The sequence below is a fragment of the Monodon monoceros genome, unplaced genomic scaffold, assembly GCF_005190385.1.
Source record: "Monodon monoceros isolate NGI ecotype Baffin Bay Population unplaced genomic scaffold, NGI_Narwhal_1 Super_Scaffold_8, whole genome shotgun sequence".
Classification (NCBI taxonomy): domain Eukaryota; kingdom Metazoa; phylum Chordata; class Mammalia; order Artiodactyla; family Monodontidae; genus Monodon; species Monodon monoceros.
This window is the reverse complement of record NW_021703785.1, coordinates 38,345,591-38,489,769: the sequence shown is the minus strand read 5'-3', so window position 1 is coordinate 38,489,769 and position 144,179 is coordinate 38,345,591.

Below are 144,179 nucleotides of genomic sequence, written 5' to 3'. Positions count from 1 at the left end.
ATGGCCTCTCTTATAAGGTGACAATGATGTAAATTTGAAGAAATTTAAGGAGTAAACCAGGCCCTTATCAGGGGTAAAAGATTTCCATGCAGAGAAAACAGTAAAGTCTCAGAGATGGAAGCCATCCTGACATGGCTTATCAATCAAAATGAGACCAGTGTGACTGCAGCAGATAAAGTAAGGTGGGCAGTGGGCAGCAGAGATTAGGTGGTTATCCAGGGCTTGTGTAACGTAGAACATAGCAGGTAACTGCTTTGCTTTTAAACAGTGATGAGTTTGAGTCCAAAAGTGATATGATGTAACTTACATTTTTAAATAATCTTTCTATAGTGTGAAGGATAATGACTGAACCTCAGGTAAGTTCCTGATGCTCCAAGAAATTATAACAAATTTCTCTTAACCATTTATTCTCCTATTCTCCTTGAAAACTCATAAACCCTCCTCTTTCCTCCACCCTCCAAGTCCTTTGTCATCCTCATTATTCACACTAGTAATGCCACTCACCATCACATTTAAACCTTGAGATCTTCTGAGGAGATTGGACACACACCTACCACCTCTCATTTACGTGCATCTGTGATCATAAATTTGCCTTCTTTTCTGTTAATCTGTATTAATAGTCCAAATTAAGAAACTTTCCACCAGTATACAAATGATGCCTTCAATTTGGTATACTCAATAATTTTGCTTCAGAAATTCCTCCCTCTGTCTTTGATATCATTTTCTTCTCTCTCTATTGTATCATTCTCATCATCATGCCAATATGAGATCATTTTCCTCCTCCTTAAAAATAGATCAGTCTTGATTCCACTTGTCTTTGAGATCAGCACTTTAAATCTCTGTTTTCCTTCACTGTAAAACTAAAAGAAAGAGTGGTTTCACTGGCTATTTTCTTCCAATTCACCTTTGAACTTATTCCAAACAACTTATTTCATCAACTAATAGATGATGGTGGCTTGGTGCAGCAGTGCAGGTAATGAATGTTGCCAGATTCTTTATATAGTTCAAAGGTAAAGTTGATTGGGTGTGAAGGATGTGAAGAGTCAAGAATGCTGGATGCTTCTAAAACCCTGCCACACTCAGCCCTTACCTCCTCAGTGCTTACTAAGGTTTCCCACTCCCAGGATCTGCATCTTTTTGTCTGAAGGATTTCTCTGAAGGGCAATTATAGAGCCCTGAGAGCAGCCTTCATCCAAATATTTTATTAGAGACTGTATGCACATACCCCCAATTCTCTCCTTTATAAGTGTGGTAACTTTCAAACGTATGTTTTATTCCATTTCCCAAGATTTCCTTGCAGAGGTAGCTCCAGCTGTCCAAAGCTGGCATTCAAGCTCACATTGCCTTCCTTTACCTTGTCTTAATTCCTCAATCTTTGCTGTGATTAGTGTACCTTCCAAATAAATTCTTGTACTCAAGTCCTTGTCTCAGGATCTGTTTCTAAGAAAGCTTACACAAAGTTGTATGGTATTCTTAGGTTTTAAGAACTAGAGGGAGTAAGTGAAAAATAGAATATTCTCACAATTGAGTTTACTGCCATGAACAGAATTAAAACAAAATGTTACACAAAAATTCATCCATGTGCTGGCAGCTGAAGGGCATCTATTGTAAGAATACTTTCTACATTTTGAACATTACAGTTTACATCAAAAGGGGATGGGTATTGGACCCTGAGGGAGTCTCCATGTAAGGTCCCTTGGGGTGCAGGATCACTTGAATTCCTGTGATAGGTAAGACAGCAATATGTCCAATATTTTCAGGGTAGAAGCAGTCATTGAACTTGTAACACAGAGCTGCAGCCAAAGCAAGATATGTGAAGCACTGTGAGATTCAATAATGTTGGAAGAAGGCTAGGAAAAATCTTGCCAAAGTTTAAAATGGTGTGCTTATCATGAAAGCGTAGACTGACAGTGTTGACAGCTCCAGATCTTGTATGGGAAATCTATTTACTTCAAACTCAGATGTCATTGCCTACACAGCCACTTCTCTGCTGCTATAAACTCTCACTTTCTGTTAGACATCTAGACTGGCAGGTGAAAAAAAAATGAGACTTAGATTTTTCAATAAAAGAATGCAAGTTCAAAGCATTGCACTGGTAGCTTTGTTTCTGAAAAATTTTCTGCTGCTAAATTTGGGTACAGAATTGAGCTAATAATAAAGTTGGTGACGAGAACACTTGGGAAGGTATTTCTATAGGTATCAAGACACACACACACACATGCATACACACACACATATACACATACATTCTAAATGATCTGTGTTACCAGTTAACAAATTCATTTTCTTATATGGGGAACATCAGGTATTAATTCTTCATCTTTGGTATTTAGTGATGATCTATGTTCCTCTATGGCAACTTCAGTTTAGTTTTAATATAAAGACATTTGTATAATAATCTAAATGAGGAGGATACATAACAGCAAACAATAAATAAATATAACAGATTTCTTCTTGGCAATTTCACTAAAATGAGAATGTGAATGAAAACAGGCTTGATACTTGAGATTACATCTGAGCAGAAAACATAAGTTATTTCAATAAAAAGGTGAAAGGAAAGAACCATTTTAAGCTCATCTTGTGCATAACCTCTAGATAAACAGAGCCTCTTATTTTTCCAAAGTTATAATGTGTTCATCTTTCAAAATGAAATTATGTGCTAAAAATAAGAAAATGATGCAGAAAGGAAGTTATACATCTATAAATCAATAAATATTTTAAAAGATGATTTTTGAGTTAAATTGTCCCCCTGAAAACTGTTAATTTACAAATTGAATTAAGAATAAAGGAAGTTTGGAGGGATCTCAGCACATGTAATATTAGAAAAACAATTAAAATTTTAACACTTAAACAATGAAAGTTTTACCTGGAAATTCAGAAATACATTAATTATAACTAGTTGGATAAAAACAGTATTTATAATAAATATAAAACCTACTTAACTAATTTTTTCAAAGTAGTATTTTAAATATGTAGGAAAAATAGCAAAAGAGCCAAAATGATTTATTATTCTGCAAGAGACATCAAAATGACTACTGCTTCTTTTTCTTCCTTTCCTTCCTTCCTTCCTTCCTTTTTTCTCTTTTTTTCAACTCTAAAATATGAACAGCTCTAAAAAGTAAGTGATTTCAAGAGTGAGCACCAGTGATCTGTATTTGTTTTGAGTGTGTTCACTGACACTAATCAATACCCCATGTGACTTCCTTATAGTGAAATGTCAATACTAGACCTTGTTTAAAAACAGATAGAAAAGCTGAGCTGTTTCATAAGAACTTCAGTTCATTCTGGGGAAATCTTCTTAGTTATGTCATATTTTCAGATACATAGGTATAATTTAATATAGGATAGAAATGATAGGCTAGCTGATTGACAGATATATGGATGGAGACACTTCCCAGTGTATCCACAGTACTCAGCATAAGCTCTTGCACTCCTGTGTATACCCAATGCATCCAATAGTTTAAATGAATGAATGAATATGAAAATAAATCCATTCTTCATTAAACTTTGTGCACCAAACAACTTACTCAATATTCCATCTAGTTTTGCAACACCAGCAGCCTGCTTTTTGAAAAAGCTGAGGGCATTTGGAGACCATCTCTGTTTCATTTTATTTCATAATTAATTTGTTCGTCTGTTTATACATTTGATCATGGCTAATATATTTGATCCCACAGTGAATTGCATGAATAAAATTACCTGAGGCCTAATTAAGTAGTATGGTTATCAGGACCACTTTAAATCTAGGGTTATGTTAGGCCACCAAATCCTGTCATCCAAGATACTGCTGGAGACATGTTGTCCCCAGCACTACATTATCAATCAACAAATGGGTTGACCAAAAGCCTGGCCAAACCATTATGCACAGGATGAGTTGCCCTCAGTTTGTTTAACACACTTGGTGGGCTTCAGTTAACATATTTCTCTAGGATTCTATATCAAAATTCGTGTTGATATTTTCTATGTCAGTATTTATTCAACACCTATTCTTGCAACAGTAAATTTATTTACCACCTATGAAAAACAAATATCAAGCAATGTATCTTTCAAAAAAGATAATTAAGGCATGACTTGGGCAAATAAACTTTGATTTTTTAACTTAAATATGCAAAAGTAAAATATATATACACAAAAACTACTTCAACAAACTCTGAGTGTGATGGATCTGTCTTGTTAAATATTTTTTAAGCAATTTTTCATTGACAACATGTGTTAAACTTCACAGAGCAATGTGCATGAAGCACTTTGCATCTGTCAAAGCTTCTTAGAGTTAACTCCTTTTTGATATGTTTGCTTCTTTTGTATTGCAGTGTGCTTTATTTCTGCACATCAGATTCCAATATTGGTATTTTATGGGAAACAGGTGAATATAATCTTGGTAACTCTAAAGGAAGTGACTCTAAAAGTATTTTTTAAATAACAATCCATAAATGTATGGCTTCTAGAATTGAAAATTTAAAAACTAATTTTACACAAGTACTCAGTTGCTTATGCTGAATTAAAATAAAGATTGAGGTAAGATACATGTAGATCTCTACTTAAATATAAGATTTCTACTTAAATCTCTACTTAAATATACATGTAGAGCTCTACTTAAATTAACAGGGGAAAACTCCATGCTTTATGTTACTTTTATTTCCATTAACTTGTGGAAAAAAGAGTTAAAACATCGACTTTATTGGACAGCTGCATGTAAGTCAATGAATTTAGAACACACCCTCACATCATAAACAAAAATAAATACAAAATACTTAAAGACTTAAATATAACACATGATACCATAAAACTCCTAGAATAGAACATAGGCAAAACATTCCCTGACATAAATCATACCAATGTTTTCTTAGGCCACTCTCCCAAGGCAATAGAAATAAAAGCAAAAATAAACGAATGGAACCTAATCAAACCTATAAGCTTTTGTACAGCAAAAGAAACTATCAACAAAACAAAAAGACAGCCTACAAGCTGGGAGAAAATATTTGCAAATGATGCAACAAACAAAGGCTTAATTTCCAAAATATAAAATCAGCTCATACAACTCAACAACCAAAAAACAAACAACCCAATTGAAAAAATGGGCAAAATACCTAAATAGACATTTCTCTAAAGAAGGCAAACAGATGACCAACAGACACATAAAAAGATGCTCAACACCACGAATTATTAGAGAAATGCAAATCAAAACTACAATGGGATTATCACCTCACACCAGTCAGAATGGCCATCATTAAAAAGTCTACAAATAATAAAGGCTGGAGGGGGTTTGGAGAAAAGGAAACCCTCCTACATTGTTTGTGGTAATGTAAATTGGTGCAACCACTATGGAAAATAGTATGGAGGATCCTCAAAAAACTAAAAATAGAGTTGCCGATAATCCAGCAATCCCACTCCTGGGCACATATCCAGACAAAACTATAATGCAAAAAGATACATGCACCCCTATATTTATAACAGTACTATTCACAATAGCCAAGGCATGGAAACAACCTAAATGTCTATTGACAGATGAATGGATAAAGAAGACATGGAATGTATATACAATGGAATACTACTCAGCCAAAAAAAAAAAGAAATTATGCTATTTGCAGCAACATGGATGGACCTAGAGATTATCATACTAAGTGAAGTAAGCCATAAAGAGAAAGACAAATACCATATAATATCACTTATATCTGGAATCTGAAATATGACACAAATTAACTTATCTACAAAACAGAAACAGACTCATAGACATAGAGAGCAGATTATGGTTGCCAAGGGGGAGAGGGAATGCAGGAGGGATGGAGTGGGAGTTTGGGGTTAGCAAATGCAAACTAGAATGTACAATATAAAAACTGAAGTCCTACAGTATAGCATAGGGAACTATATTCAATATCCTGTGATAAACCATAATGGAAAAGATGATTAAAAAGAATATATATATATATAACTTAACCACTTTGCTTTACAGCAGAAATTAACACATTGTAAATCAACAATATTTCAATAAAATAAATTTTTAAGAACAATAAAATTAGAAAAAAAATTGGCTTTATATCAGTCCCATGTGTAGTAGTATTCACTTAGTAGATCTCTTAGGACAAATTATGAAATTCCTATTAATTAATAATGCACAAACCAATAGATTTACTAGAAATTGTTATTCCTTTCTTTGTCACCTTCCTTAGTTTGGCTATGCAGCAAGATCCTTTCTCCCCTCCACACACCACATTTTTAACACAGTAAAATTGAATTGGATTGAAGAATTGTTGTAGAATTGAAGTCTTGGTGAAAGGAACCATCACTGAATGACATTCTATACATATGAGCTTGCCCAAAGGGGGTTTTGTTCTTTCCCAGCACAGAAGGTTTCTGCTGACATCAAAAGCATAAGAGATTTTGTATCTCTTGTTCCTCAACTTCAAATTTGTTGATTTCATCACTGGTGCATTGTAGTTTCTTTCTAGTCACTGTAGTTATTTCAAAATTATGTAAAATTATGTACAATTATTTCAAGTTCTCTCTGTCTGTCTGTCTCTATCTCTCATAGTTATACCAATTCAACCATCTCTGTCCAACTGTCAATTTTTACTTTTGCATCTCATTTTTCAGTTTTGCCCCTGTTTCCTCTCATCCCTGGTAGGGCAGTAGTTTGGATACAATTCCAGTTGTTATTTAGAACACACCCACCACAGCCAGATGATGGCATATGAAGCATCATGATGAGTGTCTTTAAAATAAGCAGGATGCAATAAGAGCGAGCAGTCTCTCTTAAGAATATTCACCTGAAATTAATATAATATTATAAATCAACTATAATAAGACAGAATATTCACATTTGCATTATAGCCAAATCCAATGGGTACTTTGGAAAGATTGGGAGTGTAGTAAGCTAAAAATTTCCATGACAGCACGCCCATATGGTAAAACAAAACAAATAAAATACCTTGAGCTATGGATGAATTTAATTAGGGAAATATAACAAAAGTAGAAGGATGAAGGTATAGAAAAAGATAGATAAATCCTACTTATGAGCATGTTAAGAAAACATGTACATCATAAATTTTCTGAAATACTTTTTTGAATTTGACTGACTTGCGGGTCACCTTTAGCTTGAATATGTCTTTTAAATGGCAATCAGTTCATTTTAGATTGACTCAGAGAAGTCTAGTCATTTATTAATAGGGCATTGTTTGTTAGCTGAAATATGTGAACCATTTTAATGTTTTCTTTCTTTCACAATTATTATTTTTTAAATACTGGGTATCAAAAATAGATTCTTGTCTAAAATATTGCAGTTTTATTGCACATATTTTAATTACATTTCAATTATTTGCAAATAAAACATTAGTACTAAGAGTAACTGACTTTAAAATTAAATATTAGCTTTTTCATCTTTTAAAGTAAGAACTGTTATTTTAATTGATTCCTGAAGCAAAAGTTCAGATCACACAGGAATTTTATATATCTTCTCTCTTCATTACAAGGAAAAGTGAGGGATTTTATCTGATCATTTGGAATTTTTTCTTTGAAACTGAGTATGCATGTCCCCACTATGTTGTTATCTGTATGGACCTATTTATTAGGAATAGCCTTTAAAGGAGTAAATCATTATATTTTATGACAATGTAACAAATGCTTTTTTCATAGAAACATTTATATCCAGCATGATGCACAGAGTCTGTAAGAAAAATTAACACCCACAGTAATAAAGGTTAATTTTGACCAAACCTTTTGGAAAATATTCTACACTTTTGGAAAATCCTGTTTATAACAGTATTATATTCCAAAGGTAATATATCCTTGGATGACTGAAAAATCCAACATTCCACTTCAATATGAAGTGGCTTCAGCACCCACGGCTACTTCAAAAAGAGCAAGTCCAATCAACCTGGATAGTTTTCCATCCAGGAAAATGGCTCAGCTGCTCTCCATGCCCAACTGCCAACTCTTACCGCCTCCTTACCTCTCACCTCCTCTTTCCTGCCTGCAATCTGTCCACACGCATTTCATTTTACCCGTGTAATACACATGTACTGGAGCCATCTAAAGACCACTTTCAGCATTACGTGACAGTTAAAAGAAGCGTCAATTCAACGTTAAACCTTTGAAAAGTAATGCAGTTGTTTAATGTAGATTTCTGACAGGAGATGAATAAGGCAACATTACATTAAAAAAATAATAATAGTAGGAAAAAGTCATTAACGTTTTCTTTACACATATCTCTTTTCACTGTTGTACTTTTTCTAACAGGTGCTTTTTCACTCAACTTCCTTTTTCTCTCTCCTCCTCTATAGATTCCACTTTCACAATTTCTCCTTCTTCACTCCTTTTTATCTCTCACCCTTTCTCATGTATTGATGTATGTTCTGTTCTGTCTTTAGCCTTTTTAGTGAAGGCTAAGTGGTTTATCAGAAAAGAAAACTGTCCTTCCTCTTTAGAAGTTGTGGGAAGGGATAGATCACAAATATTTGCTTTTAAAAAAAAATTACTTCCTTATTAAAAAAAAATATTGGAGTATGGTTGATTTACAATGTTGTGTTAGTTTCACATGTACAGTAATGTGGATCAGTTATACATATACATATTTCCACTCTTTTTAAGATTCTTTTCTCATATAGGTCATTACAGAGTATTGAGTAGAGTTCCCTGTATATACTATATATATATACTATATATATACTGTATATATATACTATAGAGTAGGTCCTTATTAGTTATCTATTTTGTATATAGTAATGTGTATATGTCAATCCCAATCTCCAAATTTATTTCCCCCTTTCCCCTCTGGTAACCATAAGTGTGTTTTCTACATCTGTGACTCTATTTCTGTTTTGTAAATAAGCTCATTTTTACCATTTTTTTTTTTTTTTAGATTCCACATATAAGGGATATCATATGTTATTTGTCTTTCTCTGTCTGACTTACTTCACTCAGTATGACAGTCTCTAGGTACATCCATGTTACTGCAAATGGCATTATTTCATTCTTTTTTTGGCTAATATTCCATTGTATGTATGTACCACATCTTCTTTATCCACTTCTCTGTTGATGGACATTTAGGTTGCTTCCATGTGTTGGCTATTGTAAATAGTGCTGCAGTGAACATTGGGGTGCATGTATCTTTTTGAACTATGGTTTTCTTTGGATATATGAATATTTGTAGTGTGTTGTGTTTCACTGTAACATCTTCCTATACCACACTGGTATACATCCAAAAAAGTGGGCTGCAGTGTTTACTGTGGTACCTAGTGCCCCTTCCAACTAACAAAGCAATCATTTTATTTAATATTTCCTTTATTTAATTTAAAAATGTTTATTAATCTAAAGAAATTGCTTTCATTTGAAATTGTGACTAAAAGTAAAGAGTAAGTTAAAATGTAAAAGTACAATCTCACATTTAGAAAAAAGGAAAAATAACACATGTAAATGTTATTTTCTTTGTTTTGTTCTGTCTTTCCAGCTTTATTGAGATATAATTGACATAAAATTGTGTAATTTTACAATGTGATGGTTTGTTACACTTATATATTGCAAAATGTTTACCATAATAAGGTTAGTTAACATATCCTTTACCTCACACAATTACCACTTTGCTATTGTTGTTGTTATGGTGAGAACGTTAAAGTGCAATAGTCAAAGTGTACAAATTTCCAGTTATAAGTTATAAGATATAAGTTATAAATTATAAGATATATGTTATAAGTTCCTGGGATCTAATGTCCAGCATGGTGACTATAGTTAACAATATTTCTTCCTTTTCTAATTGGCCTGGGCATACTTTTTAGTTTTTCTTTTTGTAATGTCTCTGAACACAGTGCCACCTGACTTGTTCTAATTGTCCTCCTTGTCTCCAATCCCTTGGAAACCTTGTTGTTGGGAAATTTGGGGAAGACTTAGAGAAAACAAATTGCTAATTGTTCAGTTCCCCTGTCTGAATGTCTAGTGCATACCTATCGAGGATATGATGAACTGCTGTCATATAAAGCATGGTACAAATTTATTCACACACAAAATTTTGTATATAACTTTAGTTCTTCAGACTTGTGGCTGTCAAGGTGGGGGGGGTGAGGGATGGATTGGGAATTTTGGTGTTAGCAGATATTATATATAAAACTATTATATATAAAATGGATAAATAATAAGGTCCTACAGTGTAGCACAGGGAACTATATTCAATATCCTGTGATAAACCATAATGGAAAAGAATATGAAAAAGAATGCGTATATGTATAACTGAGTCACTTTTCTGTACAGCAGAAATTAACACAACATTGTAAATCAACTATACTTCAATAAAAACAAACAAACAAAAAACCCCACATTAGTTCTTTATCTTGCATACAGCAAACTGCCTAATGGGGATTCAAATGGAGTGCAGACTAAGAAATCCTTGCATTATCTCAGATTTCCTAATCTCCAGCACCTAATTTGGTCTCAATTCCATCAAATGATCTCTTGTTGTTTGTTTGTTTGCTTACTTGTTTCTTCTTCAGAGCAGCCCTGGAAGATACTTTTTCACATTCTACAAAATTATCTTAACCAGTAATATGAATTCAGCTGGCTGACCATGTTTCTGGAATTTTTTTTTTTCTCTAAGCTCTTAATAATTTTTCTACTAACTTGCTGTAGTATAATTACTCAAAATGTAATCCACCTAATTTTATGGACTACCACAATATTCCCTCTAGCCTGGATATATATGCAAATACTTTTGCTATTTTTGTAAGTTAATAGTTTAGGTACAAGACTTATAAATAGGGACAATTATTCAAAATGTCATGTGAGTTTTCTAGGGCTGTCTTATGCACCAGAAACAAAATATACATCTTTGATGCTGTGATTCAGTGAATAATTCCTAATGTCTTATCCTCCAAATTTTTACCTACTCTCCATCAGTTCTCAATCTTTTAAAACTGTCACACTGTATTATTTCAGTAGTATGTTCAAATTACAGCAGAATAATCAACAAATATATTAATTTGTACTTTTTTCTTGCTTTATCCACCCTCATTTTTTCTTGCAATAACCGTCAATCATTCTATTTCTGGTTCCATTTCCATGTTTGTGTTTTCTCATTTCAAGAAAATTGTGCTTCAGAGAAGGAAGAATTTCATGATAAATATCCTTCATAGCATTTGATTTGGAAAGCTGTTGCTTCATTATGCTTAGACAAGGTTTACTTGCAGAACATTGGAAAGGAGCTGCTTCATGTTACACCTTTGGAGGCTAGACCACAGGTACTAGGCTTCAAGCCTCTAAAAAGATGTCTATACCCAGGCATGAGATGGAAGATGCAGGGTCATGCTCTCCAAATGTCTATGGATTTGTTACCAGACTATTACAGACCCTAGATTAGAGGGATCTTTCTAAGTGTTCTGATGTTGCTAAGAACCCCAGCTTCCTTTGCCTGACCTCCCTAGTGGTGTCTATTTTCTTCTAACCTAGAACAATGGAGGTTCAGTGGTAGATACAATTTCATCAAAAAATCTTAATATATGACAGGTCTTATATAACTAATTTAGTAGAATAAGGTTCATGACCATCAAATAAACATGTTTGAAATCCTTTTTCTCCTATCCCTGGTAAATGCTCTCCACATGCCTTTTTGTGCTCTTTGGGAATAAGAGTCCTCATGTAGTAATTTCAAATCATTTTTTATTTCTAGGCTATGATAGCAGTACACTTACTGGTAAATTTGGTCCCAGACAATGCAAATTGACAAGAGTCCTGAACCATTTCACTTTGATCCTTTTTCTCCCATAAATGAAATAGTCAAATTGCTCAGCTATTAGCTATTAGTAACTTTAGTACTTATCACCAGTCTGAAAACTTATGAGAAATTTCTCAAAAATGCTCAATCTAGATTGCACATATAGCCCTGAAGAGGTCTAATTCTCTCACTAATACCTACAGTCTGTGTGCATTAACACAGAATAGTTTCTGTAATTTTCTTCCAAAGAAAAGGCAATGGCATCATCTCTTGACACCTCACAAAGTAACCCACATTTTCAAGAACCAACTTCTGGCCAGTATTGACATAGGTATATCAAGGGAAATACAGAAATGATGCAAAATCCTTACCAAGTGTTATAGACTAAATTGTGTCCACCCAAATCCATATGTTGTAGCCCTATGCCTCAATGCAACCATATTTGGAGACAGGTACAAGTGCCCTTCATTGCATTTGATTTTGAAAAATTAAGTTCATTTCATTATTCTTAGACAAGAAGACAATTAACATTAAATGAGGTTATAAATGTGGGGCCTTAATCCAATACGATCAGTGTCCTTATAAGAAGAGAAAGAGATACCAGGAGCAACTGTGTACAGAGGAAATGTTATGTGGAACATAATGGAAGATAACCCTAGCAGACTAATACATCGTTATAATCCCAGTCTTTACTGTAAGATTTTGAGGCATTTTAAAGAAGTATATACATAAGTATATACTGTAAAACCAATCTGGACTTTTCCAAAAACCTCATATTCAGTGTCTAATGCTCTGTCTTCCTTTTTACCTATATGATTTAAATTCTCCATTTATTAGCTTTTCTCCCATATGCTTGTTCATAAAGGGTACTGTGAGGTGTTGTAGTCATTTGCCAAAGTTTCTTAAAAAATCCTCACTCCTGAACAGAATAACAAGCAGGAATTATAGTGTAAACTGTTAAGCAAACACTTTTTCCTCTTCAGAGGATGAGCAAGGATTGAAATACAAACAAAACAGTTCACAAAAGGAAGGAAAATAAATGGCTAACAAGAAAGGATTGTTTGGATTACATGAGTCACAGGGTAGAACAATCATTGCAATAACCCAGTAAACATTTTCTAAAGCACTTACCAGGTAAAGCAGTAAATGTTTATGAGAAAAACATGATCTAACCTGATCTAACATGATCTAACAAAACCTACAAGAGAAGTACTATTTCTGTTCCTATTCTACCTAGAAGAAAACAGGCTTAGTAATTTTGAATAAAGCACTGATATTTTCTTTTATGTAGGTGTGTATGTGTGTGACCAAAAAAATATAAGTCAATGTGCCATCAATGGTTATATCTAGGAATAAAACCTTGGATTATTGTTGCTCACTTGTTCTTCTCTTCTCCTTCCCCTTCTTTGTCTCCTCCTTCTCCTCCTCCTCCTCTTTTGGACTTTTGAATCATTGAGTAGTAATATGCTCTGCTATTATAATTAGAGAAATTGATGTTAACATTTTTTAGTAAGAACAAAAGAGCATGTAATCTAATTTATTTTAGAGTTATTCAACTCATAAAGGTCACTGATCTTTAAAACAAATAATAAGTATTCTCAAAAAATAAAATGAATAATTAACTGTGTTAAGATTTTGGACTTCACTACTATATAATTGCCACAAAAATCAAATATAATTTTCAGCTGCCAAATTTTAGAGTGCACAAATCTAACCAGGATCTAATGAAAATAGACATTCCTTTTTGTTTTTTTTTTTTTTCTTTAGCAGCTTTATTCTTATTTGCAATAACTGGAAGGGACCATGATTTACTTGAATGGGTGAATGGATAAACAAACTGGCATATCTACACAATGGAATATTATTTTTTAATTTTTTAAATTGAAGTATAGTTGATTTACAATACTGTGTTAGTTTCAGGTGTACAGTAAAGTGATTTCATAATACATATATATGTATATATCTATAATCTTTTTTATTCTTTCTATTATAGTTTATTATAAGATATTGAATATAAGATATTTAATTCCCTGTGCTATACAGTAAATCCTTGTTGTTTATCTATTTTACATATGATAGTGTATATCTGTTAATCCTATACTCCCAATTTATCCCTCCTCACCCAGGCATTCTTATATATTACCGCTGGAAATATTTATTATTATAAACATGCTAGTAACAGAGGAATGTATTGCAAGGTCCTTTACAATGCTGATACTCTGATGCACAAAAGTTCCACTTTTAGGATCCTTTCCTAAGAAAATAAAGAGAAATGTTGACAAGATGTTCATTGCAGGCTTGTTTGTAATATCTGCATATTGGAGATAACATAATAACCTACTTTATAGGAGTGATAAACGACAACACATCTGTACCAAAAATTGTAATGGAGGCATTAATGTAAGATATCCAAAGATTGTTATAAATATCATTAAAAAATTAAGTAAAAATATAAGGAATGCAAAATTTGAGATGTGATATTAAAATATTTAGATTTTATGCAGAATAATCTTAACAATGTTTTCATCCATTGATAAGTCTGTAGGTGATGTTTCCTTATTTTCTTCATATTTCTCTTGTTGTTTTTTCCCATTGGTTACATACCAAGAGAGAAAGTAATGAATGTGCAGATGAAACCATTTTGGTCCATGGTGCAAATATATTTCTCATTGAAAAATAGTATACTGGAATCCATATTTTATTGATCAGTTTCCTGTGCCCTGTAGACCTTAGTCCATCTACCTCTGATAAGGACATCCAATCGCTTGGTTTTCTGATCAGAAAAGATTACTGAGATAAGAACTATGACTTAGTAAGTCCAAAAGATTATGCAAACCACATGAGGCCAATGAGTAGATAGCATGCCATACCAATGTAACATGCCAACTTCATCGGGTGATCATTTTAAAAACAAAATCTGTGTTTCATTATAAAGGCAAATATTAAGGAAAACAGAGACAGACAACATAATCGAAGAGGAAATATCTATTTTGTTGTTTATGCCCATTTCTCCTCAGAGCATTTGAAAAACGAATATAATTTAATTTCATTCGCAATGTTCACTATTTCCTCCAACACTGAATTGAAATGAAGAGCCATACAATTGAATAGCAACAATGTGTTGTTTGAATAAATAATGTCTGATTAACCTTCAGATAGAAATTTTTAAAATCTAAATAACAATGACTTTTTTTGATTCTCAATGTATCCTTTCAAGTATGTATTGTGGTTCATAGCTTTTTATTTAAAAAATATGTGTGTATGTATATTTTTCACAACATGAATTTTCAGTGACAAAAAAATAAGTTCTTTAGAATATCTGTCTAACATGCAGGCCATATATATGCCAAAAGCTTATTCATTTATTGTTAATTAATGTATTTAATAGTATGAATATATGATACTGTATTCTCTTAAATATTTCACATTAATATTATGCAATATCTAACAGTACTCTTAGGTTTATGTGCTTTCCTTCAGCAATAAGATTTGTTGTTATCTCTGTGATTACTTTCACAAATTTCTTAGTTATAGTATTATATTCCTTATAATTCATTCAACACTGAATGATGTCGCCTTAATTTCCTGAAAGTTATATCCAAATAGATTTTTTAAAAAATCAGTTTGCAGGGACTTCCCTGGTGGTTCAGTGGTTGAGACTTCACCTTCTAATGCAGGGGGTGCAGGTTTGATCCCTGGTCAGAGAGCTAAGAGCCCACATGCCTCAGGGCTGAAAAACTGAAACATAAAATAGAAACAATATTGTAACAAATTCAATAAAGACTTTAAAAATGGTTCACATCAAAAAAATCTTTAGAAAAAAGATCAGTTTGCATAATTTGTCCAAATGACAATTGGCTTACTAGTTGGGCCACTGTGCTTTCTTTGTGATTCATGTGAAACTATTGATAGTTTTATTCACTATTTGATAATCAGTTCTTATAATAGACAACATAGTTAGAAATACAAATGAAATGTCTCACCATTAAATTCAATTACTAGCTATTCCGTGGTTTCTGTACTTTCTTTTTTAGCTGCTTGTGCAAGATCATTACTTCTTTTATTCATTTATGCCAGTATATTTATTGACATCTGTATTCCCAATGGAAATCTGTTTATAATGCTCACTGTTTACATTTTCAATACTAGTCAGTTATAGCAATTACATTATTATTTGCCTCAGCATTTCAAAAGTCAGTCAATAACACAATCATTACTTTACAAAAGTGCAAATTTAACCAATGGAAAAGCCATTAGCCTAGATGGTAGATTCTGAATCCTGGCTGCATGTTGGAATCGTAATCTAACCAGAGGTAAGTTTGGAGATGTTTTTTAAATTAAGTAACCACTGCAATGGTTGTGAAAATCCTAATGGCAAAATTATTACTAAAAATATAATTCTTTGAAATAATAAGTACATATTTTAATTTTGTGAGATCTTTTTTCATATTTTCATCTAAGTCTACTCAGCTTTCTATCAGCCACTTGATACCCTGACAGAAACATTCATTGTTCACTGAAAAATAACTTATATAGTAAACCTTGAATATTTGGTTTAAAAATATAACCCATTACTTACATAAACTTGTTTATATTGTATAATTTGCTTAACTTTTTGTGAAACATAATATATAAGCTAACAAAGGATTTCAAGTAACAAAAGAAGAGATAGAACAAGATGGCAAATGTGGAAAACATTTATTTTAATCAATAATTAAAGAAGGGCAAATTGAATCAAACTGACAAACATTTTTAAGAGATTATACTTGATGTTTGCAAAAATGCAGGGCCAGTAGAAGCTCATAAAACAATGGTGATAGTATAAGTTTGGACAACAAATTATTAATGGACTATTAATTAATTTAGGATTTAGAATTTAAAAAATCCTCAAATCATGAAATAAAAAACAGAATAAAACAAAACAAATCCTTATAGACAAACATGTTGGTAAAAACATAGTTTATCTTTTCCAAAAGTTTGGAAAGAAATTGAATATTCAATGACAAAAAATAAATAAGCATTGCTCTATTTACTCAAAGTATTATTATGTGCCAGTTACCAGTGATCTTAATAAGAAAAGTCCTTGCATTGTAATCTTAGAGGTAAAACTAAAGGCAGAAAATTATATGTAGAATTGGATAACAAGTATGTAAAGAGATATAAACACTATGCATAGAGAAAATATTTTAATATTTTAAATTGCTTTACCAAATTTTGCCTCTGGGTAATAAACCCAAAACATTTTTATTGTCTGTCTGGCTTTTTAGATTTATTGAGTTGTAAAATGTTCATGTTTACCTGTATAATAAGAATAAAAGTAAGAAAGTAATTGTATTATCTCACAAATGATGGTGAAGGTGGAGATGCATTTCCTTAGAGATCTTAATTTTTCATATCTGCTATTTCTGTTGAAACTTTTGCAATGGCAGTGTTATTCCTCAAAGATGACATAACATGTTTACAGGCACTAGTGATAAAGCTGCAAGTCAAAGAAAGGATTGAATGCTTCTTGAAATATACCCCATAAAACTACGACTGTGTAATTTGTCATCCAATTCTTCAGTCTAGAGTGAAATGGGTACTAGTAATAATGCTTCCGGGACTAAGGTTTAAACTGGAACTCTCTCAGGCAATCAAGGTTGAACATTTACCTTACATGTGAATCCAAATAATGGCAGAAACATCAAAACAGGAATATTAAACATACAGTTAGTTGTATCTTTGATGTTTTTACTTTTCCTCATTGTAAACCATAATATTCCTATTTAATTCTAAAACTAATACTTACCATGATTAAAAATTATTCTCCTAATGGGTGAGATAAAAAATCATTTTTCTGTTAATTCACATCAAAAGATGTTTTGGAAAATCCTGGTGTTTCTTCTTACTACTTATTTTGTCTTTTTGCATTGTTTACCAGGTACAGTTGACCATACTTATCACCATTAAGTCTTAACCTTGTTTTTACATAATGTTACATCTATTGAAATTTATATTAGATATTTCTGATAATGTCTATAAGAACAAGAAAAGACACTTCTATATTTCATCTAGGATGTGAAATATTGAAATACTTGGAAATGTTCTTGATATATTGTATCATGGTAAGGTGGACAGAAAAAAAGTATAATTCTGACCTTGTCTTTGGTTGTTAAAACCAAATGTTTAACCTGCATGGCAAAAACCTCAAGCAGAATGCCAACTTAACAAGCGTTATTGCCACTGTTATTTTTTTTTTTCCAGGAATGGAAACATAATGAATGAAAAACCTAACTTACATTGTTTTTCAATAAATTTTAGCTTTCTTCTAAAATTTGTTCTCTGGGGACATTTTAGTCAGTTTAAATTATAATACTTTGACTGCTGAATATTACTGCAGCAACTTTTAAAACTGTATGTGTTGCTATAAATTGCCTATGAGTCAGATTCATTGCAAGGTGAGGAAGGGCATTCTGAATGCCCTATCTGTTTTTCTCATCTAATCCAAACCTAAAATAAATAAGCACTCATGCATTTTACTTGCTTCACTCAGCTTTAAAAAATACCTACTACTACTTCCTTCAAGAAAATAAGTTAAAGCAAAAGAAAACCATGTTTCTATTAGAAAAAAAAAAAGCGAAGTTTCCAGGATTAGCTAGCATTTTGTATAACCTTGTGAAAAGCGTTCTGATTAGCATTGACCTTCCTTTTCACATGGAGAACTGTGCTAGCCAGGTAGGAAATGAAATCTCAAAGGTAAAGTAACAGGTCAGTAAAGTCAAGCATTCAATCAGATAATGGAAGCCTATGTCATTAATAAGTGTGTCATTTGCTTCAATAAAGGCATCACTTAAAAAATTAAATCAGTCCTTTAATACTCTGCATAAGTCCCACCCTCCTAACCCACAAACTCTTCCATGATCGCCTGCATTCATTAATCACTCCTTCCTCTGAACTCTTATAACACTATTATCTATATTCCTCATTTTGACTTTAAGTAGAAAGTTCTATTATATTGCCATGAATATACTTTACATATGCTTAGTTTGACTAACCAGTTTATAAATCTCTTTAGAACTGTAAATGTGTCTTATTGCCAAATCTTAAGAAAACAGAGATTTCTGTTTTGCCTAATAGCATTATTAGCACCTAAAGGAGCTAAGTGCCTATAATGAATAAAGAATGTTTGAAAGGGTTATGAAATAATATATTCCTGAAATAACTGAAAATTGTGTGATTATAGTAATACATATAAGCATATTTTGTTCAACTGATTATTAAACCTGGAAGTTATTTAAATAAATATTGATGAGTGAATGAATGAAATGAAAGCAATTTAACTATCACTTTTATCATTATTGGATAAGACCAAAAAAAATGAACAAAACAGATTCTAAATGTTCTCAGATTCAGAATTCCTCTGTTCCTTTTTCTAAGTTTTACAGGATCTAGTGCAGTGTCTCATACATAAGGGTAGCATGATGCAATGAAAAGAACCCTGAGCTAAAGCAAACACATACCTTGGTTTTTGTTTCTGTTTAGTGGTCTGTTGTTGAATGGATCATGTTACTCTCATATTTTTAAAATCAATTCAACAAAATATTTCCCTAATATTCTTTTAGCTCTGAATTTTATGTATTCTCTAGTGGATTTCTTTTCTTTTACAGCATCATTCTTTTTGCACAAAATGACACATTTGGTTCCATCTTAATGGGCATTAACGTTAACCTTGCATATACCTCAACACTGACAGTTGAACAACAACATGTTTGAAACTATGAATAAATGTATGTTCACCCTAGTATTCTATGACATATCTCTAATGCTGACATGATGACCCATCCTCCCTCCTTGTATTCCTGTTTTCAGAACTATTTTTGTAATTTGACTCCAGATTCATCTACTACTAACCAGTTTAGTTATTGAAATTTACATTCAAATGTTCAGTCTTCTGAGTCAAGTCCCACTCACATCTCAATTCTTGTATGGCTATCAGACTTTGACATTATTTCCCATTCAATGGTAGTGACCTCTCATAAACTTTATTCTGGGAATATGTTTTTATCTTTAAGAAAGATACTTGCTGGCTAAATCAAGTACCAGTAGTACTGAACCATCCAATGTCCCTACCATTTTAGAACTATCTACAAATGACTATCTCAATGCCTATCACAAAAACTACAAGAACTAGTCATATTTTAACATTCAAATATATAATTTTCAGCAAAACAATAATATGTGCATATGTATATGTGTGTTAAAATTTGTTTATAAGTATATGTTCATGCATACATTGATGTGTATGTGTACTTACATTAATGAGAATGATTTTTATATATGGATGTCAATTAATTCTCACACCTTTATTATTGGATTTTGTTAGTAAATGGAGAAGTCCAGGTAATGTATGAAATGTTTATTTAATGGAATTTTATATGTAAAATATAATTTTGCATAAAATTTGTCTAATTCTGAGGAACAAAGTAGTAAAAGTTTTGATTATTTAGTCTTACTGAGGCAACCTGAATGTAAGCATGCTCTGGTGTTGTTTTGTTTTATTTTAACTGAAAGTGACTATGCATTATCTTAACTTCATCATCTTCTATTTTCTGTACCTTACAGATGCAATATGATGAAAATCTAAAGGGTATTTATTAAAAATATTAAAAATAAGACAATATGTCCAAAATGAAGTCATTTATGCTAAGACTCACTTCACCAAATTGAGACTTAATTACATTTTCAGCTTTCCCAGAAATGGAATCCTGAACCAGCCAATCTGGAATTACCTGAAGAGCACTAGTGAGTTAGTTGCCTGCCTGATAGAACCCTGCCATCCCCTAAAGGAAAGTAACTTTGAGGGTTGTCACCAACCTGCTTTTTTTGCTTGGTATAACTTCCGTGTTCCCACTCCTTTCTGCCTGTGAAAGTCTTTCACTTTGTACATCTCCTCAGAGCTCATTTCAATTTGCTAGACTGGATGCTGCCTGAATTTGAATTGCTTTTTGCTCACATAAACTCTCAAAACTTTTAATATGCCTCAGTTTATCTTTTAACAGTTGTGGTGTCAAAAGAGGGAACTGAAGGAGACCCCAAACCCCCCGAAGCAATGGCAACCACTGAGCCCTTTGAGCTAACTGCTTTCTTGCTGCCTTTGGAGGTGATGAGTCAGTCTCTCCTAGTCCTGGCTCTGCAGATTTTGCATACAAGCTTTCACAATTTATTTGAGCATCTCTTTCTGTGGATTGGGTACAGAAACCATCAACCAAAGTTAGACTGGGTCCAACTTAGAAACTGGACTGGACCCAGGGTTAGATAGGGTCCAACTTAGAAACTAGACTGTGTCCGGAGTCAGACTGAGTCTGATTTAAACTGGGTCAAGTGTGAGGTCTCAGGGTATAAAATTTTGGTTTAAGGGTGAACAAGGAGGTTAACTTTACCAAAGATTATCTTGAATTACAGTGTCCATAGTGGAGAACTTTTAACCTAGATAAGCTTATCCATTTATGAGGTGCCCTAGAGAAAACTTGTTCTCAGCCCAGCACTAACCATAAAGGGTAGATGACAAACTATTTTTCCTCCTCTGTTGTGTCTGGTGACCAGGAAGAGACCTGCTGGGACACCCTACTTTCTCTGGAGCTGGTAGACAGAATCCTGGAAAAGCTAGCAGAAGCCAGGAAAGAGAATGGTTACCAAAGTCAGCTTTCCCAGGTGTCAATCTGTGCTGCCCAATTTAGAGAGGGAGGAAAAATTTCATTTATTCCCTTCCTTTTCAAATTCAGATTGGCAAAAAAAAAAAAAAAGTAAGAATTAGATTTTTGAATTTTGACTTATATACTTGCTTTAGTTTATCCATTAGTCATGGATCCTTTCTCTCCCAGGGATAGCTATTGCCTTCTTGTTTATCTCATTTTGTGTCCTGAGGACATGACTTGGTAACCAGAAAGTTGAGTGCCAAAAAATGATAGCTGGACAGAAATGTGGGTTGTATTCCATTTGTAGCTAGATATGACTGGACAGAAATGTGGGTTGCACTCCATTTGTGTCTGGGCTTCTGCCGACTATTGACAGCTCTCAGGGGAATTGTCTAAGTACGTCTTTCTTTTGTTTATCTTTAAGAGTGGCTCTAGGTCTTCAGAGTATAATATCTTTTGCACCCTGTTTGGGGATGCCTCTTGCATCCATAGGGTTATTCAGTACTGACAGGCATATTTACTGTTTGTCCCGCTAAACCTGAGAAGATATTCAAAATAATTTTTTTTTTTTTTTTTTTTTTTTTTTAGTAGCTCTATGACCCAAAGTTAGCCAGATTGGAAGCTGATATCCAGAACCTGATGGGAACTTTTTTCTAGGTCTTCTCTCCTATGATAAAATGAAACTATGTATGCAGAGGGAAAGAAACATATTCTGAAGTCTTTGCAAAAGACTTACTAAAATATTTCAAAGATGCACAGCTCTAAATCTAGAACATAGAAATCTTTTGATTTCCATCTTAGTTAAACATTTTCTCTCTGATATAAATAAACAAACTGAAGATAATTTAGTTAGATGGATGGATCAGCCTCTGTATCATTGAAGTTGAAACTCAATTTGTTTAGGAATCAAAAACAACTGCACTTGTCTTAAAAACTGAATCTTTACAGTAACAGAAGGGTGGCTCTAGAAACAATTCAAAGCCTACCCAAACGTTTTACCGATCCCCAAACCTGTCCTATTCATTTCAAATATTTTACAGATATGGCAAAAGATCTGGATTCATGAACAAAATTCTTTCTTGTTGGAACTAGCATTTTTCTTTTTCTCTATGCCATCTGAGATGTAAATATTCTATCTAGTCTTCTCTAGGAGCCAAGGTAATTCTTATCAGAAGGAAATGGAAAAGACTATTTTGAAAACTAGCTCTGTGAAAAGCTTAAGTCTCTTCTGTAAACATTAATAAAAAGCTTTAGACATATGAGCAGGTAACCTTAACTTATTCGGTCGGCCAGAAACACAATTTGGTTCCAACTCTTTCTTTATCAACCAGTGAGTTTTGCATTATCATACCTGTCTCATGGCTAAAATTTTTAAATGAAAGCTATAAGACCTCTGTCTGTGTGTATGTTTATGTATGTCTGTGTGTGTATACTATAGATGTGTGATCTTTTTCTACCTTCAGATGGTATCACCAAAATTATTTAAGAGCTCTATTTAATTGGCATAAAGACAAACAAGTGTTTTATAAATCAAGTATATTCTCAATAATATTTGAACTAACCTAAATGTTTTTCAAGTTCAAGTGATCTAGGATAATCTTTAGTAAATAAAATCTAGTTTAAATTTGTTGGTTTAAATAACAGTCATGTCTTTAGAGTTATCAGCATTAACTATAATACTTTTATTCTATCTAGCTGTACTAAAAGTCAAATAAACTCATTTTATCTGTGTTACAGAATTTGTCACCAAGAAAGGTGACTTAAGATGGTGGTTAGCTGTTTAACGTTTAAGGAAATTTTCATGAGTAACGTAAATGTAACTGTTAAGAACAAGTAAATAAAATAAGATAAAAGTTTCTAAATAAACTTTTTAACAACAATTATACTTTATGGTATATCTTCTTAAAAATAGCTTCCAAAATCTTTTGGGTAACTTGAAATTTTATAGTTACACTGAGATAAATTCTAAATAAAATAAAATAAAATAAAATAAATAAAATAAATACATTAACTACTGAGCAAAGGTTTATCCACTTTTGCTTCCTTTTACAGAGGAACTAAATGTGTTTGGGTTTACTAGTAAACATGTTTTGTGCCACCTTGGAAGTTTTACTATGGGGAATAATATGCATCTAGTTTTTATTAAATATATTTCCAATTTTCCAATCCACAGAATGTTAGTGCAACAGTCCACAATTACTTATTTCTTAGCTTTCACTAAGAATTAAGAATTCTAAGGGTTAATTATTCTAATCAATATACATAACTAAACTACTTAGAAATAACGAGGAAAAGAAAACAGTTGTGTATGAAATACAGGTAAGGAAAGTAAAAAGATTGATTACTTCAGAATGAGAAAGAGGAAAAAAAATTGGAAAAAAATCTGAATGGATATAAAAACATTGTAGAAGTTCCATGGAAAAGGAATTTTATGTGTAGTCAAGCTGGCTAAGATTGGAATGGATTTAATTAAGTTTTTAAAAATGGGTTTTAATATCAAAAATAACACTGATGCAAAATTAGAATTTGTTTTTTTCTCTGTTAAAAGAACAAAGTTTTCTTCAATTATTGGTCTTCTCTTAATAGGAAATTGCAAACAAAGCTTTTTCTTTACCTTTTACATAATCTGCCTGAACAAAAAATTTTGTGTCTTACTGTGCTTCACATTATTTTTTTTCAGGTCTTTAATTACTTAAGAAAACTTAGTCTTCTCAATATTTAAAAGAGCTAAGTTTTGTTCACATCTATGTAACTTTCTGTATTTGCCTTTGACATTGTCCCTTTAGGTAAGTAGAAAATTAAGTATTATTTCTTAATAATATGGCATCCTGTTTAATCAAATGTTCAAACCATTTGACATTTTCTCAAGGTCAAATTCTAAATGAAATCTTTTTAAGTTCAAACTAACTTTGAGATTTCCCAGAGGGCCTCTGGAAAATCTCAAAGGATCTATCTCTCACTTTGTGAAAGATAGATGTTAAACTGGTTAGGTTTATATGTTATGTTAAATTACATGGGAATCATTGCCAAATAAGTGATAATAAACATTCTTACATTATAGTTGCATGGATGCATGTAAAAATTTATGTCCTGGTACAGTGTTTTCAGCAGTAAATCAAGTTATCTTAAATTGTTATATATTTAAGTAGTAACAGAATTCCCTTATTAATTTCATATAATGAACTCATCAGCTATTTAATATGGGTATTTTAAAGTCTTTTGCCATTTTCATGCAATTATTATTTTACTGTGAAGCTTTTGCAAAAGTGCAATTCATGGAAAGGACCCTACCAATACTTTGATCACTGACACTGTTGTCAAATTATAAGGTGTCAGGTGCATATTTCTCAACTGAAGAAGGCTCAACCTGAGATCTGGTCTTATGTAAATGCTGCAGACCTCAAAATCAAGTTCACTAGGAAGAGAAGTAGCTGACATAGAGGTAAACTGCTTCCTCCTAAGATGTCTGATCAGGAACATTTCTTTTCATTCCTCCTTCCTTCTCTGACCATACTGTCCCTAAATCTTACACCATGAAGGTCTTTATGATTATTTTGCCTGCTCTGGCTTGGAAAGATAATGCCATTGTTCACATATCTCAGACCATTGCATGGGGTGGGGGTGTAATCTAACTTCCAAATGACTGTTGGATTTGCTATGATCTTGTAGTTCTATCCATCACAAAATTATTCCTGATTTCCAATGCCTCAGTTTTTCTGGAACAAATTCAGCCCTCCTTCTATCATGTCAGGCTTCATATCCCCTTTATGTCCATTCCCCTCTCTCTAATTAACATCCCTAAACCCAGGGAAACTTGAAACCAGGCTTTGTACAAAGAAAGGGATACAAGGCAAGGGTAACCAGATAGAACTGCCTGTGTAGTCTACAGACTCTTAAATTTTAGCGGCCTTTCAGGGCTGTAATCTTTTTGTTCTGAGCCACCAACTCAAACCAGAATTACCAGGAGATATTCATGATTCAAAATTTGTTTCCTTTGGCAGTTCCTTACTTCCCTGGCTAAGAGTAAGTGCAAATGATACTATGATCAGGAATCTCTACTTAATTCTTGAAGATATTACAGAATCTGTTCCTAAAGCAATAGCTGTCCAACTAAAAATCTCTAGGCTCTCTGACCAGTTATTCCTGATAATAAGATAGCCCTTGATTACCTTCTAGTTGAGCAAAGAAGTGTTTGTACTATGGCCAACACCACTTGCTGTACTGGATTAAATTTCAAGGAAGTTGAGACTCAGCTATGTAAGATCACTGAACTTGTCAGTTGGCTTAAGAAAATGACTCCTTCAACGAGGTCTTTCTTTGACTTATTTGATTCTAACCAGTTTGGGTCTTGGGGACCATGACTCTTTCAAAGTGCATTCCAGACATTGGAATTATCCTATTTATAGTAATCATAGCTCTCTCCCTGGTGTACTGTATTTTTTCAAAAGCTTTAAAGCATGATTTCAGCTGCTAACCACGAAGCAAGTAATCTTCCCATGAATAGAAAGAATACTGAAAAAAGAACAAAAAGAACAACCAACTTAAAGAATGTGAACTCAATGTTGTGACTTGTGAATGCCACACAGAGAAATAGCAAACACTTTAAGAAGTCCAGAGTGGTATCTGGAAGTAGTGTTAATGCCTTGAATTTATTATCGTATCTCTCTGTTAGGCTGAGAGTTTAATCAAAAGAGGGACTTTCTTAAAAACAAGACAATAGGCCCAAAATGGAGTTGTTTATGCTAAGCCCCATGTCACCATACCAAAGTTTAACTTAATTACAGTTTCAGCTCTCCCAGAAGTAAAATTTAAACAGTCCATCAGGAATTGCCTGAACAGCACTATTGGGTAATCTGACTAATAGACTGCAGCCATCCCTTAAAGGAAAGTAATCTTTCAATAACAAAACCACTTTTTTGCCTAGCTTCCTTGTTCCCGCTACTTTCTGCCTATGAAATTATTTCATGTTGAATGGCTCTTCAGAACTCCTTTCTATCTGTTATATTGGATGATGCCCAATTAATATCAATTTTTGCTCAGAAAAACCCTCATTTTAAATATGCCTCAGTTTATTTTTAATAATATCTAATTAAAATATTTGTTGATTTAGAGTTTATGACCACTTTCATATGGACTACCTTATTTGATTTTGACAATAATTCCTAAAAGTAAAATGGTAAAATATAATTATATTAATATTATAGGTGAGACAAATAAGAGGTTAAGTAGGTTGACATCAAAGAACTATTTAAAAAAGAGCCTGAAATTAGTATGAGCATTCTAATTACAGATTCACTGCTCCTTTAATTTAAAATATAAAATTATTAAGAAAGCATATGCTACTATTCATATGTGTATACATACATTAAATCACCATTTATTTAGAAAATATTTATTTGTGTCTTTTATGAACTGGACATTGTTCAAAGCACTTGAGATATATCAAATGATGTAAGAAGCAAAGTTTCCTGTCCTAAAGGATTTAACAACTTACTAGAAGAGATAAATAATAAACAGTAAATTACAACATAATGAACAAGTAAATTATATAGTAAAAAGCTTCACATATATGCTACAGAAAATTTTTTGAATATATGAAGTGTAAGGAAAATTAGAAGCAATTCTTATTTTTTTTAATTGGAGTATAATTGCTTTACAATGTTGTGATAGTTTCTGCTGTACAACAAAGTGCATCAGCTATATGTATAAATATATGCCTTCCCTCTTGAAACCCCTCCCACTCCTCATCCCATCCATCTAGGTCATCAGCAAGCACCAAGCTGAACTACCTGTGCTATACAGCAGGTTCCCACCAGCTATCTATTTTACACATGGTAGTATATATATGTCAATTCTAATTTACCAGTTCATCCCATACTCCCCTTCCCCTACTATGTTCACATGTTCAGTCTCTATGTCTGCATCTCTATTCCTGCCCTGCAAATAAGTTCATCTGTACCATTTTTCTAGATTCCTCATATATGCATTAATATGCTATATTTGTTTTTCTCTTTCTGATTTACTTCACTCTGTAGGACAGAACCTATGTCCATTCACATCTCTACAAATGACCCAATTTTGTTCCTTGTTATGGCTGAGTAATATTCTATTGTAGGTATGTACCACATCTTCTTTATACATTCATCTGTCGATGGACACTTAACTAGTTTTTATGTCCTGGTTATTGTAAATAGCGCTGCAGTGAACATTGTGGTACATGTGTCTTTTTGAATTATGGTTTACTCAGGGTATATGCCCAAGAGTGGGATTGCTGGGTCATATGGGAGTTCTATTTTTAATTTGTAAGGAACCTCCATAATGTTCTCTGTAGTGGCTGTGTCAATTTACATTCCCACCAACAGTGCAAGAGTGTTCCCTTTTCCCCACACACTCTCCAGCGTTTATTATTTGTAGATTTTTTGATGATGACCATTCTGACTGGTGTGAGGTGATAACTCATTGTAGTTTTGATTTGCATTTTTCTAATAATTAGTGATGGTGAGCATCCTTTCATGTGCCCCTTGGGCATCTGTACGTCTTCCTTTGAGAGGTGTCTATTTAGGCCTTCTGCATATCTTTTGATTGGGTTATTTGTTGTTTTGATACTGAGCTGCATGAGCTGTTTGTGTTTTGGAGATTAATCCTTTGTCAGCTGCTTCATTTTCAAATATTTTCTCCCATTATGAGGGTTGTCTTTTCATCTTGTTTATAGTTTCCTTGCTGTGCAGAAACTTTTAAGTTTCATTAGGTCCCATTTGTTTACTTTTGCTTTTATTTCCATTACTATAGGAGAAAATGTTTTTTCTGTTTTCTAATGTTTTCCCCTAAGCGTTTTATAGTGTCCAGTCTTACATTTAGGTCTTTAATCTATTTTGAGTTTATTTTTGTGTATGGTGTTAGAGAGTGTTCTAATTTCATTCTTTTATATGTAGCTGTCCAGTTTTCCCAGCACCACTTATTGAAGAGACTGTCTTTTCTTCATTGTACATTCTTGCCTCCTTCATCATAGATTAGTTGACCATAGGTGTGTGGGTTTAGCTCTGGGCTTTCTATTCTGTTTCATTGATCTATATTTCTGTTTTTGTGCCAGTACCATACTGACTTGATTACTGTAACTTTGTAGTATAGTCTGAAATAGGGGCACCTGATTCCTCCAGGTCTGTTTTTCTTTCTCAAGATTGTTTTGGCTATTTGGGGTCTTTCATGTTTCCATACAAATTGTAAATTTTTTTGTTCTAATTTTGTGAAAAATGCCATTGGTAATTTGATAGAGATTGCATTGAATCTGTAGATTGCTCTGGGTAGTAGAGTCATTTTTATAGTATTGATTCTTCTAGTCCAAGAACATGGTTTATTTCTCCACCTGTTTATGTCATATTTGATTTCATTCATCAGTGTTTTATAGTTTTCTGGGTACAGGTCTTTTGCCTCCTTATGTAGGTTTATTCCTAGGTATTTTATTCTATCTGTTGCAGTGGTAAATGGGATTGTTTCCGTAAGTTCTCTTTCTGTCTTTCTTTGTTAGTGTATAGGAATGCAAGAGATTTCTGTGCATTAATTTTGTATCCTGCAACTTTACCAAATTTATTGATTACTTCTAGACGTTTTCTGGTGGCATCTTTAGGATTTTCTATGTATAGTATCATGTCATCTGCAGTGACAGTTTTACTTCTTCTTTTCCAATTTGTATTTCTTTTCTTTTCTTTTTCTTCTCTGATTGTTGTTCTCTGTTTCTTCCAAATCTATGTTGAATAATAGTGGCAAGAGTGGACATCCTTGTCTTGATCCTGATCTTAGAGGAGATGTTTTCATTTTTTCACCATTGAGAATGATGTTTGCTGTGGGTTTGTCATATATGGCCTTTATTATGTTGAGGTAGATTCCCCCTATCTCCACTATCTGGAGAGTTTTTTTATAAATTGTTGTTGAATTTTGTCAAAAGCTTTTTCTGCATCTATTCAGATGATCATATGTTTTTTATTCTTTAATTTGTTAATATGGTGTATCACATAGATTAATTTGTGTATATTGAAAAATCCTTGCATTCCTGGGATAAATCCCACATGATCATAGTGGATGATCCTTTTAATGTGTTGCTGGATTCTGTTGGCTAGTATTTGGTTAAGAATTTTTGCATCTATATTCATCAGTGATATTGGTCTGTAATTTTCTCTCTTCATAATATCTTTGTCTGGTTTTGGTATCAGAGTGATGGTGGCCTCGTAGAACGAGTTTGAGAATATTCCTCCCTCTGCAATTTTTTGGAAGAGTTCAAGAAGGATAGGTGTTAGCTCTTCTCTAAGTGCTTGATAGAGTTTACTTGTGAAGGCAGCTGGTCTTGGAGTTTTGTTTTGTTGGAAAATTTTAAATTACAGTTTCAATTTGATTGCTTGTGACTGGTCTGTTTATATTTTCTATTTCTTCCTGGTTCAGCCTTGGAAGGTTGTATCTTTCTATGAATTTGTCCATTTCTTCCAAGATGTTCATTTTATTGGCATATAGTTGCCTGTAGTAGTCTCTTATAATCCTTTTTATTTCTGCAGTGTCAGTTGTAATTTCTCCTTTTTCATTTCTAATTGTATTGATTTGAATCCTCTTCCCTTTTTTCTTGATGCGTCTGGCTAAAGTTTTATCAACTTTGTTTATCTTCTCAAAGAAACAGTTTCTCATTTTATTGATATTTGCTATTGCTTTCTTTCTTACTATTTTTTTATTTCTGCTCTGATCTTTATGATTTTTTTCCTTCTACTAACTTTGTTTTTTGTTGTTGTTGTGTTGTTGCTGTTTTTGTTCTTCTTCTTTCTCTAGTTGATTTAGGTGTAAGGTTAGATTGTTTATTTGAGATTTTTATTGTTTCTTGAGGTGAGATTGAATTACTATAAACTTCCTCTTAGAACTGTTTTTGCAGTGTGCCATAGGTTTTGGGTTGTTGTGTTTTCATTGTCATTTGTTTCTATGTATTTTTTAATTTCCTTTTGATTTCTTCAGTAATCTCTTGGTTATTTAGTAGTGTATTGTGTAGCCTACGTGTGTTCGTGCTTTTTACAGTTTTTTTCATGTATTTGATTTCTAATCTCATATTGTTGTTGTCAGGAAAGATTCTTGATAAAATTTCAGTTTTTTAAAATTTACTGAGGCTTGATTTGTGACCCAAGTTGTGATCTATCCTGGAGATGTTTGGTGTGCACTTGAGAGGAAAGTGTATTTTGCCACTTTCAGTTGGAATGTTCTATGAATATCAATTAAGTTTATCTGGTCTATTATGTCATTTAAATAAGGAAACCCTTATTTATTTTCTGCTTTGATGATTTGTCCATTGGTTTAAGTGGGGTGTTAAAGTCCCTTACTATTATTGCATTACTGTTGATTTCCCCTTTTATGGTTGCTAGCATTTGCCTTATGTATTGAGTTGCTCTTAAGTTGAGTGCATAAATATTTATAATTGTTTTATCTTCTCTTGGACTGACTCCTTGATCTTTATGTAGTGACCTTCCTTGTCTCTTATTACAGTCTTTTATAAAAAAATCTATTTATCTTATATGAGTATTGCTACTCCAACTTTCTTTTGAATTCCATTTACATTGAATATCTTTTTCCATCCCCTCACTCTCAGTTTGTATGTGTCCCTAGGTCTGAAGTGGGTCTTTGTAGAGAGCATATATACAGGTCTTGTATTTGTATCCATTCAGTCAGTCTGTGTTTTTTGGTTGGAGCACATAATCCATTTACATTCAAGGTAATTATCAACATGCATGTTCCTATTATCATTTTCTTAATTGTTCGGGGTTTGTTTTTGTAGGTCTTTTACTTCTCTTGTGTTCCTGCCTAGAGAAGTTCCTTCACCATTTGTTGTAAAACTGGTTTAGTGGTGCTGAATTCTCTTAGCTTTTCCTTATCTGTATAGCTTTTGATTTTTCCATCAATTATGAATGAGATCCTTGCTAGGTAGAGTAATCCTGGTTGTAGGTTATTCCTTTTCATCAATTTAAATATATCCTGTCACTCCCTTCTGGCCTCCAGAGTTTCTGCTGAAAAATCAGCTGATAACCTTATGGGGGTTCCCTTGCATATTATTTGTTGCTTTCCCCTTGCTGCTTTTAATATATATATATTTTAATTTAATTTTTGTTAGCTTGATTAGTATGTGTCTCGACATATTTCTCCTTGGATTTATTCTGTATGGGACTCTCTGTGCTTCCTGGACTTGGGTGGCTCTTTCCTTTCCCGTGTTAGGGAACTTTTCGACTATAATCTTTTAAATATTTTCTCAGTCCATTTTTCTTTCTCTTCTTCTTCTGGGACCCCTATAATTTGAATGTTTATCTGTTTAATGTTTTCCCAGAGGTCTCTGAGACTGTCCTCATTTCTTTTCATTCCTTTTCTTTATTCTGTTCCTTGGCACTTATTTCCACCATTCTATCTTCCAGCTCACTTATTCATTCTTCTGTTTCAGTTTTTCTGCTACTGATTCCTTCAGTTTTTCTGCTACTGATTCCATTTCAGTTATTGTGTTGTTCATCACTGTTTGTTTTTTCTTTAGTTCTCCTACGTCCTTATTAAGCATTTCTTTTATTTTCTCAACCCATACCTCCATTGTATTTCCAAGATTTTGGACACCTTTACTATCATTACTCTGAATTCTTTTTCATGTAGATTGCCTACTTCCCTTTCATGTATTTGCTCTTGTAGGCTTTTACCTTTCTCATTCATTTGTACCATAATTTTTGTTGTCTCCTTTTTCTTGATGGGTGGAGCTGTATTCCTGTCTTGAAGGTTGTTTTGGTCTGAGGCATCCAGCACTGGAGTTTGCAGGCAGTTGGTTGGAGCAGGTCTTGGTGCCAAGATGAGGACCTCTGGGAGAGCTCACACCAATTAATATTCCCTGAGGTCTGGCCTTCTCTGTTAGTACAGCAGTTTGGACTTGGCACTCCCACCACAGAAGCTCAGGCTTGACACCTGGCCTGGGAACAAAGACCCCACAAGCTGTGTGGCACAGAAAAAAAATGCAACAAATAGGAACCAAATAATAACAAAGAATAGAAATATAAAATTAGAAAAATAAAAAATAAATTAGAAAAAATAAAAATGAAACAAGAACACAGCAAAAGAAAATGACAACAGCAAAAAAAAAAAAAAAAGGCTGGAAAAGGTCTTGGCAACAGGGAGCAAGGGGCAGGACTCTTGCAGCTGGAAGAGTCCCTTGTGTGGGGCCTTAGGCCCAGGACCCACATGGCCAGAAAAGGCCTTGGTGGGGTGTTGCTCAGGCTTAGGACCTGTACCGCCAGCAAATGCCTTGGTGGGGAGATGAGGCTTAGGCTCAAGACCTGTGTGGTTAGAACAGGCCCTGGGGAGTGATTTGGTTCAGGACATTTGAAGCCAGAAGGGAACCCGGATAGCAGAGATTCAGGCCTGGGATCTCAGCAGGTTTGCCAGAGCCTGAGCAGGCATGGGAGATGCTGGCTGCATTCCCTTCTGATCCTCTGATCCCCTGAAGGTCTCTCCCTGTCCCTGCTGATCCCCACACCATGACTCGGACCCTCCAAGAATGAAAACCCCTCCCTCCCCCATTGCCCCTCAGGGGTGCTGGTCCCTTCCTGCCTCAACTTTTACTACCTCCCACTTCTTCCCTCCCAGTCCTCAGGACCCGAGCAGCTGGAGAGGGCCCCAGAGGGGTGAGGTTCAGACGAGGACCCCAGCAGGCTTGCCAAGGTTGGAGCACATGGGGGAGACACTGGTTACATTCCCTTCTGATCCCCCAATCCCCTGAAGTTCTCTCCCCATCCCTGCTGATACCCTCTCTGTGAGTGGTTCCCTCTGATCATGGGAACACCTCCCCTCCCACCACCATCCCTCAGGGGTGCCGGTCCCATCTTGCCTCCACCTTTCCTTCATCCCTCCTTCCTCCACAATGTCCTACCCAGTCATGAGGGGGTTCCTCCCATCCACTTAGGAGTCCAAGGTCCCCCACCAGCACTTGCTAGGTACCCTACTTGTGAGGAGACATAAACTCTGTGTTCTCCTACTCTGCCCTCTTGACTCTGCCCCCTGCTTTTCTTATCATTGATGGTACAATTTTAATTATACTTGTCAAGGTAGAGCTCATTGTAGAGGTAGCATTTGAGCAGAAATTTGAAGAAGTGAAATATTTAGTCATGCAGCTCTGAAACCATGGCTAGTCTTATCTGAAGAACATGTAGGAGGCCAGTTGGGTTGCAGCAGAATAAGTGTTGTAGGATATGTGAAGTGAAGCAGAACGTGAAGAGCTGTGTACATCATTTTACAGATGCTGGCTTTTCTGGGAAACATGGGGAACCATTATGAGTGAGATAAGAAACCACTATGTTGAAGTAAATGGTTAAGATAAAGTGGCAGAAAATTCTCTTACTGTTGGGAGAAAATAAGAAGCTAAAAAAATCATCAAATCATATTTAGACTAATTATATAGATAGTGAAATTTCAAAAAAAAATATGACATTTGTGTTAGAATGAGGAAGAGTGAGACAAGACTTCAAATCTTGCTGGTAGAAACCTGGGGATTGAAGATGTCTGCATTCAAGGAGGGACTCTTTATGAAGGTGCGTGATAAATATATAAATTTTGTTAAGTGAATGGCACTAGATATAAACTTTTAGTTCTTAAAAGGAAGGGAAGGAGATGTTCTACAAACATCAGGGAAGAAACTGACTCCATCTCTATACTCAATTTCATGAAGGCTATCCAGGAGGAAGAAGGAGTCACTTCTTCAGAGGGCTACACAAAAATCATTTTTCTAAAGAAGCATAGGGTAATAAAACCAGGTATTATAATAAATAAATTCTCAATAGCATAGGTTTAACATATTAATTTTATTTGGCCCTTATGACTCTGTTTCACATTGTTAGCTAGGGGCACTGATCCCTCCTGTCTACTGATTTCTTCCATTGTGTAACAGCATCATTTTCAACATGCGCCTACTAAGGTCATCTTGGAAGAGAGAATGAGAAACACTGAAAGAGACCTTTTATAAGTTCAGGCATGGAACTGCTGTACATTATTTCAGCCCACATTCCATTGGTCAGAAATATCCAGTGATACTCTGTTAGAGGTATTGTCCATACTTTGAATGAATGAGAATTTATGCTGGATAATCTTTAACTTCTTTTCAATTTTGACAACCAGTGATGCTGGGTTTTTCAATAGAAGGCTGAGCACTGGAAGTTTAGATAAAGAAAGAGATTGGTGTAAGATGAGATGAGATGAGATGAAGTAAAATTAGAGGGCATGAGAAAAGTATTCAAGGAAAAGATACATGGAGCAAAATATAACTTTTTACTCATATTGTACCTCAAGAAGAGGAAATCCTTAATTAAACCATTTTTAGAATAAATGCCACTATAGAACATAAAATGCACATAAAATTTAATAAAGTTTTTAACTGATTATTTGCTAAGATTAAATATTTTCCAAGTATATGATATGGGATGACTGAAAATGATTTTCAAATATAATTATCCCATTTCATTATAGATTTGCGATTCCACTGAAGTATTTTTTAAATGTTTTTCATTAAAATATATTCTGAAAAACTTATTCTCAATATTTTATGTTACTATAGAAATACTATGTTCCTGTTTATGTTGCCTTGATACTGAGATAGAAATACTATGTTCCTGTTTATGTTGCCTTGATACTGAGAAATGATCCAAGTATAGCAAACTAAAAACAGATATTCATTTCTGATAGTCTGGGCCTCTCACTGTTGTGACCTCTCCCATTGCAGAGCACAGGCTCTGGACGCGCAGGCCCAGCGACCATGGCTCATGGGCCCAGCTACTCCGTGACATGTGGGATCTTCCCAGACCGGGGCACAAACCTGTGTCCCCTGCATCGGCAGGCGGACTCTCAACCACTGCGCCACCAGGGAAGCCCTCATTTCTGATAGGTTTTTAACTGAAAGAATGGGTCTAATTTATTAATCATTGGTTTATTGTCTTGGAACAATTGAAACAACTAGGGTTAGGTCAGTTTTTAAAGTATTCTTGATTTCAGTTTTGAGATAATCTTTGAAATTGGGTGTTTAGATTTGTCCTTAGTAAGTTTACAGAAACATTCTAAAGTGCTCCTCTGACATAAACGCAGCAACCTTTTCCAAAGCAAAAGGTTAACTGTTTCTCCATCAATGTACTTTCAATTCAATTATTTTACATTTTAGAAGGTTGCAGGTGGTAAGATTTCTTCATAGCCTCCAGAAATAAATCAAGAAGGTCAGGCCTGAAAAGTTCACAATTATATTGAATACATTGACATCCAAGAAAGACTAATGGGATGAAATAATGAAGGCTATAACAATTATAATGGAGAAGGTAGAGAAAATTTATAGTAATCATAGCATGTTAACAGAGATAATTCAATAGCAACTTCCTTTTTTAAACTGTGAAAACACTATATTATATATGTAATAGCTAAAATTATTTATGTGTGCATATATATAGATATATAAAGCTCAAAAGAATGGTGTGTCCTGATTGAATTTGAGGGAAAATTCCTATTTTCAGGAGTTAATTTCAGCTGGATAATTTGATGGTAAACATATCAATTTGTACAATGAAAGCTTTTATTCCTTTATACAACAAATGTGAATATACATATTATGGACAATGAAATGTGTTAAGACCTATGGAGCACATAAAAAACACTATAAGGGCTTCCCTGGTGGTGCAGTGGTTGAGAGTCCGCCTGCCGATGCAGGGGACGCGGGTTTGTGCCCCGGTCCGGGAGGATCCCACATGCCACGGAGCGGCTGGGCCCGTGAGCCATGGCCGCTGAGCCTGCGCGTCTGGAGCCTGCGCGTCCGGAGCCTGTGCTCTGCAACGGGAGAGGCCACAGCAGTGAGAGGCCCGCGTACCACAAAAAAAAAAAACACTATAAGCTCCAAGTTGCTTCAGTAAAGTATCAAATTTTCAGAAAATGGTAAATCTTGCAGTTCATCAGTTTTACCAGTTCAAACAAGTGTTTGTGTGTGTGTGCATATGTGTGTACAGAAACATAGGTATATATATATATATATATATATATATATTTGTATATATAGCAAATATTCAAGTACATGTATATATGCATGTGTTTGTGTATATGTTCACACATACATATGTGCCTCTTACAATATACTGAGGTTTTGCTATTCACATAAAAGTCCTTGCTACTAAAGGTACAGGATTAAAATTGAAGATAAATCAGAGAGATTTAATAGAATATGAAATCTGCTAAGAAGTAGTATCTTTGAATGGAGGGATCATACCTTATCCCCAACAAGATAATTGTTGGCCAAATATGCATTTTTATTTCTAGTAGCAGCTAAATTGATTGTCTTAGGTTTCCCAAATAGATTTTCATATGGGTAAATGATGATAATTTTCTTTCTTTTTTTGGAAATTTTTACTTTTTCCTCCTTTGTCCAATTGTGTAATACCTTTTTTATAATGCACACACCAGTTTTAAATACCACTTAAAAACCTATAAAATATCACAGTAATATCATACTGACATATAAGCATTTCAAGAGTATTGTATGATGATAGGATTTAAAATATGACATAGGCATTATTTCTATAACACTGAAACATTAAGTATGCCAGATTAAAAGTTGCTGTAATGATTAGTTGTATAAAGATTTTCCATGTTTTAAAAAAAATAGGGTGCAGGCATACTGTGAATAACTGCTAATTCTACATTAAAATTTAATTTGAATTCTCCTAACCAAAAAGGCAACTTACTATTAAACCTTTGCAAATGCTATCATTTTTCTTCCTTCACATGGAGTGTCTTCTCTCCTTAGCTCATTTCCCACACCTTCCTTGAACTGATTACTTCAAGTTTCACTTTGCCCCAGTGCATTCTCTTTGATATTTTTACCAAAGATTTTATATTTTTCCATTCACAGAGGGGAACTCCTCACTTGATGCAAGTTGTATGTAATTAATAGCCTTGAATTGAACATTCAAACTCACTCTTTTGAGAAAAGCTAAATTATCTTATGTGCATTGGTAAGAGGGTTCAGGCACCTGGATTTATTTTCTGTTTCTACCATTTGCTGACTGGATGAACCTGTATTAGTTAGTAAATTAATCTTGTCTCTTCATGTGCAAAGTTATTGTTTTAGGAATTGATAGTTAAAGGTATTCAAAATATAATAAAATTCTTATTTCATGATCAGTAGGCTGGTAACATAATTTAACAACCAAGGTACGATAATTTATTATTGACTGACATGCTCTTAATAGGTGTTCTTAGACAACAGGACAACAGATGTAAACTGGGATCATCCTGGGCAAACTAGGATGTATGAGCAACATAAATAAGTGTGCAATAAATACTAGATATGTCAATGATAATGATGATGTTGATGTCACAGGTTCTGAATTTCAGCAATCTTTTGAAAAACATTAGAAAAATGTGAATTAAATTTCCTTTTATTGCCATGTATGGAGGCAATAGTGTTAGTCAAACACAGATTTGTTCTACTCCTAATAAAAAATATAAATGTATTTTAGCAAAACAAACAATTTTCTCCCATTAGTTCAGATATTTCATATATTCTACAAGGATTATCTTCTCCACCTTTTATGGATTAATGTGAAAATTATATATATATATATATATATATATATATATATGAGACAGAGAGAGAAAACCTAGTAAGGTGTGCTTTGCAGAGCAGTCAGTAAATGATTGTCTCATTTTTTCTCTACTGAGTAACATTAAACATGTAGCATATATAAGCAGCACTTTCTAAGAATCAATGATGATTTACTACAATTATGTGTGAGCTCACCTGGTTTAGATTATTGTCTTTAATGGTACTTAAAGGTAGTTTTAATTTAACAGGCTAAAATTAAACAAAATCAAAGAATCACCTGTGAATTGTAACATTGGCTATAAAGTACATGTATTCTACAAAAGAATTAATTTAAGCATGTTTATATACAGGAAATTCCACATAACATTCAGGATGTGCCTTATATTAACATTGAATCATTTTCACTAGAAAATTAATACAAACTTTAGGTTTATATGACTAAATAAACAGAATATGGCAATTGTACTCAATTTGTTGCTACTTGTATGCTACCTATTTGAAGTTTCTTGAAAAGAAGTAGTAAAGTGATAAATAAAAACATTTAAATACATATGCCAAGTGGTTCATTCTTATTCCTCTAATTTAAATCCTGGTCTGTATTTTAATATCATTTCTATAATTATGCCCTGTTTATAAGAATGCTGCACATTTTACTGTCTATTTTATTTTTTGATTATCCAGAAAACATGTTATACATACCTAACTAGATATTTTTAGCTTTTAATTCCCTACTTATTATTTTTCCTTAATTAGCTTAAGAACTATCATAGTATGTGATCATACTATGGTTTTCTTAGACTCGTGTTAATTTTGAAATCCAGTAAACATAGGTTGGGAGCTAATGCTTTCAACACAATATTTTATGTTAGAATTTCTAGGTCTGCTTAATTTTAAGAAGGAAACCTAAAATTTCTGTTCAAATAAGTGAATTACCTGAAGATTTTCAAAAATAAAACACCCCCTGTGAAATGGAGAAATTCATATCTTGTATGAAACATAACCTAAATTTTGAGGTAATGCTTGGCATACTTTCTAAACCAAGTGTATAGTCAAAGTTGGGGACAACTTTGCTTCATTAAGAAAATGAGTAAAACTTTAATTAATTGCTTTAAAGTCGTGAATGTGTCAATCTGGTTTATTGGAGCATTTATTTTCTTGTATGAAAAATAATTGGCATTTTTAGAGTTATCGACATCTAGCATACATTGCTTTGGTTATCATGTTATAATTTTCCATGTTAACATAATATCTGTGCTATTGAGTAAATATTATTGTTCCCCCCAAATTCTAATTTTAGATCCTAACCCTCAATGTGGTGATATTAGGGGGCAGGGCCTTTGGGAAGTAATTAGATCATAAGGGTGGAGCCCTCATGAGTGGTATTAGTGCCGAATACCAATACCAATAAAAGAGAGTCCAGAGAGCTGCTTTGTCCCTTCTGCCATGTGAGAACACAGTGAGAAGGCAGCTATCTATGAACAAGAAGCAGGCCTTCAGCAGACACCTAATCTGCTGGTGACTTGATCTTGGACTTTCTGACCCCCAGAAGTGTGAGAAATACATTTCTGTTATCTATAAGCCACCCAGCATGTGACATTCTGTCATAGCAGCCTGAATGGACTGAGACACTGTTGAGAAAATGTACAATAAAGAAAACTGTAATTGACTACGAAGAGGTTTAAAAAAATTCCCTGAATCAGTAATGAATCAGTGTATTGTAAATGGCTAAAAATTGTGGGAAAACATAAGCAGTTATATTTAGGACCAGAATTCAGTCCCCTGTTTCATGTTCTGTTACACAAAGGCATGGACAGATACAACTGTAAAACTATGGCTTATTTTTCTGATCTCAACCACATTAGCAGTGACAATAGATTTGATGTCTTGCCATCTATCGCAACATTTGTATAATGCTGATGTTAGTACTCTGTGTCAAACATTTTTGTAGCATCTATAATAAATGCAATGTTCAAACATAATAGATTTGTCTTTTTGCTTTATGGAAGTTAACACACTGAATATTCCTAGTGTTTTGACATCACCTTATATCATAGAATAGCTCTATTTTTTTAAGTTAATGGCTTACATGCTTAGTAAATATAAGTAATTATGGACTTTAAATACTCTGCCAGGTTAAAAGTCCTACTGGAGACTTAGAAGGTGGATTTATTGATGGACACTATAGTGACAGGCTACCTAGTGACAAACCTCTGTCAGTCAGATAATTAATGTGCACTGAAGCAAACTGACAAAATTACAGATTGAATGGTATTACAAAGAAAAAAATTCAGGTCCCTTGCCTAAAGAAACTTTAGTGTAATTAAGCCAGGTTTGCAAATACCAAAAGGTTTACTGCAAGCTTATTATAACCTCTCAGACTCACAAAACCAAGTGAAAATCTATTTTATTTTTCCAAGACACCCTAGAACTGATTGTGTTAGATATAACTATAATACTTTAATGTCATGTTCTAGAACTTCATCAATCTTCATGCTTGCAGTTGTAAAATACAGATAAATAAACTTTCTTTTCTCTTTTTTTGAGAACCCAGTACCCATTAACTTGTTACAGAAAAACTAAATTGAGGAAATGTTAATAAATAAAAGACAACATAATATTGATTAAAAAGAAATAAAATATTTTACTTATATTCTTTCAAAAGTTAAAACAGGAAACATTTTCCAATAAACAATGAAATACGAGATAAATATTCATGTATAGATATATATGCATATGCAATTATGTGTTCATATAATCTTATGTTATGATTTTCTACTTATCAATGATATTTCCTTTCATTTCTTCTTACCCAGATTAAATTATTTTATCCTTCATTAATAACATTACTATACATATCCTTTCAACTTCTTTGCCCTTTCTTCATGTTGATAAACTGCAGTTCTAGTGAATGCCAGCTCTCAGCCTACTCAATGACTACATACATACATATGAATGAAGCTGGAGAATAAGTCACCCTGTTGACTTGCCTTATTGAAATCCCATGATCACTACCCTCAAATGAGACCTTAGTGCTACCAGGCAATCAGTTATATTTCCTTCCTTTGAGTCACTTTATTTCATTCTTCTTTTTTTAAAACTTCTTGTAAGAGAAAGCTTCCACTTTAAAACTAGAAAATTTTATTTTTATATTATCATCAAAATAAAGGTATAAAATTGTAACAGTAGTCTAAGAAACAGTATGGGTTCCTGAATATACATTCTTAGGTCACAATTTGAGAAATACCTTCACAATGCTACCAATAAATTCACCCCATTTGAAGAGTCAGAAAGAAGATGATGTTCCATGTGAGTTCCTTAAGGATGAAGATAGTGAAGGAGATAAATATGGTGGGACAAGAAAGAGCAATCACTTGTAACAGCAACCATTTTTGAGAGCATAAATATGCTATGGCAAGAGCTTATTTCATGTCCATATTTTAGGTCATGGCATATTCTAGGAAGTATGGATGGTACAGTCAGTATGGCTGGACTGTAGTGTGTATTATTGGGGAAATAACTGAAGAAGAGGTCAAAATAAGAGATTAGCTTTGAAGGAGGTTGAATGTATATTAAGGAGTTAGGACTAGTCTAAATCAGTGCTTTACAACCTTTCTTTCTCTCTATCTCTTTTTTTTTCCTCTGTCTCTGTCTCTGTCTCTCTTTCTCACAGTGAAACTCTTTAGGAACAAGATCTTATTCAGAAGATAAATATGTAACAAAGAAAAGGAGGTTTGTCCCAGTGGAGGCCAGGAGATGGCTAGGAGCCAGCCCTGCCTTTCTTTTCTATTCCACCAATTGCTTCTTAAACAAAGGTCCTTGAGGGCATACCTGCAAACTCCTAGGACTTAAACAAGCACAGTCTGAAAACCTGCTCTAGTTAATGGAAATTCACCAGATCTATTTTTAAGAATAATCACCACCGGTTCTATGTAGAGATAAGAAAGACCAAATAGTCTCTTGCAGTCATGGAAAGGAGAGGTTATGAGCTATGATAATGAAAGTGAAGAAGAGGGACAGATATATAGTTAGGACTGAAGCAGAGCCAGTATAATGTTGTGACTTCTTAAATACGGGGTGTGAGGGAAGTGCAATTAGCAAGATTGGTGGGGTTACCTAGTCAGCCTAAATTGATTAGGACATTCTGGCTAACACTAGGAAACAAACTTGAAAGAACTATATTTGCCTTGTTCCAGAGCATGGGACCACCATGCTGAAAATATAGAGGGTGGTCCGCAAGAAAGAAGAAGTGCTTTTGGAAAGAGAAAGGGAATGATGAATGAGGATCTAGTTTAGAACATAGTCCCATTATCACATTAACCAAACATTATCCCCCCAAAAGTAAGGACTTGAGATGGAGAGCTCTAAAATTCTAATGGTTTGGGAAGGGTGTAGAGAACCCTTCATATTACTATGGACCTGAGTCAGTTGTGTGGTGATTGTGGGGAAGGACAGGCAAAATTTGAAACATAAAAGAGATCAAAAATGAATGGCAAGTCACTAATCATTAGACAAAAGTAAATCAAAACCACAATGTGGTATCACCTCATACTGGTCAGAATGGCCATAATAAAATATCTACAAACAGTAAATGCTGGAGAGGGTGTGGAGGAAAGGGAACTCTCCTGCACTGTTGGTGGGAATGTAAATTGATACAGCCACTATGAAGAACAGTATTGAGGTTTCTTAAATGACTAAAAATAGAACTACCATATGACCCAGCAATCCCACTACTGGACATGTACCCTGAGAAAACTATATTTCAAAAAGGGTCATGTACCACAATGTTCATTGCAGCACTATTTACAATAGCCAGGACATGGAAGAAACCTAAATGTCCATCAACAGATGAATGGATAAAGAAGATGTGGGACATATATACAATGGAATGTTGCTCAACCATAAAAAGAAACGAAACTGAGTTATTTGTAGTGAGGTGGATGGACATAGAGTCTGTCATACAGGGTGAAGTAAGTCAGAAAGAGAAAAATAAATACCGTATGCTAACACATATATATGGAATCTAAAAAAAAAAAAAAGTTTCTGATGAACCTAGGGGCAGGACAGGAATAAAGATGCAGATGTAGAGAATGGACTTGAGGACACAGGGAGTGGGAAGGGTAAGCTGGGACGAAGTGAGACAGTGGCATGGACATATATACACTATCAAATGTATAATAGGTAGCTAGTAGGAAGCAGCTCCATAGCACAGGGAGATCAGCTCGGAGCTTTGTGACCACCTAGAGGGGTGGCAGAGAGAGGTTCAAGAAGGAGGGGTATGGGTATCATGTATACATATAGCTGATTCACTTTGTTATACAGCAGAAAGTAATACACCATTGTAAAGCAATTATACTCCAATAAAGATGTTTTAAAAAAATGAATGAAAAAAATATGTATATGAGTTCCCAAACTGGTATACAGATTCTAGATAATACCTTAGTCCATATACATCACTGATTCAAGAAGCTAATGGAAACCAGAGACATAAATGAACAAAAGCTATCTAGTGTCGCTATCACCCACTCTCCTGAACACAACAAACACACAATCATATATATTTCCTCGTTTTGAGTAACTTTCCTTGATTTTTATACTGTTTTCTGTTCCCTCTTCAAACTTCTAAAACTTCCTTCACTTTTTTCACAGTTGAAGACTTTGCTCTCTATTTCACTTATAGAAGCAATTTCACTGAATCTTGCCATTTATACCTTCTTAAAAAAAAAAACTAAACCAAACAAATAAAAACCCTTTTAAATTTATATCCATTATATTAAAACAAATTTTGTTAAAATCAACAATGCCATCCATAATGATAAATTTAATGGCCAATATTCATTCTTTATCTCACATAAATTATCAGTAGCATGTAATACACATAACCACATTCCCCTCTTTGAAACAACCTTTTAATTTTGCTTTTAGACACCATATACTCCTGACTGTTCTGCTGCTCCACTGTACATCAATTTTCAATATTCTTTCCTAATTCTTCTTCAGTTTTTGAAATGTTAATGATGGAAACTAAACAATTAAATTTGTAAACTTAAAAAAAATCTTCACTTTCTATAATGGTAAATTGTATGTGTTAACTTGACTAGGCCAGGATGTACCCAGATGTTTAGTTAAATATTATCCCTAAGTCACTCCTAAGTGTGTCTGTGAGAGTATATCTGGATGAAATTAATGTTTGAATCAGGAGACTGTGTAAAGCAGATTGCCTTTCCCAGTGAAGAGGGCTCCATTCAATCTGTTGAAGGCTTGAATAGAACAAAAAGTTTAACAGAGAATTTACTCTCTGTCTGACTGTCTTCTAGCTGGAATATTTGTCTTGTCCTGCCCTTTGACTCTGATTTGGATTTGAACTTACATCATTGACTCTCCTATACTATTATCTCCTGAGACACAATTTTTTAAAAACTTATTTTTAAAAATCAAGTGACAAATCAAGACATAGCTTGGCTTCCTTTAACAAAGAAAATCTCTAGCCAAGTGGTCATATATAACAAATTATTTGGGGAAGATATCACAGAGAATTAAGGTGGAAGAATTGGGTTGATTTCAACAGAAAAGGAGAGCCATCCAAATTTGTTTAATTGAGCTACTTACCACTGTGAACATCTGATGTTCAGTCCTGCTGGGGACCATATGAGGGTGTGCTTTTTTTCTTGCTGTTGAGTTTTAAGATTTCTTTGAATACTTTGGATAACAGTCTTTTATCAGATGTTTATTTTGCAAATATTTTCTCCCAGTCTGTGGCTTATCTTCTAATTATCTTGATACTGTCTTTTACTGAGCAGAAGTTTTAAATTTGAATAAAGTCCAGATTATCAGTTATTTCTTTTGTGGTTTTGTCACTGGTGTTGTACGTAAAGGACATCACCATACTCAATGTCATCTAGGTTTCCTTCCAAGTTATCTTCTAGGAGTTTTATAGGTTTGCATTTTACACTTAGGTCCATTTTGAGTAATTTTTGTTAAAGCTGTAAGGTCTATATCTGGATTCATTTTTTTTTTGCAAGTGAATTTCCAGTTATTCCAGCACCATTTGTTGAAGAAACTACCTTTACTCCATTGTATTGCCTTATCTCCTTTGTCAAAGGTCAGTTGACTCTATTTATGGGGTTCTATTTCAAGGATCTCAATCATGTTCCAATGACTTATTTGTCTTTTCTTTTGCCAGTATGACACAGTCTTGATTACTGTAGCTTTATAGTGTTTCTTGGTGTCATGTATCATCAGTCCTCCAACTTTGTTCTTCTTCAATATCGTATGGCTATCCTGTGTCTTTTGCCTCTCCATATAAATTTTGCAGTTTGCCTATGTCCATAAAACACTCAGTGGGAATTTCATTGAAATTGCTTTGAATATATAGGTCAAGTTGGGAAGAATTGACATCTTGATATTTTTGAATCTTTCTATCCATGAACACAGAAAATCTCTCTACTTATTTAGTTCATTGATTTTGTTCATTAGAGTAAATGGTGTATTTTTATTTTTAAAAAAATATATCAATATAAAGACAGCTGGTTTCTGGTCATTAAAATGTGTGTTTCTATGTTTCTGTGAAGCAACAGTGAAAGGATGAACCTTCTTTTTTAATGTCGGATGAATGGCCTGGTCAAATTCTTATAGTATTACAATAGTGAGCCAGAAAATCTGTGCTTCAGGTCAATTCAATTGTCTTTGATTTTAGTTGATGATACTCTTAGGTCTGACAAATTATTGACTGTCTACTGCATATTTTAGTGTTAGTGTCATCTTTCATCATTTTTTTATAAATATCCATTATATACAGTGATGATATGAGAATTTATTTCAAGGGCATTATATGAGAACGGTAACATTGTATGCTAAGTTTTGATAATTAGTTTTCTTATTTTTATGGTATTAAAAGATGATATCTTTTGGAGGTTGGAAACAGTACATTTAATTTATTAGAAAAAGCAATTTGTCCTTTAGGATGTTACATAATCATACTCTTCAACATAGATTTAAGGAAAACCTTAAATAAAATTATTGCTTTTTTGCAACTTTAAGATGCACAATGTTATTGGATGTAGCAATACAATGACATTCTTGTTTTGTCTTTATAATATTGCCTAGCTTATGCCACAAATAAGCACTGAAATTTACTTAGTAACCAAAAGAACTCTTGAGTCAGTGTAGAACATGTCAAGGAAGGGCAATATGTAAGGATATTTTACCTGATAAGCAGAGAATTACTAAAAGAATAACTGTTTATTGCCCCCTCCTTTTTTATTTAAACAAATCATCAACCAAGTGTTTTGTATCAGGAACGTAAGACAGGGAGTAGGTAGCCACGTTTTATATGTTAGGATAAAGACCAAAAAGCTGGCCTGTCTTAAGCCCAGGCAAAATAATCCAAAGACACAGAAATTGTTAACTTTGTTGAAATACAAATACACCTTGGAGATATCAGAGATTCAGTTCCAGATCACCACAATAAAGCGAATATCACAATAAAGTGAGTCACACAAGTTTTTTGGTTTCCCAGTTCATATAAAAGTTAGGTTGACACTCTACTATAGTCTGTTAAGTGTGCAAAAATATTTTTAAAAACAATGTAAGTACCTTAAATTAAAAATGCCATATTGCTAAAACATGCTAACTATCATCTGGGCCTTCAGTAAGTTGTAATTTTTTTGCTGGTGGAGGGTCTTGCCTTGGTGTTCATCACTGCTGACTGATCCAGGTGGTGGCTGCTGAAGATTGGGGTGGCTGTGGCAGTTTCTTAAAATAAGACAGCAACAAAGTTTGTCACTTAGATTGACTCTCCTTTCACAAGTGATTTCTCTGTAGCATGCAATGCTGTTTGATACCATTTTACCCACAATAGAACTTTCATATTGGTGTCAATACTCAAACCTGGCTGGAGCTTTATCAGTGAAGTTCATGTAACATTCTAAATCCTCTGTTGTCATTTCAACAATCTCGACAACATTTTCATTAGGAGCAGCTTCCATCTCAAGAAACCACTTTCTTTGCTCATCCATAAGAAGCAATGCCTCATCCATTAAAGTTTTATCGTGGGGTTGCAACAATTCAGTCACATCTTCAGGCTCCACTTCTATTTACAGTTCCCTTTCTATGTCTCCACTGATATTTTGAACCCCTCAAAATCATTCATGAAGGCTGGAGACAACTTCTTCCACACTCCTGTTAAGGTTTTGACCTCTTCCCAGGAATCATGAATGTTCTCAGTGGCATCTCTAATGTTGAATCTTCTCTAGAAGGTTTTCAATACACTTTGTCTAGATCCATTAGAGGAATCATATCTATGGCAGCCATAGCCTTAAAATATATTTCTTAAATAATGTGACTTAAAAGTTGAAATTACTCCTTGGTCCATGGGCTACAAAGTGAATTTTGTGTTCACAAGTATGAAAACAACATGAATCTCATTGTTCATCTCCATCAGAGCTCTTAGGTTACCAGGTGCATTTTCAATGAGCAGTAATATTTTGAAAGGAACCTTTTTTCTGAGTAATGGACCTCAACAGTGGGCTTCAAATATTCAGTTGTAAAGAGATGTGCTCTTATTCAGGTTTTGTTGTTTATTTTTGGAGTATAGGTAGAGTAAATTTAGCATAATTCTTAAGGGCCCTGGGATTTTTAGAATGGTAAATGAGCATTGGCTTCAACTTCAAGTTGCCAGTTGCATTAGCTCCTGATAAGAGAGTCAACTTGTATTTTGAAGCCAGGCGTTGATTCTCCTCTCTAACCATGAAAGTTCTAGATGACACCTTCCAATAGAAGGCTATTTTACCTACACTGAAACTCTCTTGTTAGGTGTAGCCACTTTTATTCATTATCTTAGCTAGGTCTTCTGGATACCTTGCTGCAGCTTCTACATCAGCACTTGCTGCTTCACCTTGTACTTTTTTGTTATGGAGATGTCCTCTTTCCTTCAATCTCATAAGCCAAATTCTGCTAGCTTCAAATTTTTCCTCTGAAGGTTTCTCACCTCTCTTAGCATTCATAAAATTGAATACAGGGCACTTCTATAGCTTAGGCTTTGCTTAAGGTAATGTTTTGGCTGGTTTGATGTTCTATCCAGACCACTACAACTTTCCCCTTATTGGCAGTGAAGCTTTTATTCTTTCTTATCATTCATGTGTTCACTGGAGTAGCATTTTTAATACCCTTCAAGAACTTTTTTGACCTACATTAATTATGAAATGATTATAACAGTAAGTTTAAGGAACATCGTCTCGTATAGATACAAAATTAAAGAAATAGAAAAACATTTCCTTGTGATGAGAACTGTTAGGATTAACTCTCATCAGCTTTCATATATAACACACAGCAATGATAATTATATCAATCATTTTGTATATAACATTCCTATATTTATCATATAACTGGGAGTTTGTGCCTTTGGAGTGCCTACATCCAATTCCCCCTCCCGCACCCCCTGCCTCCGGTAACCACAGATCTGATTTGATGTCTGTTTCTATTTGTTTGTTTGTTCTTAAAGTATGATTCACCCAGAACACTATCTTAGATCCTGTTACACAACATTGTGATTCAATACTTCTATACATTTCTACTTGATTTTAGAGATCCAGTAGGTAAGAAATCAGAGATCTTTCTTTTCTTTTCTGGTAGGTGGTGCAATCGTTCAAGTTTTTAGTTTCTCTTACCTGAGCTGCCTCTGGTTATATTTGAGAGTTGTCACTTTCCATTTTCCACCATATTTGTCAGAAGTTTCACCCCATGCCCTTGTTATCACTTCTTGTGCCTCCAAGGTCATTGGTGTCTTGTTGCTTCCAGTGTCATTGGCATCAAAGCCTGTGGCACCAGGATCATGTGCTCTTCCACCATATCTGGGAAATACTGAACCACAGGTTCTGCCTCTGAAAGGTGATGGGAAGTGGGGGGTATCCAGTGTTGCATGGGTACCTCTGCTGTGCATATTGCTGTAATATTCATGAGCTTCACTGCTGTGGGCTGGGGATCAGGGGGCCAGGGTCACACATGTCTTTGTGACTAGAGGCATGGGGTCCCAGACACCATTACTTCCCAGTTACCTATGGCCATAGGTGCCACTGCTGCCAGGAGTTCAGTGTCATGTACACACCCTCCATTGATGCTACTGGGTTCTCTGGGGCTGCAAGTTCAGCTGTCATGGCCAGAGGGCCAGAATTGTAGATGGTGCTTTTACTCTTCCCCAGTTCCACCTCTTCTATTTGTTCCAGTTGACCCACTGTTAGATGTACAGAAATGTGGAATTCTCTGATATCCTGTTGTGTTGGGCAGAGGTACCCTTGTTAGGTTGTGGTTGTTTTACAGGTTGTAGATTAAAGGGGAGAAACAAATGGAATGTCTCAGTCTACCATGATTGTGACATCACTTTGCATTTACAACTTGGCTAACTGGTACAAGAAGCTTAGCTTCTGGCCTGTTTCAGCTTTCGACATGCCTTCCTCACTGAGTTTAATCATTCCTAGATTTTGATTTAAAGTGAGAAGTGTTCAACTTTTGCTTTCACTCAGTTAGATGCCATTTTAGGGTTATTAACTGGCTTAATTTCAATGTTGTTGTGTCTCAAGGAACAAGGAGACTTGAGGAGAGAGAGACCATGCAGTGAGTGAAGCAGTTAGATTACACACAATGTTTATTAATTAAGTTTGCCATCCTGTATGGGCACAGTTTATGGTGCCCCAAAACAATTACAATAGTAATATCAAAGATCATTGATTACAGATCATCATAACAAATATAATGATGAAAATGTTTGAAGTGTTGTGAGAATTACAAAAATGTAAAACAGAGACACTAAGTGAAGAAATGCTATTGGAAAAATGGTGCCAATAGACTTGCTTGATGCAGGATGGCCACAAATCTTCAATTAAAAAAAAAACCCTGCAATATCTGCAAAGCACAGTGAAGTGAGGCACAATAAATTGAGGGATCCCTATCGATTAACTATAAATCTTTCAAAACTTGGAGATGTTGATGTTCAAAAGAAGATGATGCTTCAAATAAAGATGTCTGTTAATGCAGAGTGATTATGCCATAAATAATTTTGTCACATAAATAAAGAAACAAACAAATCCATCCAGGATGGTTTTGAGAGAAACTGTTTAAAATACAGCAAATGTAACCCTACTAAGGAAAACAAATGGATATTTAAGTAAAACTCTAAAAATGTAATTCTACTTTTTATTCTGTCTCAGAGTTTTGTACTCAAAAATTCTAAATTCTCACTTTATGATGAAGCAATTCATATCTACATGTGTACAACCAAGGTCTAATTCTTTCTTTTGATAAAGGCACTAATTTTTACAAACAAGTTTGAGAAAAAAATCATGTTTCTACAAAATGAGCCAATTATCCAGGGAAGAATTAATCCAAATCCTCTAAAACCTAGAAGAGGCAGTCAGTTGTTGATTTTATAAGATGCATGTTTCATCCTCTTTGTTCTTCCTACACTTGCTTCCCTAACTGTTTATAATTTAGGGATAATAGTAGTATAACTTACTATACTGCTATATCAGGAGGTATTAAACACATACTACTACAATATATGGCTAGTCACAATCTTAATGAACTCTTTTGTTGCTATTATGCCAGATACATACACATACACACACACACACACACACACACACAAACACGTATATATGTAAGTTCTTAGGTAATAAGGCAAACATTTTCTATAAAATCTATCAAGAGCAACTTACATTCAGAGTAAGTGAATTTGGAATTTCTAAATTTCAGCTCTCTTCTTATAGGTTATTAAGTTTGTAAATTTCTCAAAAAGAGAAATTTTCAACATATTGCTTAAAATTTTTTGCATTCCTATGATTTGTTTCTGAAGACAACAGTGACAGACATCTAATCATTATATATCCAGATAAATGCCTGTGCTTATAATAAAGAGATAAGCATGGAGATATGTTTATCTCCTTTAAAGATAAAGAAATAGTTTTTGGTTTGGGTCACAGAAATCAGATGACAAACGGAATGGAAAGTGTCACAATAAGATATACATGATATGATGCCACTATAATTCGACCACCTTAAGAAGTGGACCTGTGACAAATGTATCTAAACTTATAAGCACAAAGAGAAAGTATAACTCCAGTGCCAATCCTAAATGACAAAATGCCATTGGTACAGCAGACCACAGATTCAGGCATGAGGTCCCTGAATCAATGATACCCAAATCTTAGAGGACAGCTGCTGCAGCATTCAGTTCATCTTAAGTAATGGACTAATTAGTCATTAAAAAAATGTTCTGGTAAAAAAATTTAATGTGCATGTGTTGTGTATGTGTACTTATTTTCAAAGTGTTTTGAAATGTTTTCTGCCATATATTTCTATTCTATGTGTTAACATAGGCACTAACAATCATATTGAACAAAATGTACTGGTATATGGCCCTAAATTTTTTAAAATTTCTGCTATTCTTATTTAAATTTAAAGACCTAGGTGGTGATGAATGATTATCATTCAGCATATTTTTATATTCATCATAGTTAGTATAATATAGTATATATTTATTCTGAGGTGGAAGTTGCAGTTTTAAAATTATATTTAGAAAATTATAAATCATATATTCTTTTCTCTTAACTTATTCTAACATATTTAAGATACTGTCAGTCAATATATTCAGAGAACATAATTTGATTTTAATATCTGTTAAGACAAGCCAGTTAAGTAAATAAATCTCACAAATATCAATCAATATATTCCAACCACATGTTGATGACTCTGGAAATGATCATGTTGCCATAGGCATGTTTAATTTTATTTGTTTTGTTTGTTTTTTGTGTTTACTAAAATATCATTTAATGTTGTATTATAATATAATAGATTATGTGTCACCCTATGGAGCTTTATATTCTTCTTCTGGAAAGGCAGAAAAAGAATAAGATGGGTGTGGGGCAGCTAGTTGTTATATGGGACTTGGAACAAGTAACCAGTAAAATGAGCAACACATCTACTGCCCATTAGTCCAAAATTCCTCCTCAGGGTTATGCTGTCAGATTTAATTTTTTTTTCACTTCCGTTTGTTGGACTTCTGTAGAATATGGTAAAAGGAAACTCTTGCATAAAAAAATTTAGGTCTAAACACTAAAAATAAAAAGTAAACTAATCCACTAAGTTTACTAATGACTCAGTGGACACTAGAGAAATATTTTTACTTATCATCTTGTTTCATATCTAGATTTACAAAGCATTTAACACAATACACAGTAATATGTCAATATACTGTGTGTGGTATTTGAGATCTAGTTAGCATTTTTATTGAACTCCTGTGTTAACATTTTCAGAAATGGACTGTTATTAATTACCAATATAAATCCATACTTTGATACCATGGGTCACTATTAAATGGGTCATTTCAGCGGCAATAGCTCTTACTAAGAGCAATAATTCAATTTCAGCAGATTTCAGTGTTAATAATTAAAGTGTGCATGTACCACAACCTATTTGTCATGGTAACTAGACAGCATAAGACATTAACATGATTCTGCTCTTGATGAAAGACACCACTCCATTCCACTGCTATTTTCAAAAGCATTTCACTTCTCGTAATCTAGTCTAATTAAAGGAAACTGGTTATTTACCTGTCATGTAAAAATAATAATTTCATATCTTAACAGTAATCTTGGGAATTATGATTGCTAAATTTGCCAGTAGGAAATATTGCATACAATTTATTGTCATTTCATTAGTTTTGCAAAACCTACTATCGCTGGCATCATTAAGGACCGCAGGCATTCATCTGTGTGTATTCATCTTCAAGAAATCTCAAATGTAAAATCTTGTGCAAATTTATTTCTCTCCAGCTCTTATTTTCCTGCAGCCAACCCTGTATTCCAAAGAATTACCTAGTAAATTTGTGCAGCATGTTATGTGATAGCAGCTCTGAAATTAGAGCTTTGTCTCAGTCTAGCTGTGGGATCTAGAAAAAAATTACCTAGTCTCCCTGAACCACAGTTTTCTCTTGAGTATCATTTAAACTTTTCTCCTCCTGGCTTTGAAATTCTATGGTGTTATTTAATCTCTAATATTAGACAGAATAAAACTAGAATTAAAATAGTCTCAACTCTAAGTAGTGTACTTTGACTGTATATGATAAACATCATTACATATTATAAGTATGTTAATGAAATATGTTTTCTTATCCTTAGATATATGACAATATCACTCTTTTAAGCTATTTAAAAGGAAATAAGTATAGAATGTTTCAAATCTCCTTTATCCCAAACCAATTATTTTATATCTTGTAGAAAAAGCATAGAAAATTTGAGAAGAGTGGTAGGAGGTTTAACAATGAGTATTCCATCTTCTCCAAAAGTTCACACCCCAGGCTCTTTGTAGAGAAGAATCATTTTCTTTTCAGTTCATACACAAACACACATCAACACACAGTGTTCTATTTTAAAGGATTGTTCTGTTGTAAAATGAAAAAGGAAATTAATGTTATTTTCTAACTGAATTGCCAATACTTTATTAGAACTATGAAGAAAACACTATATTTTTCATGGTCTTCTAAATGTATTTAAATATTATTTTTATCATCAAGCAATCAGCTAGCCATAACTAAAATATCATGAGGTCAGCCACTGTGACATTTGTAATCAGATCCCTGAAGGTAGAAAGGCTTATCTCTACTGGAATATAAATATAAGACTAACATTGTGCTTGTCACTAGTAGGTGAAGGTAATGGCATTGTTGTCTATCTGGTTTCATTATGAGGCTTTGTTCCTAGGAGAAGTATAATTTTCTTTATGTATTGTTTCTTCCTTCACTGATCCATGTGCCTCACTAGAAAAGTGTAGTCCTGATTACTCTAAGACAGTGTTTCTAACCCTCAACACTATTGACATTTTGGGCTGGATAATTCTTTGCTATGGGGGGCTGTCCTGTGCATTGTAGGTTGTTTATCATTCTTCCTGGCCTCTACCCACTAAATGCCAGTAGTACTGCTCTAATTATCACAACCAAAAAAAGTCTTAGATATTGTCATATGTCCCCTCAAGGGCAAAATCACCCCCAAAGTCATATCACTGGTCTGAGAACATTCTAAATCCTTCCCAATTAACTGCTCATAAATGTGTGATCAGATACAAGAGGGCTTCTGGAAAGATTCTGGGAAAAAAAATTTCAGCACTTCTAAGAGGGCACAATAGAGAGACGTCATTTCTCTTCCTCCTCTGAATATTGTAATGTCTGGAGGTGGTGCCTGGAACTGCTGCATCCAGCTTCCTATATATCTGAAGGTGAAGCCATGGTTATGGATAGTGAGTGAATAAATGGGAAGCTTCTGATATATACTAAAGCCATCAGGTAGTTAATGAATCAGCCATCATTCAAGCTCACATTTGGACTTTTACTAATGTGATGGAAGTTATTTCTTTAGTCTATAAGCGAACGTGATTTTTGTTTTGTTATTTAGAGAAAACATTTTATGTGTTAGCAGAAGGAAATACTACAACATTTACATTGGGTTTTACAGATCTTTTCTTTGTCTTCCCCCAACCCCTAACACCCCAAGCTCCTGATGGTTTAGAAGTTTTAAAAATCTAAACCAAAATTATCACTTTTATTCATTTTATTTGGGTTTTTTAGATTTAGCAAAATGAAAAAAAAATACTCTTTTGCTACTAAAATTAAGCTGATTAATATTAAGTTGAAAATTCATGACTCAGACACAATACTTATTTAAAAATATGTCTTTAACAGGTTTGAGGAGCAGCATATATCAGTTTCAATGAAAACTAATTAGACTGCAATGTAGTATTTACTAATGATGTAGAGGTGATTTTTTTCCCCACAGCTTTGACTTTTTTTTTTTTTTAATGACAGCTGATTTCAATCTTATTTCAAAGTTTGTAACTTACTTTTCTGGATTAGTTCTAAAACATATTGTTGAAATTCAGATGCATCACAAGTCACTGTACCATAGCAACATGAATCATAGTTCTTCATGGTCTCTAAGCTCAAAAAACAAATTTTGAGGAAGAAGACATTTCCTTGTCTATTGAGTAAATTGTGACCTTTAACTTAAAAGAAGTGCTGTCCTCCATATGATATTATCTTCTTTACTTTAAATGAATAAAGATTAGGAAAATTTACTTTTGTATTCCAGGTTTATGCAAGACTAATTTTATTTTTAATTTTTAAATAAAATATTTTTATCTCATTGCTTCAACAAATTACTCCTTTCTGGAGAGCTGATTCATCACCTTAATGTTGCAGAAATCTAACATGAAATCTTGGGAATGTGGGAATCAATATGCACAATCCTTTCTTCTTTATGACTTGTCTTCATTGAATATGTGTGAAAACCCAGATGTATTCACAAATACAGTCACAAAACAGACCAACAAAAATCTAGTATTAATTTCATTATTAACATATTGCTGAAAAGCTCTTACAAAGGATAATCATTTTCAGTAATCAGCATAGATCTGCAGCTTAAAAATTCCTGTGTATTAAATTGTTACATCTTCTCTGATTCCACCTCTTATCCTTCCATATTATAATTTTTAGTGCCTCAAAACCGACAAAAATTTTGATGCATAGGTCTTTTTGATTCATTGATTATTACATTTTTACTCTCTCTCCCCTCTTTGAAAACCTCTTTTCTTTCCTACCCAGTGTATATTCTGGTCATTGGTTATAATAATTTCCTTCTAAACACCATTACACCCCTTGCCCCGTCTCACTTTGTCATGCCTGCTCGGCAAAATCACAATTTTAATTACATCCAATTTTAAGCCACTCTTACTTTGCACTTGTACAGCCAAATGTGAGTAGAAAACAAAAACAAAAAGAAAAACGAACAAAAGAACACTTTACCACTCTATGTGTTCTCTCTTTAATTTCATTATTGTGAACTTCAAGTGAACCCTGAGTGCTGCCTGGTCACCGTAATACACTTCTGTATTCTCTTCTCTTCTCTCTTCTACTTGTTAACTATTTCATACTCTGCTCTCTCTCCATACCTCCATCACTTCCTCCTCTATCCTAATCTCAGGCCATAACTTTGTTTCCTGCTTCCCCAGGAAACATAAATAAGAGATCCCAAGAGATGCCTACTATCATTTATTCCCATCATATAACATCAGCAGCCTTCCACCCCCTTCAAAATTATTTATTTCATATTCTTGCACATATAACTACATGGAAAATCCATGATTACAGTTAATCTACCAAAAACCCTGAATTCATGAGAGTTCTTTTTCTCTCACACCTTACACTGAATTTGTCACGATATCCTGTAGGCTCTACCTTTAAAACACATATAGAATCTGATACCAAATTATTATCCCTACTTCCAGCAGTTCATTCTCTCACTGTATTATTTAAATAACCTCTAGTATTTCTCTACACTTCTATTTTTATTCCAGGAATTGTATTCTCACCAGTTGCTATAGATGTTCTTACATAAACCTTCTGTGGACTCAATGAGTTAACCAAATTTTTTTCTAATAAATTCTTCCTGTATTTTTTATTTTTTCTTCTGGTGATTTGAAATGTTTATTTTACTTTCAAACAACAGTCTTACCCAGATTTTTCAGTGATTGGTCATGTGATATTTCTATGTTCATTTCTGTAGTTCTAATTATACTGTGTACATTTCTAGGCAGAAGTATTTTGTTATATATTCACACCACTGCAAATTTTAAACTATTTTTTATTGTTAATAGTAATAGTGTTTTTTTAAGTTATCTCCAATAGCAGATAATATTTGTATACAAATCAGAACCTCATCTGAGGTTCATAAAATATAAAATATAGCAAATATTTGTTTTTTAACTACTAAATCTTTACTGAATAGCTAATATGTGCAAATATTGTGCTAAATTCTGGGGATATATTGGCTTACAATACAAGGTTTCTGATCTCAAGGAAAGTTTTATGAAAAAGGTAGTGTAATAGTTATAGTAGAGTATATGATAAGTACTTAAATGCATGTATTGCAATGAAGGTAATTAATTGGAGTGTTACAAAAGCTTATAAAAATGTCCTTTTCAATTCCACACTAAAGAATTGATATGACTTCTTTGGGCAGATTAAAGAAGAAGAGGAGGAAAGACACCATGGGCAGGCAGCAAATAAATGACTCTGCATTGGGAGATGACATAGTAAGTAGGGGAGAGCTAGGGGCTGAGATGTGAGAGGAAGGCTATTCCAGCTCATATCTGTTCTCTAGCAGCCATCCAAGACCAAACAAGATAATGGAAACTCTTCTTTCAGTATTTCATATCTAATTTCTTTATTGTTTTCAGAGATAATAGCCTGAATTTCTTCTCTGTGAATATTTTTGGTTATCTATTACATGTTACGTTCGTTTCAGATTACAGCTTTAACACTGTGGTTTCCTGCATTCACAGTGAAACACGTTATTCTTCCCATAATCTTGACTGTTAATGCTCATAATTAGTCACTTTCTTCTTAATAGATTTACTGAAAACTAGCACTTTAATTACTGCAAAAGAAATGCCTACAAATAGCCCAAAGCAAAGGGAAAAGTTGTAAGCTACAACCATGTTAACTGATGAAGGGCCCACAAGGGAAATACAATCCTTGTAAGTAATGAATAGCTTATAATTTTCATATCTCCTTGTTTTAATTATTATTCATTCAATAAACATTAAAGGTTAAACTATTATATTTATATCATACCATAATCACATGGTATGTTGTTATCTCATATCATACTAAACTACATATAAAACCCCTACTGTGTTCTGAGATGTGAGGTTCAGATAAATGTAGTCTGTCTTACAAAACATGCACTAAGAAAAGAAACAAGAGGTCAGACCATACATTGTTCATTGGAAAGTGACCTAAAAGCTTTGGTTCAGTTTCTGGCTCCCTCTCTTATGAAATGTATTACCTTTGATGATCCCCTTGCATTTATGAAAGTTTTGAATCTGTAGTAGTAGTAATAGTAATAATAAATTTATCATCGAATTTTATACCATCTACTTTTACTTTGTGCCACACATTATTTTTCTTCTCTAGTCATCTGGCCACTTTCCACTTGCTTTTACTTCTTCCTCTGTTCACAAAAACTAAAGACAAAATGATAGTTTGCTGGATGATACAAATATATCAATTACTATTTTCCAGAAAAAAAATAGGATAAAACACATTTTGTTCATATCCAAAAATATAACATCAATAATTATTTTTCTTACAAAGGAAACTAAAATATGTGCATGTTTTCTTTGAAATGCATATTTTGACATGTTATATCTTTTATTATTCAACATCTCTATTACTTAAGAACAAACCTTACTATAACAACCTTTAGATTCTGATTCATAAAAAAATATATCCTGGATTTCTAATGAAGGAGTTTGATTATGCTAGCTAAGTGGCATTTTTTCTTGAGGAACTATATAAGGAATATTTTTTATTCATCATGTTGCATATTCTCACAAATTTTTTCACCAATTTGAATACCCCAAATTATTGGGGTGTTCTTAATATAATCTTTACTTTTGTTACCATTTCCAGACTAATGCTGGTTCTTCTTTCTCAATTGTATTTGTTGAATGTATTCTGATTATGCATTATATAAAAAATGCAGTGGACCACTTGAGTGTTGAAAAATGGCACTGAGAAATGGTACACATTTTAACTTGGATGGTCTTAAGCATTATTCTTAAAATAACTCTTTCATTAGCAATTTTAATTGATTATCATATTTTAAAAGGAATATATAGGAAAAAGAGTCAGGAAAGTATTAAAAATATATCTTATTAACCATAAGTTTTAGAGAAATACAGAGCTTAATTTTAGTTATAAGACTTATAATCAAGGCAGAACATTTTTATTAAGATGTGATTTCTGACGCTCTGTGCAGATGCGTAATCAATTCTTTCTGCTTTTAATTCTCAGTTTACGGAAGTAACATGTCTGCTAATGTTTGAAGATATATTTGTTTAAAGTGCTGTTTTCATGTAAAGTGTTCTAAAGGAAAACAAAACAAAACAAAAAAATTGTGACAGGTTCTCAATGTATTATTCCTTTCTACTTAATATTGTATAAAGATTTAGTGAAATGACACTTCTGTATTTTCCTTTTTCTTTTTTCCTGTGACTGCTCTTCCACTTTTATCCTTTTATGAGTCTTACATGAATCAAACAGAGATCAAACTGGGAATCCAATTTGAATGATAGGCACCATTATAATCTTAAAATTGCTCTTCTCCTTAGATGATACTAAGTGCTCTCTGATTGGGTCAAGATAATCATGCCTGGCTCCAGAAACTTTACAAGACATATCTCAGCACTCATACAGTGAATGTTGAGTGTGCCTCATAATGTTTTTTTTATTAGGCAGGCATAGAAACATCAGACTATAAATTAGTTCCTGGATGAGACTACTAAAATAATCTGGTTAATAGTATAAGAATGATTATGTACATATTTTAAAGAATATTTCTTATAGAGTTGTAATAAACCATCTATTCTATTAAAAAATAAAATCTCACTTAAATACAACATAATCACACAGAAAAAGAAAACAAATAAAAAAATAACTTGTAGTAGATAGCACAATTAGTCATTACCAACCCACAACAAGTAAACACCTGCTACCAAGTCCAAGCTAGTACTGGTCACCACAAGACAGGCCGATAAACCAAAAGATGAGGTGTTGGGGCAAGAGACAGCAACTTTATTTGGAAAATCAGCAGACTGAGAAGATGGAGGACTAGTGTTCCAAAGAACCATCTTATTGGAGTTAGAATTCAGACTTCTTTTATACTAAAAGGGGAGGGCATGTGGCTGGCTGTTGCAAACTCCTTGGTGCCAGCCAGACTCCAGAGGAGATGTGATAATCCTCTGTTTTTGCAGCTGTCCACATAGGTCTGCTCACAATGTTCCTGTAAACCTCCAACAAGACAGATCTTATTCTCTGGTCTGCAACTTTTTATCTCCATATAAATGAAAAATGTTATACCTTTGAAGCCTAGGAGGCAGACCCTTGAGAAATGGCTATTATATACATTTCAGGCTATAGGCAATTTCCATTACAAAGGTGCAGAGCCAGCATGACTAAGCACAGGCAATGGAGCACAAGCATTAGAGCTAAAAGGATAGATCCAATATGGAGTTAGGTTTGTTCTTCTTTGTTACACATCCATTCCAAAAAAGTGAGATCTTATTTTAATGTCTCAAATTTCCTTCACAGATAAAACTTGGAGGTATTAAATAAGTCTCAAATGTCAGGAAAATTAGAAGAGGACAATGTAGACAGAAATCACTGATCAGATCCTCATAGGTTGATACTACTACAATAATGTCAGAAAGAATAGTTTTAAATATGATTTCAAACTTCATTATGAATATGGGCTGTGTTGAGAAAAACATTTTTTAGCAAGTTTCTAAACCTCAACACTACTGAAATTTTTTTTAATGTCATAAAAACACATAACATAAGACCTATTCTCAATACATTTCTTAAGTGTATACGTACAGTACAGTGCTGTAGACTTCAGGCACAATATTGTACAGCAGTTTACTAGAACTTATTCATTTCACGTAACTGAAATTTTATACACATTGGACAGCAACTCCCATTTCCCCCTCCTTCCAGTCCCTGGAAACCACAATTCTACTGTCTTTCTACAATTTTGACTATTTTAGATACCTTATGTAAGTGGGATTATGCAGTATTTGTCGTTCTGTGACAGGCTTATTTCACTTAGGAGAATGTCCTCCAGTTCCATTTATGTTGTTGTATATAACAGGCTTTCTTATTTTTTTAAGGCTGAATAATATTCCATTATATGTATAAACCAGATTTTCTTTATGCATTCAACTGTTGATAAACATTAGTTGTTTCCATATCTTAGCTATTGTAAATAAAGCTGTTCTGAACATGGGTGTGCAGATATCTCTTTGAGACCCTGATTTCAATTCTTTTGGATATATGCCCAAAAGTGGGGTTACTGGATCATGATAGTCCTATTTTTAATTATTTGAGGAAACTTCATACTGTTTTTCATAGTGGTTGCACCATTTTACATTCCCATCAATGGTATACAAGCATTCCAATTTCTCTACATTCTCATCAACATTTTGTATTTTTGTTTATTTTCATAACAGCCATCCTAACAGGTGTGAAATGATATCTCATTGTGGTTTTGATTTGTATTTTTCTGATGATTAGTGATATTTAGCATCTTTTCATATAGCTGTTTGTCTTTTGTATATCTTGTTTGGAGAAATTTTTATTCACATTTTTCACCCATATTAAAAAAAATTGGGTATAGTTGATTTACAATGTTGTGTTAGTTTCAGGTGTACAGCAAAGTGAATCTGTTATACATATATCCACTCTTTTAAAAGATTCTTTTCCATATAGGTCGTTGCAGAGTATTGAGTAGAGTTCCCTGTGCTATACGGTTCGTCCTTATTAGTTATCTATTTTACATATAGTAGTGTGCATATGTCAATTCCAATCTTCCAATTTATCCCTCCCCCCCTTACCCCCTGATAACTATAAATTTATTTTCTACATCTGTACCTCTATTTCTGTTTTGTAGATAAGTTCATATTTACCCTTTGTACCTCTATCTCTGTTTTGTAGATAAGTTCATATTTACCCTTTTTTTAGATTCCATATACAATTGATACCATATGATATTTGTCTTTGTCTGACTTACTTCACTCAGTATGACAATCTCTAGGTCCATCCATGTTGCTGCAAATGGCATTATTTTGTTCTTTTTCATGGCTGAGTAATATTCCATTGTATATATGTACCACGTATATCCATTGTATTTGATTGTTTATATGTACCACATATTCCACTGTATATGTATACCACATATACCCCATCTGATAAGGGGTTAGTATTTTGGATGCTAACCCCTTATCAGTGATATGGATTGCAAATATTTTCTCCCATTCCATAGATTCACTTGGTTGATTGTTTCCTTTGTTGTGCAGAAGCATTTTAGTTTGAGGTAGCTCCACCTCTTTGTTTTTGCTTTTGTGCTCTGTCTTTTTCCTTTGTTCTTAGGTGTCCTAGGCATGCCACTTCTTTCAGCACTCTATGAAGGAAGACAGAAACCATCCCTTTGGGCAACCCACTAGAAGGCCAGGATGTTGGAGGACTGTTCCATTCTCTTTATTCTCAAGTGAATTTGGGGGCCACTCAGCTGTGCCAATCTCTTGGCACTCAGCTGTGTCAGTTTGGTATAAGGGCCGACATGTTAAAGTGAAATCACTCACCTTACTCATTTCCATGTAGCTATTTTTAGGTTTGTGCTTATCTGAGGACTGAAACTTCTTGACTAAATCCTGGACTTCTCAGAAGGTAATTTGGTTCATATATTGTTGTTAAATCAACATTTCTGTGAGAAACAACACCTGGGATTTCCTGTTCTGCCATTTTGCTGACATAACTTCCTATATATCTTTGTTTTCTCCTTTGAGTTATGCATATTCATTCATGTGATTTTTTTGTACACTTGGATATACAATGAATTGTTAAAAGATAAACTGAAGCATATTAAATTTTTTAAGAGTTTATTTGAACATTTATCTGTTTGAATGGGGCAGCACCAAATCAGAAGTGGTTAAGAGTGCTCCACCCATACAGGCTAGGGAAGGATATACAGAAAATGCCAAAGCATAAAAAAGAAATTATTTGATTGGCTACAACTTAAAGCCTAATTGGCTGTTAGTGATTGGTTGCTCTTAGATTTTGATTTCTAAATATCTAGAGGCATTTATAGGCTTAGATTTTGGTTTGCATATGTAAGCCACTAGGACATTAGAGCCACCTCAGTCTAAAGGTCTCCTTGCTTAATTAACTTACCAATAGAAATATATGTAAACTGCATGCTCTTTAAAATTAAATGTACCTAGAAGAAAAGATTATGCTTGAAATGATGCATAAATTTTCTAGTTCATTAAATATAACTCATTGATTAGTCAGATTTTCATCTGAATGAAACCAATGTGAATTACCAAATGTCATAGTCATCTGAATATTCATATATTTTATCAGAGTTTTATAAAAATAATAACTTTTCATATGACTGGGAATAATCAGATAAAATTAATTCCCTCGTTAATTAAAATATATTGCCTATATCCAAAAAAGAACCTAAGTTTCTTATGCTGTTTTGTACTATAGTTTAATTGTATTGTAAGCATTTAGAAAATTGTAATTTAAACATGAGGTATTAGATCATAAAATTATTTCTACTGATTATTATGAAGGTTTTTATTACATGCATAATTAATCTTTATTTTTAACATGAACTTAGAATCCAAAATGAAAAACATTAATAACTAAAACATTCTGGGAACTTTGTCTTTTTTGTGGACTTACAAAATGTACTGACTTTTCTCCTGGGCTGATTAGAAATAATTTTAAATTAAATTGCTTTGTGAGAATTAACTAAAAATCAAATTTTTCTTGCAGAAAATATAATTCTCTAACTTTAAAGAACCCACTTCTCTTTATATTTACATGAAAATACTTTTATTTCTCATAAGATTTAAGAAAACAATTCAGTAGTTTTAGGATACTTGAATAATATAAAAAGGCATGAAGTAAAAATATGGTGTCTTCATTTTGTTGGACAATTTTTAAAATATGCATTTTCTTTAAGTATAAATGTGTCAACTTAAAATTTATGTTTTCTTACAAGTTCACAGATAACTTGGATAACTTGATATACAATATAAATTTTTAGTTTAATTTTTTTTATTTGCTACAAATTTATAAACTCTTGTTAATGAAATGTTATCATAAACTGATTTATCTATTTATCTATCTAAATTTGAAATACAAATCATCATATAGTGAATCAAAACTGAGAATAAGGAAATAATTTCTCAAAACAATGTTTAAAATATTTTAAATTTAAACATATATCTCCTGAGGATGAATTGTATATTCAAGAGTTTTGTTAAAAACAATATATAAAATATATATTTATAACTAAATCACTTTGCTGTACACCTGAAACCAACACACCATTGTAAATCAACTATATTTCAGTAAATTTTTTTTTAAATATTACAAATATGCAATTATGATGAATTTAATTTGCAAAAAAAAGGAAATAAAATATATTTGTATGCCCTGATTTATTCCTGCACACATTCATCCAGGAAATATATATTGGCAGCCACTCTATGACAGAAACTGCAAATTAGAAATGTCTGATGAGGAAGATATCATAAAATCTAAGTGGATTGTTATTTTCTGGTTTCTTAAAAATCTATTCTACATTCAGTTTCCTAGTCAGAATCTCACTGCAGAGATCATAATCCTCTGCCTTTTCTCTCCAAATATTAGAGATATAGATGCTCTTTAAATATTGAAAAAAGGAAAGGATACCAAGATATTATGTAGTTCATTGGATAAGTAGTTGCTGTGTCTTCTCTAAGCCTCATGCCTGCCCAAAAGTTATCTTCTAAGTTTGACAACCTTATTAACTGTATTTATTTTCAAGACTGATGACTCTTTTTAAACATATTAAGAATACTTAATGAGGCTCCTTTCTGGAGAATAAACTTTTATGTTGAGATGACAAAATATAGGCATAAACCTCTACATTTGCTGACCATTGGTCAACTTTAGTAAATGCATTAACCACCTCATTTTATTCTAGGCTCATTAAGCTCAGTGTGTTTTAACTAATGCTTCACTTTCATTAGAATTTAGCAATTCTTTTGTTCAATAAGGATGTGTGTCTACTTCAAGCTCTAGCTGAATGACTGACTGACTGACTGACTAACCAGCATAGGCTAATTATTTCCTTAAGTTGAGGCATAGAATTACAATGTATGTGGAATAGTAGAATACATTGACATTGTAAAAAAACTAGTAGAATATGAAAGGGAAAAAATCATGTTTAAAAAATAATTAAAAGTGCTTAGCAGTGTGCTTAAAAATGGTTTTGAATAAAATTATACTCCATAGAACACTTTTATATACTGCATCTAATTTAAGAAATATAAGCAATTGTTTCAATTTAATACATCTAAACATTTTCTTAAAAACAGTTTTGGGGAACAATTAATATATGTATTTAATGTGAATGTTTTCTATGCACCAGGCACCTTTCTCAGAACTTCAGATATATTAGTGAACAAAAGACCAAACTCTTGTTTCTTGGAGCTTATATTCTAGCCATAGTAGATAGATAATAAATAATACAGGTAATAATTAAGTTATTTCTTGTATTAAAAAGTTAATGAATACTGTGGAAGAAAAGAAAAAAAAATTCTAAGTAAGTAGAGTCAGGAGACTTTGGAAAGAATTCTATATGATGAAATGAATAAATTTAATTAACATAAATATATTTATGGGCACCCTAAACATAAATGTGAAGTGTCTTGTTTTTCCTGCTTTTCCTTAAAAAATAATTGATTTCCCCCTCATTCTATATGAGTGTCTACAGAAATTGATTTCTCTTTATTTGGGCCTACATACCCCAAAAATACAAGGTACTGCCTTTCTACCTTATAATCCTCTCAAATTTAGCTCAGCTTTATCTCATTTTTCACTAAAATTAAAGAATCATAAAAAATAATCTGTATCTTGACTCTAAGTGAATGCCTCCCATTTGCTTCCATTGTTTCTTTATTTTTTCTAATACATTCGTTTCCCATATATTTAAATTTATTCACTGACTATTAAGACCCCTTGTATGGCAATTTTAGAACTTCTCTGAGACCCTCTCTCTCCTGGAAAAAAACAGAAGAACCTCCAAGTACCAAAGACCAAGATATAAATCGTAGTCATTTTTGTTTCTCCAATCACTTTATTCACTGCCTGACACAAATGAAGTGATTATTTCAGAATTTGTGCGGTAGAAATGACAGTGCATACAGTGTGAGGGAATGGAGAATCTTCCTCTACATGCTTTATGCAATGTATGTAATAATCTCAGTATTGTTTAAGCTATTTTATATGTTAGTGGTGGGCAATGAAATATTTCATAGCCACAGATCCATGCTCTTAGCTCCTGGAACTGTAGAAAAATGGAAAATTTCTGAAACCTCACAGAAAGAAGAATCATCTCTCATTCTTTTTCTTTTTTCCTTTTTTATTTATTTATTTTTTACTGAAACAATTTAGGATTGACCCTGATATGTAAAGGGTTAGTGAGAGTTAATACTCCACAGCCACACTGCCATCTACTGGAGGAGGATGGAATGAAAATCAGATACTTTGTTCTCTCCATTCAGATTATTTTGTGGTGGTGGTGGTGGTTGGGGAAGTGAGAGGGGCGTTAATAAAACATAATATACTATTTTTTATGAGCCCTCAATTAAAAATACCTTTTTTTGTTTCAATGACCATTCACCAATGAATGAAATTCTGAGGTCTCACTTAGAAGACGCAAGAGTCTGAGGTCATTGAAATTATTCCTTTGATATGCACCTTAACCATCTAGGGCCAATATCTTATTTTTCTCCATCCTGAATCCCCTCAGGGTGCATAGTCTGGGAGTGGCTGCCGTGGCTGATGGCTTGATGGCCATCTACAACATTCTTTGCTTACTGATATGACAGGAGATATTTTTCATCTGCAATAGCGATTGAAATGCTATAAAGAAAATTTTGGAAAACTTAGAAGATTCTTTCCCAGCTACCTAGTATGCACTTTTTGTCTTTTCCTTTTTCATTCTTACTACGTGGAATGAAAATGGATGCATGGAGCACTATCTATTACCTATCTTGAACCGCTCTTGGGAATAGAAGACCCATGGTGAGAAGAGCAGAATAGAAAGAGAAGGTATCTGATTCCTGGGATTTATGGAACTGATACCGAGCAGGACACTGTGGGGCTCCTGGGCACAAAAGCCTCCCTATGTCCCCCATTTCTCTGATTAGGAAATAGGCTTCATTCAGCCTCCATGTTCTTCCCTGAGTTCCAACAGGCAGATTCGAACAGTTGTTAATTAGGGAAGGGAGGGGATGTGAGACAAGGGAGGGACAGTCAAGAGAAACAATAGTGAAGCCTTGAGGCAATGTTCTGGCTCCCCATCAATGGATACACGTAACTATATATTTGAGCTGTTATGCAGATACTGAAACCCTCACCAGGTGGGAGAAGTTGACTGTATGCTGCCCACAAGCACATAGACCCCAGACCAGTTGGAACCAGAAGGTTGATGTTGATGATGTTGACTCCCACTTACCTCACCACTAACCTATCAGAAGAATGTCCACAAGCTGATCATGCTCTCTTTGCCCATTACTATAAAACTTCCCACTACAGCCTCCAGGTTGGGACACACAGTTTTGAAGGCATTAGCCCACTGTGGCCCCCTTTGCCTGGCAAAGCAATAAAGCTATTCTTTTCTACTTCACCCAAAACTCTGTGTCTGAGATTTAATTCGGTGTCCAGGTACCGTGGCCAGATTTGGCTTCAGGACCACCGTATCACGCCCAGTCTTCTATCTCCAGACTGCTTTTATTTGAAAGACAAATCTTTATATGTTTTAACCTTTCTTTATTTTGGATTTTCTGATACAAATTCCAACCCATACCCTGCTCAAGATTCAAAATTTCAGGAGAGAATGTCCAACTCTTATAGCTTTTAAGTGTCCACACTTCACCTTGCATATAATAAAGTTACTTAATTTATAGTCCCACTTAGAGTGACCATCAGCAAGGAGAGATAATATCCCAAATGAATTGATAAATTTGGATGCTCTTAACATAATATGGCAATGGATGTTTCACAAGCCAAATAATAATCAACATCTATCATAGGTAGATAGGTAGATAGATAACCTCCCTCAAGGGTCCTTATAAAAAGAATAATGTTGGGAGACGCAAGAGGGAGGGGATATGGGGATATACACTTGCATATAGCTGATTCACTTTGTTATACAACAGAAGTTAACACAACACTGTAACTCAATTATACTCCAATAAAGATGTTAAAAAAAAAAAAAGGTTTGGGAAGATTGAATTATGAAGTTGCCTGAAAAATGGCAGAAGGTAGTGGAACAAAAGGATGAATACATTCTTCAATAAATTTCCCGGTGAAAATGAAAAAAAAAATAATGTTTAAGTAATGAATGAGATTTGCAAAAGTATTCTTGAATTTTTATTTAAACTGAGAGTCCTAATGTATTCTTATTTTCCAACATCAGGAATGGAATCATTCTACATTGGCATAAAATCTTTAAAGAAAACTACACAGAAATCCATTTCACATTATTTGGTGAAAATATCTTTTAATGATGAGTGACTACTTATTAGGATTTACACTTGTGATCTTACATATACTTTGATATTAGTCCTACATTAGGCAATTTATGTACATTTTACAGTTAAGGAAACAGATCAAAAAAGAGTTAGAAATAGATTCCCAAACCAAAATAGTTTTCCCAAATCACAGAGTTGGGAAGTGGAAGAACTAAAATTCACACTTAGATCTATCTGATTACGAAAATTCAACTCTCTTTATTAAAATACCTCCCAAAGTTTTTCATGAGGCAATGAGAGAAAATATATAGAACTACAGTATTTCTCAGGAATTGATGTTTGTGAATGAAACTGAGGTCATATATGTATGTAAAACAAGTTGGATATCTTTCCTTCAGTGATATATTCTACACCCGGGAGAATAGACTCTCTCACCATGGACAGTCAACCATAATGTGTTTCTGGTGTATTGGGAACAGCTGGAACCCAGGCTTGCTACCCCTATACACAAATACCCTCTCCCATTTGCCAGCCCCAGCTGGACATAGTTCATTTTCTGAAGGTCATGTTGTGAAAACATTTGGAAGACACTGTCTTATATAACAGAGTGTATTTCTTAGACATTCTTGTTAGGGTTGCCAGATTTAGCAAATATAAATACAAGATACCCAATTAAATTTTAATTTCAGATAAAGCCCACATAACTTTTTTATATTAAGTGTCATATATCCCATGCCATATTACGGAGGGCATATTAACACCAAAAAATGTATTTGTTCTTCCTGGACATCCTGTATTTTAGCTGACAATCCTGATTCTTATAGGTTTTTCCTAGATCATTATGGCACTCACATAGTTGTTTCTATTTCAGTCAGTAATAGTGATCTCAATTTCTAAACCATTTCTGGAACACAGGTGGAAAAACAGGGTGAGACTCTAATGAAAAGGGATATTGCTGAGATGAAGCATTTCATTAATGCCAAGATAAAACATGATGGTAAATGTCTTGGTCATTAGCCTTGTGAGTACACTGAGGTCTCATTGCAATATGACTTTCAAGTTCTAAATGCTCAGGGATACATCACTTAATTACTGGAAAGTTATCACTCTTTCCAGTGATCCTCTTTCTAGTTTGTATTTCTAAAGTGTTTAAGAAAATGACCCTGTGTTTTAGCTTATGTTTGCTCAGAGCAGTAACTTAAAGTCCTAGTGCTCTGAGATTCTCCTCCTGACACCCAGCTTCTGCCTGTGCTATTGATCACCTTCCTGAACTACATGAGGTCATTCTTTGCTGTTGTGCGCCCTACTCTGACTTTCTGGGAGATGAAAATATCTTCCATATTCTGTCCTACACCCAGCATGAGATCTTTCCTTCATTCCTGAAGAGTGTGGCTTTTTCCTTTACCCACTTCAAGAGATAAAATAAAGGACTTTCAGTGTGTGCCAAGGTCTGAATCACTTTATTTGAAATAGCACCCCCTGCATGCCATGTAAATCATGTCTCCTTTCAGCTGCATTCAGCTCGCTTTAGTTCATTTCCCTTCTCTTCTTCAGTAAAAAGTGAAAGAAAGATAGAGCTTTCAGATCTTACTCCAATCATCAAGAGTCTGTGTTTTTGATTTTTGAAAATATGAATTATGGAAAAAAAAATTTTACAAGCACCATAGTATTTTAATTCTTATTTTAAAATAAATATTTAGGAATAAAACTTGTTGAGATGAAACTCTGCATATAATGATTACAATCTTTTTATATTTTATGTAGAAAAAAATAATTCCTTCAGGCAAACCTTTCATTAACAATATTTTTTAGTTTTAATTTTGCATTAATAAAGGCCAGACAGCTTTTTTCCCCCTAGAACAAAGATAAAGGCAAACTCGATGGTAAATTGTGTTCCAACTTTTAGAAAATTGAAAGCATAAATTATACATCACACTTTTTTTCCAGTTTCTTCTCTCATAAACTGAGAAATATCTGAAGTTTCATTTTCACCCAAGGAATTTTCTATGCCTATAATGTAATCATATCATGCAAGACAGCTTGTTCTAATCTATTTATATTAACTTCTGTTTAAAAAATTCTATATTGAATAATTTTCATGAAGTATTGTGTCATTTAATAATCCTTTAGTTTTCTAAGCTGTACAAACAGCTCTATGTTAATATGCAGTGTTGTACAAAAAATAAATAAAAACTTCTGCAAGAACTTGATTCATTAATATTTCTTTTATTTTCTTTTTCATAGTTAGGAAAAAGACTTCTGTGCTGCTCTCAAAAGTTGGTTAATGTATTTTAAGTGTAGGAAAGATAATTTTCTTATGAAAATATCTCCAGATTCCAAAGCTCCCTTTATAAAAAGAATGATTCAGTGGTTCTCAAAAAATTCCAAAGCAGGGGAGTCAGAAGAAATCTTGCCAGAACAACTTAGATTTTTAAAAAGTGATATATATAAATATATATATGCAGTTATAATACCATTACATACATCATATTTCAATATATTTACAATTATATACCATTGAAAATGTCAATGTTGTAAACTGCAAAGTATTATGACTTTCATTCATACACTCCATAAAAACACATTCCTGCAACTTATCACATATTACTAGGCTTTGAGTACAAAACAGCACATGCAAGAAGCATGTCGCTCAGTGAGAATAGTGTCCTGAGGAGAAGCTAAAGTTAAATAAAGAGTTCCAGGGGTTTTGGAAGAATAAAGCAGGCTAGGGAATAGGGAATGAGGGCATTTTCAATGAAGAGACACTAGATCTCAATAATAAATATCCATTAATGGTGAGATAATTTAGACCAGGCAGGCAAACAGTGTTCCAGGAAAGTGAATAAAATTATGTACGTGCAAATATGTTCTGATAATAGAAATGAATTCCTTAGATTATTGTTATGCTAGGCTTTAACAACTGATTCCAGTATTATTTACTATTATACCTCTGCCAGGATATTGTCAATCTTTTTATGATTCAGTCTAAATGTGAAAATATGAAAAATTTTATGCTTATATATTTATACAAATGCATTCCAACCTGACATAAACTTACTATACTATCTGGTTAGTGAAGAATTCATGTTTTATGAATGTGTCCTACGCTATTCTCAGTTGAACTATTTTCTTAGTAGAATCCTTTTTGACTAATCTCTAAAGGGTTCTTCTCAGTGTACCTTATTTTGTTTATTTTATATAGATGATTTCTGTGACATTCTATGTCTCATCTATTCAGTTATAAAAGTAGAATCAGCTGATATTTTGTTTTTAAAAGTTATTTAAACATAAAAATATACTTCTGTCAACACATTTGTAAAATAATATTGTGAAACATGAATTTTGATTGTTGTTCATTTGCTTTTTAAAAATATTAAATAAATAAGCTTAAAAACATTCATCTTTTCTGGGACAAGAATAGTTCTATTGTTATGACTCCACTTGCCACTGGTGAAATTAATCTATTTGTCATTTAATGTGACCTACCTTGTCATGGAAGATACTTGCAGTTTTCTTCATCATAATTGTAACTAGAATGCTTGTTCTTTTGATGTGCTTTTAAGATTTTGTCATGAACAATCTGATATTATTTTGAACTGGAGAAGGGTGCTTCCTTTGTGCACCCAGTTTAATAAATATTCTAGGTGCAGTCTTTATCCTGGCTTGCAAGGTCCTACATGAATCACACTAAGCACTGAAGCCTTCATTGTGATTCTGGCATTTCTCATGGGAGATGATAGCTAAATATTTCATCAATACTCTGGAAGTTCAATTTTTGATGAAGGTTCCATGAACTCTCTTTAACTTCTTCTTTGGAATTCAGACCCTAGTCAATTAGCTTGGCAATCCCCTCTCCTTTTTTTTTTTTTTTTTTAACATCTTTATTGGAATATAATTGCTTTACAGTGGTATGTTAGTTTCCGCTATATAACAAAGTGAATCAGCTATACATATACATATATTCCCATATCTCCTCCCTCTTGTGTCTCCCTCCCATCCTCCTTATCTCACCCCGCTAGGTGGTTGCAAAACACCAAGCTGATCTCCCTGTGCTATGTGGCTGCTTCCCACTAGCTGTTTTCTATTTGGTAGTGTATATAAGTCCATTCCACTCTGTCACTTCCTCCCATCTTACCCTTCCCCCCCCCTCGTGAATTAAAGTCCATTCTCTACGTCTGTGTCTTTATTCCTGTCCTGGCTCTAGGATCTTCATAACCATTTTTTTTCTTTTTCTTTTTAGATTCCATATATATGTGTTAGCATACGATATTTGTTTTTCTCTTTCTGACTTACTTCACTCTGTATGACAGACTCTAAGTCCATACACCACACTACAAATAACCCGGTTTCATTTCTTTTTATGTTTGAGTAATATTCCGTTGTATATACAGGCCACATCTTCTTTATCTATTCATCTGTCGATGGACACTTAGGTTGTTTTGATGTCCTAGATATTGTAAATAGAGCTGCAATGAACATTGTGGTACATAAATCTTTTTGAATTATGGTTTTCTCAGGGTATATGCACAGTAGTGAGATTGTTGGGTTGTATGGTAGTTCTATTTTTAGTTTGATAAAGAACCTACATACTGTTCTCCATAATGGCTGTATCAATTTACATTCCCACCAAGAGTGCAAGAGAGTTCCCTTTTCTCCACACCCTCTCCAGCATTTATTGTTTGTAGATATTTTGAGGATGGCCATTCTGACTGGTGTGAGTTGATACCTCACTGTAATTTTGATTTGCATTTCTCTAATGATTAATGATGTTGAGCATCCTTTTATGTGTTTGTTGGCAATCTGTATATCTTCTTTGTAGAAATGTCTATTTAGGTCTCCTGCCCATTTTTGGATTGAGTTGTTTGTTCTTTTCATATTGAGCTGCATGAGCTGCTTATAAATTTTGGAGATTAATCCTTTGTTAGTTGCTTCATTTGCAAATATTTTCTCCCATTCTGAGGGTTGTCTTTTCATCTTTTTTAAGGTTTCTTTTGTTGTGCAAAGGCTTTGAAGTTTCATTAGTCCCATTTGTTTATTTTTGTTTTTATTTCCATTTCTATAGGAGGTGGGTCAAAAAGGATCTTGCTGTGATTTATGTCATAGAGAGTTCTGCCTATGTTTTTCTCTAAGAGTTTGGCCTTAATTCATTTTGGTCTTTAATCCATTTTGAGTTTATTTTAGTGTGTGGTGTTAGGGAGTGTTCTAATTTCATTCTTTTACATGTAGCTGCCCAGTTTTCCCAGCACCACTTATTGAAGGGGCTGTCTTTTCTTCATTGTATATTCTTGTCTCCTTTATCAAAAACAAGGTGGCCATATGTGCCTGGGTTTATCGCTGGGCTTTCTACCCTGTTCCATTGTTCTATATTTCTGTTTTTGTGCCAGTACCATATTGTCTTAAAAACTGTAGCTTTGTGGTATAATCTGAATTCAGGGAGCCTGATTATTCCAGCTCTGTTTTTCTTTCTCAAGATTGCTTTGCCCTTTCGGGGTCTTTTGTGTTTCCATACAAATTGTGAATTTTTTTTGTTCTAGTTCCATGAAAAATGCCATTGGTAGTTTGATAGGGATTGCATTGAATCTGTAGATTGCTTTGGGTAGTATAGTCATTCTCACAATGTTGACTCTTCCAATCCAAGAACATGGTGTATCTCTCCATCTATTTGTATCATCTTTAATTTCTTCCATCAGTGTCTTATAGTTTTCTGTATACAGGTCTTTTGTTTCCTTAAGTAGGTTTATTCCTAGGTATTTTATTATTTTTGTTGCAATGGTAAATGTGTTTCCTTAATTGCACTTTCAGATTTTTCATCATTAGTGTATAGGAATACAAGATTTCTGTACATTAATTTTGTATCCTGCTACTTTACCAAATTCACTGATTAGCTGTAGTAGTTTTCTGGTAGAGTCTTTAGGATTCTCTCTGTATAATATCATATCATCTGCAAACAGTGACAGCTTTATTTCTTCTTTTCTGATTTGGATTCCTTTTATTTCTTTTCCTTCTCTGATTGCTGTGGCTAAAATTTCCAAAACTATATTGAATAATAGTGGTGAGAGTGGGTAACCTTGTCTTGTTCCCTCTCCTTTTTTAATGTCTTCCTTCTTTTTCTCAATAATCTCAAAATCATGTTTTTTAATTGATTCTTTTTCCTTATTTTTTTAGATGTCATTTTAGAATTTATGTGAGAAATTGAATTATTTTCTTCTAAAGCCATTGGACACTTTACTTGAACCTAACCAAGGAATATGTTTCCAGAGAAGTCCTACAAATGTGTCTTGCTGTTTCTCATAAAAGACACTGTTTTGATTTAAACAGGTAGGTTTTGTGTCTCCTGGCCATCTGTAGAGCTGGGAGAATTGGAGTTACAATTTACAAGTGGAGTAAGGTTTGTGATGGGCAGTTTGGGGGGAGGTAGAGGTGGAAGGGTGGGGATGGCAGCAGCTGTAGGGGCAGTGAGAGACCTACAGTAGAGTTTTCAGTGGTGAGATTCAAATGACCATTTAACGTGAACTGTACTATATTTGTCAGATGTGATATTCAAACTTGTTATTTATGAAAATATGAATTAAATCTAAATCCAAAGGCATTTTCTGAGAAAGAGAAGATACAACATCTCTACTAGAACATTCAGAAGCTTTTGAATGGCTGTTGTCTAAATTAGCCTAAGACGGATTTTGTTTTATTTATTTATTCTTTGTTTTTTATTTATTTAATTTATTTATTTTTGGCTGTGTTGGGTTTTCGTTGTTGCATGGGCTTTCTCTAGTTCTGGCAAGTGGGGGCTACTCTTCTTTGTGGTGCTTGAGTGTCTCATTGTGGTGGCTTCTCTTGTTGCAGAGCATGGGCTCTAGGTGTGCAGGCTTCAGTAGTTGTGGTGCATGGGCTCAGCAGTTGTGGCTCACGGGCTCTAGAGCACTGGCTCAGTAGTTGTGGTGCAAAGGTTTAGTTGCTCTGTGGTATGTGGGATCCTCCCAGACCTGAGCTTGAACCCGTGCCCCCTGGATTGGCAGGCAGATTCTTAACCATTGTGCCACTAGGGAAGCCCTGGATTTTGTTTTCTAGAAAGCAGAAACGTCTATGACTGTCTGCTTTATTTGATTGAATTTAGGCCAGTGTCTCTGAATCTCTTTAAAAATATAATTGTCTAAAGTATATGTAACTAATGTCCTTAGGATTCCAATTGGCTGCTTCTTTGCTGAATTGTTCTGAGGGAATTGTTTGTGTTTTGGAATGATACCATCTCTTTGCAAGGAAGCAACCAGTGCAGGTGTCTTGTAGGTCTTCAGTTCTGGGAAGCACATCATCTTTTGCCATTATGACTGCTGAGAAACACTGCTGTCCATGTGTATCTTTTGAATTGCATTTGCAGGGCTCATGGGTGATACCCGTTTCCTCTCAAGCACTGCATCTGAAACAGATACTTTGAATTTGTACTCTGCTATGGTCTGAAAGTTTGTGTTCCCTCAAAATTCATAAGTTGAAATCCTGATGCTCTATGTGATGGTATTAAGAGGTGCGGCCTTAGGGTGGTGATTAGGTCATGAGGGTGGAGCCCTTATGAATGGGATTAGTGCTGTAATATAAGAGAGTCCACAGAGGTCTCTTGCCCCGTTGACCAGGTGAGGACACAGTGAGAAGTCTACCATCCAGAAGAAGACCCTCCCCTGACCATACTGGTACCCTGATTTTAGAGTTCCAGCCTCCAGAACTGGGAGAAATAAATTTCTGTTGTTTAAACGTTCCCCCAGTCTGTGGTAATTTGTAATAGCAGCCTGAAGAGATTAAAACACATTATTTTCCTACTATCCTCCTTAGAACTGAATCAAAGGTCAGTTTCTTTGAATTATGGTCTTCTTCCTTTAAATTAAGTTCTGTGGGTCTGGTCAGTCTCCAGTGCTGAGAAGCTCATCTGGATGAGCATCACAAGCAGGACAGAGATACTGTCATGGCTCTGCTCCTCTATAGACTCACTCCCCACCCTCTTGTGTCATCTAACTCTCCCACCCCACCTGCTCCAGCTTCCACTGTGGGCTCTGCCACCACTACCACAGCTACAACCAGTGCATTGCTGGTCTGTTTAATTTTGAGAAAAAAATAAACTTGAATACCTTCAAGATAATTTCCTTCTGAAGTATACAGGCATTGAAAGAAGCATAAACATTTATAGATTTCTAGAAACAATTGTTTCTAGAAAGAATTCAAATCTTTCTGAAATCTATGGGTGTTAGCATTTATGATTCAATCAACATGAGTGTATTTACTTTACAGAAATAGTTCTAGTTGAATTGGAAGCTGGATAATTAAACATTTTGTAATGCTTCTGAATCACCTAAGTCACATAATAGAAACTATAATTTTGTGCATAACAAAAATATTAGTGATAGATACCCTTTCTGTCATACAACTCGCCTAAACCACAAGCAGAAAGTCACTGAAGTCCTACTCTATAGTAAGTTCCATTTCTATAAATAGTTCATCTTATTCATTTAAAAAAATAATAGTGTAACATATTGCTAAGAACTCTAATACTGTTTACTAATATACGTTGTTGCTGACATTGTCTTTAATTTTTCTGCTTTGATTTAGCTTCCACATTAGACAATATTCCATTCTTACAGTATTTCAAAGCTTGAATTCAATAGACTTTCACTTTCTTTTAATTGGGTAAAGAAATTCCATGAGAAAATTTTCTCACAGTGCTACTATCCAGCATTACAACAGCTTTTAAATAATGTCATGCTCTGTCAATGATTGACACCTATCACTCAATAGCTTTCATGGCATCTAGGCTTCTAGCCTCCATGGAGTAGTTTAAAACTTGAATTTAATTATCTTTCATTTCTTTGTTTTTGCGGGGGGTAGGGGGGTTTGTCCCTTAGATACCCTCAGTTAAGGAATTTTTTTCAGTCATAGTGATTGCATTAATTTGGCTAGATGCTAATCTGTTAGACAAAGATACTCAGTATATAATCATTTGTATAAATGTATTTCTTTTTATTTAATAATGTAATGCATAATGCAGCAAAGTTTGCTGTAAAGGCTATATGGTCTCTGTTATTGCTGCTCAACTCTGCTATTGTAGCTTAAAAGTAGCAGTAGACAATAAATAAATGAGTGAGCATTGCTGTGTTCCGATACAACTTTGTTTACAAAGCTGTCTGTAGGCTGCAATTTCTCTACCCTTGATGTAGAGGGAAGCTGGTAGGGCAGCTCAGTCATGCTTATCACAAGGATTTTGCAGTTTCTCCAGACATCACCATATCTCAGCAAATTACCCAAGTACCTATCTATAGGAGGGAAGAGAGGAAGTGAGTGTCTGGAATACAGACAATAGTCTGTAAGAAGGCTGCCATGTTCACTCATTAACCCCTGCTCATAATGTAGCCAGTGTTCCAACAGAATGAGACTCTAGCTGCACACTTACGGACCTGAGAAAAGATCAGGGATTCTACTCTAAAAGGAAGAAATGAAATATGGTTACTGGAAGGCTGTTACAAGTTTCTACCATATTCCATATCTCCTAGATCTTGAGCACACTAGTTCCTTCCCTAAGGATAATCCAAGTTTCATCCAGGTACTGCATCCAATTGGAAGTCTGGGATATCTTCATGAAGCCTAGTCTTCCCCCTGACGTATGGATGTGGCTCCTTGAAAAATCCAGCAAACTATAAGCTAATAAATTGTCTTGCTTTTTTTCAAACTAAGTATTCAAAAAAGAATAAAGACAGGATAGGCACAATAAATGATCTCATTCAAAAACTGGAAAAATAGAAAACACAGCAGTCAGGCATGCACAGAAATTGAAAAATGTTTCTGGTCAGCAATTTTGAATACTACCTGAAATGGCATAAAGCACACCTTTAAAATTTGTGGGATCTGGGCCAAAAGTACAAAAAGAGGACCACATACAATATATCTAAGTTCTTTAAATTTATATATATAGTGCCAACTGTTCCAGTATGTTATGTGGTCCTAACTTGAAAAAACAAACCTTCCTTACAACAACAACAACAAAAATTTAAAAATAAATCTATAGACTTTGTAAGATTTAAAGTCAGCTAAAGATTTTAGAGACTACAAAATGTAAATATTATTGCATATTTCAGTGTTCTGTTAATCAGCGATCCACATTTGGATTAACTACCAAGTATCATAAATTGTATTCTGTTGATAGTATGGTTTGTTAGACTACTATTCTTGAATTATTATAGTTTGTAGTTTTTGCTTCAGTGCAGTTTGGAAAAAGTCCCTCTGCTGAGTCAGTAGCAACTGGAATTATTAATAAACATGGTAGTACAATATTTAGATTCAGAAATCAACCATGAATTTTACATGCTGTCCCGTAATTGCAGAAAATTTTATAACAATATTCTGAGTCTATCATATCAATTACTATCTGTTATATCCTGAGTTTTTAAATCATTCTTAAATGAACATTTAGAGCCAAACAATATTTCCTATATTCTTTCTGTTTCAAGATGTTCACTACTGGTATATTATTATAAAAATGAGAATAGTAATACATTGCTTAATTGGTTTAATACTCTCTTCGGTTAAAACTCCATGGCAAACTATAGTGGCCTTTCAAATATTCTTCATAAAATTTTATTTGGAGTTTCCTTGTTGATGAATTTTTCCATTTATACATTTTTTTTTTTTTTTTTTTTTTTTTGTGGTACGCGGGCCTCTCACTGTTGTGGCCTCTCCCGTTGCAGAGCACAGGATCCGGGCGCGCAGGCTCAGCGAACATGGCTTACGGGCTCAGCCGCTCTGCGGCATGTGGGATCTTCCCAGACCAGGGCATGAACCCGCATCCCCTGCATCGGCAGGCGGGCTCTCAACCACTGCGCCACCAGGGAAGCCCCCATTTACACATTTTTATTTCCTTATTCTAAGTTTCTTATATTTTCTTGAGATGTCACTTTTGTTGCATATTTCATATCTACTTTCTTTCAGTTTACATAAATCATTTTTCTAAATTTTTAAAGAGTATTTTGAAGTAGAATAGCTAATCATAGACCTATTTTTATAAGCTTTTCCCAGTAATATTCATAATAATCAACAGTTCATATTAAATAACTGTAAAAAACATATTCAAAATTAATTTTTATATCTGTCAATGGTCACAATTTCCTCTTTATATAGGAATACTTTGTTATTTTGGTAACTCCTTCTCTTGTAGCTCATATAAAATTTCAAATAATTTAAATTAAATCTAATCATTTTAATAACATTTAGTTGACTTTATCAGAATTTGTTATTAAATGACTTTAATGAAAGAAGTGATAAAAACATCAGCAAGATATTCTATTTGGGGCAGATCCAGAAAATATAATATTTATTCTTTGATTTATTCCAAACAATGTCACTGCTATCAGCACCTTTGAGACCATGTCTCCTCATTCCAACACAAAGTTATGCGCTCTAGGTTTTTATTATCTGTAAAGTTTCAAAATAAAAAAAAATAGTATTACACTTTATAGGTATAATGCTTATACCTATATTTAAATTAAAATAATATGAATTAAGATTGCAAAATGTACCATAGCTATCTTGTGAACCTGTTAGAAATAATGCCATAATTTGCAAGCAATTCCAGCAACATGTAGTGGGATACAAAAAGAAGCAAGAAGTTGAAAACCAGGTACTATCCAAAAATTATAGGTTGCTACGGAAGACTGTTGAATTCTTACTTATCTGAAAAGATACGGAAATAACCTTAATGTGTGTTTTCTTTAACTTCCATACTTCTACTCTCCACTCCTCCCTTCTCTCAGAAGCAATGTCCTCTAGTAACAGTACCATCCACAAAAAAACAAAGTGTTCGGGTAGAGGTATGGCTTACTTAGCACAGCACCCTGAGCCTTATGGGTATCTATGCATTCTTTGGTACTTTTTTGGTGTATGTATTTTGAGATACATGAGGATTCTGAAGCCCCGGGCCCCATGGCAATGCTCTCTTGTAAGTAGATCTCAGGAAGGAAGTGACTGTTGGTGAAGTTGTTCCATAGTGACCCATTTAGCTACCCCTGAGGCTGCTTTATAATAACTCCTATGTGCATCTTCTCACTTATAGCAGGGGTCCCCAACCTTTTTGCCACCAGGGATCAGTTTCATGGAAGCCAATTTTTTCATGGATGGGGAGGGATTGTTCAGGTGGTAATGTGACCAATGGAGAGTGATGGGGAGAGGCAGATGAAGCTTCATTCTCTTGCCCGTTGCTCACCTCCTGCTGTGTGGCCCGGTACCTAACAGGTCACGGACAGGTACTGGTCTGTGGCCCGGGGGTTCGGCACCCCTGATTTATAGTCTTTGAATTTGTTCTTTCTTTAGGTCTTCCTTATCTAATGTCCTTTAAGATAATATCTAAAGAGGATGTTAGGAAGTATGCTTTCCTGGGTATTTATAGCATTTAACAGCTCACTCCTGCTACTGTAGGTCGAGGGTACTGAGGCTACTTTAAGTATTAAACAGTCCCAAGCTTCTGTTATCACATTTGTAATTTCTTTGGCAATACAACTTCCTCAAACTTCATTAAGCTCTGGTTATTATTTGCTTTCAATCAATCATGTGAAAGTTTAATACTCAAAGATCCTTTCTGAGCATAACCCTAACTTGCAAAGTTCCCACTTTTATTTGCTGTCTGTTCAGCCTGCGACAACTGCTTCCCATGCCACACTAAATGTTCTGCATTTTAGGATTTGGCTTACAACAACACCAAACAACCATTAGTATGGACTATGCTGTTGTAATCAAAAGAACCCAATCTACAATAGCCTTTCAATAAAGTAAAGCTTATTTCTCTCGCACGTAACAGTCCAAGGTAAGTAGTCTAGGGTTGATGGGGTGGCTATACTACCCCAACACCTGATCCCCAAGGTTGTTTCACTTGTTTCTATTTTTATGCTAGTAAGAATGGAGAAAGGAATCCAAAGATGACATTACATTTTTAATTTAATTCGTAGATATATACTTTAGCCTGGTTTATTTTTTTGTATTTATTTTTGTTGGTGTTATTTCTTGGAAATTTAAATGCAAAAGAATGGAGATGTCTTCATTTTAGAGCCAATTAGTGAACATTGATGGTCATTGTTTATGTTGTTTGGAAAACCAGCTCTTTTAATTTGCCACATTTTTTTCTTTGTTCTGCCTCCTCAGGTTAGGAAATGAAAACACATTCTTCCAGGTTTCCTTGAAGCTAGAATTCATAAATATGACCGAAATTTTACCAATCAGATGCACCTGTTCAAGACTTATGTGTAAAATAGTCACATAAAAAGATGTTCAACAGTTTCCTTCTTGTAAGGATGGTAAAGTATGGTGGGGAGGCATTCTTCTTTCAGAGGCAGTAATGTCAGAGGTTGTAGCTCACTTAGTGGTACAAGCTGAAAATCCTTGCTCCCTCACTTAGCCAGCCAAATATTTTGAAGCAGTTCATGTGCATTTGACAAAATTATGTTTTAAAATTGTTTGGGAAGTATAATTAAAAAGAAAATCTTTTCCCATGCCAGAAAACCTCTCCACAAAGGTAGCAGAGAAAGAAGACATTTTATGATTGAATGAGCATTAAACCAGAATGCGAGGCAACATCACAGGCAATCCACTAAGAAGTTGTAAAGACAGAAAGAAATCTCACACTTTTATATACCCAAGCAGATACAACTCATTACTTATTTATTCTCATGATAAACAATGACCAGTCCTCAAGTCAGAGGACTTGAGGGCATCATTTGTCACACATAGTTCATCTTAGATACACCTGAATTGAGATGTCATCTGTGTTAGCTACTTGACTTCATCCAGAGGAAAAAAAAATTCCCATATCTTTACCACAGAAAGTATTTTTGCAACCCAGAGCAAGGCACCCACTGAAATTAAGTTTTTATTCTCCCACAGAAACTGGGAGGTAAGGGTGCTATCTTCCTTAATGCTTGCATTTCTATTAGATTGTTCCTGAGTCCCTAAAATGTTATACCTGCCATAATAAAGCTGATTAAATGACCATCTAGTTTCAAGAGAATTTATATCTGTTTCAAAGGAGGAGAAAGTACTTTATAAACCTGTTTCTAAGGTAAATTCTCTAAGAAAAAGGGAGGGGCAGAAGTCTCTTGTATTATTTTCAACATAGAAAATTAAGCCTATTGTTTTAAACTTTATTTGTGTTTATAGTCTATAGCCCTAATTCTCTACTCATGCTAAAGTTTCTATGAATTAACTAATGTATAATACAGTTCTTTTGGTTTAAACTTTTTTGCAAATGTGACTTCTCTTATTTGGAAATGATTATTCTAACTGATAACCTGATATCTTCACAGCATCTCTAATTTATATTAACCTATTTCTAGAAATTATAATATTTATGGTCAGAAATGCTTAGATTAATTATTTTACTCAGTTTCCAAATTGTAAGTATTTGACCTGGGATGTGAAATTAGTTCTATTTGATCCTAGACTTTTGCTCATAAACAGTACATTCTACAGTAGGTGTTGTTCTTGAACCAATTTGAACACAGATTACTTAGGAAAACAAATTACACCAAGGCTTTCCTATATGATCAGTTTCCTCTCTTCCATTGAAAAATAACTTAGTTATAACAATAAAACGCCAGTCTTTCAGTGTGGTTAGCTGAAAGACATTATGGATGGATTCATAGCTAGCTAGCTTGCTAGAGATAGGTCCTCTTAATAACTAGGAGTAATTATATTCATTGCAAACACTTGGCTTATATTTCCTTTATCCAGAGTGTAAATCACATAACTAAATATGCCTTCACCTTTATGTCCGCATTTAAGAAGCATGGGAAATATGAATAAATGTAGATTGTGGAAGAAATTGAGAGTGATACCCCAATACATGTTCATCTTTCATCTATATGAATAGAATCTTTCCTGCCAGAATCAATATTATAATTTTTCCTAGCCTCATTGCCAGTTAGATGTAGCCATGAAATTCAAGTGAATGTGATAAGATAGCTTATAGAGATATTTCTGGAAGAGAATATCCTTGAGGACCATTTGCTTCTTCTTCACTCCTCTATCCTACTACTTGGAAAATGAATGCTGTCATCTCAACTTATAAAAACAAAGACATAACCTAAAAATTATGCAGTAGTGAGGGGGAAAGATCCAGGGTCCTTGCCTACTTTATAGGATAGAGCTGTCATATCAGCCCGGGACTACATGCCTCCAGAAGACCTTCTGAATGAGATCTATACTTTGATCTTGTTTAAGCTACTGTTACTGAGTGATTTTATTTAAGTTTAATATAGTATTATAATCCTAAATACTTACATAGAAACATTTCTCTCTCTCTCTCTCTCTCTCTCTCTCTCTCTCTCTCACTCACTCCACATTAAAATACACAGCTCCCCACTATGAATATCTTGCAACAGAGTGGTGCATTTGTTATAATTAATGAAAGCACATTGACACATCATCACACAAAGTTCATACTTTAGAGTTCACTCTTAGTGTTGTATGTTCTATGAGTTTTGGGAAATATATAATGATTTGTATCCACCATTATAATATCATACAGAATAGTTTCACTGCTCTAAAATCTGTGGTCCACGTATTCATCCTTCCCTACCCCTTAAACCCTGACGGTCACTGATCTTTTATCTCCATAGTTTTGCTTTTCCGGAATGACATGTAATTAGATTCAAACAGTATATAGCCTTTTCAGGTTGGCTTCTTTAACTTAGCAATATGCTTTTAAGGTTCTTCTATGTATTTTCATGGCTTGATAGCTCATTTCTTTTCAGTGTTGAAATAATATTTCAGTGTCTGAATGTACCACAGTTTATTTGTCCATTAACCTGTTTGAGGACAACTTGATTGCCTCCAAATTTTGACAATTATGAATAAAGCTGCTATAAACATTCCTGTATAGGTTATTGTGTGGACAGGTTTTCAAAGAGCATTGTGATGGCTGATTTTATTGACCATTTTGTTGACTGGGCTAAAGAATGACCAAATAGCTGTTAAAACATTATTTCTGGGTGTGTCTGTGAGGTGGCTTCTGTAAAGAATTAGCGTTTTATTCCCACTGAGCAGTGAATGGAATGAAAAGGTGAAGGAAGGACAAATTCCCTTTCTTCTTGAACTGGACCTTCTATCTTTTACTACTTTTGGATGTTGGAACTACTGGTTCTCTGGCCTGGAGATGCTGAGACTTACGCCGTTGGCTCCTCTGGTTCTCAAGCATTCAGACTTTGAATTTACCACTGGCTTTCCTGGTTCTCCAGCTTTCAGATGGTAGATTGTTGGACTCTCAGTCTCCATGATCACATGTGCCGGTCCCTATAATAAATTTATAAACACGCACATATATATATATATATATATATATATATATATATATATATATATATATATTCTATTGGTTCTGTTTCTCTGGAAAACCCTAATACAATTGTGATTGCTGAATTGTATAGAAGAGTATGCTTAATTTTGTAAGAAACTGCCAAACTGTCTTCCAAAGTGGATGTACCAATTTCTGTTTCCACCAGCAGTGGATGAGTGTTCCTATTGCTCCATATCCTCACCAATATTTTGTGTTGTCAGTGTTTTGGGGTTTTCTCATTCTGATAGGTGTGTACTGAAATCTAATTATAGTCTTAATTTTCAATTCCCAATTACAAATGATGCTGAGAAACATTTTCTATGCTTATTTGCTGTTTGTGTATCTTCTTTGGTGAGGTGTTTGCCCATTTTTAATTGGGTTATTTGCTTCTTATTGTTGTGTCTTAAGAGTTCTTTGTGTATTTTGGATAATAGTTCTTCATAAGTCTTTTACAAATATTTTCTCCAAGTCTGTGGCTTATTTTCTGAAAGAGATTTTTTTAAAAAGTTGAATTAAAAATCCATCTGGGGGCTTCCCTGGTGGCTCAGTGGTTGAGAGTCTGCCTGCTAATGCAGGGGACACAGGTTCAAGCCCTGGTCTGGGAAGATCCCACATGCCACGGAACAACTAGGCCCATGAGCCACAACTACTGAGCCTGCACGTCTGGAGCCTGTGCTCCACAACAAGAGAGGCTGCGATAGTGAGATGCCCACACACCATGATGAAGAGTGGCCCCCGCTTGCCACAACTAGAGAAAGCCCTTGCACAGAAACGAAGACCCAACACAGCCAAAAAAAAAATAATAATAATAATAAAGGAATTCCCTTAAAAAAATAAAATCCATCTGTGGTTACAAGACACATAAATCTAAGAAAAAGAAAGATTGAATATAACATATCAGTAAATAAAAGCAAAAAAGTAATATACTATGTTAATTTAGATAACTTAGCTTTAATAAACAAAATATAAATAAGTTTAAGATCATGATGTGATGAATGATAACGATTCACCAGAAACTTATAATAATCCTAAGCCTACAAATGTAGATAATACTTTACTGACCCTAAGAGTCTGTTAATTATAATTTCCACTAGCTTTTAAGATAAAGTTAAAAATACTGTCAGTAAAATATAAACCAATATTCTTTTATCACTCAGAATTTCTATTTAGTAATCATTGAAAATAATCTTTAGATTTTTCAGATACTTTTATTAAATCTTATTTTATGATTATATTAAAAATATAGTTAAATGTAAATACATTGGCATAGTGTTATGTATATGTCTTTATTATTATATTTATGTGTATAGATTCGGTAATAAAAAATATTTTTTCATTGATATACCTCATATGTGTTAATTCTCCTTTAATCAATATGGCTAGAGTTTAGTAGTTTTTTTTTTTTTAATTCCCTTGTTTTGTTCTTTGTTTATCTCTATTCAAAGATCCAGGTTTTGGCGTTGTTAATTTTATTTTTTGTCAATTTTTCTTTTGTTTTTTGTTCTTGTCTTTATTAATTTAACCCTTCATTTTAGTTTGTGATTTTTTTGTTGTTGTTGTTGCTAGCTTTGAAATTAGAACTTTATGTAAGTGATTTTGGACTTTTTATTTTTAATATAAATTTAGTCCTATAAGGTTTTCACATTTTTTAATTTATCCTCTGCTAACATTTTAGATATATTTTCATTTTTACTCAGTTTGAAATATATTTTAGTTTTTTATTAATCAGCATTCTCCAGAGAAACAGAACAAATAGAAGGTATCTGTGATGTATATGCATATATGTGGGATGTGTGTGTGTGTGTGTTTGTGAATATACACATAATTATAAGAAATTGGCTCACATAATTATTGAGATGTAAGTTCTCAATATCTAAAGGGTGAGTTGCCAAGCTGAAGACTTAAGAGAGCTGATAGTGTAGTTCCAGTAATTCCAAATGTTTGAGATCCAGGAGACCTAATGGTATAGTTCCAGTCTGAAGGCTCAAGTCCCAGGAAGAAATGAAGGCAGGAAAAAGTCAATATCCAGGTTGAAGGCTGTCAGGCAGGAGGAATTCTTTCACTTGGAGGTGGGTCAGCATTTTGTTTTATTCAGGTCTTCAATTGATTAGATGGGGCCCACCCACTTTAAAGAGGACAATCTGCTTTACTCAGTCTACTAAGTTAAAGATTAATATCATCCAAAATACTCTCACAGAAATATTCAGAAAAATGTTTAGTCAACTATCTGGACAACTCCTGGCCCAGTAAATTTGTCACATAAAATTAGCTATCAGAAGTTTCAATTTGTATTTCTTCATTGATTCATGAATTTTTAGGTGTGTATAGATTATATGCTTTTAAATTTATTAAGTTTTTTTTGGTACTACATATGGTCATTACTAGTGATCATATCATGTGTACTGGACAAAATTGTATCCTGTATTTATCAGATTTAGTCTTCTAAATTGTTTTCATGGCATTACCATTCGTTTAATTTAAACCTCTTGGTCCATTTTCAAAGAGTTGTCTTTGGTAGATAACATAGAGTTGAGTCTTATTTTATAGCCATTCCTCCTTTTGATTGGAAACTCCATTTTCATTTAATAACTTTATTGATTATTAAATTTGTCTATCACATTTTTATTTGTTTTCCATTTCACCCTCCCCCCCATTTTATTCTGTTCCTCTGTTTGCCCTTTCATTCCTTTTTTGGTATTATTTGAAATTTGCTTTTAGAATTCCATTTTATTTACTTGCTTTTTCACTATGCATTTTAGTCATTTCTCTAACAGTTACAATATATAAGGTATGTCATTTTCACAATTAATGTGGTTTCATTTTTTGCCTTTTCTAATAAACTTCAGACACTTTGCAATCATTTAGGTCCATGTATGCTTCCACCTACCATTATTCTTTTTTGTTTGGTATTATATGTAAGACAACTACATACCAAAAAAAAAAAAAAACCCTACAAGACGATGTTACACTTTTGGCTTTAGAGAGTCATATGTTTTTCAAACAAGTTGTTATATAGTATTTTATGGTGGGAGGGATAAACTGGGAGATTGGGACTGACATAAACACACTACTATTTATAAAATAAATAACTAATAAGAACCTGCTGTATAACACAGGGAACTCTACTCAATACTTTGTAATAGCCTTTATGGGAAAATAATGTTTTAAAAAAAGATGTTATATAGTATTTTATACATATACAGGCATACATCTTTCTCTTTTAGGAATAAGATGAATAGAATAAAAGATATAATGGTTGGAAAGAAAGGAACAATCATTGTTCCTATTCAAATAACTTGTCCATAGATAATATTTTCTATCTTCAAAGTAATTTATGAACAAATCATGAACATTTCCAAAAGAGTTTGACAAAGCTGCTGGATCATGAAATCAATCTATAAAAATTATGTTCACTTCTATATATCACCACAAGAAAAAGGGAATATAATTTTAAGAAATATATCTATTGCCTAAGAAGTAGAAATATAAAATATTGAGGAATAAATAGAAAACAATTGTGTAGCCTATTGAGAATTAAGCTGTAAAGGTTTATTGAAAGTCACTTAAAAATCTAATGAAATAAAAGGATGTATAAAATATTGGGTAAAAATACTTAATAGCATAGGGATATTAATCCTCTCAAATTATTCAATATAGGAAGGACTATTCCAAGAAAAACCCAACTGTATTTTTTTTTGGGGGGGGAAATTGACAATTAATACTAAAATTTGTCAGAAATATAGATGTTCAGGAGTCAACAAGACATTTTTTGATGAAGAACAGTGCATTATGAGGACTTGCCACATAGTAGATCAAAAGTTATTTTCCAATGTAAATAAAATAGCTTGCTATATGCACAAAACTAGACTATTGAGCAGAATACCAAGACCCACCTCTATATGGAAACTTCATATAAGACAAAAATGACATTACTAGTAAAAAAGTAACATAAGGTGAAAACCAAGGAATTTCTATTGCTACCAATTATATGGTTATTATAGTGTTATTTGAAAATTAGCTTAAAAGGAGGAAATATATTGCAAGTAGTTGAAAGGAGAATTGGAAATAAGGAAATAGGGAGAAACAAGGATAGACTTTTTCCCCCCAAAATATTGGAGAGATAGTTTATGTCTATTTTATGCCACATGTTATTCCAAATGCTTTCAAACACATAACTCTGTTTTTCCTTTTTGAATGACCGTAAATGTGTCACTTTATAACTCATTTTATAGGTGCTAGAAATTGAAACTCTGAAACATGATCTTCCTTCTTTCCACAGATAGTATGTAGTCAGCTGTCTTTAGAATTTGAGGCTATAACTTCTCCTACTCGAGATCTTTGCTTCATTAACTATTTCCTACCTGGCAACTGCTTCCTACTTTCTGATCAATGGGAAATCCTATTTTGTATATATATCTCTATCTATCTATCTATCTATCTATCTATCTATATCTATATCTATCTATCTATCTATCTATCTATCTATCTATATTGTCATTGAAGAGAGATCTTTCCACCTAAAACTTAAAAATCCTAGCAAATTTACAAGTAAATATAGTCAAGGGATTTGAGAATACCTCTCTTAGCAGGTGTTTTCACAAAGTGGGTTCCGAACTCTACTCTTTATCCACCTCTCTGTGTTTCTGCCAAATACCTCACAGTAAAGCTAATAGGAACAAAGCTAATACTTTCAATGTCCACAGGAAATTTTACAGAAAGAAACCACCTGAGGCAATGCACTTTTGTGAATGTTTTTTTTTCTAAATCTTTCAAAAATATTAGCCACAAGAGAGAAAAGGTGTCCTTCAAATAGCTCCGCAGCATTAGAATTTTTAGAGCCTAATGCGGTAATATTGCTAGAACTGTTTGTATCCATAATTTTAGATTGGAAACAGCAATAAAAAGAGGCATTCAAGTAAAGAATAAAATACAAAAAAAAAAAAAGTTGATGCTTAGGAGAATGAGAGAAACAAGGAAAACACTGCATAGAGGCTGCTAAGGATCTCTTATACAGATGCACCAATGCCCTCATTGACTATGAGAATTCAAACAAGGCATTGGATAAGGCCTGGTTAAAAAAGCAAAGACATCAGGCTAGCTGAGGCACACCAACAGGAATGCTGCCAAAAATTTGCACAGCTTTCTGAATCTGCAAAAGGAGAGCCAATCAGTTTCAAACGAAAGAGAGTGGCAGCATTTAGGAAGAATCTGATTGACATGTCTGATCTGGAAGTAAAGCATGCCAGGAACAATGTCTCCCCCTTCTTACAGAGCTGTATTGACTTGTTCAAGAACAACTGAACCAAGGACGAGAATGTGAAGAAAGCCAGCATCACTTGCACTCAGATCATTACCATGGAAGATTTATTACCTTTGACTTTAGTTTAAAATTATGTGAATAAATATTTTGATTTCTAAAGATCTTAACACTTAAAAAGTAATCAATGCTCAATGAAACAAACCATGACTATATTTAATAACATAGTAATTTGCAAGTAATGGGCACTCATTAATACAACAAATCCTTTAATGTTTCAAACAATCTACTAATACAATACTCTACCTACCTACAAGGGAATTACAACCCAGTGAGGGAGGGGAACTTGACTGAGAAAAGAAGTAGCACATAAGGAATTCTTCCTCAAGAAAAGTAAGGCTTCCTATGGCTCGTGCTAACAGATTTGAGCCTTGCAGTAAGGATAGAAGAACAGCCAGGCAACTGTTAAACAAACAAATAAAAATGTGAAAAAACAAAAAGTGTAAATGAGCTGGTTGTGTTCAGGGAACAATATGAAATTTAATTTAACATAGTGTCACATATGCTTAGAGGAAGAATGATGGCTAAGTCAGCTAAAAATTAAGGTTAACATTACATTTTGCATGATTGCAAATATAGGTAAATCTTATATAGTACCACATGTCAGACATTGTTTTAAACATTTTACATAGATGAACACACTTAATATTTATAAAACTGCTCTAAATGTATCAAACAAAATTGTACAGGAGACATCAAACAAGGAAGACTTTATTGAAGACTCCTGCAGTAAGGGAGAGAAATTGAACTTAGCTCTGCTGAAACAAAAGACGGGTGAGTTTTTAAGCACTTGGGTGAGATAGCGGAAAAGTACTGGAGAACATCAAGGAGGAGATTGGTCAGTATGACTAGGATATGTGTTTGCTAATTGGCACTTATTGAAGTTTGGCTCCCATCATCTTATAGAGACTAGGAGCAGAGGGGCATTATTTTCCTTGATGGTTACATTTCAAAGGTGTGGCTCCCAGATCCCTGAGAAAGATATTTCTAGGTTGTAAAATTAGCAAGAGAAAACTAGCAAGAGAAAATCTACATCTCAGAAGGACAGAGAAAGAATTGACAATTGCACATTTTCTAAAGTAAATGCTTTAATACAAGGGAGGTCAGGGGCCTACAGTCAGGAAGAAACCTGTCTAAAATTTAGTCAAGTTGAAGGGAAATGTTAAATCTGTCTTCATCAGGTAAGTGCTATTATTTTCCCATTTTATAGGTGAGAAAACTGAAACATAAAAAAGATAAACAGATTGTCCAGTGTTATATGGTTTACTTAATGATTAATGATCAATGATCTTGATGATTTAAAATTAAGACCCAGTCAGTCTGGAAAAGGTTCAAGATGGTGGCGTTAGAAGATCCTAAACTCACCATCTCCCATGGACAAAAAGGTATACAACTAAATATGGGATAATGGACATGAAAACTAGATAAACAGATCCTCCACAACACAGAATAAAAAGACAGCACTGAAATAGGTAGGAGAGCCATAGATAGAGTCTCACCAAGGTGGGGGGAGAAAAAAAGACACATCTCAGACACAACTATCCACAATTGGCAGGGGTCACAAAGGCATAGATCTTTCTCCCCAGGAGCAATGGAATCAGAAAATTGAGGTCCATAACAGGCACTCCAACCTGTTGATCTTACACAGGAGAGATGAGCCCCCAAGACACCTGGTTTTGAAAACCAATGGAGAATATGTCCAGAAAAAACATAAACAACAAAGAATAAAAAAAAAAAATTCTTAAAGGGCTCTCATACAGACTCACTTGACCTGAAAACTGGTACAAATACATGAGATTGAAAAGTGCATAAACCATAGTTAAAGGAGACTCACTTATTAATCTTAAGCACCTGCTGAAGAGGCAGGTACCAGCTGGGACACTCCCTGGGGACTGAGACACTGATGGGAACCATCTGTGTGATTTCAGGCTACTTTGCTAATGCCAGCACTGGTAAGTGTCACTTTGAAATTCTCTGTCTAGTCTGTTAGTGCCAGTGTGCATGTCCTGCTGAGAGCCCTGCCCATCCCTGAGCCTTGGCTGGGCCCCACTGTTGGTCTGAGTGCCAACCCTGTCTATCAGAAGACTGAAACAGCCACAGCAGCAACCACAGCCAGTCTGGGGATCAGCCCCTCCCTCTAGCACCCAACAGCAGCAACAGCAGCTCCACCACAAGAGGAGGGTGCAGGTAAACAACATAGGAGACAGTCCTTGAGCACACGACTCTTGTGGCCAGTTGACACTGCACCTCTGAGCGCCACAGGACATCTCATAATAAAGCCACTCCTTTAAGACTGAGAGAGATAGCTGATTTACCTAATACATAGAAACAAACACAGAGAATTAGGCAAAATGAGGAGTAGAAGGTATATGTTCTAATCAAAAAACAAGACAAAACCTCAGAAAAGAACTAGGCAAAATGGAGATAATCAATCTACCTAATAACATGTTCAAAGTAATGGTCCTAAAAATACTAACCAAACTCAGAACAAAAATGAACACAGTGAGAACTTAAAGTTAGAAAATATAAGGAAATATCAAAAGGAAGTTATGGTTGAACTTAAAAGTACACTAGCAAGGTTCAGGAGCAGATATAATGAGACAGAATAACAAATTTTCAAGCAGGAAGACAAAACAATGAAACTCATCTAGACAGAGTAGTAAAATGAATAAAGAATTTTAAAAATCAAAGATGCCTTAAAGAACACATAGGACAACATCAAGCAGAATAACATTCACTTCATAAGGGTTGCAAAAGGGGGAGAGAAAAAGGAGAAGAAAAAGGGCTAGAGAAATTATTTGAAGAAATAGTGGCTGAAAACGTTTTTAATCTAGGGAGAGAAACACACATCCAAGTTCAGGAAGCATATAGAATTCCAAATAATATGAACCCATAGAGACATATACCAAGACACATTATAATTAAAATGGTAAAAATTAAGGATAAAGAGAATCTTAAAAGCAGCAAGAGAAAAACAACTTGTTACATATAAGGGAAAGCATATAAGGCTACCAGCAGATTTTTCAGCAGAAATTCTATAGGCCAGAAAGGAATGGCATGGCATATTAAAAGTGCTGAAAGGAAAAAGCTTCTGACCAAGAATTACTTACCCAGCAAGGCTATCATTCAGAACCCTTTTTCGAGAGATCAAGAATTTTCCAGATAAGTAAAAGCTTAAAGGAGCTCATTATCACTAAACTGGTCTTACAAGAAATGTTAAAGTTACTTCTTTAAGCTGAAAATAGTTGACAGTAATTAATAATAAGAAGACATATAAAAGTAAAAAAATCTCACTGGAAAAGGTAAATATATCGTTAAGTTTGTGAATCAATAAGTCACAAAGCTAGCATAAAGGTTAAAAGAAAAATGTACTAAAATTAACTAAAATTACAACCATTAATTAAGGGATGCATAATATAAAACGATGCAAAAGGTTTATTGAATCTATAAAACATGGGATGGGGGAGTAAGAAGTAAAGCTTTAGAATGTGTTCAAATTTACATTACTACAAATTTAAAATAGGCTACTATTTACATAAGATATCATAGGTGAACCTCACAGAAAACCATATGAAAAAAAAACATGGTTAATACATAAAAGGAAATGAGACAGGAATATAAACATAACACTAAAGAAAATGAGCAAAATGCAAGGGAAGAGAGAAAGAGAAGAAAAGAACAGAGAGGAACTACAAAAACAGCCAGAAAACAATTAACAAAATGCCAGTAAGTACATACATATCAATAATCACTTTAAATTTATTGATCAAAAGACATTAAGTCTCTGAATGGATTAAAAAAAATAAAAAACAAAAACAAAACCCATCTAAATGATATCTACAAGAGACTCACTTCAGAAGAAAGGATACACACAGTCTGAAAGTGAAAGTATGGAAAAGATATCCCATGCAAATGGAAACAAAAAGAAAACTGGGTAGCTATACTCATATCAGATGAAATAGACTTTAAAACAAAGACCACAATAAAAGACAAAAAAGAGCATTCCATAATAATAAAGGGGTCAATCCAGCTAAAAGATATAACATTTATAAATATATATTCACCCAACAGAGGAGCAAAGAGATACACAAAGCAAATATTAGTGGATTTAAAGAAATTGAAAGCAATACAATAATAGTAGAAAACTTTAACAACACCCCGTTACATAAATGTATAGATCATCCAGAGAAAAAAGTCAATATGAAAGCGTCAGACTTAAATGACACACTAAGTCTGAACTCCTTGCTTCGCACCCTGCAATAAATGCTGCACTTTCCTTCACCACAACCTGATATCAGTAAATTGGCTTTACTATGTGCAGGAGAGCAGACCCAAGTTTGGTTCAGTAACATTAGGTCACAAAACAAGTCTCAATAAATTTGAGAAGATTTAAATCATATCAAGCATCTTCTCTGACCACAATGGTATGAAACAAAAAATAAATCACAATTTAAAAAAAGGAAAAAACATGAAAACATGAAGATTAAACAGCATGTTACTGAAAAAACAATGACTCATAAAATAAATCAAAGTAAAAAAAAAAAAAGCTAGAGACAATTGAAAACAGAAATGCTATATAGCAAAATCTATGGGATACAGCAAAAGTGTTTCTAAAAGGGAAATTCATAGAAAGACAGGCTCAAGAAACAACAACAACAAAAATCCCAAATAAACAGTATAACTTTACACCTAAATACATTTTTTTGTGTGTGTGTCTGTGTGGTACACGGGCCTCTCACTGTTGTGGCCTCTCCCACTGTAGAGCACAGGCTCCAGATGTGCAGGCTCAGTGGCGATGGCTCATAGGCCCAGCTGCTCCGTGGCATATGGAATCCTCCCGGACCGGGGCACGAACCCGTGTCCCCTGTATCGGCAGGCGGACCCTCAACCACTGTGCCACCAGGGAAGTCCCTAAATACAGTTTTTAAATAAGAATGAATTAAGCCTAAAATTAGTAGAAAAAAGAAACCATAAAGAAGAGAGTGAAAATAAATGAAATGGAAACTAAAAAATAATAGAAAAGATCAATGAAACTAAGAGCTGGTTCTTTGAAAAGATTAACAAAATAGTTAAAGCTTTAGCTAGACTAAGAGAAAAAGAAAGAGGACTCAAATAAAATCAGAAATGAAAGAGAAGTTACAACTGAATCCATAGAAATACAAAGGATCATAAGAGACTATTATGAATAAATATATGCCAACAAACTGTACAACCTGGAGGAAATAGATAAATTCCTAGAAACATACAATCTGTCAAGACTGAATAATGAAGAAATAGAAACTCTGAATATATCAATTACTAGTAGGGGAACTGAAAGGGTAATAAAAACTCTCCCAACAAATGCTGGGACCAGATACTTCACTGGCAAGACTCTAAAAACATTAAAAGAATATTTAATAAGTATCCTTCTCAAACTCTTCCAAAAAACTGAAAAGGAGGGAAATCGTTCAAACACATTTTATGAAGCCAGCATAACACTGATACCAAAACCAGACAAGAAAACTGCCAAAAAGAAAATTATAGGCCAATATCCTTGATGAACATAGATGTAAAGATACTCAACAAAATATTAGCAAACTGAATCCAACAATGCATTAAAAGGATCATAAACCATGATCAAGGGGAATTTATTCCAAAGATGCATGAATGGTTTAATATCAACAAATCTATCAATGTGATACACTAAATTAACAAAATGAAGGATAAAAATATATGATCATTTCAATAGATGTAGGAAAAACATTTGACAAAAGTCAACATCCATTTATAATAAAAACTCTCAACAAAGTGGATATAGACGGAACATACCTCAACATAATAAACAGCATATATGACAAACCCACATCATACTCAACAGTGAAAAGCTGAAAGAACAAGACAAGGTTACCCATCTCTGCACTTTAATCAACATAGTACTGAAAGTCTTAGCCACAGTAATTGGGCAGGGGAAAGTATAAAAGTCATCCAAGTCAAAAAGAAAGAAGTAAAAGTGTCATTACTTGCAGAAGACACAACCCTCTATAGAGAGAACCCTAATGACTCCACTAAAATGCTGTTAGAATAAATAAATTCAGCAAAGTTGCAAGATATGAAATTAATATACAGAAATATGTGATGTTTCTATACACTAAAAATGAACTATCAGAAAGAAATTTTTTTTAAGAAATCCCATTTATAATTACAGCAAAAAGAATAAAATATTAGGACATAAATTTAACCACAGAGGTGAAAGATCTATGTACTTCAAACTATAAGACACTGATGAATTGTATGAATATTAATTGTATGAATATTAATTGGAAGAATTAATATTGTTGAAATGTTCATATTACCCAGAGGAGATAGAGTTGGGGGGCAGTAGGCAAAATGGGCGAAGGGGGTTAACTGTATGGTGATGGTTGGTAACTAGACTTCTGGGGATCATTTTGTAATGTATACAGATGCTAAATTATAATGCTGTACATTGGTTTATATATATACATATATGTATTTATACAAACAGACAGTCTGTATCTAGAATTTAAGGTAATTTCTGAAACATCACACTAACTATTGAATGCTATGCAGTACATTCTTCATCTTTATTTAATTAATCATTTTAGAGCTATTAGGAAAGTAGTGAAATTTGTGTTTTAGGAAGATGTCTCTGGAGTTTCTAAACTGAATGGAAATTTACTGAAATTCATAGTACCGGCATAAATCATTGTGGATCATTTGTATCAATGGATGTCAGTTATAGAGCTAAAAATCTGAATTAAGATACTAGAAAGAGTGATCCATGATATTATGTTTAGCTTGAACATACAGATAGAAAGATTGGGCATGTCTTTAAAAGGAAATTTCAAGATGCATATTTTATGCACTGTGTTTGAAATTAATGTGGAAAAGAAGGAAGAAAAAATGGTAAGGGGGAATGAAGGAAAAGAACAGAAAGAGGCAATATACTTGAAGACTCTTACATTGACAGATACAATGTTGACCATTTTTTTTGTTTTGCTTTGTTTTGTTTTACAGCCTTCCTCCCTCAATAATAATTAGTTCGGGAACCAAGGTGGAACTGACACTGTAGTGGAGAATACAACTGTATCCATTCTAATCTTCTTTCTGTTAAGATAGAAAATGTGCTCCTCTTCCAATTTAAATCTACTTCCTCTGCCTGTGATTTGAATTTCATTCCCCCACCTTCTTTTGATTCTCACACTCTAGATTTTTCCCTTCTGTTTCTTCATTTTTAGTGAACCCTAATAACTGGATTTTTCCTGTTGGATTAGTGAATATGTTCAAGTATGTACATAAAAAGAAAAGCATACATAGTTAAAAACAAACAAACAAAACAAAACAATAGTTACCTTGATCCCACATCCTGCACTGGATATATCATTTCTCTCATCTCTTTCATAGCAATATATCTAAAATGGTTAATTATGCATCCTTGTTTTCTCATATTAACACCCCTTTTTATCTACTATAATCTTTCTTTTCCTCCTGTGACATTAACAACTTCCTTTCCCACCAAAATAATGAATGATATCTAAGTTACTAAATTAATTAAAGAGCCTCTTTTCTTTGGCCAAATGTCTCTGCCTTCATTCCTGAGTAATAAGGGTGCCTGGCAATGTTTTGGTTGAGAAGGACAGCTTCCTTTGACTGTGTAGAATAAAGCAGGGAATAAAGCAGCGAGCTACTCTGGTAGTTTAAAATCTGACTCAGTCTTGTATGTTCCTTCAATATCTTTGAGTCTGTAATAGATATAAGCTCTACTTGAGATAGGAACAATTAATTATTCTTCACAAGTAATTTGGGAACCTTATACATTTTGCTTGATTTGTAGCATGACTGAGGAGTTTTAAATCACATATTAAAACAAATCTAAACTAAGTTAAAACAAATAAGCAAGAAAGAAGCTCACAAAATCCCCAATAGATACTTTGTCTTCAAGTATTCACCTTAGACACCAGCCACTGGGTTCGCCTCTCTGGACTGACATTTCCCTAATGAAGCAGCTACATCTTTTGTGGTGCCTGCTTTTATAAACAAGATATTCCATTTGGGTCTTTCAGCACTTTTGTTCTTTTGCTATATCTATCATTCCTCACAGCAAACAAAGGACTTATAATAAGGTATATATTTTGAGGTGGGGGCTGGAGCTTACAAATATTATTGTTGTATCTTTTTCAAGCACACATTTTCCTGAATTTTTTTTCTCTTGAAAGAATGTTACTGACTGGAAGAAAGGATCTGTGTTTATTTCTTTTTTTAATCCTATTTACTTTTGGTACATAATAGGCACTAAAAGGCATATTATTTAAGTAAATAAGCTAATTAATAAGTGCAAAGTGCAAAACTACTAAGTAATGCAAAACATAAGGAAAAAAATCAGTGCAGAAACTTGAGAAAAGGGAAGCTGATAATATTGACTGGCAGAAAGTTTCACTTGGGTTGATCTGATACTGCTACAACTTGGTTAATTTCACAAAGAAGATTGGCAAATGGTATTTGTTCAGATCGATAAAATTAAATGGCTTCAAAGTTTCAATTTTTTAATTGGTAAATTTGTACACAGGAATCAATTGTCTCTTTAGAAAATAGCTACTAATATGCTAGATTGAAGGAATGCTCAATACAAACCAGATTTAAATTCAGTAATAGCAAGGATTTTAGAATGAGTCTATTATCATGATATCATTGCAGAACTGAGATCATCTGTTTGTTTCTAACTCTAGGAGTTTCTGTCATAAGGAACTTTCAAATTCCCTTTGGTAACTCACTATCAGAGATTATTTGCATCTATGCAAGTTATCACACAATAATTTTCTGGCCATTTGCTGGAGTTGTTTGTTTTGTTTTTTTTGTTTTAATTACTAAAAGACTCTTTTTCTACCTGTTTGGGATTCTCTTATAAAAATATTGCCAAATCTGTGAAGGTCAAAAGTAATCTTTTTTTTTTTTTTTTCTGATTGGGGGATTTATTATTTTAGAAATTCCTTTTTTTGTCATTGACATGAGTTTTCAATCTTCATTGTTCATCAAGAAATCTACATAGTCTAAAAAGCAATTAGACAATAAATATTATAATTTTCTTTTATTTATTTACAATATATTTTAAGTATTTCCTCATGTAACAAAAGAAATTTTATAAAGGAATAGGTATAAGTGTAATCACAGAAAGTTTAACAGGTGATTCTCACATGAATCCCTGATTAAAAATCAGTGTTCTAAAGCTAGGCTTTAATGGAGAAAGAAGAATAGTAATGACATATAATATTTATTGTCTGCTTCCTGAATGCCAGCCTTTGTGTGAAATCCTTAACATGTAATAACGTACATAATTCTTACAACCATTCTCTGAGGTAAGTATAATGTTTTATTTTTAGAATTCAGGAATATCAACTAATTCCTGAATAATTTGTTTCCCTTAGCCTCAGAAACATTGGGTGCTATCTTTTATTTTCCTTTATATTTCAAAGCATGTAATAAGGAAAATTGTTATCATATTGTTTTAAAATAACTTTATGTTATAAATAGTGATTTCATTTGGGCGGGTATTTTTCCATTAGCAAATGCCTCTACATGTCAAAGACACTGTTCCAGCTTATGTGCTTGGTATGGTATTAATATAAGAAAATCTGACTGGTCCTACCAGTCAGAGACACCTGACAAAGAGATGTGATAACAGGGAACCAACATTATCAAAAGGTCAAAGGGCAAGTATGATTTATCAAAACAGAGAAGAGAGGGAGAGAGGGAGGGAGGAGAGAGAGACAGAGACAGAGAGACAGAGAGAGAGAGAGAGTGAGAGAGAGGCTTGTGTGGAGAGCATCACTTGACAAGAAACTTACCCAAAAGCAGTCAGCCCAATAACCTGAAGTAAGAAATCAGTAGGAGTGAAAATCCTGACTCTATTTCTCCCACTCTCCCACTCTCTGGTCTCTTACTTGGCCTCTCAATTGATTAAATCCAACCTGAGACCACAGGATTAGCAAGCTGTTTTCTTGCTTCTAGGGTGAGGAGAAGGATGGAGAGTGACCATAGAAGGGTAAACAGAAAATATGCCACACAAAGCTTCAGAGTCACATTCTCAGCCATAAACTGGAATTTACTAATCAATATTTTGAGAAAGTAAAAGAAGCTTATGATAACAGAAAAATAGTTATAGGACTTCAGCAATCCTTGGGTCAAAACCAGGTGGGTCACAAACCACTAAAAGTTTTCCTCTGCTCTAAAAGAAGACGTTTGTACAATGTAAGGTAAATAAATATATAACAGGTATTAGATAATTTATCAAGGAAAGAAAATGCAAAGATGACAATATACAAAATCTAATATAAATTTCATAAGAATTTTAAAATATATTTACTCTAAATGTAACAATGCATTTAGATATGTAAGATGTTTAATTAAAAATAAAAAGGGGGACTTCCCTGGCCATCCAGTGGTTGAGATTTCACCTTCCAATGCAGGAGATTCAGGTTCGATCCCTGATTGGGGAGCTAGGATCCCACATGCCTCGTGGCCAAAAAACTAAAACATAAAACAGAAGCGATATTGTAACGAATTCAATAAAGTCTTTAAAAATTAATAATAAAATTTTTAAAAAGGGTGTAAACTTTTAGAAGAAAGAAAACGGATAAACCTTCATGATCTTAGGGCTTCCCTGGTGGCTCAGTGGTTGAGAATCTGACTGCTAATGCAGGGAACACGGGTTCGAGCCCTGGTCTGGGAGGATCCCATATGCCGTGGAACAACTAGGCCCGTGAGCCACAACTACTGAGCCTGTGCGTCTGGAGCCTGTGCTCCGCAGCAAGAGAGGCCGCGATAGTGAGAGACCTGTGCACCACGATGAAGAGTGGCCCCCGCTTGCCACAACTGGAGAAAGCCCTCGCACAGAAATGAAGACCCAACACAGCAAAAATAAATAAATAAATTAATAAACTCCTACCCCCAACATCTAAAAAAAAAAAAAACTCTAAGGGATACACATTAATTCCAAAAAAAAAAAAAGCTTCATGATCTTAGATTTAGCAATTTCTTAGATATGACACCAAAAACACAAGAAACAAGAGAAAAATTAATAAACTGGACATCAAAATTAAAAACTTTTGTGCATCAAAGCACATTATCAAGAAAGTGAAAAGACAACCCATACAAGAAAATTAATTTGGAAATCATACATCTGATAAGGCTCTATTATTCAGAACCTATAAAGAAAATCATACAAGAAAATTAATTTGGAAATCATACATCTGATAAGGCTCTATTATTCCGAACCTATAAAGAACTCTTACAATTCAGCAACAAAACATAAAAAAGAAAAATTTAAAAATGGAAAAAGATATGAATTGTCATTTCTCCAGAGAAGGTTAAAGGCCAACAATCACATGAATAATGGTCGATTTTTATTAGTCATTAGGGGACCGTAAACCAACACTGTAATGAGATACCACTTTACACCAACACTGTAATGAGATACCACTTTATACCCAATAGGATGGCTAATTATCTACAAAACAGAAAACAACAAGTGTTGGGAGGATGTAAAAAAATCGAAACCATCATATGTTGCTAATGGGGATGTAAAATGGCACAGCTCTGTGGAAAGAGTTTGGCAGTTCCTGAAAATGTTAAACATATAACTACCATATGACCCAGAAATTCTATTCTTAGTTATATAATCAGAAGAGTTAAAAATATGAATTCAAACAAAAACTTATGCACAAGTGTTTATAGTACTACTCATTACAATAGTCAAGGGTGGAAACAATGCAAATGTTCATCAATTGATGAGTGGATAAAAAAAAATGTGGTATATTTATGCAATGGATAATTTAGAATGAACTGGGACAGGCTATGAAATAGTTGAATCTCAAAAGCAATATGCTAAGTAAAAGAAGCCAGACACAAAAGGTCACATATTGAGTGACTCCATGTATATGGAATATCCAGAATAGGTAAGTTCATAAGTGACAGACCAAAAGCAGATTAATGATTGCATGGAGAGAGGGGAGAACAGGAAGTGACTTGGTAATTGGCATGAGGTTTTCTTTTGTTGCTATGAAAATATTTTTATAGATGTTGTGACTTATATTTTTTAAACATACCAAGTGAATCATACACTTTATAATGTTTATTTTATGATATGTGACTTTTGTCTCAATACAAAATTTAAAAATAAAAGGGTGTATCATATATACACATTTTAAATTGGAATTAATAAAGTCATGTTATAATAATTCTGAAGATGTTTGCCACTGATATAAAATAATGATGTAATTACTTTAAAATGTCATCTACTCCAACAATCAAAATACACTTAATTGAAATAAACTATTATATGTTTGTCTTAATTTATCTTAAACTTATTTTGCTAATATAAAATATCCTTAAAATATAAATAAAGATCAAAATAGATATATACCAAAATATCTCCTTAGCAGATTACTGTGCAAAGAGTAAGCAATTTATAGAGAAAACAAAGAAGTATATATTCTATTTATTTAGGAATGTTTGGTACATACTCATCTAAATTTTCTGTACACATACTTATTTTCATTACAGCCCTAAATCAAAATATTCTACTTCTTACTTATTGAATCTTATATAAAAATAAAGAGTCAAACCCTTCATCAAATGATGAGTGCCACCCTACCACTGTAATCCATTTTTCTTTTGAAGAATATTGGGTTTTCAAATGTTGTAATAAGAATGTCAACTCTGCCACCAGCTTGCCTGATATATACAATATGTACACTTCTTTTTAATTACAGCATAAAATGCTGGATTTAATGAAAGCTCTCAATGAATTCAGCCATGACACAAATCTAGACTTTGATAAAAGCTTGCTTGAAATGTTTGATAGCTCACACAACTGAGATGTTAAGTTCCAGAAGTCTTAAACTTTGTTTATACAGGAATTTATTTTCCTAAAACATCACATTTGGACCATATCATCTTTGAATCTACAGCAGTGACTTTCCTGAATTATTTAATAATATGACCTCAACTTTTTCAGAGGGCAGCCAGGAGGAAATTTTCATTTAAAAAGTATTTTCAAAACTGTACTCAAATATTTTGCCTGTTATACTGCTCAAAATGTTTTATGTGAATATTCCCAAAATAATTGTTGGATAGACTCTGCTCTTGACAAAAAATTACCCACTCCAGAGGAAGGTATTTTAAAAAATTCTTCACTACATCACTACAAATACAGAAATATTATTATATTACTACAAAATTTAAGACCATTAAACATCTGTTATCCAGGATTTGAGAATCAGTTGATTTTTTGTAAATATTGTTTTCTGTAATTACAAACTGATATATTGAATAAAAGAAGTATTATGTGTATACGTTAATACTTTAATACTATTTTAACAGCTCTATTGAGCTAAAGTTGGCATATAATAATAATTACAGATTCACATGCAGTTGTAAGAAATAATACAGAGAGAGCTTATGTAAATTTTACCCAGTTTTCCCACAAGTAATATCTTACAAAACTCTAGTACAATATCACCAGGATATTGACATTTTTAAATCCACTGACCTATTTCAGATTTCCCCAGTTTTATTTGTCCCCATTTGTGTGCATATGTGTGTACTTAATTACATGCAATTTTTTCACATGTGTAGGTTCACAAGAGTCTCTCTTGTTGCTTTTTATAACCAGCTCATCTCTCTACTAACCCTATATCTGTGTCTAACCTGTAAAAAATATTAATTGAATAATGTTACCGATTTCTATAATTTTCAAAATATTAAGTAAATAGAATCAAATAGTATGTAACCTTTTTGGATTGACTTCTTTTCACTCAGACTAATTTCCTGGAGTTTCATCCAAGCTGCTTATATATATTCTGTATGTCTTCCTTGTTGTGAATGTACCAGAATTTGTTTAGCAATTTACTTATAAAAAGTCATCTGTGTTGTTTCCATTGAGGATAATATGAATAAAGCTGCTATGAGCATTCATGTACTGGTTTTTGTGTGAACATAAGTTTTTACTTGTATGCAATAAATGCCAAAATAACACTACTAGGTCAAATGGTAATTTCATGTTAAGATTTATAAGAAACTTTAAAACTCTTTTCCAGAGGGGTTTTACCATTTTACATTTCCACCAGCAATATATGAGTGATCCAGTTTCTCCATGTCCTCTGCAGCATTTGGTGTTGTCATTTAAAAATAAAATTTAGCCATTTAATAGGTTTGTAGTGATATCTCATTGTGTTTTTAATTTACATTTCCTTATTGCCTAATGATGTCGAACATGTTTTTATGTTGCAATCTGTATAAGCTTTGGCAACATGTCTGTTCAAGTCATTTTTCCATTTTCTAATCTGTAAGTTTATGTAGTTTTCTGAATTTAGGAAGTTATCAGCCATTTGTCCCTATTTTTCTTTCTTTCTTTCTTTCTTTCTTTCTTGGACTCTGATAATACAAATATTGGATATTTTGTTATTGTTCTATATATCCTAGAGTCACTTTTCATTTTTTAAATTCTAATTTCTGTTTTTCATATTGGATTAATTCTACTGATCTTTTCTTAAATTCACAGCTTCTATTCTCTGTCATTTTAACTCCACTGGTGAACCTATTCAGTAATATATAACTTTAAAAATTTTAGTTGTATTTTTCTCTTCTGTGGGAATTTCATTATTTTCATAACTCCTCTTTATTCACTGAAATTATCTATTTTTTATTTGTTTTGAAAGTAATTTCTTGTTGAAGCATTTTTATGACCATTGCTTGAAAATTCCTGTCAGATAATTCCAGTATCTGATTCATATTGCCATTGGTGTCAGTTGATTTTCCTTTCTCATTCTAGTTTCCATTTTCCTGATTCTTGGTATGATGGGTAATTTTTTACTGAATCATTGACACTTTATTATGTTAGGATATTCTAGCTATAATTTGAATCTTTTATTTTTTCAGGCAATCACTCTTTTTAGGTTTAAAATGTGGATTCTGACCTGTTTTTGTGCTCTGTGTTTCCAAAGAAAATTTAATTTGATGTGTTATTTTGGTGAGTTTGTTCAATCTGACCCCACTGGGAATCTAAAATACTTGTTCCTGCTGGTGCTACCTGTGGGGACAGACAAGAGTTCCCTAGGTCAGACCACCTGGCCCATGTGCTTGTAGGTGGAGAAGGAAGCCTTCAGCCCACCATAACTAAGAGTATTCCTGGGCTGGGAAGCTTACTGTAGTGGGATCCCATTTGTCAGTGTCACCAGGTCAACGAGTCTTAGGCTGGGGAAGGGATTCTCTGGCCACAGGCATGCAGAAACTTTCTGTCTAGTGTGGACTGTTTGTTGTGGTGTGATTTCCTGTTGGAGCTGTCCAGTCACCAAGGGTCTCTAGGTGGAGAGAGGAAATACCCAAAGACATTGGGAGGCCTGTCAGGACCTGCAAGGGGGATCCTGCCATAAGTGCTGAATCTGGAAAGCACTCTGCTTCCCTGTTAGGCTTGAATGCCTCCTCCCTCATGCAGAGACACCAGAAACCTGGGGGCACCTACGGGAAATGTACCACAAGAGGCACCCAACTCAGGGAGCCTCTGTCTCCTTGGATCATGGAACCAAGACTCCTCTACTCACACCACTAGACACACACATGTGTATGTGTATGTGTGTGTTTCTAGTAGATTTGTTTGGGTTCCTTTACATATGATAGTCATTTACCCATTATATTAATTATCACCTTTAATTTTTGAATCATAATACATTACTTAATATTCTTTGTTAATTCCAAACTCTCTTGTCTTCATGCTTGTGATTCCAGTTTTTTTTGTCCTGTTGTCTCTCATTGATTCTTTGGTTTCTTGATTTCTTGGATGTTTAGTGATAGAATGGGAGTTTTTCATTTTCTTTAAAATAATATGTGTATGCCAATTATATGGAATTTCCTTGGTGCTAGAGCTTGAAAACTGAGATGGTGTGTGTTCCACAAAAATAGGTTTGCATTGGCCTCTGTCATGTATGTGGGTCTCCTAAAGTCAGATATGACTAAGCTTAGCCTTTTTTTTTTTTTTGGTAATATTGGATAATATGAATTTGAGATGAAAAATCAAGTCAACTTGATTCCAAACTATCATAGAATCTTTTTTTGCCCTCTATCATGCACCACGGTTTAAAGTGGATTTTTTTTGTTCTTAGTTTCTCCTGAGGAAAGCATGATTTTTTTTTTTTTTCTAGTTCAATTTTAACCTGCCATTTTCTCATCAGAGATTCTAGCTCTATGGTAGAGTTTTCAACACTACACTTGGACAGGCCCTTGGCTTTGTCTCCAATTCCTCTTGAACACAGTGAACCTTGAACACTGGTGTGAAATTCAATAGGATCATCAAAGTGCCTGCAAGACTAAAACAAGCTTCAGAGCTCAGTCTACTTTTCTGAGTTCTTATACTCATTTAAGTTTCCCTTCCTTCCTTGACAATTTATGGCTGCATTTAAGATGATATTAAAAATGTTTTTAAACCAAGAGGTATAGTTTTTTTCTAGAGAAGTGTCAGTCTACTATATTGCAGGAAACAGAAGTCAACCCACATTCTTTTCTAAACATTTATATCATTATTTGCTATCTCAAAATGACTCTAAAGATATTTTTTTATCTTAATCATGTTGTCTGAGTTTTTATTTTTCTCTTTTATTAACCCCCTCGCTCCCACACACATACACATCTGGCTTTTTTCTTATACAAACAAAATTTTAATTTTGCAAGTATTTCTTAATGTGAGCACCATGCAATTTATCTTGAAAAGTCTTCTGGTGGCTTCATTGCTTATTATTTTTGTGACCTTGTGCAAGTCACTTAATCTCTTGCTGCCTCAGTTACCTCTCAGTTAAATGAGGATAACAATAGAGCCTCTGTAATAGGAGTTTTCAAAGATTAGGCAAACATATGCCAGATGCTGCTTTAGGCACTGGACCTTTGGCAGTGAAATAAAGAGCTAAAATAAATTCCTGTCATTGTGGAGTTTTCAGTCTAGTTAGGCAGAGAAGGAATACCCAAACACTGTTGTCAAACAAACATGTGCCGAGGCTCAATGACACAAGAAAAACAGTGAGTGTGATTGAGGCCTATGAAAATGCTGAGTGCCTTCAATTTGGAGGGACTGAAGTATACACTGAATGACAGGATTAGCTTCATAAGGCCTGTGAGATCCTTACCTTGCACATGTTTTTTGCACTTCTGATAATGTGTGCTTAATAATTAAAAGTAAATGATAGTCAATATTTATTGAATGCTTACCATATAAATACAGTACTCAAACTTATGTATGTGTAATCTTATTTCATTTTTACAACACTGTGAAATAGTCTTCAAAGAAAATATCACTTCAGTAAAAATATTCCCAGTAACTCCAGACAGATTTAAATGATTTCTTCTTTCCTTTATTCTAAAAAAAAGAAAAAAAAAATCAGAGCTTATATAGTTTATATAACATTTATATACATGAGCAATAGTAAATCAAAAATGTTCTAGTCAGTGTCATGACCATAATGTTGACATAATTCATGTTTTTACTCCCACTTGAACAATGTCCTATGGTTAATTTTACTTATATTGTGATACATACATAAAATGTATAATCATTTTTATTCCATGGAATAAATGTTTTACATACAACTATTTGTGTTTCTTAACTGAAATGCAAACTGACACACAATGTTATTTCTAATATTGATAAATTTGTAGTGAAAGTTTTAATGTAGAGAATAATTGAAATAACTCCAAAATTTCACTTCAGTTTGGACAACTTTTAATTTTTAATTAAAATTAAAACTTTATAAGTTAACATTGGTATTTCTAAACTTTATAAGTTAACATTGGTATTTCTCTTAACATTTCTCTTAACATTGGTATTTCACTAACTTAGCAACACTGTCAACTGCGAAACACAGGACAAAAACATTCAGCTAAGCACTGTATAAGTTCAGGAATGTTTTAACTAAAAAAAAAAAGTCCATTTAAACCCAACCCTAATTAAAAAGACCATAAAATATTGTAACTTACAGTGAGAAGGAGTTTCTATAATTCGGTATCAAAAATAGAAAGTAACAGAAGTATCCTTAACCTGTCAAAGGAAATATAACCTGAATTATTATGAATATAGTACTAAACTTGAGCTAAAGATTTTTTTTCAGTTTTAAGGCTAATTATGAAAAGTTTCTAAAGGTGAGAACAAGTAATGTTCACTTTTAATGACTAACTATAGTTGAAAGAGAAAAATTCAATGAATAAAATTATGCAATAAAAATGCAGTGTAGATATAGACAACTGGGAAGTAAAATCCTGCCTAACATGCCTTATAACTTTGTTATTCCTTTAAATATTGGGAATATTAAAACATTTGAAAAGAAAATTGTCTATAAGTATAGGGAATATGAATTAGCTCTCATCTGGGAAAAGACACAGAAAAGAAAAAATAGTAAACAAATATTATTCATAATACATTCTTATTTTCCATAGGCTATGTGCCAGAAACAGTGCTGTGCAGTGATAATGTAGAAAAGATGACTTTTGTGCTCATTAATTGCATGATGTGTAAAGAAAAACTACTTTAAACAAATAATTTAATCATTTTAATAAGTATGTGATTTGAAGGAGATGAATGTAATGCTATGAAAGCCTATGATCAGAACACAGGACCTGGTATTTGTGAGAGATAGGAAATGAATCCAGGTATTATTCTCTGAATAAGTGATGTTGGAGCTGAGTTGGAAGAATTGAAAAATTAACAATGACAAGCACAGTTTATTTCCGAGATTATTAACACATCTTTTGAATCGTTATGTTTTTCCTGAGAAGATCTTTACCACTGGGTTATAATGATTTTATAGTATGTGGAGGGTTTGAATTAGTGATTCCTACCCTCTTTTCATAAGTGAAGTCATAGAATCATCACCTCAGGGAGCCCTATGTCAGCACAATTGTGACTGAGATAGAGGGAGGTATGGTTCATAGCAGGAAGAATGGAGAAGAGGAAAACCATTCTTCCCTCTCCAGTTTTCATAAAGATTAAGCTAGAAGATTAAAAGGTCAGAAGGACCTTATGTTCCTCTGAGAATGAATGCTACAAAGTTAAAATGTCTTCTAGAGCCCCGATACACATGTTTTAAGTTAACGAGAAGATAGTGATTAAAGTAGGAATGTGTATTGTTTAATATAGGAAACAAGCATAGACAAAATAAATAATCATTTTGTCTTATGGTAGAGTTGCAGCCCTTCATGCCTTATAAAAATTATAAAAGACCCTGAATGATTGAACATTTCTCAAATTAACTTGTTTATGTGAAACACTGACACTCAATTTCTTCACTAAACAAGAAGAGGGTCTGTCTATAAAAGAACATGGTGACTGTAGTTTTCCATGATGGCTCTTGTGTGATTTTAGTCCCTACATCTATTTCATGAAGGCTTCTCTTGCCCTTGACCTTAGCCCTGACCACTGTGCCACTCCCCTCACCTTGCTAAAACTGAATTACCCACTTCATGCTTGTTAAATTACAAAAATGTTTCCTACTTCTTTGGAGAACCATTTTGACCAACTATCCTTGAAAGTAGCTGAACTTTGACACATTTGCTAAAGCTCTAAAAGTATTGTGCCATTTTTTTCCCCCAAAATTAGAATAACCCTTTGGAGTCATCTTTTGTTGCAACATTCTGAATGAAGGCTTATGTTTAACAGTGCTCTTACTGATTTTATTCCACGAAATGCAGTTTTGCTCAGTCTCTATCACAAGGCCATGCAATTATTGCTCACACGCCTTATTTTTCAACTGGAAAATCAGTAAAAGATAGGAAAAGCCAACTTTATTCTCTTTTATTACTATCTTCCTTTTCTTTTGCATGTGTGTGTGTGTTTGTGTGTTTGGCTTCTAGACACAAAGAAATCAACAACATATTGGGAAAAAACATACTCCCTGCCTTTTTTCTTTTGGTTTGGTCTCCACATAATATAAAAGCATTATAATCCAGGGGTGAAAATTTTCTCAAGAAGAATATGAATTGTGAATAAAGTATCCCTGTTAATTTTAATAGTCATGAAATGGTGTATACCGTATTGACAATTACATGCTTTCTTACATGCAAGAAAATGTGAATAACGTATGTCCATAAGTTGCAAATGCTTATGAAAATGAAAATAATTACATCCTGTGATATCTTGTTCAAAATATTCAAATAAAGTTAAAATTAACATTTATAATTGCCTTTTTAGTATATGAAAATTAATTAAAATCAAAGTATTTTCATAATCTATAACTAGTATCCAAATAAACTAGCTGTCTATTTACCACAGATACATTCTCATAGTATTGTGCATTCAAACATTAGATTAGAGAATGCAGATTATAGGTACACTGGATGTCTCTTAATCTCTTTCCAACAATTTAACACATTTGGATTAGTTGATATCACATTTCACCAACAGATTAAAAAACAAAAAAAGAAAAACTTGGTTTTTTTTTTTTTTTTTTACATTTTGTTGACTTTCATTTAAAAAAAGCAGATCAGAAGGCAAACCTCAATTTAATTTTTAAGGTAATATTTTAGGGATTAGAATCAGAGATAAATGAAATGACATTTTTAATTGATAAATGAATTAATATGTTTAAATTATGTTATCCTATTTATGGCTTTAAAGAATAGCTTTTATAATTGATTCAGTATATTATTTAATGATCATTTTGACACAATTATAAGATTTTTAAAAATCTACTCAAACATCAGTGTATAATATTAAAATTATAGGGAAACAATTTATCACTGAATAAATTTAGTATACAACAATCTATATCAAAAATTTTCTCGCAGTCTATTATATTTGCAGAGAAAAGCATTGCCCCACACTTATAGTTATATACAAAAATTAGAACAATAAGTCAGGTTCTTGTTCATTTCAGTAGAAAACTTTTCTAAATAACATTCATAAATTTAATAAGTATTATTATTTTTACTAAAGCATTATCAGCAAAAAGACTATTCAAAGCTATGACTATTGCCTTACAGTAAAACTAAGTTGGTTTTAGTTGAATGACTTAGTTTTGTTTTCATTTTCTGCTCATCCCTACACCTATGTGAATTGGAAATAATGTGATAGAAATTACATTGCCAGCTGAAATACTTCACTTTTTTTTTCAATCCTTTTTTTCTCTCCAAATTACACTCTAGTTGGCTACAAGGTCAATAAAAAAAAAATTGTAGAAAGAACTCTGAAATTAAATGTACAAAAAATTCCCTTCTTTTAAGCTAAATAGAGCCCTGAAGAAGCATTACATACTGAGGTATTGAATGGATTAATAGTATACAAAGCTTACAAGACTTTTGCTGTCAGAGAATTCAGTTGGAAACCAGGAGTGATTATCTTTGCACCATTTCAACCAATAGCCAACTTTATGATAGTAAATCCTCTAGCCACTTTTTCCTCTACTTTCCTAATACATAGAAAGAAACATGAAGTGATATCAGAAAGAAGGTAGAATAAAAAGCCCTAGACCTTCCTTCACCCCCCACACACAATGATACAGCAATAAATCGAAGACAAATTCCATTTATGAGAAATTGGAAACTAACTGAAATGCTTCTGAACCCTGGAATAATGTGAAACCAACTCACCAAAGCTGATAGGGAGATATGGGACATCCTCTCACCAGATACCTGTCCCTGGTGCCATGCCATCTGATCAGAAAGAGACTCATATATCCCAGCTACACCCAAGGAGACAATAGATTGGTTCATGTCCAGTGCCTCAGCTTTCTGAAGGAGCTCCCCTGAGTATCATCTTCTGTCTTGCCAGTCTTTGAGCTCTGATGGGTCCAGCACTGTCTACCCCCTCTCAGTATAGAGCAAGCAGATTAAAAAAATCCAAGTCTCACCTACCCCCTGAGGAAAGAAGGCATTGATTTATACATCCAGTGCCACAACTTTTTCAAGACTGCCTAAAAAACTATCATCTGTCTTTCCAGTAATGGAGTGCTGATGGGTCTGTCACAGTCTAGTTGCCCAGGAGAGGACAGAGATGATGTGTCTTGGGCTGGTAGATGCCATAGCTACCCCCCTCCCTCATTTCAGTGCAGAGTAAGCAGACAAAAATCACATCTGCTTGCCTCTTCTTGGGGTTGGTAAAGAATTGTTAGAGGCCCTTAAAATCTTGACCAGTCTTATTGGTTGGGGTCCACTTCTGTATGAGGTCAGTCCCTGAAGACTGGGAGAGAGACCTGTTTTGTTGAATGTATAGATATCAATGCAGAGAGTCAACTAAAGTAAAGAGTCAGGCAAAGATGTTCCAAATGAAGGAATAAGAAACTGACACAAATGAAATAAAGTTAGAAGGTTTACCTGAAGAGACAATTAAAAGTAACTCTCATGGGCTTCCCTGGTGGTGCAGTGGTTGATAGTCTGCCTGCTGATGCAGGGGACATGGGTTCGTGTCCCGGTCCGGGAAGATCCCACATACTGTGGAACAGCTAGGCCCATGAGCCATGGTTGCTGAGCCTGTGCATCTGGAGCCTGTGCTCTGCAATGGGAGAGGCCACAACAGTGGGAGGCCCACATACCACAAAAGAAAAAAAAAAAAAGTAACTCTAATAAATATGCTTACTGAGGTCAAGAGAACAATAAATGAACAAAGTGAACATTTCAACAAAAAGAAAAAGTTTAAAAGTACCAAACCAAAATAATAGAACTGAAAAGCACATTAATTATGCTGAAAATTTTACTGTAGGGTTCAACAGCATACTAAGTCAAGCAGAGTAAAGGATCAGTAAACTCAAAGACAGTTCATGGGAAATAATTTAGTCAGAGGAACAACATGAAAAAAGAATGAAGATGAGTGAAGGAAGCTTAAGGGACTTAAGAGACATTATCAAGTGGACCAATATGCACATTATGAGAATTATAGAAATTGAAGAGATGAATGAACAGAAAGCTTATTCAAAGAAATAATGGCTGAAACCTCCCCAAATCTGGAGAAGGGAAGGATCATTCAAATCTAAGTTGCCTGAAAAAGGCCAAATGATATGAAACCAAAGAATCCACATGGAGACATATAAGAATCAAACTGTCAAAATTCAAATACAAAAAGATAATTTTGAAAGCAGCAAGAGAAAGAAAATTATCATATACAAGTGAAATCCCCTACCCATAAGACTATTAGTGGATTCTTTCAGCAGAAATCTTACAGGCCAGAAGGGAATAGGAGGTTATATTCAAAATCCTGGGGAAAAAAATGTCAAGCAAGGTTATAACACCTGGCAAAACTACCCTTCATTTTTGTTTATCACTGACCATAAGTTGTTATCAGCTTAAAATAAACTGTTACAAATGTAAGATATTTTATGTAAGCCCCAAGGTAACCATAAAATAAAACTACTTATAGAAGTTACACAAAAGAAAAAGAGAAAAGAATCAAAGCATACCAATATACAAAAGTAGCAAGATACAAAGGAAGACAAAAAGAGAGGGAATGACAAAAAAAGAAATACAAGACTAACAGAAAACAACTAACATATGACAATAATAAATCTTTTCCTATTAATAATTACCTTAAATGTAAATGGATTAAATTTCCCAATCAAAAGACACAGATTGAAAGAATGGATATAAAAACAAGGTCCCACTATAGGCTTTCTACCAGTGACTAACTTTGATTTTGTTTGTTTTTTTTCTTTGTGGTACATGGGCCTCTCACTGCTGTGGCCTCTCCTGTTGTGGAGCACAGGCTCCGGACGCACAGGCTCAGCAGCCATGGCTTATGGGCCCAGCCGCTCCGAAGCATGTGGGATCCTCCCGGACCGGTGCACAAACCCGTGTCCCCTGCATCGGCAGGCAGACTCTCAACCACTGCGCCACCAGAGAAGCCCCCAGTGACTAACTTTAGATTTAAGCTTACACATAGACTGTAAGTGAGGAGATGGAAAAAGATATTCTATGAAAATAGTAACCAAAAAGGAGCAGGGGTTGCTATACTCACATCAAACAAAATAGACTTCATGAAATAGACTTTAAGCCAAAACCTGTCACAGGAAACAAAGATGGACATTATATAACAATAAAAAAGTCAATTCATCAGAAAACTATAACAATTAAAAATGTATGCATTCAACATCAGAGCACCTAGATATATAAAGCAAAGAGAACTTAAAGGAAAAATAGTAATGCAGTAATAGTAGAACACTTCAATACTTTCAATAATGGTTAGAACATCCATACAGAATATCAATAATTAAACAGAGGAATTGAAAAACACTATAGACAAAATGCATGCAAAAAATATATATATATGTGTGTGTGTGTGTGTGTGTGTGAGTGTGTATCTGTGTGTAACATTCAACCCAACAGCAGTAGAATACACATTCTTCTCAAGTGTAAAAGGAACATTTTCTAAGATTGATCACATATTAGAGTATTATTTAAGCCTAGAGAAACAACACCTAATTCAACCTGGGGCAGGTGAATAACATCCATAACATGAACATTTGAAATATGAATCAGAACAATAAGCATTGTAATATCTTCATATTCAAACTGACAAAGACCATTAATTACCATTATACTTACTTTACTTCTTCTGTTCTATATTGATGATATTCTATAAAAAATATATAGAATTCTATAGAAAATATGTAAAATCTTAGCAAAATCAGTTTGGAAAATTATACAGCAAGGAAACTTTAGCATATATATGTAAAAAAATCTCCAAGAAATGTAGTTGAAAGGTACAAATTTCCAGTTACAAGATAAATTAGTAGGAAGGATGTATAGTTAACACTGCTGTATGATATATTTGAAAGGCATTAAGGGAATAAATTCTAAGAGTTCTCATCACAAGGAAAAAACTTTTTTTTTCTTTTTATGCCTTCTCTTTTTATTGTATCTATGAGATGATTGATACTAACTAAATTTATTGTGATAATCATTTCACAATATATGTAAGTCAAACCATTAAGCTGCACACCTCAAACTTATAGAGTGCTGTATGTCAATTATATGTTGATAAAACTGGGAAAATTTTTTTCAAAAGTGAAAAGCTGCAGTTTTATTTTACATTTTGTGAAGATATTTTGTTTTGAAAAAACAGCTTAGTATTTCTGTAATTAAATTATTGGGTCCTTTATTTTTAGCTTTTTAAGAAACCTCCCTACTGTCCTCCATAGTGGTTCTACCAATTTACATCCCCACCAACAGTGTAGGAGGGTTCCCTTCTCTCCACACCCTCCCCAGCATTTATTGTTTGTGTATTTTTTGATGATGGCCTTTCTGACTGGTGTAAGGGGATATCCCATTGTAGTTCTGATTTGCATTTATCTAATAATTAGTGATGATGAACATCTTTTCATGTGCCCTTGCCTATCTGTATGTCTCTTTGGAGAAATGTTTATTTAGTTCTTCTGCTCTAAATAGACATTTAGGGCACTAAACAGACACTAAAAATAGAGCTGTCATATGATCCTGCAATCCCACTCCTGGGCATATATGTGGAGAAAAACATTGTCTGAAAGGATACATGCACCCCAATGTTCATTGCAACACTGTTTACAATAGCCAAACATAGAAGCAACCTAAATGTCCATCAACAGAGGAATGGATAAAGAAGATGTGGTACATATAAGCAATGAAATATTACTCAGTCATTAAAAAGAATGAAAAATGCCACTTGCAGAAATATGGATGGACCTAGAGAATGTCATACTGAGTGAAGTAAGTCAGACAGAGAAAGAAAAATATTGTATGATATCACTTAAATGTGGAATCTAAGAAGAAATTATACAAATGAACTTATTTCAGAAACAGACTCACCAACTTAGAGAATGAACTTATGGTTACCAGGAGGGAAGGGTGGAGGGAAGGGATACTTAGGGAGTTTGGGATTGACATGTACACACTGCTATATTTAAAATGGATAACCAACAAGGACCTACTGTAGAGCACAGGGACTCTGCTCAATATTATGTAACAACCTAAATGGGAAAATAATTTTAAAAAGAATAGATACGTGTATATATATAACTGAATCACTTTGCTGTACACCTGAAATTAATGCAACATTATTAATCAACTGTACTTCAATATAAAATAAAAAGTTAAAAAAGATATACAAAGGAAAGAAAAGAATCACTGCATATACTGTTTGCTAATCATGTAAAATTTCACTCAACTCTATATACAGATTTCAACAAATAATAATTGTGTATCACATGAAGTCAGGAAGTGATGGGTACAGTCTTACTCAACAGATCTGTGAATTTAAATAAAATAGGTTGTTATGATACTTGTTTGTGTATAAATTTTAAAAAATCATTTGGTCCTTATTAAGAGCTATAAGCTCTGTTGGTGATGAGGATTCAAAGGTGGAAAGAGCTACATTTGGAACATGGAGACACTCATTGACTAGAGAGGAAGAACACAATCTCAAAATCACACATTTCACAGGCAATATGTTATGTCCTATAAAACAGATGAATGAGAGTCCAGATAAGGCAGCATGAATTCTGCCTTGAGCAGAGCAAAAAGTGAGGAAAGTCCATCCCCCCAAACAATGACATTTGAACTAATATGCCATACACATTATGTTTTTATGCTATGATTAAAATGAAATTATCAGACTGATTTCATTATTATTACATTCCTACAGATATTCAGAAAACAGAGGGAATTCTTTTTTTTTTTAATTTCTTTTTTTGATTGCAAAGCAATGTTCTTTTTTTTTCTAACAAGTTTATTGGAGTATAATTGCTTTATAATGGAGTGTTAGTTTCTGCTGTATAACAAAGTGAATCAGCTATATGTATACATATATCCCCATATCCCCTCCTTCTTGCATCTCCCTTCCACCCTTCCTATCCCACCCCTCTTGGTGGTCACAAAGCACCAAGCTGATCACCCTGTGTTATGTGTCTGCTTCCCACTAGCTATCTAATTTACATTTGGTGGTGTATATATGTCCATGCCACTCTCTCACTTTGCCCCAGCTTACCCTTCCCCATCCCCGTGTCCTCAAGTCCATTTTCTACATCTGTGTCTTTATTCCTGTCCTGCCCCTAGGTTCTTCAGAACGATTTTTTTTTTCAGATTCTATATATGTGTGTTAGCATATGGTATTTGTTTTTCTCTTTCTGACTTACTTCACTCTGTATGACAGACTCTAGGTCCATCCACCTCACTACAAATAACTCAATTTCATTTTTTTATGGCTGAGTAATATTCCATTGTATATATGGGCCACATCCTCTTTATCCATTCATCTGTTGATGGACACTTAGGTTACTTCCATGTCCTGGCTATTGTAAATAGAGCTGCAATGAACATTTTGACACATGACTCTTTTTTGAATTATGGTTTTCCCAAGGTATATACCCAGTAGTGGGATTGCTGGGTCTTTTGGTAGTTCTATTTTTAATTTTTTAATGAACCTCCATATTGTTCCCCATAGTGGCTGTATCAAATTACATTCTCACCAACAGTGCAAGAGGGTTCCCTTTTCTCCACACCCTCTCCAGCATTTGTTTGTAGATGTTTTCATGATGGCCATTTTGGCTGCTGTGAGGTGATACCTCATTGTAGTTTTGATTTGCATTTCTCTGATGATTAATGATGTTGAGCATTCTTTCATGTGTTTGTTGGCAATCTGTATATCTTCTTTGGAGAAATGTCTATTTAGGTCTTCTGCCCATTTTTGGATTAGGTTGTTTATTTGATATTGAGCTGCATGTGCTGCTTGTAAATTTTGGAGGTAAATCCTTTGTCAGTTGCTTCATTTGCAAGTATTTTCTCTCATTCTGAGGGTGGTCTTTTGGTCTTGTTTATGGTTTCCTTTGCTGTGCAAAAGCTTTTAAGTTTCATTAGGTCCTATTTGTTTATTTTTGGTTTTATTTCCATTTCTCTAGGAGATGGGTCAAAAAGGATCTTCCTGTGATTTATGTCATGGAATGTTCTGCTTATGTTTTCCTCTAACAGTTTGGTAGTGTCTGGCCTTAAATTTAGGTCTTCAATCCATTTTGAGCTTATTTTTGTATATGGTATTGGAGTATTCTAATTTCATTCTTTTACATGTAGCTGTCCAGTTTTCCCAGCACCACTTATTGAAGAGGCTGTCTTTTCTCCATTGCCCATTCTTGCTTTCTTTATCAAAGATAAGGTGACCATATGTGCGTGCGTCACAATCCTGTTAGCTGCTCTGGGACACTCTTTCAAGATTATGCTCATTAGCATAAAAAGAGTAAACACATTTTATATTTCATGTAAAAGATATTTAGAAATGGATACTGGCCTCCAATTTCTTACACCCTCTGACCAAGGTATCCCTTGGATTTCTGAAGTTTTCAGACCTTACAAAGGTAAAATGAATATACAGTAATGTATTATATGTTCACCATGATGTGTGTGAGGTCTGGAGCAACACTCTGTACTCAAACATATTTTTTTTCTATACCAAAAGTTGTGGGCATTCACAATAAATAGGTATATAAAGACTATGAATATGTTTATATCAGTTCAGTTTATGTTTTGCTACCAATGAACATGCCACAAATTTAAGGAAAAAGTGATTTCAGAAATAGTCAGACTTTGAAATTTAAAATAAGGAATTGGGAATCTGTAAATAACTGAAAGTTTAAAAGAGTAAATTTTAAGTCAGTTGCAAAGGGATAAATAAAAGCCTTTGCTTCCATGGAGAGAGTGAGAATGGCTCTGTATTTTATATGGTAGAGTTTTTTTTCTATTTTGCAGGAGGTCTCCACTGTTACTGGTTCACAGGCCTCATTTATACTTGTACTTAAAGACATATTTATCTAAGCCAAAAATTGTAGCAAATGTAAAATCCAGTCTTGCAGGGCAAGACTTACTTAAACATATCTTTATCTTAAATAAATGAATAATAACTAAACACATGTATACATATATAAAAGACCATGTCTTTAGCTATGACTTTTAGAAACATTGTGTTTACTCTGAGCCTAAGGATCAGGAGTCAAAATTGGGAACTCAAGGTCTAAAGATGTCAATATTCAATTGGCTATATTAATAAACTCTCCACTGTATGTAAAAGATAACCAAATTTAGTTTCTAGATAAGGATGAAAATAGTCATCAGGTAGAATTAATACATGATTCCTTAATATCTCAAATTCATACCCATCTCCAATCCAAAACAATCTAAGAAATGCTCAGGAGCATCAATTCTTCCTTAGTAGTCAAAAGCTTATAAATATAGGAATTCCAATGTATATTAAAAAAGAAAGAAGTGTTTAAAATTTAGCCAGGTCTTACCTTTCCCACATCATATATGTAAGTATGGTTAACAGTTGGTGAAGAGATTAGAGCTGTCATCTATTCATAGTAGATTTTGGAGATTGTACGCATAGCCCTGAAATCAACACTAGAGTCGGAGAAAGAAAGCTAGAATTAACAGAAGTTCATGTGAAAAAGCCTTCTATTTCATCCTATTAGCAATGATTCCAGAGACACGTCACAGAATATCAGGGAAAGGAAGTTTAGTTACCTTATTGCCTATGACATCATTAGGGAGCCTTTTCCAATTAAAAAGTTCTTCTAGAAGAAAACATGTGGGGCTTTCTAAAATCAATATAAATGAGTCAGATGATTATGAGTTTTAATCAAATCTTCTCCATTTTCTACTTGTGTGATTTTTGTCAATTAATTGAATGTCTCTGACTTCAGTTTCCTCAACCAATCTAACCAGAATAATCATCCCCACAATTTCCTTTCTGTAAATTGAGTAAATCTATAATTCTGCCATAGAATCTCTGTGAGAAATAAATATAAATGTAAATAATTTAGTGCAGGTCACAGAACATTACAAGCTCTTCATGAATGATACTTATTATATATTAATTTTATATAATTAGTAATTATAACAACTATTTTCATATGCCAAATGTGGGTATGCATTAGATTTGACAGCTCTCATAATTTTGTTAATATTCTCTCAGATCATTAGCTGACTTCTCTTACAAATTTTCCCTGAAATGGAAGACATTGCAGTGTGCAATGAAGAGTAAAATAGCACCCTTTGTTTCCCTGGTGGTGATATCCACTGTCTCTCTCCCCTACTCCTCTCATAGGCAAACATTTGTAGAAGTAGTGATTTTCAAATATTTTGCTCATGATTCAGAGAAAAATGTTTATTTTACAGCACATCACAATACTCTCTCCCAATACATAATTATATAAACAAAACAAGATATTCTTTAAAAAATATACACTCTCAAAACTATTATTCTATTCTATTTCAAGACATACTTTCATAAATGTGTTGTTGCTGGAAGTTTAAAAATCCATTGCCCTAAAGAAAATGAGTTGATAAGTATGGTTCATAAAAATATCCAAATAAAAAAATCACTGCATTGAATTTTAGTAGTAATAAAAATAAAAAAATGTTTTTTTGGTACTATTTTATTTCTTTCTTCCTTTTTTTTTTTTGGTCATGTGGCTTGTAGGATCTTAGTTCCCTGACCAGGGATTGAACCCAGGCGCCTGGCAGTGGAAGCATAGACTCCTAACAACTGGATTGTCAGGGAATTCCCAATGTACTATTTTCAAAAATTTTAGATGTAACACTGTTTGCCACAGCCTCTCTCAATTTTGTTACCTTTAAAATAAAAGCTGTAATATTTTCCATTCAATAAAACTTGCTGTGTACAAATTATATGTAAAATTATATAAGTAAACTGTTTAAGAATGACATGGCACAGTTAAACATACTTTAGCACTATATTAAAGAAATAAAGAATTGAGAACCATATTTTAGTATAATATTAAACACTTCTTATATAAGCAATAGTAATTATCTATCTTTGTTAGATATTTGTTGAGGGACTATCTACATTGAAATTATGAAATCATTAGTAAGAGAGTAAAACATATCAGCTGTGGTTCTTATTCCAGAATAAGACTGCTTTTCCTAGTCTCATGCCCAGTCAAATAGTATACCACTAGGCAGTGTATAGCTTCCGACATTTGTTGAAGATTTTCTATATATAAAATATGACTAAAGCTTCAAGTAGCAAAATGCCTAATGTCTCTTCTTCCTCAAACCACCTAGTAATTTATCTGCAGTGTGTCACATTGAAAATTTAAAATAACCAGTTAGTTGTAAAAAAGAAATAAATAATATGGAAGCAGGTATAGATTATATATTTTAAGACTTTTGGAAAAAATATATCAAAATATTTGTAAAGTAATTTTTAGTGTTTATTGGAGCATAGGCTTAATGATTTGCTCAAGGTCGCAGGGTTGATCATTGAAAGATTTATGTTTGATATTGAGTACATCTGCCACTTTGTCCTAGGACCTAAAAAGTTTCCCTTATTATAGAAACACTCTACTCTGAAACAGAAAATATAGTTTTTTTTTGTTTTGTTTTGTTTTTTTTCGGTACGTGGGCCTCTCACTGTTGTGGCCTCTCCCGTTGTAGAGCTCAGGCTCCGGACGCGCAGGCTCAGCGGCCATGGCTCACGGGCATAGCTGCTCCGCGGCATGTGGGATCTTCCCGGACCGGGGCACGAACCTGTGTCCCCTGCCTCGGCAGGCGGACTCTCAACCACTGCGCCACCAGGGAAGCCCCCCAAAAATATAGTTTTAATATGTAGACTAGAGCTGCACTTTTTCCTTAGTCTTATTTTAAGCTTATCAACTCCTTGTTCTATTTTGTAATTGTATGTAGTACACGTAATTTATGTTTTAATTCCAAAACCTACTAGACATTGACATTAAGCAGATGCTAAATACATTGTCTATTTCTTTGAAAAATTTTTGGCCTCTAATAAAATGTGACCAGATACACTTTCATATAATTTAGCTTAATGCTGGCTGTTGCTATTTCCTACAGGATTTACATAAAGTACAGGCTATATATTTCAAGTAGGAAGTTTTTGTCTTCAGTACTCAGAAGGTTAAGTAAAGATGGCTAGGGCAATGGAGATTATCTAAGAAAAAGCATAAAAGACTTTCTGTATTTCATAGTATCCTTTTAAAAATAATCTAAATTTCTAAAATTGCTCAACTCAGCACTTGAAAAGATGATGCGTTCCATCTAGCCACAGAGAGGAGCTGCAAGAACCAGTCACCTGTAGGAACCAAGCAAAACCCTTGTCTCAAATGCAATGAATGGATTTTTTTTCACCTGTTCTTACAGTAAAGCATACCAGGGTATAGTGGGCATCTACCCAGAAGCAGAGAGGTGGCAAAAGAGAAGTGCAAGGGGAGGAAAAGTAATTCACTAAAATAAATTTACTGGAAACTTTTGGGCGGCCACTAACCAGGATGAAGGCAAAGCAGAGAAACAAATTATATCAACATAACCTTAGCAATAAAAAACAGAGGCATGAAAAAGGTAATACCCTTTTCCAAAAGGTTATTTGAAGTCCATATTTTGGAATAAAGTATGAGCAGTCTCCAAAGGGGAAAAAAAAACCAGCTCTGATGTTTTAAGATATTTGAGGATGTTATTTAAAACAGGAAACATATTTCCCATAGACATTATATAATAAATGATAATTAGATCATCATGCCAAAAGCAAGTTTATTTCAGCGACAGAGGATGCAATGGCTACAACTGCCTGATACCTCTCTGACCTCTGTGTGTAATGACATATGCAGAGGGAAATGCATTCCCATTCCCATCTTGCGAGATCAAGATCCTGTCTCCTATTGTCAAAAAGTATAAGGAGGTTTCCTGCTGTTGGGGAAAATTCTCTATGAAGGGCTATCTTCAGGACATGAATCAATTTCCTGCAAGGTGGGATCTGGGAATACAGGAGGAGTTAATTGGACATTGTTTGTGATTATCATGGAGTGATCTGAGGGCCTAACACTGAAAATCAAGAATAAGATATTCAGAAACAGCTTCAGGTATATGCCATTTCTATCATATTTTTTTAACAAGGTGTGGGTCGTTTTGATTTTTTTGTCAGCCCCAAGAATCAGCTGCCTTCTTTAGTTTCTACATTTTCACTACTTATTTCCTAAAACTACAATGTATTTTTCTTCAAATTACTGTGGAAAATTATACAACATTTATTCTTTCCTTCTATCCCTGTCAAGCACACAAATATTTCTACATATATTCAGTGCTTGTTAAAAGAGGTAAATAGTAATATTCTTCCTCCTAAAGACTCTCTCTCTTTTTAAATTAGGAGTTTTAAATAAAACATTGAAACATAAGTATTTCATGAATGATTAATGTTAGTTACATAAAAGAATATGTATTTTCTTAAATTTGTTTTATAGTTCTTGAAAAATGGGAAGTGGAGAAGAAGGTAAAAGATGATAAGGACTTTTCAAATCTTAGTAGTAAGAATAAATATTGTTGTTTATTAACTAACCAACAGGATATCCATTTCCTTCTTTCTTGTCTTACCAGACTTCTCTTTATAAAGACAAGGCAGGAATACAAGGCCAACCAATTTTGCTGTAAATGAAAGGTCAAGAAAAAAAAGAAATGCCAAGTATAGGGGTGAATAAATTTTCTTCTACTCTCTTAGATTCTGTGTCTAGTCCTACAAACTAAACTGATGTAAAACAAGCTAACAGGAGAAAAGCATACAAATTTAAATATTTTTCTGTGTACATAGGAATCTTCAAAAGTAAAATAAATATCTGAAGAAGCCAGTAGGTCCAAAACCTTATGTATCTTTTTAAACAAAGAATAATAAATTGTTGATATTTGATAAGAAAAGATGGATTGGGCTGAGGGCAATAAATTGTAGGACCATGACTAGGAAATATGTAGGAGAAACTAGTGGAAGATAGGGGTTACTTCATTAGATTTACTTATACATGTTCATTTAAGTGTTGACTCCCAATCTCTGGTAATAATGTTTTTCTCTTCCTAGTACAGGGATGGAAAGTTTTCCATCATAAATTTTATGGTCTGCTTTTAGGCAGAAAGAGGAGGTCAGAGAGCCCTTCTGGCATCTCCTCTTTCTTAAGTGCCTTCAACTCAAGATAATCAGTATGCTAGCAATTAACTAAATGTTTGTGTCTCCCCCAAATTCATGTTGAAATCTTAAGCCCTAATGTGATGGTGTTAGGAGGTGGGGCCTTTGGGAAGTAATTAGGTCATAAGGGTGCAATTCTCATAAATGGGACTAGTGCCTTTATAAAAGAGACTCAAGAGGGCTCTCTAGAACACTTTCTGACACGTGAGGCTACAAAAAGACGTAGTCAACAATCTACCTGGAAAATGTACCTCACCGGAATCGACAATGCTGGCACTCTTATTACAGACTTCTACCCTCCAGAAATGTGAGGAATAAATTTCTGTTTATAAGCCATCCAAAATATGCTACTTTGTTATAGCAGCTGGAACTGGCTAAGGTAGAAATTGGTACCCAGAAGTAGGTTGCTGCTGTAATAGATACCAAAAACTGTGGCTTTGGAACTGGAAGATGGGTAAAGATCAAAACTTCTAGAAGGACAGTCTTATGTAACATAATATAACCACAAGAGTGATTTCCCATAGCATTTGCCTCATTCTATTGTTTAGAAGCAAGTCACTGGCCTTTCCCACACACAGGGAGAAGGGATTGATTATATAAGAATGTGAGCATCCAGTGGATGGGGATCATGGGAGCACCTTAAAATCTGTTCATTACTATCTTTTTCAGGGTTTGGTGTCAGGATAATATTGGCCTAATGGAATAAGATGGAAACTATTCCTCTGATAAAATTTTAAACATTTATGTAAAATTGGCATTGATCTTCCTTAAATGTTTGGTAGAGTACACTAGTGATATCATCTGGGCCTGGAGTTTTCTTTTTTGTAAGATTCTTTGTAATTACAAATTCATATTCCTAAATGGTGATATGTCTATTTAGGTTACCTATATTTTTCTTGAGTGAGTTTCAGTACTTTTGTGTTTCAAGAAATTTGTGCATTTCACAAAATTTGCTTAATTTACTGTTAGAATATTCTCTTATTATAATTTTAATATTTTTAACATATATAGTAATGCACCCTCTCATCTTTCTGATATTGGTAATTCATATCCTGTCTTTTTTTTCTGATTAGTTTGAATAAAAGTTTAAGAATTTTACTCATCTTTTCAAAGAAATAACTTTTGGATTCACTGATTATTATAAATTTTGCTCTCAATGTTATCATTTTGGGTGTTCATCTTTATCATTTTCTTCTTTACATTTGATTAATCTTATCATTATAATGAAATGATTATCTTTATTCCTAGCAATATTCTTCCTGAAAAGTTTTTTATAATCAGATATTCATATGGCTTCTAGTGTTACTTGGTTAGAACTATCATTGTATATCTTTTGCCATTCTATTACTTCTAATCTATTTGTGGTTTTATAGTCAAAGTGTGACAATTCTGCTTTTATTTGAAAAATGTAGAAATTTTAATTTTATTATTTATAAAGCTGGATTTAAATTTTCCTTGTAAGTGATTGCTTTGTATTTATTTTATCTGTTTTTGATCTATTTTTCATATTGGATTATTAAATATGATTCAATTCTGTTTCAGTTATTTTTATTTTATTTTTTATTGATGGATAATTGATTTACAATGTTGTGTTAGTTTCAAGTATGTAGCAAAGTGATTCAATTATATACATTCTTTTTCTGATTCTTTTCCCTTATAAGTTATCACAAAGTTCTGCTTCATTTTTTAGTGATTAATTTAAATGTATAGAATTTTAACTTATCACAAATAATCTCATACCACTTAACATATACCATATAACATATAACACATAGCAATAGTAACTTTATCTTACAACCATATACTTCCATTTTTCCTGTCCTAAGCTCTATGTTTTTGTTTTACTTAGAACTATGTGATAAGCTCCACAATATATTATAAGTTTTCCATTAAGCAATCAATTATCATTTAAGTGATGTAAAAATAATAAAAATGTACCTGTCCAAAGCTTTACCTTTTATTCACCTTCTATTATGGAAAGATGTTTTTGTTGCTAATAGAATTCTACATTAACTCTCCCACTACATCCACCTCCCATTTCAAGACGTTAATGTGTTTTTTCACTTTTCTTGCTTGCAATGTTTTCATAACAATCTGCTATAATTCATGCTTTTCTTCCTCCATATATAATGTGACTTTCTTTCTCTGGCTGTTGTTAATATTTTCTTTTTTACTTTTTATTTTTTTATAAGTTTAATTATGATGGAAGTTAGTGCAGATTTCTTCATTTTTATTTTCATTTGTTTTTAACTTTCTTAGTTCTGAAGGTTTTGCTTTTACCAGATTTGAAAACAAATTGATCTCCTTATATCAGTTATGAAAATTATACATAGAGTCAGCCATTTGAAATTGGACTACAGTTAATGATATTTTATTCTTCTGTTGTTTTTCTATTTAGACAGTTTCTATTGCTTCATTTTCAAGCTTATTAATCTTATCTTTTGTAGTATCTAATCCACTGTTAATTTGATCAAGTGTATATTTTCTGCCAGAAATTTTATTTTCCCTCTTAAGAAGTTTACATGTCTTTTATGTACCTCTTTTTATTTCCCTCTTTAACATATTCATAATTTTTTAACACATGAAACATTGTTATATTAACTCTTATTTTTCCTGTCTATTAATTCTACCTGTTATTCCTGGATCTTTTTCTATAGACTTTTTAAAAAATTATTATTATGAATTGTATTTTCTTCCTTTTTGCATGTGTAATATTTTTTTTTTTTGGCTGCTAAACATGGTAATTTTTACCATATTGGTTGATGAATACTTGTGTATTCCTAAACATACTTGAGCTTTCTTTCAGGATGTAGTTAAGTTACATGGACCAGTACAATCTTTATTGTGGGATTAGTTTTTATTTATCACTAAGGCAATTGCCTTCTGAGTATTTGACTTGATGCCCATGTATTATTATGTTTTTCCACTGTGACTAGTAGGAAGATGATATATTTCTAGGCTTGGTGTTCCCTAACAATTATTCTGTTGGCTTGTTTTCAGTGATTCTTTTCTTGGCCTCAAGTGCTTTCCTCTCATATGTGCTGATCAGGACTCAGCTTAAGTATCAAGGAAATCATGTGCAGGTGTCTGGACCTCTCTTTCTGTGCACTTCTTTCCTCAGTGATGTTTTCTTTCCTCCTGTACTCTGTTCTGTAAATTGTAGGCAACTTGGCCTTCTTGAATTCTTAACTGTCTGTGTTTAGCTGAGGGAATATCCTGGGCTCTGTTTGAGTTCTCATTCATGTACTGTGATCCAGATACTTTCTCTAGGCAGTAAACTGGCTAAACCACAGGAATATTTCTGTCAGAGATCACTGTCCTATGCTGCATCTTTTCAAAATTTCATTTTGACATTTATGTTTGTTTGTCTAAAGTGGGATGATTACATTTAGTAGTTTCTGTTACCCCATAATGGTTGGAAGTAGAATTCAGTAGATTATTAGTAATTGCTGATATTTGAATCATTCTATATTCCAGATTTAAAATAAAGACCTAAAATTGAAAGAATTCATATAAACCTGAGTCTGCAAGTAAAGTTAATTACAGTATCTGTATAGGACCAGAAAGAAGAAAAAAAAAAAAAAGAAACTGATAATCAAGAAAAAGATAAAACCAACTGCAGAATTGAGAGTAGAAATCCTCTCCAGCACTAAAAGTTATAACAAGGCTATTCATCCTAACATGGTGGGAAAACCATAGTGTAAAACCAGAATTAAGGTCTACATATTCAGTAGATCAGTTAACAAAATAATATCAAAGATGTTATTCACAAAGAAGAGCATTGCCATACTCAGTCCTCTACAAAGTACAGACAAAAATGACCAAGATATCTGCACAACTGGAAATAAAGAGCAAGATATATAATACAAAGTCAAGGATTAAGGCAAAATAGCAGGCAAGTTCATATAAAGTAATAGTATAGAATTAGAAGATTCAATACTTTTATATGACACCTGTGGAGGAAAGACTAATTCCAGAATGATAAGCTGTGAGAAGGTAGATATCAAGAAGACCTGGTTGAGGTGAAAGACAGGTGGACAGTGTCAAAAACCTGTCACTGCGAGGTAGAACCTGACTTATTTTTAGGAAAATAGATTTGATTAATTTTACTTTTCAAATTCAGGGTTTTCTTGTTTAGATCATTTAAAGATTTACTGATACAAAAATAAATAATACATGTGGAAAATAACCAAAAAAGTTTTCACTTCTCTTCTATTTTCCATTTACATAGGGAACAAAATAGGTTAACTGAAATTTTGCATCTGTAAAATTAGTAAATTTTTCAGTTTTTATGAAAAGTTAGTTACTACAGAGTTAACTGAATAAATTTTAATATATTTTAGTATTTATCAAAGGATACACACATTTATTATACTGAGTTTACTTTTAGTGTTGTGAAAGTGTAGAGTTAGAGCTAATTCTGAAGATGGTAGGAAAATAGCAGTTGGATATGAAAAATTATAATACATTCTAATAAGAAAGCAAAAAAAAAAAAGGTAAAAGATACTTCCAGTTTTTCAATAATAAGGGTAACAAAAGTAAGAACATCTCAAAGGAAAGGAAAAGTTTTGAATGGGAAAAGGAAGATACATAGTTTGGGGAAGAAAACATATGGCATTTTGTTTTGTTATAAATAGAGGTCTATCTCATAGCAAAAAAACTACAAAGTAGAGTTTACTATCTTAAATCCCTGTAGGATATTTTTGAAAAGCAACAAAGCATGCTATAATTTTGTGTATTCCATGGTTTGGACAGGAAACAATTTCAAGCTTTCTTGCATTTTTTATTCAAATAAATAAATAAAATAAATCAGATATGGTAAAGAAAAAAATCAGATATGGTAAGGAAAAAATCATTGTTATTGATAAAGTTTCTTTCAATAAAATAAGAAAAACATATTTTAGAACAAAATGTTTCTGTAAATTGTTTTACTTTAAGAATATAACCAAATATTTTTCTTTGAAAGATTAAACTGATTAGAAAGGAGTTTGATATTTTTAATATTGCTTTACAATAGCACAACTTTAAAACTGTATAGATCATCTGTTAAATCTATATTTCCAGTTTTAATCATGGTCATAATAGTGTAGGTACCTGGATTAAGAAAATGTTAGATTCCTCCTAAAATTCTACTAGAATGTACAATAGAGAAATATAACTATTCTTTTCTCTAGGAAACAACATGCCAAATCCTAATCATAGTTTTTTTTTTCTTTTTAATTACCCATTACATGTATTGCCGAATAGCCAAAATACTTTATTTTTCAGTTTCATATATGTTGCCATTTGGACAAAAAAACTACATTTATGATAAAATTTTACAATGGATTTATCTTGATAAAGAGTTCTTGTCTACTTATTCCCTTTTAATAATTTAAGCAGCTTGATTTGTTTTCTGCAAAATGTCTTACATTCAACACATTGAAATAAATGACTGATGCTTTCTTCCCTGCAAAAGAAAAAAACATATATATATATATAACTATGATAGAATCCAAGGACTTTTTTTTAAGCCAAACAATAGACAATTAAAAATTATTGAATTTTGCTAAAAGCTTAACTTTAAAGTTTTTATTATTGCATGAAATTAAATAATGATAGGAAGTACAGCATGCCCAGTGGTATACATTAAAACAGCAGTTGCAGAGGGATGTGGAGCATGTTAAAGTTGTTTTCAAACCTTTAGAATTTGAAATGGATAATAATGCTTTTGACCCTGTCAACACAGTAGACTCACTATCTGCAGAGAGTACTTTCACTGGCTTGTTAATCTCCATCTAAGTAGTAACCCATGTACCAGTGTAATAAAGATCAAGTCAGTTAAAGTATCTCTGGTCCCAGTTAATGCATAAATACTTCTGGCAGCAAAGATTAAACCAGAAAATACCCAGAGGTATCTAAGCAACTGCAAACTGAAGATAAAATTATTCAACTTAGTGGAATTGTTAAATTTAAGGCCAATATAGAAATTTTATCAGTTTATCCTGAAAGAAGTTGAAAAATGTAGTACTTCAAATAATATACTGTAGAAGATGAAGTGCTTAATTTGCTGTTGTAGGTGTAGCTGTCTGTGGACTTACTCCTGTAATGCTCACTAAAAAGAAAAAGTAAGTGATGAATCTTTCATAGATATGACTGTGACTTTTCAAAATTATCTTGAAAGAAAGTTACTGCTTACTGTGTATTTAGCGTTCACAAATATTTCCAGCTATTAGAATATTAACTATTGAGCAAAGGTGCAAATTTAGGCTAATTGAAACATAGTTGTGTTGTAAATATAGATGCCAATTTTCAGGCTTATTCCACGTGGAACACCAGAGCTTAATAATGCAAAAAACAATTATTATCAAAAAGTGAATTGTTTAAGGCTTCCCTGGTGGTGCAGTGGTTGAGAGTCTGCCTGCTGGTGCAGGGGACACGGGTTCGTGCCCTGGTCTGGGAAGATCCCATGTGCCGCGGAGCGGCTGGGCCCGTGGGCCATGGCCACTGAGCCTGCGTGTCCGGAGCCTGCACTCCGCAACGGGAGAGACCACAACGGTGAGGGGCCCGCATACCACAAAAAAACAAAAAACAGACAAACAAGAAAAAAAGTGAATTGTTTAATCTTGACTTTATGAAAATTTTTAATCACTTTGGAATACATAGTAATTAAGAAATCAGATATTTGATTCATGCAGCCAATTAAAATTATTTCCTGCTAGTTTATAAATACATCATTTTCTGTCTTTTGAATTTAGTCAGGTGTATAAATCCATCATCCCCACATAGACATGTTTCTGTCAAATCTATTTATAATAATGATTCACCTTTACACGTTCATAATTTATTTTATTTTTTAAAAAGTGTGTTATTTTTACATTAATGTATATGTTAAGTACAGCTATGTGAAATAAATTTGGCAGTTCTTATCATCCCTATTTTACAGATAAGAATACAAGAAGACCAGTGGCAAGAAGAGATAATTGAGATAATTTTAGGTTCCCAGAGTTACTTATTTATATGTTAAAAACTAATAGTCTTCCTATTATGTTACACTTTCAGTTAAGAGTATCTAAGTAGAAATGATTAATTATTCATAGAGCAGTGTGTTTTCTTCTAGAAAGAGGAATTTTATTTTTATTAAAGGGATGGTTTAAAATCCTAGAATCATGCAACTTGGTACTCCTTAATGATTGCTCAAAGAATTTGAGATAGAACTATAGCCATCTTTTCATTTGGACTTAAAAATCATTTCACAGTTAAACAGGCTATAAATAAACTGTATATAATAATCTCCTTTGGATTATATTATATACACATAATTGTCTGAAATCAGTGAGCTCTGCAGAAATGTGCTTATATATTGAGATGGATCTGAAACTACTACAAAACCCTACAAACTACTAGAAACTACTACAAAAAAGAGGGTTCAACTTTTCTCCAGAAGTTAATAAAAGAGGTAGGGGTACTGTCTAGTGCTCCCCAGATACCTGAGATCATTCCTTTTTTCTGTCTCTGTGGGCCACTCCTCTAACTATGGTGTGAATTTGCTTCCACTAATATATGCCTGTGGCTCATCTTGGAGGACAGCCCTTGAACCATTGGAGCACCTACCTTTAACCACAAATGTAGAAAGCAGAAGTACCTGGGGGTTTCCATCTCAGAGTATGAAAATGTAAACTTTCCCTGCTGAAATCTCAATGAAATCAGACTTATCCTGACTTTTCCCTCTATCCTGGCTTCATCCTCATCCTTGACAAACTTCCCCTACTCTCTTGCCAGATTCTTGAAACATGTCACTTGCACGTGAGTCCCTATTTCAGGTCATAGTGCTCAGCCAAAGACAGTAGAATATTTACAACTACTCCAATATAGCTGTGGATCCAAGGATTTGTCTCTAAATGAGGACACATTCTTCCTGTGGCAGTGCCCAGGACACTGTCAACATTTGTCATTTTACTTCCCCTTTGCCCTATGCTTCAAAGATGACTTAATCAATTCTATTTTTTTAAGGTTTTCTTCTGAAAACCTTATTAGACTTTATTGTTTACAGTCAAGTTTTACTGGTCTGGCAGTCATTCTACACAAATTAAATTTAACAGATTTACTTTCAACAATAATATTACTTTCAAATTCTTTGGATAAGACACAGTGGAAACCTTTAAACTAAGAACAAAAACTAATAGCATGGACATAATTTCATATAAATGAGGGATCCTAATCAATATTTTATTTGGAGGTGTTTAATAAAAGAAAATAATTACACTCAGAAACAGCAATTGGTGATTTGAGATACTTTGCTCAATCATTCAAACTCTTGAGTAATAAAACTCTTTCCCAGAATTTCTTGAAAGAGATAATTAACTCTCTTGCAGATTCACTGGATTGAGCACTCTTACTTATATTAAGACTATAATGATACTTTTTGTTTAATTGTCATGACTTTTATATGACTGGCTTAGTCATTTTTAATAATTAGGTACTATTCTTCACATTTTTACAGAAGAAGTAACTGAAACTCAAAAAAATCAGGTTGTTAAATGTTACATGGTAGTACATAACCCAAAGAGGTCTTAAATATATAGATTTGATTTCTAAGTTCCATGTTGTTTCAAAGGCATTAAAATTCAAGAGAGGTTATTTAAGCAAAAACACAAGTAATACAGATAAAACAATTTTGCTCATAATATCTAGAAAACTGAGAGAAAAACCTATTAGTTATATCCATTTCCAAATATATACATAATTTTACATATGCAGCAAGTAAGTATCTTGATGGCAACCTGAAGTGTGTGTGTATATATATATATATATATATTTTTTTTTTTTTTTTTGCAGTACACGGGCCTCTCACTATTGTGGCCTCTCCCGTTGTGGAGCACAAGCTCCGGACGCACAGGCTCAGTGGCCATGGCTCACGGGCCCAGCCGCTCCGCAGCATATGGGATCTTCCCGGACCAGGGCACGAACCCGTGTCCCCTGCATCGGCAGGTGGACTCTCAACCACTGTGCCACCAGGGAAGCCCTGAAGTGTGCATTTTATAGCTTATTTTAAAATGCTTAAACTTAAATACAAATTCAAACCTTCAGCCTTCAGTGTTCAATGTTGTGAATAAATTCATCTACATTATTACTAAGGGAATTTCAAGCTCTCCCTTTTCCCGGAGGTTTCCAAGGCCCCAGTGTTATATTTAAAGACAAACTTTAGGAGATCCATCAAGATTCATTTGTCTACTGGTGTTACACACAAGAAGCCCATTGTCTCAACCTTTAGGATACAAGCAGGTAAAGTAGCTGTGCTGCTCACATGCCACCCCAGGTAGCCAGGGAGTCGCTGGTGAGATCTGAGGATGAGTGCCCCGGATACAGCTTACTTGACTAGACATCTACTTCATTTGGTCTCTTAGTATCTCATTCAGCCAATGGGACATAGTGAGTTTCTCCACTGTTTTCTGAACATGCAGGTGACATTAGTTTCCTAGGGCTTCCATAACAAAATATCACAAACCAGTACCTTAAAACAACAGAAATTTATTTTCTCACAGTTCTGAAGGCCAGAAATCTGAAATCAAGTTGTTGGCAGTGTTGATTCCTTCTGAAGGATCAGAATCTCTTCCACATTTCTCTTAGTTTCGGGTGATGCCTGCCAATCATTGGTGTTTCCTGGCTTGATACATCACTCCAATCTCTGTCTTATCTTCATAAGATATTCTCCCTGTTATGTCTCTTCTTCTCTTCTTATAAAACCACTGGTCATGAGTGTTACATTGCATTGGTATTGGATTAAGGCTGACTCTAATGACCTTGTTAATTACATCTTCAAAGACACTATTTCCAAATACATTGGCATTCACAGAAACCAGAGGATAGGACTTTAACATGTCTTTCTGAGGAATACCATTCAACCCATAACAACATTCAGACTTAATCCTTATCTGATCAAACTTCTTCCTGTGCTCAAAGGCACTGCCCTTTACATCCCCCCTTTCTCTCAATGGATAATTGCATAATTGTTTTGACAAGCTCAAATTTCTCAAAAAACAGGATATGAAAGAAGGAGTAATTGAGTTAGACTTGGATAATGAGTAAAATAAAGGAATTTTGAAAACTCTAGAAAAGAGTATCTGATTGTTAACATAAAGAAAAACATGTTTGCATAAATAAAAATTGACACCATTTACTAGTGCTGACACCAAACTTGAGGGCAGGAATATAGATTATTAATTATTTTTCTACATAAGATGTAGATTGATGAACAAGTGAAAGTTGACAAAATATGATAAACTACTTATAGCTATTAACTAGATTAAAGTAAATATTTTATTTGACAATGCCCATAAAGTAGTATCAATCAAAGTTTTTCACTTGAAAGAAAAGAAAAATGTTTATTCATTTAGAGAATAGTCTCTAAAAGAAGTTTTATAAATATATGGGAGGCTTTCTGAGATACTGTATCCATATATGCATATATTTAAGTAAATAATTCCTTTAATAAATATTTATTGAGCATCAGCTATATTCCAGGGACTATACTAAATACCAGGATTACAGAATGATTTTTTCAAAAGAAAATAATTTCCTCATAGACCCTAGCATTGTAGCTGTTATCATTTAAGTAAAAATAAAAATGATGTGAAATTATATAAGAGCTAAGGAAGAAAAAATTGGGGAGGCATACAGAATTTTCAGGGGTCAGGAAGTTCCAAGTTTATGGGAAAAGGTGACATTTGAGCCAATACCAGAAGAGATGTAAGGGAGTAAGCCTTATGGATATCTGGAGGAAGTTTAAACATCTTGAAGATGGAATGTGCCTAGAGTGTTTGAGGAACATCAAATAAACCAACATGAATTGGGCAAGGTGAGTCAGAGAGTAAAGGAGATAAAATATGAGATAAAGAGTCTTCTTGGTTACTCTAAGTGTTATGCTTTATATTTTGCATGAGATGGAAAGCCAACAGAGGATTTTGAGCCCAGAAGTAAAGATTTTCATTTTACAGGGTAGTAGTTATTCTGGCTACTTTGATGAGAATAACATTTAGGAGGAAGAACAGAAATATTGAGATCTTTTAGGAAGCTACTGCAAAGATCTAGATAAAGTATGATGGTTTAGATCAGATGTGGCAGTGGAGGTGAAAGACAGTGTATGGTCTAAGTGTAACTCAGTGGAGAGACAAAGGAATTTGTGAAGAGATTGGATTGGTGGCATGAGAAAAAGAGAAAAGTTAAGGAAAGTTTTAAGGTTCTCACCTTAAGCAACTTAAAGAATATGGTTGACATTATGCAGAATTAAAGGTTGTGAAAGGAATAAGCTTATGAAGGAAACAGTATAGTTTTAGACATGTTAAATTTGATATGCCAATTTTACTTCCAAGTGAATGTGTCAAGCAGTTGGAAGTAAATGTGTATATCAAGAGAGAGGTCTGGTCTGTAGATATAAATATGCTAGTTGTCAGTGTCTACAATTAAATACATGATGCTAACAGAGATAGATATTAAAGGAATCACATGTTGAAAGCAAAGAGAAGTGCTTAGAGACCAAGCCAATTAATTGTAAAGGATGGAATGTTAGGAGATGGGAAAAATGAGGAGAAATCTGCAAAGGATACTGAAAATGAGCATTCAGTGTGGAAGGACAAAGAACATAATTGTATTGATCTGGAAGCCAAGTGAGGAAAGACCATGAAACTGGATAAAAATTGTGATCAAAAGTATTAAATATTTGCTATAAATAAAGATGAGATCTAAGAACTGACTATTGGATTAAGCAAATTTTAAGTCAAATTTCCATAGCACTTTCTGTGGATTGATACAATCAGAATGAGGGGAGTGGAATTTGAAATCATAAATATAGGCAACAGTTTCAAGGAGTTTTGTTGCAAAGGATAATGTATCAGATGAACGAAATTGATGGCAATAAAAATAAAGAGCCTGTTTTTTACCTTCCTTGCAATCTTATGATTTAGCTTGCTGCAATTTCATAAATACTAGTAGTAGACCCACCACTACTGGATCAGAGATGAAAGATAGTGTATAACTCACAAGAATAGCAGTAGTTGTAGTTTCAGCATTTTCAACAGGTCTCTCCTCTGAGTCCCAAAACAGAAGAAAAAGTCTGGGTTTAAGGGACCTGAGTCATATGTAAAGGGCTAAGAAAGTTCTCCCTTTTACTCCAGCAGGAGACATTATATGTATTTTCCAAGGCTGATTCCTGCACAAACATCCTAGAAAAAAAAGTTATCTGGAACAAAAAACACTCAGTGCTTCACTTTGCAAGATGTACACAATTGTGATATACCAATGGAGAATTGTCTCCCAGCAAGTAGTAGAGGATTTTCCTTAATGAATGAAATTAACTCTATTTTTGTATGTTGACAGAAATGATTCAGTACATAGAGAGAAATTTATGATGCAAGAAAAAAGAGACAATTTTTAGAGTGATCTGCTTGAGCAGATACAATTACATGAAATTTAATGTACAAGTGAATGATTTGGTCTCAGATACTCAAACAATAGGACATCCATGATGACAGGAAGGATGACAGAACACATATACACACATGCTAGTAGGGGATATATGTGGCATTGGGAGTTGGTAAAGTTCTCTCAGTTTTTTTTTTTTAATTGAAGTATAGTTGATTTACAATATAATTCTAGTTTCAGGTGTACAACATGGCGATTCAGTATTTTTATAGTTTATACTCCATATAAATTACAAAATATTGGCTATATTTACATTACATTACATGTATATTACATCCTAGTTATTTGTTTTATACTTAGTAATTTGTACCTCTTAATCTCCTTTACCTATCTTGCCCTACCCTGCACCCCTCTCTTCTCTGGTAATGCCTTGTTTGTTCCCTGTATCTGTGAGTCTCATTCTGTGTTGTTATATTCCTTCGTTTGTTTTATTTTTATATAACACGCATAAGTGGGAAAATATAGTATTTCTCCTTCCCTGTCTGATATTTTTCACTAAACATACCCTCCAGGCCTATCCATGTTGTCAAAACTGGCAAATTTTATTCTTTTTAATAGCTGAGTAATATTCCCTTATACATATGGTCTAGCCTTATATTACTTCTTTATCCATTCATCTGTTGACAGACACTGGGTTGTTTCCATATCTTGGCTATTGTAAATAATGCTGCTATGAACATTGGGATGCATACTTATTTTCAAATTAGTGTTTCCATTTTCTTCAGATATATACTCAGGAGTGTAATTTCTAGATCATATAATGGTTCTATTTTTAGTTTTTTGAGGAATCCTCATACTGTTTCCATAGTGGCTGTATCAACTTAATTCCCACCCTAAGTATACTAGGATTCCCTTTTATCCACATCCTTTCTAACACTTGTTATTTCTTGTCTTTGTGACAGTAGCCATTCTGACAGGTGTGAGGCAATATCCTTTTGTGCTGTTGATTTGCATTTCCCTGATGATTAATAATGTTGAGCAGTTTTTCATGTGCCTGTTGGCCATATGTAGGTCTTCTTAAAAAAAACAAAAACATTCAAGTCCTCTGCCCATTTTTCAATTGGGAGTTTTGTTTTTTGATATTGAGTTGTATAAGATATTTATGAATTTTTTTTTATTTTAAACCTTATTGGATGTATGATTTACAAAAATCTTCTCCCATTCACAAGGTTACTTTTCATTTTGCAGATGATTTCCTTTGCTGTGCACTATGTTTTAAGTTTGATTAAGTCACATTTTTAAAACTTCTGCTTTTGTTTCCCTTGCCTGAGAAGACAGGTGCAAAAAAATACTGCTAAGACCTATGTCTAAGAGTGTACTGCCCATGTTTTCTTCAAGGAGATATATGATTTCAGTCTTACATTTAGGTCTGTAATCTATTTGGATTTTTTTGTGTGTGTATGATGTGACAAAGTAGTCCAGTTTGATTCTTTTGCATGTAGCTGTCAAGTTTTCCCAATATCACTTCCTGAAGTGACTGTCCATCTTCTTTGTATATTCTTGCCTCCTTTGTTGTAGATTAATTGACTGTATAAATCTGGGTTTGTTTCTGGGCTCCTCATTCAGTTCTATTTATCTATATGTCTGGTTTTATGCCAGTACCATACTGTTTTGATTACTGTATCTTTATTGTATAGACTGGAGTCAGGAGTGTGATACCTCCAGTTTTGTTTTTCTTTGTCAAGAATGCTTTGTTGGAGACCTTCAACGTGGTGGAAGAGTAAGACGTGAAGATCACCTTCCTCCCCACGAATACATGTATGTATGGAACAACTCCTACAGAATACCTACTGAATGCTGGCAGAAGACCTCAGACTTCCCAAAAGTCAAAAAAATCCTCACGTACCTGGGTAGGGCAAAAGACAAAATAAAAAACATAGACAAAAATAGGGATGGGACCTGCACCTCTGGGAAGGAGGTGTGAAGGAGGAAAAGTTTCCACACACTAGGGAGCCCCTTCACTGGCAGGGATAGGAGGAGGGTAGGTGAGAGCTTCAGAGCCATGGAGGAGAGCGCAGCAACAGGGGTGTAGAAGGCAAAGTGGAGAGATTCCTACACAGAGAATCAGAGCTGACCAGCATTTACCAGCCTGACATGTTTTTCTCCTCACCCGCTAGGGTGGGTGGAAGCTGGGAGCTGAGACTTGGGCTTCAGAGTTCAGATCCCAGGGAGAGGACTGGGGTTGGCTGCATGACGACAGCCTGAAGGGGGCTAGTGTGCCACAGCTAGCCAAGAGAGAGTCCAGGAAAAAATCTGGACCTGCCTAAGAGGCAAGAGACCATTGTTTTGGGGTTCACAAGGAGAGGAGATTCCTTCCACATGATCCCACAGAAGGCAGAGCACTGCCTAAGAAAGCTCCAGAGATAGGCACGAGCTGTGGCTATCAGCACGGACCCCAGAGACAGGCATGAAACACTAACGCTGCTGCTGCTACTGCCACCAAGAATCCTGTGTGCAAGCACAGGTCACTGCACAAACCCCCCTGGGAGCCTGTGCAGCATGCCAGGGTCCTGAGATCAGGGACATCTTCCCCAGGAGAACACACAGCATGCCTCAGTCTGTTGCAATATCACACTGACCTCTCCCGCCACAGGCACACCTGCATTCCAATTATGACTACCATACCCCTTCCTCTCCCCAGCCTGAGTGAGCAAGCGAGCCCTAATCAGCTGCTGCTTTAACCCCATCCTGTCTGGGTGGGGAAGAGATGCCTGAGGGAAACATACACAGAGGCAGGGCCAAGACAAAAGCTGAACTCCAGGAGTTGGGTGAACAAAGTAGAGAAAGGGAATTTTCTCCGTACAGCCTCAGAAGCAGTGGATTAAATCCTCACTATCCACTTGATGAACCCTACATCTGTGGAATATCTGAATAGACAAGGAATGTTCCTAAAATTGAGGTGGTGGAGTTTGGTAGCAAATGTAGACATGGGGTTTGATTTCTGTGACTGATCTCTTTCAGAGTTTTATGTTTATCTTAGTCTAGTTTTAGTGCTTGTTATCACTGATGGATTTGTGTATTGGTTTTGTTGCACTCTTCTTTTATTTTTTTTTATTTTAAAAAATTGTGTAAGTTTAATTTAATTTTTTAAAATTTTATTTATTTTCTTCCTTTTTTTCTGAGCCGTGTGACTGGCAGGGTATTAGTGATCCGGCCGGGTGTCAGGCCGAAGCCTCCAAGATGGGAGATCCGAGTCCAGGACATTGGACCACCAGAGACCTCCGAGCCCCACATAATATCAATCAATGAGAGCTCTCCCAGAGATCTCTGTCTCAATGCTAAGACCCACCCAATGGCCAGCAAACTCCAATGATGGAGGCCGCATGCCAACCAGCTAGCAAGACAGAAACACAACCCCATCCATTAGCAGACAGGCTGCTTAAGTCATACTAAGTTCACAGACACACCAAAACAAAAACACGCCACAGCAGGAGGCCCTGCCCACAAGAAAGACAAGATCCACCTGCACCCACCAGAAAACAGACACCAGTTCCCTCCACCAGGAAGCCTACACAAGCCACTGAACCAAGTTCACCCACTGGAGGCAGACAACAAAAACAATGGGATATATGAACCTACAGCCTGCGAAATGCAGACCCCAAACACAGTAAGCTAAATGAAATGGGAAGGCAGAGAAATATGCAGAAGATGAAGGAGCAAGCTAAAAACCCACCAGACCAAACAAATAAGAGGAAATAGGCAATCTACCTAAAAAAAATATGGAGTAATGAGAATAAAGATGATCCAAAATCCTGGAAATAGAATGGAGGACACACAAGAAACATTTAGCAAGGACCTAGAAGAATAAAAGAGTAAACAAACAATGATGAAAAACACAATAAATGAAACTAAAATTCTCTATCAGGAATCAATAACAGAATAACTGAGGCAGAAGAACAGACAAGTGACCTTGAATATGAAATAGTGGAAATAACTACCACAGAGGAGAATAAAGAGAAAAGAATTAAAAGAATTGAAGACACTCTCAGAGACATCTGGGATAAGACTAAATGCACTAACATTCGAATTATAGGGGTCCCAGAAGAAAAAGAGAAAAAGAAAGGGTCTGAGAAAATATTTGAAGAGATTGTAGTAGAAAACTTCCCTAACATAGGAAAGGAAATAGTCAAATCAAGGAAGCACAGAGAGTCTCATACAAGATAAATCCAAGGAGAAATATGCCAAGACACATACTAATCAAACTATCAAAAAATAAATACAAAGAAAAAATATTAAAAGCAGCAAGGGAAAAGCAACAAATAACATACAAGGCAATCCACAAAAGGTTAACAGCTGATATTTCAGCATAAACTCTGCAAGCCAGCAGGGAGTGGCAGGACATATTTAAAGTGATGAAAGGGAAAAACCTACAACCAAGATTACTGTACCCAGCAAGGATCTCATTCAGATTCGATGGAGAAATTAAAACATTTACAGACAACAAAAGTTAAGAGAATTCAGCATCACCAAACCAGCTTTATAACAAATGCTAAAGGAACTACTCTAGGCAGAAAACACAAGATAATGAAAAGACCTCCAATAACAAACCCAAAACAATTAAGAAAATGGTAATAGGAACATACATATTGATAATTACCTTAAATGTAAATGGATGAAATGCTCCTACCAAAATACATAAACTGGCCAAATGGATACATAAAGAAGACCCATATATATGCTGTTGACAAGAGACCCACGTCAGAGCAAAGGACACATACAGACAGAGCATGAGGGGATGGAAAAAGATATTCCATTCAAATGGAAATCAAAAAAAAAGCTGGAGTAACAATTCTATCAGACAAAATAGACTTTAAAATAAAGACTATTACAAGAGACAAAGAAGGACATTACATAATGATCAAGAGATCAATCCAAGAAGAAGGTACAACAATTGTAAATATCTATGCACCCAACATAGGAGCACCTCAATACATAAGGCAAATGCTAACACCCACAAAAGGGGAAATCGACAGTAACACAATAATAACAGGGGACTTTAACACCCCACTTTCACCAATGGACAGACCATCAAAACTGAAAATAAATAAGGAGACACAAGCTTTAAATAATAACTTAAACAAGGTGGACTTAATTGAAACTTATAGGATATTCCATCCAAAAACAGCAGAATACACTATCTTCTTAAGTGCTCATGGAACATTCCCAGGATAAATAATATAATGGGTTACAAATCAAGCCTCAGTACATTAACAAAAATAAAATCATATCAAGTACATTTTCCAACCACAATTCTATGTGACTAGTATCAATTATAGGAAAAAAAAAACTGAAAAATACAAACACATGGAGGCTAAGCAATAACCTACTAAATAACCAAGATGTCACTGAAGAAATCAAAGAGGAAATTAAAAAAAAATACCTAGAAAAAATGGCAATGAAAAAATGATGATCCAAAATGTGTGAGATGCACAAAAAGCAGTTCTAGGAGGGAAGTTTATAGCAATACAATCCTATCTCAAGAAACAAGAAAACTCTCAAATAAAGCAACATAACCTTACACCTAAAGCAATTAGAGAAAGAAGAACAAAAATACACAAAGTTAGCAGAAGGAAAGAAATCATAAAGATCAGATCAGAAATAAATGAAAAAGAAATGAAGGAAACAATAGCAAAGATCAAAAAAACTAAAAGCTGAGAACAAAAAAATTGATAAACCATTAACCAGACACATCAAGATAAAAAGGGAGAAGACTCAAATCAACAGAATTATAAATGAAAAATGAGAAATAACAGATACTGCAGAAATACAAAGGACCAAGAGAGATTACTGAAAGCTACTCTATGCCAATAAAATGGACAACCTGGAAGAAATGGACAGATTCTTAGAAAAGCACAACCTTACAAGACTGAAAAAGGAAGAAATAGAAAATATGAACAGACTAATCACAAGCACTGAAATGGAGACTGTGATTAAAACCCTTCGAACAAACAAAAGCCCAGGACCAGATGGCTTCACAGGTGAATTCTATCAAGTATTTAGAGAAGAGCTAACACATATCCTTCTCAAACTCTTCCAAAATATAGCAGAGGTAGGAATACTCCCTAAATCATTCTATGAGGCCACCATCACCCTGACACCAAAACTAGAAAAATATGTCATAAAAAAGGAAAACTACAGGCTAATGTCACTGATGAATATAGATGCAAAAATCCTCAACAAAATACTAGCAAACAGAATCCAACAGCACATTAAAAGGATCATAGAGTATGATCAAGTGGGGTTTATCCCAGGAATGCAAGGATTCTTCAGTATAGGCAAATCAATCAATGTGATAAAGCATGCTAACAAACTGAAGGAGAAAAACCATATGATCATCTCAATAGATGCAGAAAAAGTTTCTGACAAAATTCAATGCCCATTTATGATAAAAACCATTAAACAGATCATACATCATGATCAAGTGAGGTTTATCCCAGGAATGCAAGGATCCTTCAATATATGCAAATCATTCAGTGTGATGCACCATAGTAACAAACTGAAGAATAAAATCCATATGATAATCTCAGTAGATGCAGAAAAATCTTTTGACAAAATTCAACACCCATTAATGACAAAAAAAAAAACCAAAACCCAGAAAGTAGGCATAGAGGGAACTTAACTCAAAATAATCAAGGCCATATATGACAAACCCACAGCCAACATTGTTCTCAATGGTGTAAAACTGAAACCATTTCCACTAAGATCAGGAACAAGACAAGGTTGTCCACTCTCATCATTATTATTCAACATAGGTTTGGAAGCTTTTGCTACAGCAATCAGAGAAGAAAAAGAAATAAAAGGAATGCAAATCGGAAAAGAAAAAGTAAAGCTGTCATTGATTGCAGATGACATGATACTATACATAGAGAATCCTAAAGATGCTACAGGAAAACTAGTAGAGCTAATCAATGAATTTGGTAAAATAGCAGGATACAATATTAATGCACTGAAATCTCCTGCATTCTTATACACTAATTATGAAAAATATGAAAGAGAAATTAAGGAAACACTCCCATTTACCATTGCAAGAGAAACAATAAAATACCTAGGAATAAACCTACCTAAGGAGACAAAAGACCTTTATGCAGAAAACTATAAGACACTGATGAAAGAAATTAAGAAGATACAAACAGATGGAGAGATATACCATGATCTGGGATTGGAAGAATCAACATTGTGAAAATAACTATACTACCCAAAGCAATCTACAGATTAAATGCAATCCCTATCAAACTACCAATGGCATTTTTCATAGAACTAGAACAAAAAAATTTACAGTTTGTATTGAAACACAAAAGACCCTAAATAGCCAAAGCAATCTGCAGAAAGAAAAACAGAGCTGGAGGAATCAGGCTCCCTGACTTCAGACTATACTATAAAGCTACAGTAACCTGGACAGTATGGTATTGTCACAAACACAGAAATATACATCAGTGGAACAGGATAGAAAGCCCAGAGATAAACCCACAGAAATATGGTCACCTTATCTTTAATAACAGAGGCAAGAATATACAATGGAGAAAAGACAGCCTCTTAAATAAGTGGTGCTGGGAAAACTGGACAGCTACAAGTAAAAGAATGTAATTAGAACAATCTCTAACACCATACACAAAAATAAGCTCAAAATGGATTAAAGACCTAAATGTAAGGCCAGACACTATCAAACTGTTAGAGGAAAACATAGGCAGAACACTTTATGACATAAATCACAGCAACATCCTTTTTGATTGACCTCCTAGATAAATGAAATAAAAACAAAAATGAACAATTGGGACCTAATGTAACTTAAAAGGTCTTGCACAGCAAAGGCAACCATAAACGAGATTCAAAGACAACCCTCAGAATGGGAGAATATATTTGCAAGTGAAGCAACTGACAAATGATTAATCTGCAAAATACACAAGCAGCTCACGCAGCTCAATAT